This window comes from Molossus molossus, unplaced genomic scaffold (assembly GCF_014108415.1).
Source record: "Molossus molossus isolate mMolMol1 unplaced genomic scaffold, mMolMol1.p scaffold_m16_p_4, whole genome shotgun sequence".
Lineage (NCBI taxonomy): Eukaryota > Metazoa > Chordata > Mammalia > Chiroptera > Molossidae > Molossus > Molossus molossus.
The window spans coordinates 61,591,499-61,735,101 of NW_023425377.1; the positions used below are offsets into that span (position 1 = coordinate 61,591,499).

General features: G+C 46.6%; 3 protein-coding genes across 3 annotated transcripts; 1 reads left to right on the forward strand and 2 right to left on the reverse strand.

Annotated features, from left to right (window-relative positions):
- The first annotated feature begins 40,288 nt into the window (after window positions 1-40,288).
- On the forward strand, window positions 40,289-106,587 carry LOXL2 (lysyl oxidase like 2). The gene is made up of 13 exons (XM_036241810.1): window positions 40,289-40,653; window positions 46,941-47,116; window positions 62,547-62,758; window positions 71,053-71,275; window positions 74,890-75,073; window positions 83,965-84,116; window positions 89,131-89,298; window positions 90,928-91,090; window positions 95,300-95,543; window positions 101,259-101,374; window positions 102,499-102,635; window positions 105,700-105,811; window positions 106,508-106,587. The coding sequence occupies exons 1-13, from the start codon at window positions 40,299-40,301 to the stop codon at window positions 106,585-106,587; spliced, it is 2,322 nt and encodes a 773-aa protein (XP_036097703.1). The 5' UTR covers window positions 40,289-40,298.
- Window positions 106,588-108,728: 2,141 nt separating this feature from the next.
- On the reverse strand, window positions 108,729-116,966 carry R3HCC1 (R3H domain and coiled-coil containing 1). Its single transcript, XM_036282181.1, has 9 exons — window positions 116,906-116,966; window positions 116,555-116,634; window positions 116,036-116,163; window positions 115,482-115,619; window positions 114,155-114,752; window positions 112,737-112,909; window positions 111,437-111,507; window positions 110,078-110,173; window positions 108,729-109,154 (listed from the first exon to the last, which is right to left on the reverse strand). Exons 1-9 carry the CDS (start codon window positions 116,964-116,966, stop codon window positions 108,985-108,987), a joined length of 1,515 nt encoding a protein of 504 aa, XP_036138074.1. The 3' UTR covers window positions 108,729-108,984.
- On the reverse strand, window positions 116,786-117,224 carry LOC118615770 (thymosin beta-10). Its single transcript, XM_036240978.1, has one exon. The coding sequence runs from the start codon at window positions 117,176-117,178 to the stop codon at window positions 117,044-117,046; it is 135 nt and encodes a 44-aa protein (XP_036096871.1). The 5' UTR covers window positions 117,179-117,224; the 3' UTR covers window positions 116,786-117,043.
- Between the last annotated feature and the right edge of the window lie 26,379 nt (window positions 117,225-143,603).

The window sequence follows — 143,603 nt, forward strand, 5'->3', positions numbered from 1 at the left end:
ATAGGCATTGCTGGGCAGACAAGGTAAAGGAATGGCATGTTCAAAGGCCCTGAGGTGTGAAACAATAGGTTTGGAGAACAGCAAGTAGGGCTTATGGAGGAGAGGAAAGAATGTGGCTGGATGAGCAAACTGAAAAGGGACTGTCATCTGTATCAAAGGGTTCAGGTTACATTCTGAGGTCACTGGAGCTACTGTGGGTTTTTTTCCCCCAGTTTAAATTTTTCTTGACATAATTGTAGATTCACACGCAGTTGTAAAAAATAATACAGAGAGATCCCTCATATACTTTGCCCATTCTCTCCCAATGGTGACATGATGAAAAATTATAGGATAATGTCATAACCAGAATATTGACATGGATGAAATCCACTGATCTTCCTCAGATTTCCCCAGTTTTGCCTGTACACATTCATGTGTGTGTATTAAGTTCTCTATCACTTTATCACCTGTGTAGGTTGTTCTTGTATCCACCACTGCAGTCAAGATATGGAACAGTTCCAACACCACAGGGACTTCTATAATCACACCCACCTCCCTCCTGCCCCTCCTTCCACTACCCATTCGACTAGGGCATCGTCTCAGTGTGGAGGGTAAGCAGGAGGGGCTTGAGAAGACTCCTGCCTGGCAAAGTTCACAGGGGCTGGGATAGGCTGTGAGTTAGGGTGCCAAATTTGGGGCTTGCTTGGTTAGCTGTGGCCATGGGAATGTCCAGAAGGCACAAGGAATTCCAGTGGATTTACAAATCTAAAACAAGGGGAAAGTCTAAGCTGAGGCTGTGATTGGAAGTCACAACCTATCACCTCCAGTGCTGTGGGTTTTCTAGGGAGGGAGTAGAGTGAGGGGGAGGGTGTGCAGTGAGGGGGAAGGGCTGAGGAAGGAGCCAGAGTTGGATACAGACCAGTCTGTTGACAGTCCACTTTGGGTTCTGTCTGCACTGAGGCTCACAGACTGGTGCCTTGCTTTAAAGCTATCTGCTTCCCCAAACAACCTTCACCTCAAGTGGCTGTGACTGGTCCCAGTGAGTGCACCTTAATGGTTGCTGTGGGTCTGGGCGAGTCTGGAGCCAGAAGGGGACTACTGTTCCTCCCCTAAGCCACCGTGTATGGGGACAGAGGGAGTTCTCAGACTCCAGTTTCTCTTCCTTGCTCTCATTCTTATTTCCCTTGGATCCAGCAAAAGTGGTAGCCAGCTTCCTAAGCTCTGTCTGAAGATGGCCACCCAGCACTGGTAGGGGACAAGAGCCAAACCAGTGGCCACCAGTCACCTCTAGGAGATGGAGTCAGAAAGCCAGGCAACCTCTGGCCTCAGGGGTGGCTTCAAGCCCTGGCAGCTGAGAGGGGCCACTGTTTGGCCTTGTCTGTCGGTGCAGTGCCTGTGTGAGAGGTGGAGAGGTGAGTCCCATCAGAGTCCTGCCGGGGCCCTCCCACCTGCTCTGGCTCCTGGGCTCCAATGCTTGCTGCACCTTTTCTTATTCTGGTGGATCCTCCCTCCCCCGATTAAAGTCTCTTCTTGCCCATTGGGGCTGCATGAGGTCTAAATAAATAAATAAATAAATAGCTATCTGCTTTGCGCCTGGTGAGGCCTTGCCCTTGTTTAAGGAGCCCTAGAAGTCTGTACAAAGAGGACTCCCCCCCAAATCTGCATGACCACCTCTGAACCAAGCATGGAATGTCCATTGCACAAAATGCACCCCCTTAGCTGTGTCCTGTTCAGTCCCTTAAATGCAGGGGCGGGGGACTTCAGAGGTCACTGAATCCAAAGCCTTTAATTCACAAAGGAGAGAACTGATTGATCCTCAGGGGAGAGAGAGATTTGGCTAAGGCCAGAGATGTGATCTGCTGGAAGAACGGTGGCTGCTTGTTTCACGTTTATAATCTGCTTTCCCCGTCGAGCAGAAACCCAGGAGAAACGGACGAAGTTTCTGAACTCCTTCATTTATCTGTTTTTATTGAGCGGCTACTACGCGCCAGGCAGTTCTGGGCCCTCTGGACAGGGAGCTGGACTAGTCTCCGGCTCTAATACTGGTAGAGGAGGACATCAAGGGGTTAAATTCCAGGAGCGTCGAAGTGGCGAGTAGAGGAATCTTCCAGAGGAAAAGCCCGGTCCTAGCTTCTCAGGCTTCGGAAACCCGGGCTTGAGGAGCCTGGAAGGGCTGCGCCGCTAGCGCGCAGCTCCCGGTACAGCCCCCTTTGGCCCGGGAGTGACCGCTCTCCAATTACAACAAAAGGAGCTGGGGGCCGGGCCAGTGCGGTGGCCGCCCTCGGGGAAGGGGATGGGCCTGGGGAGGGGTTTGAAGTTCGTCTCCCGTTAAAAGTGCCGGGAAGAGAGGGAGGGAGCTACTCCAGCTCGCAGCTCCCTAAACTCGGAGCTCACTCCCTTCCACCGCCCCTCTGCTCGGGAAAGGGGCTCGGCAGCGACCGGTGCAGACGGGGCCACGGTGAAAAAACTGTTCCCAGCCAAGCCAGGACGGACCCCTTCTACCAAGTAAGAGCACTCCCTGCGACTCCCGGGGAGCGCAGTGGTTGGAGGGGAAGCGGGAGCGTCCACTCGAGGTCTCCAGACTCCACTCCCCACGAGGCCGCTCTTCGCCGTGCGTGGGGTTCCCGGGACCTGGGCGGCACACACATTGAAGGCTTCTTGCACAGAGAGATGCGGACGTGCAGGCCAATGGGTTCCCCCTCCCAGCTCGGGCGGACCCACCCAGCTGGAGCCGGGCCAGGCGATGCCGCTGGCGCGCCTCAGGGAGTGGGACGCTCGGTTCCTTGCTCGCCGGGGGTGCCTGCAACCAGGCAGGACAGAGACAGTCGAGGTTCACTGTACGAGGGGTGCCGGGGGTGGGGTGGGGGGATTGCAGCGTGGAGCCAGGGACACTGGGACTGTGTTCGTGCCGGCAGTTCTGGCTTTGAGGGTTGTGGAGCGCTCAGGGAAAGGAAGTCAGCACTGACCTGAGGCTTTGGAAATGTGGAGCGCACAGAGATGGAGCGGGATGAGGGTGGGGGCTACCGGGGCCGAGCCCGGGAGCTTCAGCGCCCACTGCCTGGAATTGGTTTCTTCTCAGCCTTCCAGTAAGGCTCGGCTGAGCGCCCGAACACCCTGAGTCCTGCGGGAGGAGATACGCGGTTCGCACGCCAGGTATTTACTCCCAGTCGCCCAGGCTCGTCCCGGGACCAGGGAGCCTCTCCCGCCGTTATGACAGAGAGACCCAGAAGTAGGAGAGAACTAACACACACCAACCCACGGGTCGTGTGTGCAGGATCGCTCTGGGGTAGAACTAATCCTACTCTTGCGAGATACTCCTGCGGTCCCCGGTGACTGCAACTTTAACGCAGGCTCTTTGGCCACTGCGCTCCACGCCTACCCCCTCAAAAATCTGGGAGCTCTTGGGTGTAGTTGCCTGACTGAGGTGTCTGTAAATCGGCGCTGGAACAGAAATGATTGGAAGAAACAAGCGTGATTGAGATTCTTTTCTCTCTACCATCCCCTTCCGCGCCCCCCATAACCAAAAGTCTGCTGGGGTGCAGTGAGGGGACAGAGGCCAGAGGTGGGGGGGGGAGTAGGGAGCTGAACTACTCGTGTGTAGGAAACTTCAGGGAGATATGCATGAAAAGTCTGAAACGCGTCCCAAATTAATTTCATCGTCTAAAATTTTGGAACTTCGGAGATCAGACCAATCGTTTCTTTTTGCAGAAAAATGCTGAACATCAAGGCCACTGGGTTAGTTGTGGGACTAATATCCCTTACATCACAGCCAGCCTGTCTGTCCTGAAACCTCTAAAGCCCATCTGTCACTATTTGGTTTAATTATTTTGTTTTGCTTATGGTGTATTGTGTACTTCACCTCAGGAATGGGGTTTAGGAGGCAGATGAAGTATGTATTTGCCTGGTCAGTTCCCAGATGAATGACTCACTAGCCAATGCCTTAGCTAAATTCTTAATCTTCCCCACCTCCTTTGTCCTATTCCCCTTCGTGGTCCCTAGTACTTGTCCCTGGAATGACCATCAAACCCATGGCAAAATATACGCATGCACCCCGAGACCTGGGGACTGAGACTCAGTGGTGTGTGTGTGGGCTCATCTGTTTGTATTTCTGTAACTTTGTGTCAAAAAGTGAGTCTAAGGTCACATAGCCATTAAGTGGCAAAGCTGCATATGAAACTTAGGTCTGAAGATAAAGTATGCACTTGACATTTTGATGCAAGGCAGACAGGAAATTCCATGATGTCACTTCTTACTACCTCCTTTACATCTGGGCTCCATGCCTGGCCCCTTCCTGCTTTTGCCCAAGTCCTTGTCCTCTGACCACTGGATGGCCAAATTGGAAGGGCCTTGTGAAGTAAACGGATTTTCTGTGCTCTCGAGGATGACCATTGGTGAAGCTTTCTAATGTTCCAGAAAATTTTGCTTTGTTTATTTAAAAATTATTTTTCCGAAAATTTTTAAATATGCACCGTAGTAGAGAGAAGGCCCCCAGCTTCCACACTTATCAACATTTTGCCACCCTTGCTTTATTTATCTCTCCTCTCTTTCTTTTTTCACTGAAGTATTCTAAAGCAAATCCCAGACATCAAATCATTGCATCCTATGTATTTCAGTGTGATCTCTAAAAATACTAAATAATCATTATGTCATTATTGTACCTAGGAAAATTAACAGTTATTCTTTGGCATCATCTAGTACCCAGTCCATATTCAAAATGTTCCTAATTTCCCCCAAAATGCCTTTTACAGTTGATCTGAGTTCTGTTGAATTTTATAATTTATTTATATTATATATTATTCCTTATTTGAGTCTTACAACATCCCAGAATGTCCCACTAAAGAGTGAGATGGATATTTTGAGTTCATTTTATGGTTGAGAAAACTGACAAACAGATAAACTGTCCAGATGGCACAGCTGTTGACTGGTGGAGCCAGGACCTGCTCCAGCCTCCCCACCCCTGGGCAGCAGTGAGGGAACATCAGCTGCTCTCTGGAGCATTCATTTTGGCTCTGGCTTCATCCTGGGCTTATCACTTCTTATGCACCTGCCATCACAAATCTCTGTGTAAATATTTAGTAATTGTCCATTTGGTGCTGGAGATAAATTGGCTGCAAAGTCAGGAAGCCTGGGTTTATTTCTCAGCTTATTGTAAACTGTACGAAAGCAACTTACATCTCGGGGGCTCAGAGTTGGCCCGCCAAATTAGGAGGTGTGGTTTATCCCCATGCTCTGACTCCTGGGTCTGAAAATAGGTAGGATGAGTGAAATGGCTGCAGCTGGAATTCCTGGAGGAGAAAAAGGCAAAGGCCCCAGAGAGAAATCTCACTGAGAACAAACACCCCTCACTGATCATCACCCAAAGATTTTGGCAGGAGGCATCTAGAATTGGAGGCCCCTACATTCTGTGACACAGAAGAGGCTCCCCTCTGCAGTCCTTCATTTGTGGACAACTTCACATATTCTGCCTTTGTCTGATGAGGATAGAGAACACCAGAATTTTTTTTTAGCATTTTCATTCACTTTGAAATAGGGAGATAAAGAAATCATTTTTACATCTTATAAAGGAGGCTCATGACTCAGAATTTTCTTTTCTTGCTGGCTGTGTAGGAAGATGGAATCTCTCATTTCTTGACTTGTAGATTGTCAGCTCTTCTGCTCATTGCCCTGAAGGAGACATGGAAAGGTCAGACCCCATGAAACAGCCAGCCAGAGATGGAGGAACTGGGGGCTCGAGCCCCTTATTCAACAGCACAACTCAGAAGGGGCAAAACATTAACCTGAAACTGCACTGTCTTTCTGGCAACCATACATTCTCTTTCCCTGGAGCGAACAGGCTGTCTCTGTGGGGTAGATTTTCTAGGTGTTTCCACATCAGCAGCTTCAGTAGCTTCCCTCCTTTGACAGTTTTGGGAGCTTTAGGAGGTATAGTTCCCCTGTCCAGGGGCCTGCTTGGGTTCAGAAGAACAGCTTGTAATTACTGTTGTTCATTTCCTTCTGGAGAAAGCCCTTCACGGTCGGTCTGCATGGCAGTGTCACACAGACCCGCCTGCACTCTGGGTGGCCCGTGAGGGCTCCAGGCCGCAGAACCAGCAGGACTGGCAGTTGTGGGCAGACAAGGCAGAGCCAGGCAGCTGTCCACAGGCACTCTACAGCAGTGTCCTGCTTATCTTCGAAGTCTCCAGCCATGTCTAGGTTGAAGCGAGTCTTCAGACCTTTCCCTAGTACTTCCAGCTGTACGGCTGGCGAGCATGGTGCATGGGTGGCAGGGAGCACACCTGGCCAAGTGTGCTGGCCAGCCGCCCCTGCCACCTGTGTCAGAGAAGTCTTTAGGCACTAGGACAACCCTTTTAGAATAGCCACTTGTCCAAGGGTGATAAAGCATGATAGTGACAGTTTGGATAAGATTTCTGCCCAGAGTTTTAACAAATCTTTGCATTTCCCTTGGCAGGCTGTGAGTGGCAAGTGTAGGTGCAGAGTGAGAACTAACTCCGTGGGTAATGAGAACACAATTAGGACCACAGCTAATAAGTTCCTCTTGCCCAAGGATTTTATATTCCTTCCCTTGGAATACCTTTAAAATTATATTATGATTTTATATATGAATGGTGATTTTTCCTTTTTGTATTTTTATTGTCAAAATCTCTGTCAGACAAGCAGACACAGCGGACACATGGATGTGATGTGGCGGCAGCCCCCACACGTCCCCCTTGCTGTGTCGCCAACATAATACTAAGCAAGAGTATCTTCTGAGAAAATCATGTTGCTAGCTTGTAAAACATGTGCTTTATATGAAGATAATTTATGTCAATGATTTGCGAACAGCTTAATTTGCTCCAACAGCTTCTAATTTTTTTTTAATTTTTTTTTTTTTATCCAAACCCGAGGACATTTTTCCTTTTTTTGTACAGATAGAGTGGGAGGGAGAGAGAGGAAGGGAGAGAGAGAGAAGGAAACATCGATGTGAAAGGGACACATCGAGTGGCTGCCACCCGCACGACCAACCAGGGCCGGGGACAAACTGCAACCGAGGTACATGCCCTTAGCGGGCACCGAACCCGGGTCTCTCCGGACCGCAGGTGGACACTCCAACCGCTGAGCCAAACCAGCCAGGGCTCCAACAGCTTCTTTATACTGTCCTTCTTGAACCTGAATCCATGAACTGTCCCCACCCCCAGCCTTGTCCCGGTACCACTAATGTCCTGGCATAAACAGCACAGCTTTCCAGAGTGCCTCCAGGACGCAAAGATCTAGAAAGAAAGATATTTCCCTAAATATCTTCCTAAAGTGATTTATAAAACCAATACAAGTATAAATTTGAGTAAAGTACGTTTTTAAAGTCAACTTCCCCTCCAAGAATAATGGTGGACGTGGATAAACACCACCAATCTCAAGCATTTATCTTGACACACATTTATTTATTTATTTATTTATTTATATTTTTTATTTTTTTTATTCTCACCCGAGGACATTTTTGCATTTATCTTCAGATAGAGCAGGAGGGAGAGAAGGGGAAAGAGAGAGAGAGAAACATTGACGTGAGAGAGACACATCGACTGGTTGCCACCCAACCTGGGACAAACTGCAACCAAGGTATGTGCCGTTGGTGGGAACCAAACCCTGGACTCTGGTCCGCAGGCCAATGCTCTAAATGCTGAGCCAAACCGTCCTGCGCTGTATATATTTATTTTTTAATCCTCACCCAAGGATATTTTCCCACTGATTTTCAGATACGAGGTGGGGGGGGGGGGAGAAAGAGAAACATCAATGTGAGAGAGACACATTGGTTGCTTCCTGCACGACCCCAACCAGAGCCAGGGATCCAACTGCAACCAGAGACCTTTGGTCCACAGGCTGATGCTCTAACCCCTGAGTCAAACTGGTCAGGGCTGACAGATACCGTTTTTATACATGAAGAGAGAAAGACTGTTCATCGGGTTATCTGGAATTGCTCTGGCATGCCCATAGCCAAGTGGTAAGAATAATCGTCTAAAATACTTTCAAGCTGCCCTGAGTTCAGGTGGTCTGTCTGAGAGCACTCTGCTAAATATGATGTTTAGGTACAATTTTAATGATTAAATAGAAGAAACTAAAATTTAGACATCAGTGAAACCCTGTGGGATGGCTCATCCTTTTCAGTGGCACTCTTGATTTTCTTAAATTGATATTCCTAACATGTTGTTTTTTCTTCCTGGCAGCTCCCACAGACATGCCCACCTCCCCACCCAACCTCCAACCCTCTACTCGTCTGTTAGGACACGTCGAGATGTACCCCAGTCCATCCACTGCCTGGAGAGCTGCTGCTATCCCAGCTGGCCTCCTTCCCTCCGCCTCACCCACGGGAAACCAACCTTTAGGCACTGCCACAGTGATGTTTCTAGAGCCAGGGTTAATCAACTTTTTCTCTAAGGGCCAGGCAGCAAATATTTTAGATTTCACAGTCCATCCAACCCTTGTTGCAGCTGGTCAACTCTGCTGTGTTCGTGAGAAAGCAGCCATTGATCACAAGGAAAGACATGAGCGTGGCTGTGTTCCAACAAAAACTTATTTCCAGGTTTAGCCCATGGGCTGTGGTTTGCTGACTCCTGCTCTAGATCACAGTCTGCCCCCATCACCCTCCTGCTTACTTTGCATGGGCTCCATCATCATCCCCAAAAGGAAAACTCAACATTTCTCAGCACGACATTCATATTTCCTCGCGGTCCTCTGATTGTTTTACAACCTCACGTCTTCCACGTGTCCTCACCATACCCACTCGCCCAGCACTGTCACTTTTCATCTTGCAATTCTGAGCCACCCAGGGCTCCCAGAATACCCTGCGTTGTTTTAGACTGGCCTGGAATGATCTCCCCACCCCGTCCCCCACCTACCTATCTGTCACACTCAGACTAACCTGCTCAGGTTATCAACTGTGTAAAACTTTTCCTTTTTCTCATCCCCAATTATAATCACTGCCTCCTAGTTCTATTTCAGAGTTATTGCTTCTCTGAGCATGCTGTGAACTCCTGTCAGATTCATCTTTGAATTCCTGGTGCCTAGCACAGTGCTTAACAGATAGATGTTGCTAAACTAGGGTGTCATTAAGTATTTTTTTTTACAGCTTAATTGAGATATAATTCACATATTATACAGTTCACCCATTTATAGGGTTCAAGTCAGTGGATTTTAGTATATTCACAGGTATTTGCTACCATCACCATGACCAATTTTAGAATATTTACAGGAGAAATTTGTACCCTTTAGCTATTGTCCCTTTTTCCCCAACTCCCCACCCCCACTGCTGTCCATATGTTGCCAATCCTGGATATTTCATATAAATGGAATCATATAACATATGGTCTTTTCTCTGGCTTCTTTTACTTCATATAATGTTTTCAGGCTTCATCCATACTGTGGCATGTATATATACTTCATTCCTTTCTGTGGCCAAATAATATTCCATTGTACACATATACAACATTGTTTATCCATTCATTGTTGATGGACATTTCAGTTGTTTCTGCCTTTTGGCTATTATGAATAATGCTGCAATAAACATGTGTGTACAAGTTTTCGTTTGAACATCTGTTTTCAGCTCTCTTGGGTATATAAGTAGGAGTGGAATTATTGGGTCATATGGTAATTCTATGTTTAACTTCTTGAGGATCTGCCAAATTGTTCTCCAAAGTAGATGCGCCATTTCACATTCCCACCAGCAGTGTATGAGGCTTACAATTTCTCTGTATCTCAGCCAACATCTGCTTTTTCCCACTTAAAAAAAAATTATAGCCATCCTAGTGGGTGTGAAGTTCTATTCCATTGCAGTTTTGATTTGTATTTTTCCCTACTGACTAATGATGTTGACTTTCATGTGCATGTTGGCCATTTCTATATTTTTGAGGAAATGTCTATTCAAGTCCTGTGTCCACTTTTAAGTTGAGTTGCTTTTAATTTCCTTATTGACTTGTAAGAGTTTTTATATATTCTGAATATTATTTCCTTATCAGGTATATGATTTACAAATATTTTTGCCCATTCTGTGGTTGTCTTTTCTCTGTCTTATTAGTGTCTATTTTCCTCAGCTCATATCACATTTACTGAACATTTTTTCTGTGCTGGCACAGGGGATCTGAGAGGTGTGTGCCCTCTAGGGAGTTCACAGTCTTAGGAGGAAGACATACAAACAGTACAATAAATACTTGGTTGATATACCCTTTTTGCTCATGAACCATCTTACAGTGCCTGTGACACACAAACATTTTTAACTTCGATGGAATCTGATGTCTGTGGTTTTCCTTCTGTTGCCTGTGCTGTTGGTATCTTATATAAGAAAACGTTTCCAATTCCAAAGTTGTGAAAATTTGCCCCTGTGTTTTTTTCTAAGATTTACTTCTAAAATTTCAGCTTTTATTTTTTTCATTTTTTATTTATTTATTTTTTATCCTCACCCGAGGACATTTTTCCATTTTTTGTTCAAGTAGAGTGGGAGGGAGAGAGAGGAACAGAGAGAGAGAGAGAAACATCGACGTGAAGGAACACATAGAGTGGCTGCCACCCGCACGACCGACCAGGGCCGGGGACAAACTGCAACCGAGGTACGCGCCCTTAGCGGGAACCGAACCCGGGTCTCTCAGGACCGCAGGCCGACTCTCCAACCGCTGAACCAAACCGGCCAGGGCTAAAATTTCAGCTTTTATATTTAGGTCTTTCAGCCATATTGAATTAAATTTTATAAATAGTGTGAGGTGAGGGTCCAACTTCTTTTACATGTGGCTGTCCACTTATTCCAGCACCATTTTTTGCAATGACTGTTCTGTCCCCCATTGAATGGTCTTTGTAGCCTCGTCCAAATCAAGTGATTATAGATATCTGAGTTTTATTACTGGAATCTCAGTTCTGTTCATTGATCTCTATATGGTCTTGATAACAGTTGCTTTGTAGTACCTTTTGAAATTGGGAAGTATGAGTTCTTCTACTTTGTTATTCTTTCTCAGAATTGTCTTGGCTATTCTAGGTCCCTTACAATTCCATATGGATTTATTGATTTTTTTTTTATTTAAGAGAGAGAGGCAGAGGGAGAGAGAGATAGAAACATCAATGAGAGAGAATACCTATTGGCTACCTTCTGCATGTCCCCCACCGGGGATTTGGCCCACAACTTCGGCATGTGCCCTGACCAGGAATCGAACTGGCAACCTGTTGGTGCATGGGTCGACGCTCAACCACCACAGCTTGTCAATTTCCACAAAAAGTCCATTGGATTTCTGATATTGTATGGAATTTGTAGATCAATTTCTGTTCTCATCTTAACAATATTAAGTCTTTCAAAAACAAAAACAAAATAATATTGTCTTCCAGTCTAGGAATGTGGTATGTTTTTCTATTTATTTAGATCTTCTTTAATTTCTTTCAACAATGTTTTGTAGTTTTTTGAGTATAAATTTCGCACCTCATTTGTTAAATTTATTTCTAAGTATTTATTCTTTTTGATGCTATTGTAAATGAAATTATTTTCTTAATTTAATTTTTGAATTGTTTTTTGAAAATGTATAGAAATAGTTCATTTTTATATAGTGATCTTGTATCATATAACATTGCTGAATTCTTTGATCAGTTCTCATAGGCTTTTAGTAGATTCCTTAGAATGTTTTATTGACTCGGGTAGATTCTTTTTTTAAATTTAATTTTTTAATTAAATTTAATTTTTTAACTAAATTTATTGGGGTAACTTTGGTTATTTTATTTATTTATGTTTATCCTCACCCGAGGACATTTTTGCATTTATCTTCAGATAAAGTGGGAGGGAGAGAGGGAGAAAGAAAGAGAGAGAAACGTCAATGTGAGAGAGACACATCAAGTGGCTGCCACCCACACCACCCCAACCGGGTCCAGGGACAAACTGCAACTGAGGTACGTGTCCTTAGCGGGAACCGAACCTGGGACTCTCCGGTCCATGGGCCGACACCCTAACCACTGAGCCACACCGGCCAGGACTGGTTATTTAGATTATATAGGTTTTGCCCTGGCCGGTGTGGCTCAGTTGGTTGAGTGTCACCCTGTGCAACAAGACATCACCAGTTCATTCTCCAAGTTATATGCCTGGGTTTCAGGTTCAATTCCTGGTCAGGGTGCATATAAGAGGCAACCCATCAACGTTCTCACTTTGGTGTTTCTCTCTCTCTCTCCATCTCCCTTCCTCCCTAAAATCAATGAAAACATATTTTTTAAAAAAGGTTACTTAGGTTTCAAGTCTAGATTTCTATGATACATGATGTGTGTATTGCATTGTGTACCCACCACCCAAAGTCAAATCATCTTCTATCACCATATATTTGGCTTCCTTTACTCCCACCACCCCACCACCCCCTTTTCTCTGGCAACCACCATTGTCTGTGTCTATGACACAGTTTTATATCCCACATATGAGTGAAATCATATGGTTCTTAGCTTTTCTGACTGACTTATTTCACTTAGCATAATATTCTTTATGCTGTGAAATAAGTTGTCATTTGTTGTCACAAATGGCAGTATTTTATCTTTTCTGAGAAGTATTCCATAGTATATATCTTAGTACATAGTACCATGTCGTCTTTATCCAATCCTCTATCGAAGGACACTTTGGTTGTCTCCATAGCTTGACCACTGTGGACAGTGCTGCAATGAACATAGAGGTGCATATATCTTTGCAAATAAATGTTTTCAGTTTTTTGACTAGATACCCAGAAGAGGGTTTGCTGGGTCATATGGTAACTCTATTCTTAATTTTTTGAGGAAATGCCAAGCTCATGTGAGTAGATTCTTAAACAAAAAGTAGGTGTTCAGAAGGTGGATGTGTGGTTCCTAGAACAGGGAACAGCAAGTCCAAAGACAGGGTAGTGTGGAAGCAGATGTATCTGGGAACCATACACACGCAGATCACTGTGGCTAGAGCTACAGGTTTGGGGTTGAAGCTGGTGTGTGTCATGCTAAAGAGAGTGGAGGCCAGTGGGAGCCATGCCATGCCATTCTAATAAGAATATTAGAATCATTCTTAGAAGGAGACTCAGGGAAACTTGTGATCAGCATGCATAACATCGATGAGACCCAAAGGGAACTGAGAAAAGCTGCTTTCCCAGTCAGGGCAAGAACTTCCAGGTCTCCGTGTATGTGCCACTACTCTCTGGATGTCATTATCTCCAGGACTGGTCGCCGGTGACACAGTACCAGCTGGCATTGTGCAGCTGAGCCTGGCCAGCTTCGGTGATGTGGCAGTTGGTGCCTGCTGTTACTCACTGGGCTTGTGAAAGGGAGACAGTGTTTCTATGGACAGCAGAATCCCAGATCACAGGCTCTTAAACTTTAGAAGAGCACTCTTCCCCTCTCCCCTGTGTAGCCAGACATTTCCAGACAAGCCAAAGATGTGGCCGAGGTCTCTGTGCCAACAGCTCCTTTCTTCTCTGGGTCCCCGGGTCTAGTTCTCATCTGAGGGGCTCAGGCCTGAAGAATGACTGTTGGCCCAGGTTGCATTGTTGGATGAGAGCCTGGCCTGGAAGCTCCTGGAGCACAGGTGTACAAAGCCAAGGTGAGCCCTGCTATATGATTAATGCTCCCTGAGGCACAAGGAAGCTAAACTGGTAGGGCTTAGGGAAACCATCACTTGGGAGCCAAGCTCGGGTGATGTCTCCTTGGCCACTTTTGAGGGGCCACCTCTTGGGAAAACTGGTTTGTTCACTCCCTCCAGCCCAGGACTCCCTCCACCTCCTATCCAGTGTGCTCTTCTTATCCACATAGTCCCACACAGTCCAAGGGAGCCCCTCCCTATCTAAGTGTCTGTGCTTGGACCCACCACCCCCTGCAGGAATTTGCATGCAGGGGATCCTATCACTACTTTTGCTTCCTCCCCTGGAGACAATACTTGTTTGCAATGATTGAATTGCTTGCCAAGTTTGCACACCATTCTGACCCTGGGTTCTGTTCTTTTCTCTCTGCCTGCCTTTTATGGATTTTAGTATCTTCTTCCAGGTGGCACAGAAATTCAGACCAATTTGGCCGCTGATTGTTAGCTCTGAGAAACAGTATGTCTGGAGTGTGTATGGGGGAAGTGGGAAGGTGGTTAAAACCTGTTACCCAAGAGATGTGTTAAGAGTGGTCAATGGGCCCGGCTGGTGTGGCTCAGTGGTTGAGTGTCGACCCATGCACCAAGAGGTCACTGGTTCGATTCCCAGTCAGGACACTTGCCCAGGTTGTGGGCTCAATCCCCAGTGAGGGGCATGCAGGAGGCAGCCAATCAATGTTCTTTCTCATCGATGTTTCTATCTCTCTCTCTCCCTCTCCCTTCCTCTCTCTAAAATCAATAATGAAAGAAAAAAAAAAAGAGTGGTTGATGGGTGAAATGGCATTCCTCCTGGAATTTTTCCAGGTTCTTGTGATTTTAAAATTATAATATCTACCTAATTCATCGAGCATTGCTATGAGCCAGTCACTGTACTGGGCACTTGGTTCTTCTTATATAACTTGTATCATTAAGACCCCAAGTCTTAGGGCCTAAGACCTTTTTCCATTTGCTACATTTGAATCTGAGAACACCCTTAGATGCTAGCACCATGTTATTTCAATTACTATATAATATCCTGTAGTCATACTATGTTCCCATTTTTTTAGAGGTTGGGGGTTGGCTAACTTGAACCCAATGGGCATCGTTGCCCTACTTCTTTTCCTCTGCTGCTACGGTAGTATCACCTTTAAAAATAATTATTGTTGACACTATTGCAGATGTCCCCCCATTTTCTCCTCATTTGCCCATCTCCACCCAGCCCCTGTCCCCCCTCCCTTGGCCCTCACTACATTATCTGTGTTCATGGGCTATGCATATATGCTCTTTCCCTAATTTCTTCACCTTCCTTTAGCCAGAAATCCCCACTTCCCTCCCCTCTGACATTCGTTAGTCTGTTCCATGTATTCGTGCCTCTGGTTATATTTTGTTCATCACTTTATTTTGCTCATTAGATTCCGCATATTAGTGAGATCACATAGTATTTGTCTTTCTCTGACTAGCTTATTTTACTTAACATAATATTCTCCAGGTCCATCTATGCTGTAGCAAAGGGTAAGAGTTCCTTCTTTTTAACAGCCACATAGTATTCCACTGTGTAAATGTACCACAGCTTTATTATCCACTCATCTACTGAGGGGCACTTGGGCTGTTTCCAGATCTTGGCTATTGTAAATAATGCCACTATGAACATAGTGGGGCATATATTCTTTTTTTTTTTTTTATTCTCACCTGAGGACATTTTTGCATTTATCTACAGATAGAGCGGGAGGGAGAGAGGGAGGAAAAGAGAGAGAATAAGATCAATGTGAAAGAGACACATCAACTGGTTGCCACCCACATGACCCCAACCAGGGCGGGGACAAAGTGCAACCAAGGTACACGCCCTTTGTGGAACCGAATCTGGGACTCTCTGGTCCTCAGGCTGACTCTCTAACTGCTGAGCAAAACCAGCCAGGGCAGGGCATATATTCTTACTGATTGATGAAGTGGGATCATTGGGTCAAAAGGCAGTTCCAATTTTAATTTTTTGAGGAAACTTCATACTGTTTCCCAGGGTGACTGTACCAGTCTGCATTCCCACCAACAGTGCACAAGGGTTTCCTTTCCTCCACATCCTCACAAGCACTTGTTTTTTGTCGATTTATTGATGGTAGCCATTCTGACAGGTGTGAGGTGATACCTCATCGTAGTTTTAATTTGAATGTTTCTGATCATTAGTGACCTTGAACATTTTTCCAAACATCTATTGGCCATCTGTATGTCCTGTTTGGAGAAGTGCCTATTCAGGTCCTTTGGCCATTTTTTAATTGGATTGTTTGTCTTCCTGGTGTTGAGTTTATATAAGTTATTTATATATTTTGGAGATTAACCCCTTATCAAATGAATCATTGATGAAAGTTCCCCATACGGTGGGTTCCCTTTTCATTTGATGGTTTCTTTTGCTGTGCAGAAGCTTTTTATTCTAAGAGTGAGAGGGCTGTACCTGGGTTGCATGTTTGATCTCCAGCCCCAGTTGAGGTCATGTGAGAAGCAACCAATTGATGTGTCTCTCTCACATTGATATCTCTCTCTCTCTCTCTCTCTCTCTCTTTGTCCCTCTCTCCCTCCCTCCCTCCCTCTCTTCCTGCAACTCTATCTAAAAATCAATGGGAAAATATCCTTGGGTGAGGATTAACAAAAGAAGAGAAAAAAAGAATTGCATTGAATCTGTAGATTGCTTTGTGTAGTATGGACATTTTAGTGATGTTAATTCTTCCAATCCATGAACATAGTATATGCTTCCACTTGCCTGCATCTTCTTCTGTTTCTTTCTTTAATGTCCTATAGTTTTCCGAATACAGGTCTTTTACTTCCTTGATTAACTTCCTAAGTATCTTATTTTGTTGTTGTTGTTGTTGTTGCAATAGTAAATGGGATTGTTTTCCTAGTTTCTCTTCCTGAGAGTTTATTATTGGTGTATAAAAATGCCACTGGTATCTGGATATTAATTTAGTATTCTTCTACTTTGCTGAATTCATTTATTAAATCTAGTAGTTTTTGGTAGAGTTTTAGGGTATTCTTTTTTTTAATCTTTATTGTTGAATGTAGAATGTATTACAGATGTTTCTCTTTTTTCCCCCACTGACCCCCTCCTCCACACTCCTGCCCCCCTCCTACCTTTTCCCACACTATTGTCTGTGTCCATTGGTTATGCATATAAGTTCTTTGGTTTATTTATTCCCACCCCCGAACCCTTTTACCTTTGAGGTTTGTCAGTCTAGCAATGAATTTGTACTTCTTAGTCCCTTCACCTTTTCACCCATTCCCCCAACCTCCCTCCCATCTGGCAACCAACAAAATGTTCTCTGTATCTATGAGAATGTTTCTGTTCTACCTGTTCATTTTGTTTGTAGATTCCATTGTTGATAGAGATGTATTCATTGCCATTTTGTTTGTTCATATATTTTGTCTTTTTCTTCAAAAAGACCCTTCATCATTTCACATAATAACGGTTTGGTGGTGATGAACTCCTTTAACTTTTTCTTGTCTGGGAAAGTTTTTATATGGCCATCGATTGTAAATGACAGCTTTGCAGGATAGACTAATCTTGGTTGTAGGTTCTTGCTTTTCATCACTCTGAATATTTCTTGCCACTCCCTTCTGGCCTGCAAAGTTTCTTTTGAGAAATCAGCTGACAGCCTTATGGGAACTCCTTGTAGGTAACTAGCTGCCTTTCTCTTGCTGCTTTTAAGATTCTCTCTTTGTCTTGAAACTTTTGCATTTTGATGATGATGTGTCTCGGTGTGGGCCTCTTGGGGTTCATCTTATTTGGGACTCTCTGTGCTTCCTGGACTTGTATGTCTGTTTTCTTCACCAAGTTAGGAAAGTTATCTGCCATGATTGTTTCAAACAGGTTTTCAAATTCTTGTTCTCACTCTTCTCCTTCTGGCACCCCCAAGATGCAAATGTTGGCACGCTTGAAGCTGTCCCAGAGGCTCCTTACACTATCCTCATTTGTTTGGATTCTTTTTTCTTTTTGCTGTTCTGATTGGGCGTTTTTTGCTTCCTTGTATTCCAAATCGATGGTTTGCTTCTTGGATTTACGTACTCTACTATTGAATCTGTGTAAATTATTCTTTATTTCAGTTAATGCCTCCTTCATTTCTGACTGTGCATCCATCATTTCTGACTGGTCCGTTTTTATGTTCTTGAGGCCCTCAATAAGTTCACTGAAGTTCTCACTAAGTTCATTGAGCATCCTTATAAGCAGTATTTTGAACTCAGCATGTTAGGTTGCTTATCTCCATTTCGCTTAGTTCTTTTCTTGGGGCTTTGTTCTGTTCTTTCATTTGGGACCTGTTTCTTTGTCTCCTCATTTTGGCTGCCTCCCTGTTTTTGTTTCTGTGTATTACTTAACGAGTGGTATGGGGCTAGCTGACACCAGATGCTGCTTGTTTGAAAGAATTTAGGAAAAACCTGAAGCAGGATCCAAGACAGGCCAATCCTATGGTTAAGCAAGTGGCAACAGCTTGGGTGGGCCTGAAAGTTGGGTGGGGTGGGGCGGGGCCTCAGGGAGTCACCAGGGCGGGGCTACCAGTGTGAGCCCAGTTGCTGGAGTCCCAGATATGTCCGCTGTCTGCCGCCCAGGGAAGGGTTCACCAAGGGAACAAAGGCCTTTGACAGCACGTTTGTCCCAGAGAAAGCCCCCTCTCCAGCCCTCGCTCCAGTGCCAAACAGCTCAGTTCTTCCCTGTATGTCTCTGGTTCCCCTCGAGCTGCCTCCCCTCCAAGCTTAGAGGGAGAGAGTCCGATAAGTCCCTGCGCGGGCCCTTTAAGGAGCTGCCTGGGGCTCCAGCTGCTTCAGCCTCCCTGAGCTCAGTTCCTGCTGGTTTTTCCAACCAGAAGTTATGGGGACTTCTCTTCCTGGCATTGGAACCCTGAGCAGGGCACCTGGTATGGGACAGGGACCCCTCAGTCCTCAGGAAGGACCTTCCCAGATAAGGTATCCTCCTGATTTTTATTCACCACACGTGGGTGTGGGACCAGCCCGTTGTGCCGCTGCCCCTCGCGCCTCCGCCCCTCCTACCAGTCTGGATGTGGCTGCTGCTTTAATTCCGTAGTTGTAGGACTTCCATTCAGCTTGATTTCAGGTGGTTTTGAATGATAGTTGTTCTGTAGTTTAGTTGTAATTTTGATGTGGTTGTGGGGGGACGCAATACCGCGTTTACCTACCCGCCATCTTGACGGGAAGTCCCCTAGGGTATTCTTAGTACAATATAATTTTTTTCTGTGAATAATGACTGTTTTACTTCCTCCTTTGAAACTTGAATGCTTATTATTTCTTTTGTCTGATTGCTATGGCTAGGACTTCAAGCACTGTGTTGAATAAGAGTGGTGAGAACAGACATTCCTGTCTTGTTCTGATTTTAAGGGAAATGCTTTTATTTTTTGTTCATTGAGTATGACATTGGGTATAGGTTTTTCATATATGGCCTATACTGTGTTAAGGTATGATACCTCTATTTCCACCTTGCTGAGAGTTTTTATCATTAATTGATGCTGGATTTTATCAACTGCTTTTTTTGCATTTATTGATACGATCATATAACTATTTTTTTCTTTTTTTATTAATTTATTTATTTATGTAATTTTTTAAATCTTTCATTTTGTTTATGTAATGTATCACATTTATTGATTTACATATATTGTACCAACCTTGCATCCCAGGAATACATTCTACCTGGTCGTGGCGTACAATCTTTTTAATGTATTGCTGGATCTGGTATTCTAATTTTTTTTTTTTATCCTCACCCGAGGACACTTTTTCATTCTTTGTTCAGATAGAGCAGGAGGGAGAGAGAGAGAGAGAGAGAGAGAGAGAGAGAAACATCGATGTGAAAGGGACACACCGAGTGGCTGCCACCCGCACGACCAACCAGGGCCGGGGACAAACTGCAACCGAAGTACATGCCCTTAGCGGGAACCGAACCCGGATCTCTCCGGACCGCAGGCCGACGCTTTAACCGCTGAGCCAAACCGGCCAGGGCGGTATTCTAATTTTTTGATGAGAATTTTAGCATCTATGTTCATCAGGGATATTGGCCTGTAATTTTCGTTCTTTGTGGTGTCTTTATCTGGTTTTGGAATTAGGATAATGTTGATTTCTTAAAAAACAGTTTGAAGTCTTCCTTCCTCTTGAGTTTTTTGGAATAGTTTAAGGATGATAGGTGTTAGTTCTTCTTTGAATGTTTGGTAAAATTTGCCTGTGAAGCCATCGATCCAGGACTTTTTTTGGCTGGGAGTTTTGTTTTTGTTTTTTTAATACTGTTTCAATTTCATTAGTTGTTATTGCTCTGTTAAGATTTTGAGATTCTTCCTGATTCAGTTTTGGAAGATTGATGTTTCTAGAAATTTGTGCATTTCACCCAGGTTGTCCAATTTGTTGGCAGATTGTTATTCATAATATTTTCTTATAATTCCTTATATTTCTGTGATGTTAGTTGTTACTTTGATTCTTTCATTTCTGATTTTATTTATTTGGGTCCTCTCCCTTTTTTTCTTGGTGAATCTGAGTAAAAGTTCATGAATCTTATTTATCTTTTCAAAAAACAACTCTTGCCCTGGCCGGTTTGGCTCAGCGGTTAGAGCATCGGCCTGCGGTCCAGAGAGACCCGGGTTCGGTTCCCGCTAAGGGCATGTACCTCGGTTGCAGTTTGTCCCCGGCCCTGGTTGGTCGTGCGGGTGGCAGCCACTCGATGTGTCTCTTTCACGTCGATGTTTCTCTCTCTCTCTCTCTCCCTCTCTCTCCCTCCCACTCTATCTGTGCAAAAAATGGAAAAATGTCCTCGGGTGAGGATAAAAAAAACCAAAAAAACAAAAAAAAAACAACTCTTGGTTTCATTGATCTTTTGTATTTTTTTTTTAAGACTCTATGTCATTTATTTCCACTCTGATCATTATTATTTCCCTCTTTCTGCATACTCTGGGCTTTTATTATTCTTTTTCTAGTTTTTTAAGGGGTGGAGTTAGATTGTTTATTTGTGATTTTTCTTGCTTCTTGAGGTAGGCCTGTAATGCTATGACCTTCCTTTTCAGGACTGCTTTTACTGTGTCCCATAGATTTTGGGATATTTTGTGTTCATTTTTATTTATTTCCAGGTAATATTTTATGTCTTCCTTGATCTTCATGGTAACTGATTCATTGTTTAATAACATGCTATTTAACCTCCAGGTGTTTGAGTGTTTTTGAGTTTTTTCATGGTAGTTGATTTCTAGTTTTATGTCATTGTGACCCAAGAAGATGCTTGATATGATTTCAATCTTCTTGAATTTGTTAAGACTTATTTTATGTTCTAACATGTGGTCTGTGTTTGAGAATGTTCCATGTGCACTTGAGAAGAATGTATATTGTTCTTCTTTGGGATGAAATATTCTGTAAATATCAATTAAATCCATCTGATCTAGTGTGCCATTTAAGGTCGCTCTTTTCTTTTTTAAATTTTTTTCCTTTATTGATAGTTTAGAGAGAAAGGATGTGAGAGGGAGGGAGAAATAGAAACATCGATGAGAGAGAACATAGACTAGCCACCTCCTGCATGTCCCCCACTAGGGATCAGGCCCACAACCTGGACATGTGTCCTGACCGGGAATTGAACTGGCGACCTCAACCACTGAGCCACACCAGCTGGACAAGGTCACTGTTTTCTTGTTGATTTGTTGTTGTTGTTACTCCTCACTTAAGGAGTAAAATCCATTGATTTTTCTATAGAGTGGAAGGCAGAATGGGGGGCGGGGAGAAACATTAATGTAAGAGAGACACATCTATTGGTTGCCTCCTGCAAGAACCCCACCGGGGTGGGGGATAGAACCTGCAAACCAGGTACATTCCCTTGGCTGGGAATCAAACCCGTGACCCTTCGGTTTGTGGGCCAATGCTCTAACCACTGAGAAAGACCATCCAGGGCTTCTTGTTAATTTTTTGTCTAGATCTATCCAGTGATGTCAGTGGGGTGGTAAAGTTTCCTATTATGATTGCATTGCTGTCAATCTCTCCTTTAAAGTCCACCAAGAGTTTTTTTTAAATCTTCACCTGAGGATATTTTTTCATTGATTTTCAGATAGAGTGGGTGGTAATGAACTCCTTTAGTCTTTTTTTTTTCTAAGAAGTTCCTTATTTTTTTTTTTTCACCTTCAATCTTAAATGATAATCTCGCTGGATAGAGTAGTCTTTGTTCCTGGTTTTTGCTTTTTATTATTTTGAATATTTCATGCCTATCCCTTCTGGTCTGAAGTGTTTCTGTTGAAAAATCAGCTGACAACCTTATGGGAATGCCCTTGTAGGTAACTAACTGTTTCTCTCTTGCTGCCTTTAAGATTCTCTCTTTGTCTTTAACCTTTGCCATTTTAATTATGATGTGTCTTGGTGTGGGTCTCTTTGGGTTCTTCTTTATTGGGACTCTTTGTGCTTCCTGAACTTGTATGACTTTTTTCTTCACTAGTTTAGGGAAGTTTTCTGTCATTATCTCTTCAAACAGGTTCTCTATCCTTGCTCACTTTCTTCTCCTTCTGGTATCCTTATGATGCCAATATTGTTATATTTCATGTTGTCCCAAAGTCTCCTTATACTATCTTCGTTTCTTAAAACTTTTTTTCTTTTTGTTGCTTTGATTGGGTATTTTTTTCTACCTTGTCATCCAAATCACTGATTTAATCCTTGCTTTATCTAGCCCACTTTTAATTCCTTCTAAAGTATTCTTGATGTCAGATATGGTATCCTTCATTTTCAACTGGTTCTTATTCCTGTTTTTTATGTTTTTTTCTCATGATGATTTAGTTCCCATTAAGTTTCTTATAGTTCTAAGTTCCTTGAGCATTCTTTTTTTAAAAAGTTTAAATGTTTTTATTGATATTTTAGAGAGAGAGGAAGGAAGAGAGAAATAGAAACATCGATGTGAAAGAGAAACATCTACTGGCTGCTTCCTGCATGTCCCCTAATGGCTGTTGAGCCTGCAACCCAGGCATGTGCCCTGACCAGGAATCAAACCAGTACTTCTCAGTCCATGGGATGATGCTCAATCCACTGAGCCACACTGACTGAGCTCTTTAAGCATTCTTACAATAATTACTTTGAAGTTTATATCTGTTAAATTGCTTATTTCCATTTCAATTAGCTCCTTTTCTGGAGATTCCACCTCTTCTTTCATTTTGGAGTTGTTTCTTTGTCTCCCATTTTAGCTGTTTCTTTGTGTTTGTTTCTATGTATTAGATAGAACTGCTATGACTTCCAGTCTTCGTGAATTGGCCTTACATAGTAAGCATCCTGTGATACCCAGTGGTGCAGTTTCCTTGATCTCCTGAGTTGGATGCTCTAGGAATGTGCCTTGTGTGGGTGTTTGAGCTCTCTTGGTGTAATTTGGTCTTGATTGTTGTTGTCCTGTTTGTGGGTAGGATCTCCTGTCAGGCTGGTTGCCTATGAGACTCAACCCTGACCACGTCATGTGAGCTGTTATTTTTGTTTTTGTTAATCCTCACCTGAGGATACTTTTCCATTGATTTTAGATAGAGTGGAAGGGAGGAAGGAAGAGAGAGAAAAATCGATGTGAGAGAGACACATTGATTGGCTGCCTCCTGCATGACCCCAACCAAGGCTGGGGATCAAACCTGCAACCTAGGTACATGCCCTTGACTAGGACTCAAACCCAAAACTGAATCCTCTTTCTTTCCTCTTCCTCCTTTTCTGGCCTTCTGGAAACAAAAGTCTGTAGCATTAAATCACTGTAGTAGTCACAGGTGTGGGGATTTCAATGCTGGTAATGATACTAAGGCTTCCTGGGTGTAGGAGAGAGAGAGAGAGAAAGAGAGAGAGAGAGAGAGATTTGCTATTCTACTCACTTATGTATTCATTGGTTGATTCTTGTAAGTGCCCTGACCAGGGATCAAATCCACAATGGGGCCGATACTCTAACCAACTGAGTTAGTAGGCCAGGGCCTATAGTAGTATTGCCTTTCAGCAGCAGCACCGATTTGGGATTTTCCCTTCCCCCTCTTTATAGGCTATGTGCTGTAGAGATAAGGCGTGAGTGTCTTACAGCCCTGGCTGGTTTGACTCAGTGGTTAGAGTTTTGGCCCACAGACCAAAGAGTCATGAATTTCATTCTGGTCATGCATACCTACCTTGTTTGGGGTTCAATCCCCACCCCTGGTTGGGGTTGTATGGGAGGCAACCGATCAATGTGTCCCTCTCACGTCAGTGTTTCTCCCCGCCCCCCCTTCACACTCTATCTGAAGATAAATGGAAAAATATCCTCCAGTGAGGATTTTTTTAAAAAGGAGAGGGGTCTCTTACAGACAGTATATATTTTCCTCTCTGTATCTGATCCAATCTGAGAGCTGCCAGCAGGCACATTTTAAAGTGTTTAAAATTGTACCTTCCTCCTCCCCAGGAAACAACCTGGTCAAAATGAGATTCCACTCAGATCCAGAGGTGGATTGTAGGGAACCCCCATCAGTTACAATGAATTATTCCTCACAAAGGTCTCTTTCTGGAGGCTGAAAAAAATTCAGCTTTGTATGCCTGCCTTCTCACCATTAAAGTACCCTGAACATTCCTGCTCTGTGGGTAGAAAGACATGGGACTGAGGTAGAATCTTTGGCCAGGGGCCAAATGGACCAGTCCTGACCAAGCATGGTATCAAAGTCGGTGCTCTTGCTTATGTGGTTCAGAAGGACCCCCTCATCTGCCACTTGCTTCCCTCATTCTCTGAGTACACCCCATTCATCCAAGACAGCCTTCCTCCACAAAAGAATGTGTCCCATGTGGGGTCAGAGCAGCACCCAGACCGCAGCTGGGATAGCCCTTCTGTGGTGCACTCTGGGCCCTGAATGAGAACCATTCATCACTGCTGTTGGTTGAGCAGGAGTCCCTGGTGGCCTGTAGGGGAGGGTCTGATGGAGGAGACAGCTCCCATCCCACCCCCAACCCCAGATCTGAATGCCTACATCTGACAGAGACATTGATTGGACTATTCTGTCTGGGTGAAAGAATTCAGTTGAGCCCCACACTGCACTGTTGAATACACTAAGCAAGTGCCCTTTGCATCATGGGCCACTGCTTCTGGCTGGGGAGTGGCATGGTTGTTTATGTGATGTGTCCCATTTGAGTTAAGCAAGCCAGTTACTGGGAGCTCCAGAGTACACAGTATGGAGCAAGTGATGGGAGGAATGAATCATTTTCCCCACCAGGGACCTCAGGAGCAGCAAGCTGTTACGTAAAGCTGGAGCCTGCTTTAAGAGGGTCCTATGACCTAGATAATTGTGTTGGTGGGTGTGGGGAGGGGAGACAGTTAAGAGAATCACCTTGTGTAAGAACAGTCTTCTTTTAAATGCACAAAATGTACTATGCACAAATAGTGTACAATTTTTACAGTGTGTTTTCCCCTCTTATCTGTGTGTGCCTTGTTATTAATTAGAACTCAGTTGGTCACATTGGGCATTTTTTGACTGGGCCACAAAGTGAGATGCCATTAGTAAGAGGCCACAATTTGTGATATTGTTTAAGAATGTGCTGGGGAAGTCAATACACAGCTACTTGATTTTCAGAAAATATTGTTAAGCAGGCAAGTTCTGCAACACAGAATGCCTCCAAATGCTATCAACTGGCTGACTGCTTTTCATTTTTCCAAATCAACACACTTTTTCTACCTCTTCAGTTGCCTGTGATCATTTTTCTTTCATAACCTTAGCAACATTAGCACTCTTGATGGTCTACTTATGTTTTAAAATTGTGCTAATTGTCCATTTGCCAGTAACAAGAGCAAAAAAAACCTAACCCACAAAAATATTCACAGCACAGTTTCCTGAGATATTAGGCAAGGTTTAAGTATAAACTGATTCACACGGGCACATTCTCTCCTTTGTGGCCTGAGAGACACTTTTGTCACGCTGATGTAGCAGCATGAAAGGGTTGTCAGGTCAAGAACCTAAGTTAACAGAGACATTTTTTCCATGAACAACTTGAACTAATTGTTTGAGATGGGAGGGAGACATTTGAGAACCGAGGTTTGACTGGACTAGAAGGTTTCTTGGGTGACATATGCTTTAAAATTGAAGATATCCTCCAACCAATGATGTTTATCAGACAATCGAAGTAGCATTGTTCACGATCAACTGAGAAACTTGGGCAAAATCCAGGTTTCTCTCCCTGGGACCACATCCTCAGCATCCACTCTTCACAAGACCAGGAAGCACAGGTTGACTTTATGTCCTGTTTAAAAGTTTTATTTGCAGCCCTGACCAGATTGGCTCCATGGTTACAGTGTTGATTCACCAACCAAAGGGTCACAGGTTTGATTCCCGGCCCTATGTGGGAGGCAACCAACTGATGTGTCTCTCTCACATTGATGTTTTGCTCTGTCTCTCTCCCTCCCTTCTTTCTACTCTATCCAAAAATCAATGGAAAAATATCCTCAGGCAGGGATGAAGAAGGAGGAGGAGGAGGAGGAGGAGGAGGAGGAGGAGGAGGAGAAGAAGAAGAAGAAGAAGAAGAAGAAGAAGAAGAAGAAGAAGAAGAAGAAGAAGGAAGGAAGGAAGGAAGGAAGGAAGGAAGGAAGGAAGGAAGGAAGGAAGGAAGGAAGGAAGGAAGGAAGGAAGGAAGGAAGGAAGGAAGGAAGGAAGGAAGGAAGGAGAGAGAGAGAAAGAAAGGAAGGAAGGAAGGAAGGAAGGAAGGAAGGAAGGAAGGAAGGAAGGAAGGAAGGAAGGAAGGAAGGTAGGTCTTATTTGCAACCCTGACCGGTTTGGCTCAGTGATTAGAGCATCAGCCCATGGACCAAAGGGTCACGGGTTTGATTCATGGTGAAGGACACTTACCTGTGTTGCAGATTTTATCACTGGCTTTGGTCGGTGTCTTGCAGGAAGCAACCAATCAATCAATGTGTCTCTCTCGCATCATATTTCTCTCCCTCTCTCTCTTCCTCCCTTCTTTTCACTCTATCTAAAAATCAATGGAAAAATATCCTTGGGTGAAGATTAACAACAACAACAACAACAACAACAACAACAACAAAGTCTTATTTGCAAACACTGCAGACTTCCTGGAGCCCACCCTCCCATTGAACTCAGCACAGTTTAGTACCTGCCTAGTTTACATAGAACAAGTGAAGACACCTTTTTATTTATTAATTGATTTTTTGATCCTCACCCAAGGATATTTTTCAATCTATTTTCAGACAGAGTGGGAGGGAGGGAGAGAGAAGGAGAGAGGGGGAGAGAGAAACATTGATGTGAGAGAGACACATTGACTGGTTGCCTCCCGCACCACCCAACCAGGGCCAGGACGAACCATAACCAAGATACGTGACCTTGACTGAAATCTAACCCATGACTCATTGGTCCTCGGACCCAACTTCTAACCACTGAGCCAAACCAGCCAGGGCAAGACATCTTTTTATTTAATTAATTAAGTGTTTCTCCAATATTGTGGAGAAACAATAGTTTTCAATACATTGTTGCAAGAGAAGGATCCAGGAGGAACTACCTAAGCTCATTCTTGGGAGTTCCCAGTTCCCCGAGTAACACTTGGGGGAATATGAATATCAAAATTAAATGCGACCAATTGCATAATGCAGTTTAGCATCTTGTAGTTGGCACTTGGATAGCCTGACCCAATTCTAGTAAGCAGTACCTGTTTGAACCAAAATGTTTTACCCGGTATTTTTTGACTACCTATGATGGGTCAGAAATGTGAGAAACATAATGTTTGATTTTTTAAAAGCAGTCCTGTAAAGCAGGTGTTTCTTGTTTTCCCTTAAAACTTGTTTGTTTGTTTTTTTATTGTTGAAAGTATTACAGATGTCCCCCTTTACCCTTATTAATGTCCTCCTTCCAGCCCCAATTCCTCTCTGCCTTCCCCAGCCTGTCCGTGTCGATTGGTTGTGCATATATGCATATAAGTTCTTTGGTTTATCTCTTCCCTCCCACCCCTCAAACCCCTTTCCCTCTAAGGTTTGTCAGTTTGTTCCCTACTTCCATGACTCTGGATCGCTTTTGGTCAACAGATTATTTTGTTCATTATGTTCCATAAATGAGATCATATGTTACTTGTTTTTCTCTGACTGCCTTATTTCGCTTAGCATAATACTCTCCAGGTACCTCCATGTCATGGTAAAGGGTAAAAGATCTCTCTTTCTTACAGCTGCATAGTACTCCATTGTGTAAATGTGCCACAGCTTTTTTATCCACTCATCTACTGAGGGGCACTTGGGCTGTTCCCAGATCTTAGCTATTGTAAACAGTGCTGCTATGAACATAGATAGGGGTGCATATATTCTTCCTGATTGGTGTTTCAGGTTTCTTAGAATATATTCCAAGAAGTGGAATCACTGGATAAAATGGCAGTTCCATTTTTAATTTTTTGAGGAAACACCACATTGTTTCCCATAATGGCTGCACCAGTCTGCATTCCCCACCAGCAGTGTACTAGAGTCCCCTTTTCTCTACATCCTCGCCAGCACTTGTTTGAGGATTTGTTGATGGCTGCCATTCTGGCAAGTGTGAGGTGATATCTCATCGTTGTTTTAATTTGCACCTCTCTGATGATTAGAGGAGTTGAGCATTTTTTCATATGTCTCCTGGCTATTTGTATGTCCTCTTTGGAGAAGTGTCTATTCAGGTCCTCTGCCCTTTTTCTTTTCTTCTATTGATTTTAGAGAGAGAGAGAGAAACATTGATGAGAGAGAACATCAATCCTGCATGCCCCTCACTGGGGATTGGGCTCACAACCTGGGCATATGCCCTGACCGGGAATTGAACTGGTGACCTCTTGGTGGATGGGTTGACACTCCCTCTGCCCTTTTTAAAATTGGATTGTTTGTTTTCCTTTTGTTGAGTTGTATGAGTATTCTATATATTTTGGATATTAACCCTTTATCTGACATAACATTGGCAAATATGTTCTTCCAGAGAGTGAGTTCCCTTTTCATTTTGATGCTGGTTTCATTTGCCATGCAGAAGCTTTAAGTTTAATGTAGCCCCATTTATTAATTCTCTTCTTCTTCTTCTTCTTCTTCTTCTTCTTCTTCTCCTTCTTCTTCTCCTTCTTCTTCTTCTTCTTCTTCTCCTTCTCCTTCTCCTTCTTCCTCTCCTTCTTCCTCTCCTTCTCCTTCTCCTTCTCCTTCTCCTTCTCCTTCTCCTTCTCCTTCTCCTTCTCCTTCTTCTTCTTCTTCTTCTTCTTCTTCTTCTTCTTCTTCTCCCCCCCCCCCCAAGGTGATGTATCGGTGAAAATCCGAGATTTTTCTGCCTACATTTTCTTCTAGGATTTTTATGATTTCATGGGTTACAGTTGAGTCTTTTATCCATTTTGAGTTTATTCTCATGTATGATGTAAGGTGGTCTAGTTTCATTTTTTTTGCATGTAGCAGTACAATTTTCCCAACACCATTTATTGAAGAGACTGTCTTTTCTCTATTCTATGCTCGTGCCTCCTTTGTCAAATATTAATTGTGCATACTGTTTTGGGTTGATATCTGGGTTCTCTGTTCTGTTCCATTGAGCTATATGCATGTTCTTGTAGCAGTACCACGCTATTTTGATTACTATGGCTTTGTAGTATATCTTGATATCTGGTATTGTGATCCCTCCCACTTTGTTCCTCTTTTTCAAGATTGCTGTGGCTATTTGGGGTCTTTTATGGTTCCAAATAAACTTTTGGAGTATTTGTTCTAGATCTATGAAATATGCCATTTGTACTTTAATAGGGATTGCATTGAATCTGTAGATTGCTTTGAATAGTATAGACTATTAATGATGTTAATTATTCCAGTCTCTGTACATGGTATATGCTTCTACTTGTTAATATCTTCTTCTACTTTTTTCAATGTCCTGTAGTTTTCTGAGAACAGGTCTTTTACCTCCTTGGTAAGTTTATTCCTAGGTATTATATATTTTTGTTGCAGTGGTAAATAGGATTGTTTTTCAGCTTCTGTTTCTGATTGTTCATTACTGGTGTATACAAATGCCATCGATTTCTGGATATTAATTTTGTATTCTGCTACTTTGCCAAATTCATTTATTAAATCTAGTATAGTTTTGATAGAGTCTTTAGGGCTTTCTATGTACAATATTTTGTCATCTGAGAATAATGACAGTTTTACTTCCTCCTTTGCAATTTGGATTCTTTTTATTTTTCCTTCTTGTCTAATTGCTGTAGCAGAGACTTCTTGTACTATGTTAAATAAGAGTGGCAAGAGTGAGCACTGTCTTTTTTCTGTTCATAAGCAGAAAATGCTTTTAGTTTTTGCCCAGTGAGTATGATGTTGGCTGTAGGTTTTTCATATATGGCCTTTATTGTGTTGAGATAAGATGCCTCTATTCCAACTTTGCTGAGCTTTTTTTTATCAGAAATGGGTGCTGGATTTTGTCAAATGTGTTTTCAGCATCTATTGATATGATCATATGGTTTTTATCTTTCATTTTGTTTATGTGGTGTATCACATTTATTGATTTGCAAATATTGTACCAGACTTGCATCCCTGGGATGAATCCCACTTAGTCATGGTGAATACTTTTTTTAATGTATTGCTGGGTCTGATTTGCTAATATTTTGTTAAGGATTTTGGCATCTATGTTCATCAGGGATATTGGCTTGTAGTTTTCTTTCTTCATAGTGTCTTTATCTGGTTTTGGAATTAGGATTATGCTGGCCTCATAAATAGAATTTGGAAGTCTTCCTTCTTGAATTTTTTTGAATAGTTTGAGAATGAGTGTTCTTTGAATGTTCGGTAAAACTCCCCTGAGAAGCTGTCTGGGCCTGGGGTTTTGTTTGATGTGAGTTCATTGATTATATCTTCAATTCCCTTAGATGTTACTGGTTTGTTCAAGTTTTCTGTTTCTTCTCGGTTCAGGTTTGGGAGACTGTGTGATTCTAGAAATTTTTCCATTTCACCTAGGTTGTCCAATTTGTTGGTGTATAATTGTTAATAGTATTTTTTAACGATCCTTTGTATTTCTGTCGTGTCAGTTGTTATTTCTCTTTCGTTTCTGATTTTGTTTATATGGGTCTTCTCTCTTTGTTTCTTGGTGATACTGGCTAAAGGTTCATCAATCTTGTTCATCTTTTCAAAGAACCAGATCTTTGTTTTATTGATCTTTTGAATTTTTTTTTTTTTTTTTTAGTCTCTATGTCTTTTATTTTCGCTCTGACCTTTACTATTTCTTTCCTTCTACTTGTTCTGGGATTATTTGTTTGTTTGGTTACTTCTAGTTCTTTAAGTTGTAGGGTTAGATAGGATATTAAAAATGTTTCTTTTCTTGATAAAACTTTGCTTTTAAGTACATATTACCATTTTATAGATGAAATACGGAGAGTTAGAAAATCTGAATGTGCCTGAGGTCACATACCTAATAACTAGTAGAAATGGGATTTGAATCCACTTCTGTGTGAATCTGAGCTGGTGGTCCATGTTGCTTACTGGCCATAGAGAGGTGGCTACCTGTCCAGCCCCTTCTTTGTGGAGGGAGAATGTGCAGGCTGGCTGAGTAAGGCACTGCATACAGGGAGTGTCCAGGGCCGTTGGAAAAGGTGGGGTGATTCTGGCTGATGTTTCTCAGTAATGCCTGGGACCTTGAGTTTCAGTAATATGAAGGAATCCTTTTCCTAGCTATCCCAGACACCCCCTGCAGTCCAAGTGCCTCTTGTCGACAAAACCTATACTGGTATCAACTGTGTGGATGTTATATCCTCCAATGGATTGAATTGAATGAAGAATGTCTTAACTGCTTAGCCAGAAGCCCCATGAAAAAATACTGGGAGAGATAATTTACCACTTTCCAATAAGCCATAGTCACACTCCTCTGGCATGTGCTGCCTCTTATTTGTGTCAGTCATATAAATACTGCAGTCTTTGGGTATCTTGCCTTGAACCCTCTGATGATGGCCAACTTTCAAGCTAACCTGTGTGAATAATTAAGACCATTTGCTGTCATAGTTCCTAAACTTCACTTGGATGAGGTTGCCACAGAATATTCTCCAAGATGGACCTTCCTCCTGTTGATGGTTCCTCTGCAGAGAGTTGGTGAGACCTGAGCTTGGTTTGATATGAGTAAACAAGCTGCAGAAATGTTGGCTGTGGTCAGGATAGAGGATGACCCTGGAATGTCCATGATGGGTAGTAGTGCAATCTCACTGGTGTAGACTCTTGGGTTACCAATAACCTTGGAAGTTTTCATAAGTGACTGTTGAGAATAAATCTACCTGTTGTCTTAAAACACTCCCAACTGTGGTATCAGCTAGATATTTTCACCAGGCTTTTTTTCCTCTTGTTGTAAATCCTCACCCGAGGATATTTTTCCATTTATCTTCAGATAGCGTGGGAGGGAGGAGGAGGAGGAGAGAGAGAGAGAGACAGGGAGAGAAAGAGAGACATTGATATGAGAGGGACACATTGACTGATTGCCTCCCGCATGACCCAACCGGGGCCAGGGATGAACCGTAACCAAAGTACCTGCCCTTGACTGGAATCAAATCCGAGACTCTTTGGTCTGCGGGCCAATGCTCTAACCACTGAGCAACCAGCCAGGGCAGGCTTTTGTTTTTACTCCTCACCGAGGATATGTTTATTGATTTTTAGAGAAAGAGAAACATCAATGTGAGAGAGAAACATTAACTGGTTCTCCTAAATGTGTCCCGACTGAGGATCGAACCCACAACTTTTTGGTGTGTGGGACAATGCTCCAACAAACTGAGCCACCTAGCTAGGATCCACCAGGCTTTTGACGTCTTTAGAGAAATACAACTCTCTGAGCGATGATTAAGAGCAAGAATGAAGAGGAGAAATGTGTCTTCCATCAATCCAAATGTCATCAAATGTTCAGAAGGGTCGAAGGACAATGAATTTACCATGTTTGTTTATGATTAGAGACATAGTGCAATTCTGTTTGGTTTCCTTTTTCTTTTTTAATTTATTTAAAGTTGAAAACTTTATGACAGCTTTGCATTCTGCTTTTTTATTATTTCATTTTTTAATTACAGTTCAAATTCAATATTATTTTTTATTACTTTCAGGTGTCCAGTGGTTAGACAGTCATATAGTTTACAAAGTGGTCCCCCTGATATTTCAAGTACCCAACTGGCCTCATACATAGTTATTACAATATTGTTAACTAAATTCCCTATGCTGTAATTTACATCCCTATGACTATTCTATAACTACCAGTTTGTACTTTTTTTTTTTTTAATCCTCTCCTGAGGATTTCTTTCTATATCTTCAGATAGCGTGTGAGCGAGGGAGAGAGATCGATTGTTTGCCTCCCGCAGGATCCCAACCAGGGCCGGGGACTGAACTGTAGCTGAGGTAGTGCTCTTGACTGAAATCGAACCTGCTACTTTTTGGTCCACTGGCTGATGCTCCAACCGCTGAGCCATCAGGCCAGGGCCTTATTTGTACATTTTAATCCCTTCACCTTTTTCACCCAGCCCCCCTCCCCTTTCCTGTCTGTCCAACCCGTTTTTAACAAGCGCCTGATATGTGCTATGCCAAGGACCCACAGCTCCCCCTGCAACTTGAGCAGAGAGAGGACATCTTCAGCCACGAGGAAACAGCCTGACCTAGCAAGGTTGGCAGGTGCCCGCCCTGGGTGCGGCTCCAGCGCAGCTGCTGGTTGGTGGGAAAAGCAAGGTGCAGAGCCTGTGGTGGGTTCCTGCTCAGAGACCCTGGTCAGCGCCCTGCTGGCTCTCGTGTGGGGCTGCAGCCCCAGCCACAGGACCACCCGGGGCCAGGCCGGGAACTCCTATGGACTGCAGGGTGCATTCCGGTGCCGCCTTGAGTAGTTGGACGTGACCTTGCAGCGCCTGTCTCCTCTGCACCTCAAGCCCTCAAGCCAGGGCTCAGGTCTAAATGTGATCATCTGGGTCACAGGTGGTTTATGCTGCCAATGCCCTGGTGAACCCGATGAGCTGCAGTGGTGGGATTACCCTGAATGAATTCCCCACAGGCCACCTCACCCCCAGCAGCTGCAGTCTTGGGCGGAGGAGGGGCTGAACCCCAGCTCCAGTTCAGAACCGAAACTGGTGCTTGAGGGGAGCAGGCAAGGCCTCGGGTCTGCAGTGGTGGTAGAATGAAGGAAGGCCCCTCACTGAAGCGAGCAGCCAGGCATTTTGTTCTCCATCCACCCAAGCTCTGCTTTGGCTTCTTACCTGACAGTTTTCCCTCCTGGGCACTGCATGGATGCCCATGAAAACATGAATTTGACAAAGCATTAAGGAAAAAATGAACATTTAATTTTGAAAGAAAAGGATAAAAAATATGAAGAAATAATTTCCCCCAAAAGCAATACAAGTGACCAATACGCATGGTGGAATAAAAGCTCAACCTCTAACAGAAGAAATGCCAGTTAAAACAAACTACCTTTTTCTGCTTATCAGGTGGGGAAAGGTTTAAAAACATGGTCATAGCTAGAATGTTTGAGAGTTTGGGGAACCTACATCCTGCCATTTATATCAATATTGACACTGTCTTTCTGAAGGGCAATTTATATACATAAGTGTTGCATATTGTTTGCAATATACTGTGAAATGTGAGGGAGCAGTTTACAAAGCGCTACGCAGAAGATGATTCCAATTTGTAAAAGCAAATGTGTATGTACAGGAAAAGGCCAGAGGGGATACACCACAGTGTTGTTAACAGTTACCTCTGAAAGGGGTGCTGCTATTTGTTTTCTTCCTTTTACTTATGGCATTCTCCACATTTTTATCACCAGCTCATATAACTTTGGCAATAAGAAACAACAACAAAACTCCATAAAAGTTATTTTTAAAAGTGGAGAGAAGCATCTGGGTCTAATCATTTACAATTCCCCAGAGTAAGGAGTAGGAGAAGGCCCTTCAAAAGAAGCAAACAATTCAGGAGCGCTTTTCTAAAAAGATTTAGGAATTGAACACTGGCCATTCCCACAGATGAGAGACTAAGAAGACGTGGGGAGCAGTTTATAGATATGTCAAGCCAGAGATCAAGATTTCTTTCTGAGATAAGAATAGATGACCTGGGGGCCTCTGTAGCTCTCTGTGAGGGAGACCATGGGAGGTAGTAGGCGTGGGCTGGGCTGTCCCCGGGCACCAGAGCACAGGGTGAAGGACAAGCCCAGGCCAACCTGCTGCCCTTGTTCAGATCCTCGCTTGCCACTTATCATTAGCACAACCTTAGGCAACTTGCTAAACCTCTCTATGCCTCCTTATCCCCCTGAGGATAATAATGGTGTTCATTACGTGAATGAATACAGTAACAGTTTAGTTTTCCTTTTATCTCATTTCCAAATATTTGTGGATCTTCTAGCTATTCTTTTATTATTGTATTATTGGTTTATAGCTTAATTCTACTATCAAGCAACACATTTTGTGTGATTTTATTAAATGTGGTGAGACTAGCTTTATGACCCAACTTAGGATCCGTTTGGGTCAGTCTTGCATTTGGACTTGAAGTGGATCTGTCTTCGGTAGTGCTGAGTACAGTTGCTAAAGCCTTGTCAGTTAGGTCACGTTGGTTCATCGTGCCTTCCACGTCTTCAGTGCAGGCGTCTTCTTGCTCGCTTCTGTCAGTTACGGACGGAGGTGTACAGAATCTCCCACTAGGACGACAGATTTCTCCATTTTTTCCTTTTAAATCTATATTGAATTTATGTATACAAATTGAGAAGAATTATATCTTCTTAGTAAATTGTCTCTTGCATCATCATAAACTGTCCCTCTTGTCTAGAGTGATGTTTCTTGTCTTAAAGTTGACTTTATCTGACTTTGTACCAACTTGCTTTGGTTAATGTGTGCATTGTGTGTGTATCTTTTTCCAAATTTTTCCTAAGCCTCTGCTTTGTTAAATCCATTCTGACAATCTTTGTCTTTTCATAGGAGTATTTGTTTCATCTAATGTCATACTTGATATATTTGGTTTAAATCCACCATTTCACTATTTTTCCTAATTGTGACAACTGTTCTACATTACTTTTTCTCTGCTTGATTGCTTTCATTTGGATTAATCAGTAGGTTTTATAACTCCAATATACCCCTCCTTGTTATTAACCTGTTCATTCTACTTTATTTTACTCTTCTTATGGTGATTACAGAAAGAGTACAATATGCACCTATTAGACTTTCTGAAGTCTAATAGAAAATAGTACTTTTGCTCTGGCCCATTTGGCTCAGCGATTAGAGCATCAGCCCTCGGACCGAAGGGTCACAGTTTTGATTCCCAGTTAAGGGCACATACCTGGGTTGCAGGTTCGATTCCCAGCCCCTGACAGAGTTGTGCGAGAGACAACCAATTGATGTATCTCTCTCACATTGATGTTTCTCTCTCTCTCTCTCCCCCCTTTTCCTCTCTCTCTTTCACTCTATCTGAAAAGTCAATGGAAAAATATCCTCAAGTGAAGATTAACAAATAGTACTTTTACCACTTCCAGACAATGCAAGAACCTTCGAATACTTTTCATTTAATCCCTTCCTGCCTTTTGTGCTACTGTTCCTATTTTTATTTACTTTAAAAATATTTTTCTTTATTGATTTAGAGAGAGAGGAAGGGGGAGAGAGAGCTAAAAACAGAAATGTTAATGAGAGAGAACATCGATTGGCTGCCTCCTGCACACCCCCCATTGGAGATCAGGCCCACGACCTGGACATGTGCCCTGACCAGGAATTGGACCGGCAACCTCCTGATGCATGGGTTGATGCTTAACCACTGAACCACCCCAGCCAGTTGCTGTTTTTAATGATATGCATACAGGGGTGAGCAAAACTGGCTTTACAGCTGTGAGTATGTGAAAGACAGTTTATTCTTGTATTATTGTTTATTAATTATTGTATGATTTATTTGTATTATAACTGAAACCTACTTTTGCCCACCATATTTTATTTTATTTATTTATTTATTTTTATCCTCACCCAAGGACATTTTTACATTCATCATCAGATACAGCAGAGGGAGAGAGGGAGGGAGAAAGAGAGAGAAACATCAATGTGAGAGAGACACGTTGACTGGCTGCCATCCACACAACCCCAACCAAGGCCGGGGACAAACTGCAACCGAGGTACGTGCCCTTAGTGGGAACCGAACCCGGGTCTCTCTGGTCTGCAGGCTGACGCTCTAACTGCTGAGTGAAATCGGCCAGGGCACCCACCCCATATTTTGAACCCCAAAAATAATTGTTATTGTTTTGCAAGGTTGATCTTTATTTAGATTTACCTGCATAGCTGCCCCTTCTAGCTCTACATTTCTCCTGCTCCTCCATACTAACATCTTGAGTCAGTTTTCCTTTGGCCTGAATAACTTTTTTTACTATTAACATCTTGTGGGTCCTCTCAGAACAGATTCTCTCCATTTTTGTTTGTCTGAAATGTCCTTATTTTACCTTCATTCTCTCCAACAGTTACATAATTCTAGGTTGACTGTTATTGTTTTCATCGCTTTGAAAATGTCATGCCTTTACCTTCCTCATTTCCTGTTGAGAGTTCATTGGTTGGTCTTATTGTTGCTCCTTTGATGGTAATGCTGCTTTTACACTCTGGCTGCTTTTACGATGTCTCGGATTTTCCATAGCTGGATTTTGATGTGCTCAGGTATGGTTTCTATGTAAACTATACTGCTTGGGTTGATAATCTGTCATCAATTTTGTGTAATTCTTGGCTATTATCTCTTCAAACAGTTCTTTCCTACATTCTTTTTCGCCTCTCTTGGGGAATTCCAAGTATGTGGGTGTTAGAGCTTCCTAACAATAGAACGTGACTCTGTGCTCTAACTTCTAGCCCTTTCCCTACAGCTGTCTGAAAGCCTGCGGAATGAGCAGGGCCCCGCCTCCTGCTAGCAGGCTCTGAATTCCTAGTTTTGTTTTGGAAGGCTGCCAAAAGCTAGCTTCTCAGCCCGCTGGCCAATGCCTTGCAGTGGACGAATGCCTCGAGGGGGAAAGCAGACGCAGACCTTGGGCTCACCTCAGTGTACTTCCTATCTCTGGATTCTTGGCTCTTAAATCCTTATTTGCTTTTAGAATTGCATCTACCTCTTCCAGTTGTTCTTATCCAGTCTATCTAATACAAGCTAGTCTGCCAAAACCAGAAACAGGAGGTGCTGTGTGTAAATGACCGACGGCTTCTGCCCCTTGGGGCTGCGGGCTTGGTAGAGCCTGACATGACAGCAGTGTGAAGCACAAGCAAAATGCTATTCTTACAGGAATCAGAAGACATTCATTAGGATCTGGGAAGCTCTCCTTGCAGAACAGGAAGGATCATGACATAGGGTCCTTGGAGGGCAGGGGAGGGCTAGGAAAGGAGGCACATTGATCTAGGTGGAAAAACAAGCTGGATATAGGCTGATATGATGGGACGGGTACCAAGTGAAGGGCTGGAGTGCGGGCAGGGAAAGAAGTGTAGTTGGAACTGAAAGGTGTCTGTATGATGGTGAATTGTTGACGTTTTGGTAGCTCGGGAGCGACTAGTTCTGGCTTTGCCTGCATTCGTGGTGCAACTCTGGTGAAGTACTTAGCCTTCTCTGGTTCCTAATTTTTTCTTTGTAAAATAAAAATAGTGATCTCTGCCTCCTCCACCCACGCCGCAGGGTTCTAGTGAGGTGTAGACGAGCTTGTGGATGCAGATGTGCTCTGATGGGAACCAGGTGTGGCCAGGACAGAGGAGGCGAGGACGCTGCCCTTCAGAGCCAAGCTACAGCCTGAATCAGCTACCACAGGAACCCCTACAACTTTCTGGCCTTGTCTGTGAATCGAAGGAGGACGGCTGGATGTTTAGTGAAATTCTTCACCTGAGGATATTTTTCCATTTATCTTCAAATAGAGTGGGGGGGGAGGGGGAGAGATACACTGACATGAGAGGGACACATTGACTGATTGCCTCCCACACAATTCTGACCAGGGCGGGGGATCGAACTGCAACCGAGGTATGTGCCCCTAACCAGAATCAAACCCACGAGTCAGTGGTCCTCTGGCGGACACTCTAACCACCAAGCCAAACTAGCCAAGGCAAGAATTTGACATTTTTATTTATCAGATGCTCCTATAGTGTTTATTAGGTGCCATTCATTCACTCTTCAAAACAATTCTATGAGCTAGATACAACTATTATCCTGATTTTACAGACAGGAAACGGAAGCACAGAGAAGTTAAGTATTTTGCCCAAGGTCGGACAGCTAGTAAGTGTCAGAATAAGGATTCAGACTCAGATGATTTGGCTCTAGGATCTGTACTCTTTCCCACTCTGCTGTCTAGCCCTCCATTCCCTGGTGACAGGCCACTCAGCCTCTTTTCCACTTGCCACAAAAAGCTTTATGCCTCTCCTCTGTGCAAAGAGCAGGCTGCTCTCAGCCCTGGCACCCCTCAGGGGCAGAATCTGTGAAAAGGGATGGAATGGTCGCCAGGGCATCCTTGGCTTCCCCAAGGGTGCGAGATGTGCGTGAAGCTGCACTCTGGGGCTGCTGCTTGCAGAAGCCACAGTTCATCCAAGAACAAGCCCTGTGTACAAGCTGTTCAAGGGGCTTTGCCACTGACCTTCTCATTCAACCACTCAACAGCCTCAGCCGTCTTGTGGTCCAGGGTATAAGACATACTGCAATCAGAGGAGTGGTAGGCCTTGTGCTGGTGTATCCGAAGGCCTGGAGCATGAAAGCAGAGCCCCTAGGGAGTTCACATGTGTATGCAGAGAGATCAGCTGCCCAAGAACAAGTAGAGACAGAGACTCCAAGTCCCCTGGTGTTATTCTCATCACCCAGCAGAGGCCACTTCCATCCAGCTCAGCTAACATTCAGAGGGAGGGAGGACACCTCACATGGGAGTGCCTGAGACTTCACACTGGACCCCTCCGGGTAGCATTTCACCAGCAGTTCAGACCCTAGAGCAAATCACCTTCTTACTAAAGAAATAGGTCCATGAACCTGTAATATTCACTCTGGAGGAGCCAGAGCAGATATCCTGCCCTTAAGAAATGTGTGACCTACTTGGGGACATGAAAATGTCTGGGAAGGGTGAGAAGAAGGTCTAGATAATAAACCTGTCTTGGAAACAGAGAATCCTGAAGGGATGTTGCTCTAGGAGGTGGGATTTGAACTGGGCTCTAGAGAATAAGAAGATGTAAGAGGTGGGGAGAAAGAGAAAGAGTGTGCTGGAGACCCTCTGCTCGGCCTTTCAAGGTGCTGCCCCCTTCCCCACCATCCTCTGTGCCCAGGAGGCCGGCCCATAAAGACTCTACCAATGGGCTTTGGTTTGCCCAATAGGATTCACCAGAAAGAGATAGAGGACTGGCGGAGAGTGAAGGATTTATTGCCTGAGCCTCTGTTGCTATGGGTTGGCTCTGAGACCCTTCACTAAGGCCACAGCTCCAGACAGATGGCCCTCCGAGTGTGGCCACTCTCAGGTTCTGGTAACCACTCCCTCCCCAGCACTTCCAGACTGGGGGTGGTAACAGCTCTTCTCTGTGGCCAGCCAGGGGTATTACTGTTATCTGTGCTCTGTCTCTATAGATAGTCTTAAAACACTCTCCTCAAATTAAGTCTCAGTGCGCTTTGTTTCCTGCCAGATACCTTGGGGGGAAAGGCATTTTAGAGATAGGGGAAGGTGAGTGGGCAAAGAGGTGAGAGGCACTGACCTTTCTGGCTGAAATGAAAGGTGGTAGAAGAGAGGAGGCAGGAGTCTAGAATGAGAAGGGCTTTAAATACTAAGCAAAGGAGTACGACGTCCCTCGACGTTTCCACGTTTGGGTAACCTGCATCTCTCCTCTCTTCCAGGAGACCCTGCCTGCAGTCCGAAGCGCCCACCGCCCCTCCCCCTCCACGACGCCCTCCAGCCAGAGGACAGGCATGGCAAGGTGGGGAGGCTCCCGCCTTCGCAGCTGGCTGGCTGTGCTCTCCCTGCTCCCCTCGCTGAGCCTGGCGCAGTACGAGAGCTGGCCCTACTACCCTGAGTACTTCCAGCAGCCGGCTCCTGAGTACCACAGGCCTCAGGTGCCCTCCGACGTCGCCAAGATCCAGCTGCGCCTGGCGGGGCAGAAGAGGAAGCACAGCGAGGGGCGGGTGGAGGTGTACTACCAAGGCCAGTGGGGCACCGTGTGCGATGATGACTTCTCCATCCACGCAGCCCACGTCGTCTGCCGGGAGCTGGGATACGTGGAGGCCAAGTCCTGGGCGCCTAGCTCCTCTTACGGCAAGGGGGAAGGTAAACACCCTGTGCTTTGGAACTAGTGCTAGTGTCCCCTACAAATCCTGGAATGGGCTTGCACGGGGTCAAGCTGGTCAAGAAACCTGCAGTTGCTGTCGAATATGAATTCCTGATAATAATACTCAGTCTGGGCAGCGTTTCTGTGTTTGTGCAAGGAGGTGGGAGCCTAGCGGTGCTGGGGAAGGGTACAGTGACCAACTGTCCTGCTTTGCCCAGACTTTCCTGGTTTTAGCACACAGTCTGGTATCCTGGGCAAGCCAGACTGGTTGGTGACTTTAGGCAGGGACTGAAGTCAGTCTGTGCTCATCGCCCCAAGCATGTGGCCTGTTGCAGCCAGGGCAGTTGGTGCCTTTCTCCCCGTTGCCCTTCCAAGGAGTTCCTTTTGCTCCTTCTTACGAAGGCTGCCAACAGGCTAGCATTCTGAGGCTCCACACCTTCCTGCCCTGTACTTCAACACTCACATGCTACTTTGAGTTTGGCCACTACAGGAACAGAGTTGCTTTGTGTTTTTCACTTTGGTTGGCCTAGTCTTTCTTCCCTGGAGATAGATGTGTGTGTATGTGTGTGTCTGGGTGTGTATTTATTTATTTTGGTAAGAGCTTTGAGGGACCCTGGCCGGTTTGGCTCAGCGGTTAGAGCGTCAGCCCACAGACCACTGAGTTGCTGGTTAGATTCTGGTCAAGAACACGTACCTTGGTTGGGATTTGTCCCTAGCCCTGGTTGGGGTCGTGGGGGAGGCAGCCACTCGATATGTCCCTTTCACATCAATGTCTCTCTCTCTCTCTCTCTTCCTCTCTTTCCCTCCCACTCTATCTGAACAAAAATGGAAAAATGTCCTTGGGTGAGGATAAAAAAGAAAGAGCTTTGAAGTAGGGCAGGTGTTGGAGCCTAGAGCCTTGAGCTCAGTTCTGTTGCTGACCTAACTAATTTTGTCCTTTATGAAAGATGCTTATCCTCTTTGACCTCAGTTTCCCAATCTGAACGTTGGGCTCTCAAGAACTTTAGAAACTTTCACAGTTTATGATACTAAGTGGGAAAGTAGTAAGGGTGAAGAGCATTATTAAAAAACAAAAAAACAAACAGGAGCTGAGAATGACCCTCCCTGAGTTGGTAAAGCAACTTGGCGGACTGCACGGAAGAGAGGTAACCAAAGTCTCATCCCAGACCAGTGGAGTAATGCCTTGCTGATGGCATGAGTATCCCCTGGGGACTAACCCATGATATTCTGGGTTAGGGTGTAGGCTGGAGCCTAGGACTCCATGACTTTTGGAAGCCTCTCAAGTGATTGTGTAAGTAGCCAGGTTTGGGATTCATTGAATTAGATCACTGTTATTGTCCCTTGCAACCCTGGCTTTCTGTTATTCTAGAAATTATAGGAGAAAGGAAATCCCATATCATACATGTCTCACCTCTGTGCAATTGAAGTCCTGTTGGAGTCATCTGATGTCCCCGACTCTGGGTTCCTTAGCAGGGACAAGAGTAAAAGCAGTAAAAACTAGTTAGCAAATGCTGGGCTTTTAAACCCACTTCCTGTCTTCTTTACAAAAACCCCTGACATTTCTCCATATTCACACATCTCCGTTTATTATGCTAGTTGAGTGACCCAGGAGTAGCTTTGTTTTCTATTCCAGGCTGTCGAAGCCTAAATAATGACTATGGGTTTTTTACACTGGCAACTTTATTTTATTTCTGCCTAAACTTAAAATTTACCTGTCATCAGACAAGATGGGTGTGGTTTCCCCCTCCCACGATCACCTGCCCAAGAGTGGGCATAGGTGGCTGGAGAGATGGTGACCTTGCTCAGTGCCATTTAGGTTTGACAAAGGGAGAAAAGCTCAAGGGAGTGGAGGAATTTAAATCATGGTCCATGGAAGGTACTGTGTGGAGGAGTTGGTGGACAGGAGCAAGCTGGGGTCAATGGATTGTGGGTCCCTGCTGAGACTGCAATACTAGAAGTGTGCTGGAAGGATGGGGCGGGGGACATGCATGCAGGGCAGGAGGACCAAACGGAGATTGGGGAGGGGGTGTGATTATTGGTGATGACAACGTCTAAGCTATGGCCTTGGGGTAGTAGCTGACATAGGGTGGAGGAGAGTCACTGGAGAGAGGAGGATGCTTGACAAAGAGTCCAAGAGTTCTGGAAAGGTCATCTGTGTGGATATTGAAACCATCGAGACTAGGAAAGAAGTATCAAAGAGGAAGGGAGAAACAGATGCTAAAGTAATATTAACTGTCGTGTCTCCAGGACTTTAAGGATCATGCTGTTCACATAAAGGGGGGCTTGGTTTACATTATGAGAGACCTTTTAAATATAAATGTATTTGAATTTTGTCAGTTTAGGATTTTTAACACGGGGTTCAAAATGGAAACTGTAAATATCAGCTGATCGATTCATGTTGATTTGAGAGAGTATTAAGAAAAATTGGCAAACAGTACTTGGACCAGAGGAGGTGACTAGGGCCCTGGGGTGTGCTTCCATAGGGCTTAACCTGAGAGTTGGCTCTGTGGATGAGCTGGGATGCCATAGCTGCGGCCCTCAGAGGCACCCCTCCAGGAGTGTGCACTGTCACCCACTCCTCTCGAGTTCAGGGTGTAGTCATGAAGCCAGGAGAGCTCCCACATCTGCCTGTCCTGTCAGCCTGGCCTGTCAGTGGGTCTTTCCTCCCAACGTGACTCTGAGCTCAGGGAAACCATCAGCCCTGTTAGAGCATTCTGGAGGGCACAGCTGCCCCACTGCTCACCCTCTGGGTGGGTCTCAGTCACCTGGGCCTAAAACAGTTGCTTTCCCCTGCCTGTCATTAGATCTGAGCTCAGATCTGTTTCCCAGCGCACCCTCCACCAAGCAGATCCGAGTGACAGAGCCAGCAGGTGACCAAGTGAGACCCGAAGACTCTTGAACAATTTCCATTTTCCTGACAGAGCGCAGGGAAATGCTCAAGGCATTCAAGTAGAAATTGATTTATGATTGTTCTCTTCCAAATGGTCTGTTAATTTGTTTATACATCTCTTCTCCTTTTTTAAAAAAAATCCTTACCAGAGGATATTTTTCCATTTATCTTCAGATAGAGTTGGAGGAAGGGAGGGAGGGAGGGAGGGAGGGAGGGAGGGAGAGAGAGAGAGAGAGAGAGAGAAACATTGATGTGAGAGAGAGACACATTGACTGGTTGCCTCCCGCAGGACCCCGACCAGCACCAGGGACGAACCACAACGAAAGTATGTGCCCTTGACTGGAATCGAACCTGAGACTCTTTGGTCTGCTGTCCAATGCTCTAACCACTGAGCAAAACTGGCCAGGGCTCTTCTCTTTTCATCAGAAGCATTTCTTAGAGTAAATGAGTGGAAAGGGTAAAATGAAGTTTTGCTTCTGATCGACTGGCTTTTGTGTCCAAGGTTTGAACCTCATATGTGTCCCAAGTGCCACTTTCCTAGCAGCTCTGAGATGGCATCGACGGCACTGTGCCTAGAATCACCCCGCCTTCCAGTGGGCAGCTCCAGAGCTGGCTGCTTTGGAATCAGGACAGTCTAGGTGGTAGGCATGAGTCATACAGGAAAGCAGACTGTCATGAAATCAGGCCATATGAGAATACCATGCATGGTGATGCTGTTTCCACCATCTAAGAAAAAAAATGACTGGTGAGAATACACAGAGGGTAGATTGATTGGGGGTGAATTGAAGCTCCTTAAAAAAGTTTTTTGAGGTAAGTTCATTTAGGGGCTAATTGCAAATGTTTCTTATGAGAAGTTAAGGAGACCTTGGTGTATCTTTTTAAGCTTTTCACGCTGCCTTTAGCCATGAGCTGTGTGGCTCCCCATCCCCTTAGGGAGGATGAGCCCTCTCACTGCAGATGGAATAAGGGTGCTGCTTCTTTTCACTGTCTCTGTCCCTTCAGCAACTTTGCTACAGAATGTTCCAGGGAAGAGGCCTGCATCAACCGTGGCGGGTCTTTTCCGTTTCTGGTACTTAGCAAGACAAACACTGGTTTGTTGTTGAAACAGCAATCGTTAGGGAGCATATGTTTCAGTGGAGCTTGATGACTTGGAAACCAGGCAAAATTGAGAAACCAGTTGGAAAAACCTCAGCCCAGATGTTTTCAATGGCCCTTTGTTCCCCTCAATGCATCTGAAGTGCTCTCGTGGGAGCCCTGACCAGCATCTGTCTCAGCAGACACCTGTCATCAGGGCCTCCCTGCCAGGAGACTGGCCCTGCCTCCTCCCTGACCTTTCAGAGCCTCGGGGTCTCCTTGGTTTTCTCATCTCTACAATGGGAATGTTTTTATCTGCTTCTTTCTTGCATTATGGAAATAACAGTTTTCATTGTTTTTCTGACTTACTGGGAGGAGGAAGGGGAAAGGGAGGTTGAACATGTACTAGGAACACAGATTATTTATTGAATATTCATGGCAACCTGTTTGCTGGGTATTACTGATTTCAATTTAGAAATGGGAAACAGGCTTTTGTGAGCAGTTCACCGAGGCATTAACACCCAAGCCTGAGAGAGAATTTGAATCCCGGTTTTCTGACCTCATTATACTATAGAGTTCTATACGGAGTCATTAAGAAAAGTGTTTACCTGATTTTGTTTCCTTTCATTTTGTAGTGGCACTTATAAATAAAAATGACTATTTGGAAAACCCTGTAGCACTTTGAATTTTTTTTATTTTTAATTATTACAAAATACACATAACATTAAAAATGTGCCATCATAACTATTTTTCAGTGTACGGTTTGGTAGTGTTAAATGCTTCCACATCGTGGTGCAACCAATATCCAGAATGCTCTTCATCTTGCAAAATTGGAACTCTGTCCCCATTCAACAACCACTCCTTGCTCCCTCTCCCTCAGCCCTGGCACCCACCATTCTACTTTCTGTCTGTGAATTTGACTCCTCTAGGCACCTGTGTAAGTGGAATCACACAGTATTTGCCTTTTTGTGACTAGTTTACTTCACTTAGCATCATGAACTCAAGATTCACCCATGTTGTACATGTGTTAGAATTTCCTTCCTTTTTAAGGTTGAATAATATTCTACTGTATGGATACACCACATTTTCTCAATGCACACTTGGGTTGCTCCCACTTCTTGGCTGTTGTGAATAATCTGTAAGGCACATGGATGTGCTAATATGTCTTTGAGGCCCTGCTTTCAATTCTTTTAGGAATAGCTGAATCATAATTCTATTTTTAATTTCTTGAAGAACTACCATGCTGTTTTTCCATAGTGGCTGTACCGTTTTACATTCCCACCAGTAGTGCTCAAGGGTTCCGGTTTCCCCACATCCTCGCCAACACTTGTTATTTTCTGTTTTGTTTTTTGGTTTTTTAGTAGTAGCCATCCTAATAGGTGTGAGGTGGTGTCTCGTTGTGATGAACTCTCTAGCACCTTGTGCACACTCAGGTAAACGCACCGGAGATGAGCACACCCGCACAGGGCCTCCCAGCTGATGGCCCTGCTGCCACCCAGCCCTGCCTTCACCTGACTTCTGAAACGTAAGGAGGCAGCTCTGTGGATTAGTCTTTGAGTCGGTGGATGGAAGCATCAGGAATTGAGAACACTGAATGGGCCAGGGCACCGGGCGCAGGGCCGGCAGAGGGAATTGCCCTCTCTGAGCCAGAGCTCTGCATCTGTGAAGTGTGCATAACAGCTTCACCTCATCCTCTTCCCTGAAGCATGCGGAAATCAGGGGAGTAACACATGAAAATGCCTTAAAAGCCTCAATTGCAGGATAGCTTAGACTTTCCCTGAGGGGTCACGGTTCAGACTGTGCTACAGATAGAAGGTGAGTCTGGCTTGTGCTGTAGTCAGTATAACTAAAATCGTCATCGCTGCCATTTTTGAATAACTATGGGCCAATAATAAACCAGGCATGTGCTATTTATTATCTCTAGTCTACATATACTCCTGTGATTCAAATGTCATTATTATTCCCACTTTACTGATGAGATAAAAGGGCTTTGACCAAGGTTATATAGCTAAGTGGCTGAGCCAGAATTTAAATCTAGCTTAGTGTCGAAAGTCCCTGCTCTTTCCCCTAGACTACATGACATTCAGGTTCAACTTTGATTTCTACCCCGATCATGTTCAACCTGTCACATCCCTCTGGCAAGGGAATCCAGATGGTCTAGAAATATATGCAATATTTTAACACACTAAAAGTCAATTGATGACCACACACAGCTGCCAAGATTAGAGAAAAATTCTCTTTCTGTGTACAACTGTGGTGCCCCCAAAGGTTCAAACCTAGTTTGATGTAGTGCTTGATTTTTCTCTTCTCTACCTCCTTCAGGGCCCATCTGGTTGGACAATATCCACTGCACTGGCAAAGAGGCGACCCTTGCAGCCTGCTCCTCCAACGGCTGGGGTGTCACCGACTGCAAGCACACAGAAGACGTGGGTGTGGTGTGCAGCGAGAAAAGGATTCCTGGGTTCAAGTTCGACAATTCACTGATCAACCACATAGAGGCAAGTCGTGTGCTCTTGATGACTCCTTCGTGTGGATGCTTTTTTTTCCTTCACGTAACTCACCTTTACTCACTGATTTCAAGAAGTGTGTGTGAGCACTAAGGAGGGGCACCCAAGCCAACCCGATTTGGTGCAAGGGCAGTTGAGGGAGAATTTCTGGAAAAGCGATGCCAACAGTGGGGAATAGCTTAGGCAAAGGCACAGAGGCAGGGAGGTGTGAACTGGGGATAAGCAGGTCAGGACTGCTCAAGAAAAAATGGGGGTCATGTGAAATGCAGCTAGAAAGGTGGGCATGAAAGGCTTTCTGTGCCATGTTCAGGAGCTTGCCCTTTGTACTTGGAAAATGTATTAGCTATCAATTGCTGCATAACAACTTATCCGCCCAGATTTTGCAGCTTCACACAACAAACTTTTATTATGGCACATAGTTTGTAAGGTCAGGAATCCGGGAGTGGCTTTGCTGGTTGTTCTGCTCAGTCTCATAAGGGTATAGTCAGGCTGTCTGCTGGAGCTGGGAGATCCTCTCCCAGGTTGACTCACGTGGTAATTGGCAAGCTTTAGTTTCTTTTTTTTTATCCTCACACGAGAACATTTTTGCATTTATCTTCAGTTAGAGCGGGAGGAACAGAGAGAGAGAAACATAAATGTGAGAGAGAGACATCGATCAAGTGGCTGCCACCCACACGACCCCAACTGGGGCGGGGACAAACTGCAACCAAGGTACATGCCCTCAGTGGGAACTGAACCTGGGACTCTCCGAGATGCTCTAACCACTGAGCAAAACAAGCCAGGGCAAACTCAGCTTCTTTCTGGCGGCCAGCTGGAGCCTTCTGGTCCTCTCTACACAATCTCTCCATAGGCTGCCTGAGTTTACTCAAGACAAGGCGAGAGTGAGAGATCCAGAGAAAGAAAGAGAGAGAGAAGAGAGAGCAAAATTTGGAAGCCACAGTCTTTCCTAAGCCAATCTCAGAAGTGCTACCCATCATTTCTGCTGTATTCTATTGGTCATAAAACACAACCATGTACAGTGTGAGAGATTACTCAAGAGTGTAAATGCAGGAGGTGGAGATCGCTGGGGGCCGTTGCGGGGGCTTGCTACCACAGGAAAGTCGTTCCCAAATCTAGCTGGCGTTCAGAATCACTTTAAAAATGCACATACTGGGTAATATTTATGTTGAAATCTTATGACTCAAAGTTTTATATCTAAAATTTTAATGTAATGTTTCATATCATAAAAATTTTATCATGTTATCAAATATTCTCCAAACCATTATTTTTATTAGTTGCCAAATATTCTATCTTATGAACTTGCTATAATGTAGTTAACCTTTCTTGCTTATTGGGCTTGTAGTGATCAGTATATATCTAGAATTGCAGTATATATCATTGCTCATAATCTTTGACTGCATCTTTGATGATTTCAGTAGAATTTATGACAAGAAGTGGAGCTGTGGAATCATGGGTTTAAATAGTGTGTGTATTAAAGTTTCTTGACATTGATAAAAAAATTAGAGAAAACATTTTCTATTATGTTGGTTCCAGTTGTGTATAAAAGTACAATTCAGCCCTGGCTGGATTGACTCAGTGGTTAGAGCATGGGCCCGCGGACCAAAGAGTCCCGGGTTCAATTTCGTTCAAGGGCACATACCTCAGTTTCAGTTCATCCCCGGCCCTGGTCGGGGTCGTGTGGGAGGCAGCCAGTCAATGTGTTTCTCTCACATTCATGTTTCTCTCTCTTTCTCTCCCTCCCTCCCACTCTATCTGAAGATAAATGGGAAAATATCCTTGAATGAGGATTAAAAAAAAAGTGCGCCCTGGCCCGTTTGGCTCAGCGGTTAGAGCGTCGGCCTGCGGTCCAGAGAGACCGGGTTTGGTTCCCGCTAAGAGCATGTGCCTCGGTTGCAGTTTGTCCCCGGCCCTGGTTGGGTCATGTGGGTGGCAGCCACTCAATGTGTCCCTTTCACGTCGATGTTTTTCTCTCTCTCTCTCTCTCTCTTCCTCTCTCTCCCTCCTACTCTGTCTGAACAAGAAATGAAATAAATGTCCTCGGGTGAGGATTATTTATTTATTTATTTATTTTAATCCTCACCTGAGGACATTTTTCCATTCTTTGCTCAGATAGAGTGGGAGGGAGGGAGGAGAGAGAAACATCGACATGAAAGGGACACATGGAGTGGCTGCCACCCGCACGATCCAACCAGGGCCGGGGACAAACTGCAACTGAGGTACGTGCCCTTAGTGGGAGCCCAACCTGGATCTCTCTGTATCGCAGGCCGATGCTCTAACCGCTGAGCCAAACCGGCCAGGGCTTGGGTGAGGATTAAAAAAAAAAAGTGCAATTCACTCTTTATAAAAATGCAGACACTGAGGTCTCACTCAGACCTACTGAATCAGAACCTACCACTGTGGGACCAGGTTAATTTTTTCAGCTCTCTCAGATGATTCTGATGTTGCCAGCCTGACCCAAGGCAGCATCTGGGAATGGCAAAAGGCCCGTGAACTTTCTGCTACATTTATGATTTAATTTCAGATTTATCTTTTCAGCAAGTTCTCCACTTAAACAATGAAATTAATAGGTATTTATGGCGCTGCTCTTCTGCGCAGGGAATGTGGGGCTTAGAGCCAGCAGAGTAGGCAGCCAAGACTTTTTTTCTCAAGAAACATGTTCGATGTCACCCTCAGGGGGCAGTGGGAGCTGCCATGGGTCCAGGCCAAGGAGCCTTCACTGTGCTTTGACCTCCAGCTGACCCCAAGACTAATGCTGAAGAAAAGTGACTCTTGAAATTGCACAATTTGGGCTCCAGCGGAAGTGCTACCCAGACTGTGGTCTTTATGCTTTCCTCTCATGACTCACACTGTCCAGCTCTCTTCTCATAGATTCCTAGAGCATGCTGGGAACTTGTCCAAGCCTGCATTATAGCACGGAAAAGCGTCTCTAGCCTTCTCTCAGCTGGCGGGATGAGATCACTTTAGCCAACATTCTTCAAATGCTGCTCTTTTGAATAACTAGATGAGATTGTTATAGAGTTGATGTACTTTATTAATGCTCCAGGTACTGATGACAACTTTGCTTTACACGAAGTCTATGATTTGGGTTTTTCCAACCCAGTTTCACACTTTTCATCTCCACTCTTTATAACCTCATACAGAATAATTAGCACCCACTTATATGTACCCCATCTTTCCAACAAGATTGGAAGCTCCTGGAGGCAGGGGATCTATCTAAGTCACCATTTTATCCAATAGAAATAATGGTAGGTACCTAATGGGAACAGTATCGCCAATTCCCAAATTTTCTTCCCAGGAATGCAAATCAAAGATCATTATCCCCTTAGGCGAAGAGTCTCCCAGGATAAAATACCAAACTAAATAGCAATGAGAAGTACATAGAAGCAAACCATTCCTTTATAGCATTGCTCTGCCTGCTAGGACAGTGAGCTTATTCATAACATCTTTAATGGGCCTCTGTTCATCTAGAACCTCAGAATAGTCCACTTTGATTGTCAAGTGAAGATCCAGGCTTCTGGGCATAAGAAAGTCCTTGATGGTTTGAAGCAAAAGAAGGTGGGCCAAAATGTCAGTGGGTTTTGCCACTAGGAAAAAATGATTCCAGAAAAGGACCCTGTGGGTATCACTTCAACAGAGTGGTTTTATTGACTACCTCTATGGGCAGTTCTAGTGCTGGGCATTTGAAGGGGAAATAATATGGGTCATATGAAAAGCAGAATCTTAATTGGGTAGAATAGGTAGAGAAGTGATTGAAAAAGTATGTTGGAAAGTACTTTCTTATTCTGGAAGGGCTGAGAATCCAAGATAAGAAAGTTTGGTATCTACCTTTATCCTGGACATTTGTTGATTGCTGCACGCACATCACAGTTTAGGACACCATTAGGGAAAGAAAACTTGGTCCTTGTCTTCCAGTCCTTATAATCTGAGAAGGCAAGATGCATGCCTTAGGGAAAACTGGAAAGTCATTCCAAGGCATGAGCCTAGATCCTAAATGAATTGACAGTAACTCAGAGAGGACTGCCTGGGGGGACATCTGAGTTGAAGGGCCATTGACTTCCACAAACTTCCATACTCTGCATTTTCCTAGAAGGCCTCCCTCTTACTGTCATACAAGTCAGACTGGTTACCACGAGCCAGACTGGGAGCTTTCACATCCAGCCAGAGGCACTAAGGAAGTTTTCAAGTGATGGGCAGTGCCCTATAACCCCTTCCCTGTGGTATCGGATGAAAGTAGGTCATGAAAGGGCCCAGATCTCAGGATGTCTGAGGAGAGCCTTTGAGAGTTGCCAGAGGATTCTTCCATCCAGGACTTTGTGGCTAAAGCCTGTGCTCCTGGCAGAGCTGGCCTGATGGGCAGGGAGCTGCCCAGACCACCAAAGGGAATTTTTGTGGGCTGCTGAGAAGTTTCTCTGAAAAACCTCATGTAATAGCCTGTGCCAGGAGCTGAAGTCATGAAGTCACTCCTCTTGGCTACAGAAATGTCTCCTATAATGTTGTGGATGAGAGGACGAGATGTAGGTTTGGTGGGCGTGCTGCTGGGTGGAGTCACAGTGTGCTGACTAATGGTGCCCAGGACAACTGCTGAGTGGTCAGTGTGCTCACAGTGGATGGGCTCCATGGTATCTCCCAGGGTTCCACTCCTGCTTCTCCATCATGTATCAGAAATTTGCATGGAGATTAAAATGAGTACTGGTCAAATTCATGAGACACAGAACTAGGAGGGATTACTGGAATAGAACATTATGGAATGAGATTCAGAAAAACCTCAGTAGGTTGAAATCAAACTGTAACATATTAGGGATGAATAAAAGGTCCTATATTAAGGTTCTTGGGGGTGGGGGGTATCAGCCACAGAGCAAAAACTAGGGAGAATGACTGAAAAGTATTGATTATATTTAAAATATCTCTGAAGTGGATTAGTTGACCAACAGCTCAATATAAGCCATAGGCATGATAGGGCTGCTAAAAATGTGAATATAAACCCAGGCATTGATAGAGGAGCTATTTTCCTGAAGTCTTTGATTTTTGGACCAAGAAATGAGTGCAAGTTTCAGTCTGGGGCCATCTCTCAATTAGGTCACCCAGAGGAGGGACCAGCAGGATAGGGACAGGTGTGGAAACCATATCATAAGAAAATGAAGATAATGTGTCAAGAAAAGCGATCTGGTGGCAAAGGAGACATGGTGATTCTCTTAAAATATTGGAAGTGCTATTATAGAGACAGTGCTTATGACTTATTTGTATTAACTCCCAGAATTAAGATGGATGGGAAGGTAATGGGATGTAGATTTCAGCTCAGTGTAAAAATTCTGCCACACTGAGGGCTGCCCTTTTGCAGTGGATGATGTCCTGTTAGTGGTGAGCTCTTTGTCACTGGAGTAGTTCAAACAGGAGTTAGATGGCCTCTGACCAGAAAAATTGCAGCCAAAGTTCTGCACTGGGAAGGAAGCAGAATAAGATGATTGCCAAGTTCTAAGATCCGTGTTACTCTGCATTTATGAAAATGCACCCAGCCCACACAGCGGGCGCCCACAGCTGTTTATTGACTGTGTCTACCATTGTGTGAATTGGTGTGTCACACCCACCCACACCCAAACACACACACACACACACACACAGAAGGGAAGCCGATAATGTGTGTGCTGTGTACTCCCCGTTTTCCCTGCCTCTTCTCTGGCTCCTCACAACCTTGGCCTTGAAAGAGGCAGCAGACTTCTTGATTTCACTCTTCTACATCAGAGTATAAGAGCTCAGCCCTCTCTTGACTTCCCCCAGTTTGGGGCCCATACATTCCCAAGTGGCCAACAGTGGAGTGCAGTCAAAGTGAAGGGTCAGTTAATGCTTTCTCTGTGTCTTGGGACCCCAGGTGTAAATGACTGAACTAATCCAATGAATGTGATGTGGACACCTTATCCCTTCACAGCCATAGTCATCAGGGGTGTGGCTGGCTTAATAATTTCCATCCTCCTTAACCTCTGGAGATTGGGGACAGATCTCAGACCCTTAGAGATGACCCTCATAGGCGTGGTCTTCCCAGGAACACACTGGAATTTCTGAAGCCGAGAGTGGAAGAAAACTGTGCAGCAGTCTAGACCAAGTTCATCCCACTCTGGATGCCAGAGGCTTGAGTCACTAGGCCCTGGGGCCGAGCTGATGGAATTTTACTCAGTGAGCTAACTGCTTCCAGTGCACTTCTGCATCTGCCTGGGGCATCCTTGTGGCCCCTTGACACTTCATAAATTCCCTTAGAAAGAAGGGAAAGAACACACCTTCTTTGTGGGAATGACCCCACTGAGGGAGAGTTCACAGGTGTGGACCCTGAGCTCCCTGTTGGTCAGCAGCTAGGACACTAGGCAAGTCCATTGTCTCCTTTCAGATGAGCAGGTTGGATCCAGTGCCTTCTAGCTGTGACAGTCTGTCATCCAGAGTGGCCATTGTTTCTCCATCAGAATGACACAGCATGCACTCAGCATTTACAAGGTAGTTTTAAATATTCTGTTGGGAAAAATAATTAGGTGGTTTCTGCAGACTGTAGAGTTTTTCCTATCACTGATTTACCAGCCTGGGTTCATTTCATCCAGAAAATTAGCCAAGTGGAGTCTCAGTTCTCCCTTTTCTGTCACCTCCTGCTGTGCATTCTAAGTTTTAGTCACAGAGCTGAAGGCAGGACACCTGAGTTTCGGTCCAAGTGGAGCATGAGACTTGCAGCTGTGTCTGGAGAGACTGACCTTCCCGAGGTCTCTGGATACCTCTCTGTAAAATAGCATTTTCCTACAGACAAGGAGTCTCAAACCTTAAAACCACAAAATCTCACAAAGAGGTAAGCAGGAGCAAAAACTAAAATGGGAAATACTGTTTGTTCCCAGGGAATAGACCTGTTTTAAACCTAGAAAACAGAGCCCCAATCAAACCTCCTAGAATTTCAGAGGTTCTTAAATCAAGCGGCTTTGTTTCCTGTCTGTGGCAGGTAGACAAATTGGAAAAAGCATTAGATAAGGAGAGATTACAAATCCAGATGCCCCCTGAGCAAATCTCTCTACACTGGCTGTTTTGCACATTGCTAAGTCATGTTGTCATTGGAAGGCTTGTGTCTGGGGTCATGTGTGGTTAGATCAGGGAATAGTCAGGTCTTTTCCTTTTCTCTACCTCCCCACGCCACCGTCTTCCCATCCCGCTTTTGAAAGGCTCTTTTGCAAAAAGCAGTTAGGTTAGCAGAACTGATTAGAAATCCCTGAGCTGTGAGATTTAGGTGTGGCCAACCCCAGTGGCCCAGAGCTTCCGTTTCTCCCTTGTGACAGCAGGCAGCCCGGTGGTCTGGCAGGTCCAGCAGAGAGATGAGAAGGACAGAGCTGGGAGATTCGGGTGTCCCTGCCCTCCATTCTCACATCCTTCTGGAAGGGTGCTGAGACCTGAAAAAAGCTTTTTCTTCTCTTAGCCACAGGGACTAAAGTTGTTGCAAACATTTTAATTCCAGGAGTCTAGATTTTATTAGTCACAGACAGCTGCCAAATGCTTCAAGTTTTTGTTTTGTTATTTTTCCTCAGCATCAGCCTTATCTCACCAGGATCCAAGGCATCTGGGGGTGGAGGCCTGAAGCCCAAAAGGGAGTAATCAACTCTAAAAATTTCCCAGCACCCCCCGCCAGGAGTTTTGTTCTACCACCAGAGAGGAGGTACACTAGGGAGCACTGGGTGGCTTAAGAGAGAAAGGGAGGTTGTGTTCATCTCTGTGCAGTTTAGAAGGTGGTGGTCCCTCCAGGCCTAAATGTAGACCGGCTTCCCCCAGTGGCCGCAGGATAGCTAGACGGCCTCCCTCTGTGGCAAGAAGGGAAATAGTAACAAGTGGGCAGTGTGTGCCTGACTCTTCAGCCAGGGAGTGGAGGGTTACACCAGAAGCCCACAGCCTCTGAAATCCCCAGTCCTGCCGGACTGTCAGACTGTCTTGAGTTCCGTCTCTGCAGCTCACAGGGAGAGGATGTGTGAGAGCCTGTCTGGTGCTAACATTCCATGATCCTGTTTATCAAGGGCCTCCATGTGGCCAGACTTGCCAGTCACCACAAGGGACACAAGAGAAGTAGTTCTAAGGTGACCTATTTTTCCAACTAAATATAGGTCACAGCATCTAAAAAGCAAAGGGGCATTTGTGCAGCTAACACAACAAGATGTTTGAAATTACGCACATCCCGGCAAATCTGGGAACTTGGTTTGTGGCCAGAGCGTTGCACATGCAATGCTTCCAAAAGCAGAAATACTATTTTCATTGTTGGTGAAGTGAAATAAATGAGTAAGTAGAAGTATATATTGTTTTGGATGAAATAAGTGAATGAACAGTATGTAGTCACACTTTGAACAATGTGGGCTAGATGGGAAATTGTGTGGCAGTTTGAAATGGGTATGAAGGTGTAAGGAGTGCTCTATGGGAGGAGTGGGGTCTGAGCTGGGTGTGAGGAAACCTCTCTGTCAGGCAGTCTGCTTATATGACTAGGGCAGGCTGGTAGAGTCCAGTTCGACTCCACAATGGGCCCCAGTGGTTCATTTGTCACCTCAGCCGTGCTGGAGGCATCAGTGCCAAGGAATCCACCCACCCCATCCCCATGAGGCAGTTGCTAAGGCAGCTGGATGCTGTATCTGTTCATTCATTCATTCATTCATTCACTCAATACATTTTAATTGAGCACAGACTCAATGCTAGGCCCTGGGAGCAAAGGGACTAATGAAATGAAGGGACAGTCTTGCCCTGCCAGAGCTTGCTGTCTAGTAGTAGAGAAAGATGATTTCAAAGGCCATTACTTTGTTACCATGGTGATGATTGCTATGAGAAGCATCAGATACCCGACCTGGGAGTGTGGTGGACTGTTGAGCCTGGCCCAAGACTTGTCTGGTCTGTGGCCTCAGCCCTCCTGCTGGGTCAGAGGGACTGGTTGCTGGAGCAGGTGTCCTGCCAGCTTCCTGCAGACAGCAGGGCTTGCCTGTTCTCCAAAGAAACAGCCTCTGTTACCTACCCCAGTGCTTCGGGTTGGAAAATGAAACAGAGCATTTGATTTTCCAGGAGCATTACAAAGCTTTTGATTTATAGGAGGAAGGCCCAGACAGACTGCGTTTTTTTCCTCTGGTAGCTCAGCATGACCTCAACTCTCCACACCACCCCAACCCTGTTCCCACTGGCCCAACTGGTCTCAGTCACAGAGCTGAGGAGCAGACATCGTGGCAATGCCTTCCCTCTCCCCTTTCATCTGTCTGACACAAGTCATGGTCTGGAGAATGTCAGAGGCAATTCTTACTATGAATTGCCCATTTGATCATCAAAGGGGATAATTACAGTGTAGCCAGACTCTTCTAATACAACGTAGTTCATATGCTTTACAAATAATACCCACTTAGCTAAACCATCTAAATGTGGGCTGACAGATCGGCTTTCAATTCAGTTCAATAACTATTTATTTGAGGGTGTTAAATAGCTCAGATAACAAGAGAACGTGTGGATGAAGGGCAGACATTCTCCTTGTCCATCCATAAGTCACACAAGTAGTGCTTATGCTGTGAAGGAAGGTGCGTGCTGCCTCGCTGTTTACGTTGCATTAAACAAAGAATAAAGGGAGTCTTTATTAAATGTTTGGCTTGGGAGTCCAACATTCCTAGCTCAGCTGAATTCTTGTAATTGGATTTTTAGAAATTATTATTAGTTCATTCCAAAAATATTTGAGGACCCACTATGTGTCTATCTAGCAGTAGGAGCCATGGTAATAGGAAAATGAAGGAGACAGAGTTCTGTCCTTTAGAGACTCCGTCTGATGAGCAAAACACGTGGATGTATGAAGTAATATAAGATAGTAAACCAAGGACTAAATGAACAATTCAGGAAGCAAATGCTAGAGGGATAAAGAAAACATCAAGTTGACGTGGATGAGATATTTGGCTGAGGAGAAGGTGGTACTGTCTGCCCCTCTGTCATAAGCAAGACTTGCTTAATTGGTTGACCTCTGTCCCAGGGCCTCAAACAGGTCCGGATGTTATAGACCTCAGCAAATATTCTTTTTTTAAAAATTTTCTTATTGATTTTTAGAGAGGAAGGGGAAGAGAGAGAGAGAGAGAAACGTTGACATGAAAGTGAAAGATCTATGTAAGAGCGAAACATTGATCAACTGCCTCCTGCACGCCCCCTACTGGGGATTGAGCCTGAAACCAGGGCGTGTTTCCTGACTGGGAATCGAACTGGCAATCTCTTGGTACATGGGACATCATCCAAACAACTGAGCCACACTGGCCAGGGCACAACGAATATTTTTTGAGTAAATGAATGAAATTTTTCCTGAGGGTCAGTAGAATTCTAATAAAGAAGAGAGAATTGCAAGAGTTCAAAAAGTGACCTTGGAAAGTCAGTAGGAGATCCTTGGCTGGAAAAAGGGATTGGAGGGAATAAGATGGAAAGATCTGGGAGGCTCTTAACTGGAGTCACAGGAATGTGCTTTTTTTCCCCTCACCTGAGGACATTTTTGCATTTTTTGTTCAGATGGAGTGGGAGGGAGAGAGAGGAAGACAGAGAGAGAGAGAGAAAAAACATTGATGTGAAAGGGACAAACTGCAACCGAGGTACGTGCCCTTAGCGGGAACCAAACCTGGTTCTCTCTGGACCGCAGGCCAGCACTCTAACCGCTGAGCCAAACCAGCCAGGGCTCACAGGAATGTTCTAAGCAAGGCACATGAAGACACAATAGTCAGGGTGGATGAATGTGCCGGCGAATCATCCAGACTGAGGAGACACAGAGGGCCCTCGTGAAATGACCGAATTATAATGCTCTTCTTCTGCCTGCACGATTCACATTGCACACCTGACTGGGGAACAGAAGTAGGGGTGGAAAAGTGGTGGGAGGATTAAAAGGGCCTTGCTGGGCACAATGGGCTGTAAGAGTGAGGAAGAGAAAGCATGTAAAATGCACGTGAGGCTTCTGGCCTGCCAGCTGGGTGGCTCAGAGCCTCACTCAATGAAAGCAGAAAAGACTGAGGACATCCTGGATGTGTTTGGTTCTGGGTGCTGAAGAAGGTGCCATGCTGGCAGTTGGGAAAATGGATCTCTATCTGGAGGCTGTTTTTTAAAAGAGCTGAATAAAGAAGGCTGCAGGCTTTGAGAGCAAGCTGCAGGAACCTATTGGCTGCAGGGGGAAGGGGCTTGCTAAGCAAGTGCAGGTTTTGTAGAACTAACCAGTCAGCCATTCTAGTCGGGGTGATGGAGGACTGTATGTCTCCATCCTAGTCCTCCCACCCCAACACCACCCCAAAGAGGACATCTCAGGTGGGAAGGCTGGGCTGATGTTAAATTATGACTTCTAGAACAGAGGGAAGGAAGACCCTTGGTGAAGGCCTCATCCTTGCAAACGTGCCTCCTTGGGTGTTCAAAGAGTGGCGTTGGCGTGGCAGTGAGAGAAGCTTGTTGGCTGGAAAAAGAGAAGAGAGGGAATGAGACAGGAAGATCAGGGAGGCTCTTGACCTGCGTCCTGGGGAGTCCCAGGAAGGCTGTGTTGGTGCCCAGTTTTCAGCCAGATTGAAGTGGATTGTAGGTTTGCGTGTGTTTTTGCCTTGCCTCCCCCTATATTTCTCTGATGCAATCTCCAACTAGACTTTCAAAACTAGTGGCTTTTCCTCATTGGCAACAGCCTTACACAGTCACACTGTGGAATTTGCAAATCATTCACAGAAGCTGTAAATGTGAAATACCAGGCACAGGACTGGGAGTCAAGCCCTTTCCTAGCCCACTGGCTGGACAGCAGAGCACGGTCTTGCTGCACCTTGCTTTTTCATTTCAGAGCAGGGGATGGTCACTTCCAAGGCTCCGGCCCCCTGGGCCTGTGATGAGCTCTGAGTAGGACAAATACTGAAGGTCCTGTGGATTCCCTGGAGGAGAGCCTTGGGAGAGCTCGGTGAACGACACTCTCTGGCAAGAGGGACAGAATTCAGATCTTAATTTGAATTTTAAATGTGCCAAATATGTTACCAGTTTCTGGGCTAATGAACTTAATGTAAAACTAGCAAGTCTACAGAGCCTTTTGTTAGAAAAGAAAAATGTGTTTATGTTTTAGTGTTTCAAATCTTTTCTTCTCTTTTGGAGTTGAACTTCTGGGGGAAAAAATTCCTAACACTTGTGGTTATGGAAGGGATTCCACAGCAGTGAAATAAGCAGGGATGTGATGTGTGTCTGCTTGTTTTTCTCCACAGGGGTCTCTGGGCGGCCTGTTGAGCTTCACTAGCAGTGAGCGCTGAATTTGAGCCACCAGGGTTTCCCTGCCACTGGGGCCTGAGTCAGGATCAGCTGGGAGGCAGCTCTGCCCTCAAGTGCATGCATTTGGGTCTGACTCAGGCTCCTCCGCGCAGGCGCAGGGTGGACCGTGGACATGCACAGCGCTGGGCAGGCCCCTAAGAGACCACCCAGAAGCTTGAGCCCCAGCCCCTGCCCCTGCCCCATGTGGCTCAACTCCACACCAGGCAGCAGATAGGGCATGGGTAGGGGGCAAGGACCACTCAGAGACCAGTAGTTAGGAGCCTAGAGCATGGGCTTGGAGTCAGAACTTGGTTTTTACCCTTTTGTACTTACTGATTGGTTGTGTGAACTTGGAGAAGTTGCAGAGCCTTGCCAGATTTTCTTGTTTTCCCCTATAATGTGGTTTACCATTAGCCTTCTCATAGGCTGGGAATTGAGCAAGGAATGGATGGAAAAATCTGAGCAGAGAGCCTGAGAGTAATGACTTGGTTGGTATTTGATAAATGAGGGCCCTTGCAGTCATTATTATTCATAGAAGAGGCAGGGTCCACGAAGGGGAGAGACCGCACTTTGTTGAATGAATGAATGAATGAATGAATGAATGTGGGTGGATTTAAGCACAAAAAAGTGGGAAGGAGTTGGTTCGTTCCATTTTAAAGGAATAAGGAATGTAAACCTGCCCAGATCACTCTCCTAAGGCTCTGGAGGAAACGAGTCCCTCTGGACCTGTCTTCCATCACACAGGGGCACAAATAGATGCGCACCCCACACATACAGATGCACACAGTGCACGGACACACAACCCTGCATATACACACACAAAAAGGCCCATCCCACAGAGACATGGACACATACAGACACACACAGACACACACCATGACACACACGTGCACACCCATGCACACGCTCGCACGCAGTGAGTGGGTGAAAGAACGAGGACAGTGAAACCTGTTCTAGCAGCCTTGTGTTGCACAGCCTAGAGTCCACCTGGCTTTCCCTACCAGTTATGCCTCTGCTGAGGGATACCGTCTCCCATTAGGACTCGGGTACAGGGGTCTGCTGAGCTCCCTTCCGCGCCCTGGGCCTCCCTTCTGTCGTAGCTGGGGTGCTGACATCCACGTTTCACACCTCGCTTAGCCAGCCTGCCTGCTGCCCATGGTGGGGGATGGAGGTGGAGGGAGAGAGGAGGGTCTGTGAATGTAATAAAGTCCTTCCGGTTTGCCTGCTCTGTGAAGCCACAGGGCTAATGTTACAGCGGTAATTTTCCTTCTGGGCATTGCCTATTACACTCTGGAATTCCAGCGTGGCTTCGAGGTAGGAAGAAGCAGGAGGGGCTGGCCCAAGGGCTGGTTTGGACCTCAGGCCCTTTCTTGGCTCATCCCTGTCCACGTGTCTTTGTGGCACGGGTCCAGTGGCCTGAATGGAAGCTGTAAAGAATCTAGGATCTAAGCTGGCCAACATCATCTTGCCACTGGCAGCTTTCCTTCTACTCTGCGTGGAAAGGAACCAGGGCCAAATGCCATCACTATTGACCCACATACTTTCCGCCGCCCTGCAGGACTGGTGGAACAGGACCTGGCTTCACACCCTGAAGCCAGTGGTGAGGAGACATGAATCCCTGGGCACCCAAAAATGGTCCTGTCCAAACCTGTGGTTAATTTGCATCCTCGATAGCATGTGGGTTGGGTCTCCAGGTTCCCCCTTGGCGGCACCCATGCTTACCCCACCTCTCCACCCCTCCCCAGCCCAGCTCTTATTGCTTCTCACATACACCTCGGTGCTCCTGCCTCTAAGTGATCCTGGGGAGACAGTTGGAGTCTATCAGCTTTCTCACCTGGATAATGGGAGAACAATAGCTAGGAAGCACCTCGTTCTATTGTTTGAGGACTGAGAGAAAGCACATAAAGTCTTACTGTGGGCTCACACACAATAGCTGTTGTTATTACTTTTCAGTTAATTGGATCTGAGCATAGATTTGGGGTGGGGACAGTGAGGTGGCCAGAGGGGAGGTAGAATTAGTCACATCGGGCTGTGGGCACCTCACTAAGTGATTTGGAGAGGACTACAGAGGCAAGAGTGGGCCCTGTGGCAGGTGAATGCAGGTGGGAGATGGAGGCAGGGGCTCGGGGGGGCCTTGCAAGAGCTGGTGGTGGCTCCATAGGCAGGGGCAGGGGCAGGGGCTGGAAGTGAGAGATGCAGGAGTGAGCTTCCATATGTTTGAGAGCAGACTGGGTGAGCCTTGGAAAAGCATAAACTCCGGGGCAGCCCCCATTCCTCTCACTGAGCTTGGCCTCTCGAGGCCCTCTGTCCTTCTACCAAATCCTATGACTCGGGAGGAGGCACGGGGCAGTAACTTTGCTGCCCAGTGTGGGGTGTAGGGAGGAGAGCCCACGCTGCAGTGAGGCAGGAGTCTGCCCGCCCCTGAGCCTCTTCTGCCTCCTGCATCAGGTTCTGCCTCTCTCACTCACTGCCTCAGAAAGATGGAAGGGGCTCGGGGTGAGGAGGGGCCTTTCCAGAGGCCTCAAGGCATTCAGAATCTTTCTTTTTCTTGCCACAGATTGTGCCCACCCTTACCTCCTGGTCCCCAGGACATGTCCCCCCACTAAACAGGCCTGGGTCCCCGCATACACTCCTCCCCTCCACTTTTCTCTCTAAGCCCTACCCATACTCTCCTGGAGTGTTCTCACTTAGGCATGTGTGCCCTGGATACTAGGTAGTGTGCAAGATGGCACCACCAGCCTCGGTCTTAGGAAAGATGCGTGCACACACGCGCACAGTCATTCATACACACTCACACACATGTTGGAATAAAATACAAAATTCAAATTAGATTTAATATAGAACATGAAAATTCAGAGAACACGTTCCCTCTTCTGCTGTAATTTTGAGACCCCTGCAGGAGGAGGCTGCTCTGCTCTCCAGGCACAGGAGAGGCTGCTGGGGCTTCTGCGTCTGCTGGCAGCCCAGGCCGCCCAACTCCCTCTCCTTGTGTCCCTGCAGCCATACTCTCTCCTGCACAGTGCTTTGCCACCGTGGCCTTGTGCTGTGTGCTCGTGGGTAGTACCTGTAGCCCCTGCAGGGCCTGAGGGTGGAGGCACACTGGCCCGGTTCCCTCTCCATGGTTGGGCCAGAAAAGTGACCATGTCCTTCGGTGCCTCCTCCTTCCCAGAACCTGAACATCCAGGTGGAGGACATCCGGATCCGAGCCATCCTGTCCACCTACCGCAAGCGCACCCCCGTGACGGAGGGCTACGTGGAGGTGAAGGACGGCAAGGCCTGGAAGCAGATCTGTGACAAGCACTGGACGGCCAAGAACTCCCGTGTGGTCTGTGGCATGTTTGGCTTCCCTGGGGAGAAGACGTACAACACCAAGGTGTACAAGTAAGAGGCCCGCACAAAGCTCGGTTTCCTGGGCTGTCTCCTACTTATAAAAAGTGACCTCTTGCCCTGGCCCGTTTGGCTCAGCGGTCAGAGCGTTGGCCCGCGGTCCAGAGAGACCCGGGTTCAGTTCCCGCTAAGGGCACGTACCTCGGTTGCAGTTTGTCCCCAGCCCTGGTTGGGTCGTGATAGTGGCAGCCACTCCATGTGTCCCTTTCATGTCGATGTTTCTCTCTCTCTATCTGAACAACAACAAGAAAAAAATGGAAAAATGTCCTCAAGTGAGGATTAAAAAAGGAAAAGTAAGCTCTTGCCGTGGGCGGTGGGCTGGGCAGAGGGCCTCCAGCAGCCAGCTGTCATGGGCAGGCCTTGCCTCCTGGGAACTCACACTCCCGTGGGAGACAGACCCAAGTGGATGACAAAGGCAGAATGAGGTGCAAGAAAAACCCCACCTCTAAGTGCCGACAGCTGGCTCCATGGCCACAGGGGCTCAACCAGGACAACACCAACTTAGGAAGAAATGTTTAGCCCTGGCTGGTGTGGCTCAGTTAATTGGGCATCAAAAGGTTATGGTTCGATTCCAGTCAGGGCACATGCCCAGGTTGTGGGCTTGACCCCTGGTAGGGGGCATGCAGGAGGCAGCTGATCAATGTTTCTCTCTTTCTCCCTAAATTTAAAAATTCTTAAAAATAAAATTTTTAAAAATACAATTTATAAAAAGAAGAAGAAATGTTTACTTACCCTCAGTAAATAATTAGTCTGAAAAATCTAGAACTCACGGAAACTGTTAGGAAATTTGATCACTTACTCCAACCCCAATGAACACCTTACAGTTTTTTATGGTTTCCAAGGTTAATATCTCCCAGGGGGGAGGGGGGAAGGAGTATATAATAACGGGACTTAGAGTAATTTGCCGAATGAAGGGGCTTCATCCATGACAAGCTGGTGGCTAGGCGTACTGGTTGCTAGTGGGCCTTCCTGTCTCTTCTTAATAATGATGACCTGTTTACTTCGTGCCTACTGTGAACCAGGCTCTGTCCTTAGTTACTGAATCCTCACAGTATTAAGAAGGAGGGGTTAATTTTGCAGGTAAGGAAACGAAGTCAGAGAGGAAAGTGTTAGTTCTAAGATCCAAGCACAGGTCCCAGCTATAGGGTCCTCACTCCTACAGAGTGTAGACTCCCAACTCTCCTTTCAAGCCAGAGGAAGTCAGGAGACATGGGATCCAGATCCAGCTCTCCCCCCAGATCCCTGGGGTCAGGGCAGACTACAGGTGCCTGGGCTCGGCCTGGCTGTCTTGGGTCAGAGTCCCCAGCCCACAATGAGGCTGAGTGCTGCTAGCTGAGCTGCTCAGCGGGATGGGCTCACTACCCCTCTAGGGGTGATCCTAGTAGTGATCCCCCTCCAGACACCCTCAGATGTGGCTCAGACCTTCCTGTTTGTACCGGGGTTCCCGTCCTCTTAATACTTTGGGGAATTCCTGCCAGCTGGCCAGCTCCTTTTCTGGAGACACCTTCTCAGCTTTTCCTACCATTGGAGCCAAGAAAAGCAAACCCCACTCACCCACCCAAACACCCTTGCCCCTGACAGGCTCACATCTGGCTGCCCCACAGTGCCCCAGCCTGACAACTGGTATGAGTCCAGTCCTGGGCCTGGGCAGACTGCCAGCAGCCCTGACTAGGGCAAATAGGGTGCTGGAGGCCGGCAGCATGTGCCTGTTCAAAGGCATCTGAAAATTATTTCCCCAACTTTGGCCGGTCCAGAGTCCTTTTCCTGATTTTGAGGAGGGATCTCAGATCTATTTAGGCAGCAGATTCTCTCACATGCTGGTTTTGAACACCCCCAACCCCCGCAGTGATCCTCCCACCCTGAGTCTGTGCCTTTGCTCTTTTAAACGGGGGCCAAAAAGGGCATCACAGGCTGGGAGCATCTGAGGTGGTGGTGGGTGTTGTTTTCAGCTAAGGCTGCTGGAAACCAGCTCCTCCTTCGGACCCCTAGCTGGAGATGGTGTGGAGGGGCAGAAGCACGGGGCAAAACCTTCTCGGCTTGTCTCTGACGAGCCGAGTGGGGACTCCCAGGGCCTGGGCAGCCTCAGAGGTCACCGGGTCCAAGCCCTCAGTCTGCATGATGAGAGACCCAGGCCTGAAGGGCAGTGGATTCAGGGTCACAGAGCCCACTGTTGCCTCCTCCATCAGACCCTGCTTCAGCTCTGGCTGCTCAGCCCAGGCTTCCACCATGGGGCTTGCTGTGACGTCTGAGGGCTGGAGCATAGCTGGCTTGAGGATGGGTGTCTGTTAGCCCTGCTCAGAAGTTGAGGAGAACAAAAGCCTCTGGAGCCACAGAGAACGTCACGCCCAGCATGGTCCCTGAATCCGTGGCTTCCAGTAACATCTTTCCCCACCTCCCTTTTGCTGGCCAGGGACGTGGCTTCCCAGAGAGGCCTTTCACTCACAGCAGTTCTCAACCTGTGGGTCGCGACCCCTTTGGGGGTCGAACAACCCTTTCACAGGGTCGTCTAAGGCCATCGGAAAACACATATTTCCAATGGTCTTAGGAACCGAGACACCGCTCCTCTATCGTCTCCAGGCGGGTCCGCCCACATGCAGATACGCCCACAGACAACAAGAGGAACTGTATTAAAGGGTTGCTGCATTAGGAAGGTTGAGAACCACTGAGAGGAAAATTGTTTTCAAAATAATTCTGTTTGGGAGGGTGTTAGTAATCTCTCTGCATTCACCAGGCCCCTGAAGGGCTTTGCAGCCTTGGAAATTCACCAGGGCCATGACCAAGGCCTCTCCACCCTGGCTCCCTCTGCTGCCCTGCAGGTCTGGTGGCCACTCAGAGTCTCCCCAAGGCTGGGACTGCAGCTCTTCCTCAGAGCTTCTGCCAGCCACCCCGGCCTCCAAGTCATGGGAAAGGGGCTACCCACATGTCCCCAGTGGCCTCTGCACCCAAGAACAGAGTCCAGGGCTCCCCAACACCAGCTGCTTTGCTGTGAGCTGACTCCTGTTCTGGGCTGGGGAGCCTAACATGCACCTTCTTGAAGCAGTGAAGCTGAAGCCTCAAGGTCCATCCCCGGGGCAGGAGCATTTGGTTGTAGTCTTTTCTTTTACTACCTGAAGGCAGGATCCCACTATTGGTTTCCTGACACCAGCTCACTAAGCAGGAATTCTGCATTTGTCTGGGGAGTTTGGAAGGGCTCTAAGTTTGGTTGGTTGGTGACTGGAACTTGGAACCGAGGGGTCCATGAGTGAAATGGAAATGCCAGCCTTCCTCGGTTTCATGTTGTAGAGGAAGGAATTCGAAGTATCAATGTAAGAAATGTCCAAACCTGTAGAGAATTTTTATGAGTTTATTTGAGCCAATCTGATGAAAATTGCCAGAAAGCAAAATCTCAATGGACTGAGAAAACACTCTATAGAGTGGCACTTTTGCAGCTTATTTTGAACTTAGAATAAAAGGAGATGCAAGGAGGTTTACATGGTGGTAGATTAGGGGGGTGGGAGAAAGCAGAGCAGGGAAACCTCTGAGATTGGATAAAATGAAGAGACAAATATTTTTATATTGATGGGACATGGTTCTGTGGTTTCAGGCTCTGGTGCAGTGGGTGTGCTCTGAGGGGTCTGGAAAAGATTACTCTGACATTCCGAGGATAAGCTATCTTAGATGTGAAAGATAATAGACTGGCTCACTTGAAGTTAAGATTGACCTTTGTCAAGGAAGCTATAGGCCTAGGAAGTGACTCTCCATGATCCCCTTTTAGTTAGTAATTTTTAGGTTCAGACCAGCCTCTTTTAGTCTCCTGAGCTTGTCAGGTGTAGTAGGTGGCCTCTTTTGTCCACCAAACGCTTAGGGAGATTGGAAGCTTGGAATGGATTTGTCATTTGAGACCTACTCACTCACCCTGGGAGGGTCCAGAGGACACACCTTCTAGCACACCTGAGGACTAGCTCTGTGAGGGGAGTCTCAGACTCCTTGGAGAGCTCTGTGATGGCGCTTCTCTTTCGGCCAGACCCCGCAGTAGGGCTGCAGTCACTGAATGGGGAAACCTAAATGCAGTGGGGTGATTGATCCTGAGGCACAGTGCCAAGTGGCAGCACTTAGCCACCCAAGGCAAGGTGGGCATGGTTATGGAGTAGATCGCAGAGTCAAAGCAGCAACCAGAAGAGTCTGACATGCACACACCCAGGGCACTGGCTAGTTGATCGTGATGTTCCTAGAAGTGAAGTACATTTGTATGCTGCTTAACAATGAGGATACATTCTGAGAAATGCATCATTAGGTGTATACTTACAGAGTACACTTACAGAAACCTGGACAGTATAGCCTGCTACACCTGTAGGCTACATAGTATACCACCATTGTATATGCAGTCCGTCATTGACCAAAAAAGTCATATGTGGTGACTGCCTATAGATAGAAAGCCTGCTAATTCTTACTTGTTCTTTATAAGCAGAACAGTTCTAGATCCAGTGAACAAAAGTCTAATCTGAATCATAAAAACAGAGTCACAGCCCTCAAACAGTTCCCAGACTTGGGCCAATTTACAGACCCAGAGCCCATTGAATGAAGGGGAGGCCAGGTCCCCTTGAGGAAGAACCCTGGTACACTGCCCAAATTGTATACTGTTAATCTTTCTCCCAGCCTTCCCAAAGAGACCTAGAATCTTTTACCAGGATAAACTTCACTGGGAGAGAGGAAGTCATCAGAACTTTGGGGCACTACTGGATACTGGGTCTGAACTGAAAAGATAACCCCACTGTGGCCCATCAGTCAGAATAGGGGCTTAGAAGTCAGGCGATCAGTTGAGTTTTTGCTCAAGTCTGTCTCACGGTGGGTCCCAGACCCATCCTGTGTAAGAAATGTCCAAATCTATAAGAATTTTATGAGTTTGGTTGAGCCAAACCAACGACAATTGCCAGGAAGCAAAATCTCAATGGATTGAGAAAATGCTCTGGAGAATGGCAGTTGTGTACCTTATTTTAGACATTGCAGCCAAAGGAAGACATGAAAGGGCTTATTCATTGGTGATATGAAATTCACTGGTGACAGATTTAGGGAGGCAGGAGAAAGCAGAGGGAGGGATCTCTGGGGTTGAATAAAAAGTATAAGGAATAGCCCTGGCTGGTTTGGCTCAGCAGCTAGAGTGTCGGCCCTCGGACCAATGAGTCAGGTTCGATTCCGGTCAAGGGCAGGTACCTTGGTTGTGGTTCGTCACCTGCCCTAGTGGGGTCCCAGTAGGCAGCCAGTTGATGTGTCCCTCTCATGTTGATGTTTCTCTCTCTCTCTCTCTCCCTCTCTCCCTCCTTCCCTCCCACTTCGTCTGAAAAAAAAAAAAAAAGTATAAGGAATACACACATACTTCTTTTACAAGGTGGGTAAAGGATATTTAACAAAACAATGAGGGGATTTGTGGTCTCTGCTGTGGTGCAGTGGTTGTGCCCTGAGGGGTCTGGAGCAAAAAGGGAAATTACCCTGACCTTCCAGAGGCAGGTTAAGGTAGATGCAAAAGGACAATAGAAAGCTCAGTTAAGGTAAAGATTGATCTTTGTCAGAGAAGATACTGGCCTAGGACATAACTACCTGCCATGATCTGCTTTTATTTATGTATTTATTCTTATTTTTATATTATTTTTTTTGTTAATCCTCAGCTGAGGATATTTTTTCCATTGATTGAGAGAGAGAGAAACATTGATATGAGGGAGACATGCCAATCGGTTGCCTCCCCACCAGGGCTAGGTATCGAACCTGCAACCCAGGTACATGCTCTTGGCCAGGAACCCAACACACTTTGGTGCTCAAGCCAACACTCTAACTACTGAACGACACCGGACAGGACACCATGACCTGCTTTTAGCTAGAAAGTTTTAATTTCAGATCATTGTCTGTGGTTACTTTTGGTCTCTGAGTTTGTAAGACATGCCATGCGGGCCTCCCCTGAGCTTGTCAGGGTTAGTATGTGGCCCCTTTGTCCACATCCACTTCCAAAGTGCATAATTGGAACAGACATACAGCTGGCAGAAGTCCTACAAAAGCAGGGTTCCCCTTGGCTCAGAGAGAGCCAGCAGGACTGTTTATTTTTCATTGAATCAGGCCAGCCCAGTGTTCTTCTTGCTACCCATCTATAGACATGGACACCTCTTTCTCAGGCAGGCCTCCCATCCAGGCCAATGACTGTTTCCTAACTCCAGTGTCTCTCCAATCCCCAGGCCTGGAGTGTGCTGCCCACCCATCCTCCCCAGCAGGCATCTTCCCCTTGGGGCCTGTCTGGCGTGAATCGTGGGGCAGGGGTGGTGCTGTGTGATGGGAGCCTGCGGAGGGTCAGAGTGCATTACTGGGAGCTGATGTAAGAGGGAGGCCGGGCTGCCTGTGGGAGGCGGCAGCAGTCAGCACATCTGTTCCTGGCAGAGCTGGTGTTCTCTGGGAGCTGAGAGCCCAAGGCTTCTCCACGCCAGCGAGAGCTGACCAGTTCTTGTACACGCTGGAGGCTGCCACTCCAGGTGCAGGGTCCTACAGGCAGTGGGGAGGGGCAGTGGCTCTTGGAACTGTCAACCCTCCTCCTGGTAGTTCGTCACTCCGGGCTGCAGCTCTGGTGAGCACACATCCTGAATTTTCCAGGACAGTCTTTTTTCAAAGATTCTGTGTCATTGTGCCCACAAGTATACTAGAATTATTACAAGTCTCAGTTTGGGGTTAAGGAAAGATATTGGTGGTGTCTGTGGAGTTTTTCCTCCTTCTGTGTTCACATCCCATTCACATTGAGACAAAGCAGACTCCCAGGCCTGCTGAACCAGCAAGGACAGGACCTTGCTCCTGTTCCCTCCAGGGGCCAGGCTGCCCTGGAGCCCTCCACTGATCGCTGCTGGCTCCCTGTCGTCTCACTGGGTTCTGGCAAGCGGGGATGAGCACACAGACCCCAGAGAGCTAGGACAACAAGACAGGTGTCCCCTCTGCTCTCCACCTTCACAGACACTGTCGTTATTCAAGGCCCAGTTCAAACCCTACTCTTCTGTGACGTTGTCCCTGGTCACTGCAACCACGGGGTTCCCACCCTTCTCTCCTCTCTTGTCTTTTTCCTTTACCCAGTACAGTTTTATTTATTCATCTTACAAACGTGTATATAGCCCCTCCTCTGTGTTGGACACAGTGCTCAGTGCTCCCTAAGTATGAACTCATTTAACTTTCCTAACAGTCTTATGGAGTGGATCCTAATGCTACTTCTAACTTGGAGATGGGGAAACTGAGACACAGTACCCTTTCTATTAACAAATTCATTACTCATTGATTGGCTACTGTTCTAGAAAAAACTTTTACTCACCTTGATCCATATTCTGCCTTCCAGAAGAACAGGTGATCCAGGTAAGACCTTCCCTAGGACATGGTGTGGAGACAAACTCGGTCTCACTGCTCCTGGGCGAAGATTTGATAAGGTCTGTGGCTGAGTTTCATCACCATGACCATTTTTTTTTTTTACCAAATTATACTTTAATTCAGCAGACGGGGTCATTTAGACTGTTCTCACAGGACTGCATCATTGGGGACCCTGTATTTGTCAGGAGAGAGTTTAACTGTCACACTGTGCTGCTCACTGACAAAGGGAAATAACGGCAGGGACGACGACAAATGTTGAAATTATCTGAAGAGTCGGGGTGACCATTCACTGTGGTTCGCCCAGGACTAAAGGAGTTTCCTGGGACCAGGGGCCTCATCTCTTTTATTTTTTAAAATCACTTTGTAATCCTCACCCAAGGATATTTTTTATGATTTTGAGAGAGACAGAGAGAGAGAGAGAGGGAGAGGGAGATAGAATTGATTGGTTGCTTACCATATGCCCCTGACTGGGAATCGAACCCGCAACCTAGGTGTGTGCCCTGAGAAGGTCTCTTCTCTTTTAGATCCGTTGTTGCATTTTGTGTTTATAGGCTTTAGTATTATCTCACTATACTGAGGTAGCCCCTCATCTTCTAGAATGTACGCTACCTGGGGGGCAGGAGGCCACACCCCTTCCCAGCCCCTGCTCCGGGTGCCGGCGGGCCCGGCAGCACAGGCGGCCCGGCAGCACAGGTGGGGCCCGGCAGGACAGGCGTCAGGAGTGCTGGCAGACGCGCTGTGCAGATCCCCGTCTGTGGAGCCAGCTGAGCTTCAAGAGCAGAGGTCGAGTCATCTCGTTCCTCCAGCAGGTCCCCAGTAGCCAGCACAGTGGCTGGCTCAGGGCAGGTGCCCGATGCCTAGTTGGAGAAGGAATGAGGGGCGGGTACCATGCCACCCTGGTCACCGGCCCCTCCTGCCCTCCGTAGAATCTTTGCCACCCGGAAGAAGCAGCGCTACTGGCGGTTCTCCATGGACTGCACTGGCACGGAGGCCCACATCTCCAGCTGCAGTCTGGGCGCGCAGCTGACGCGGGACTCTGTGAAGAACGTCACCTGTGAGAATGGGCTGCCTGCTGTGGTGAGTTGTGTGCCTGGCCAGGTCTTCAGCCCCGATGGACCTTCAAGATTCCGGAAAGCCTACAAGCCAGAGGTAAGGATGGGGCAGGAGTCTGGCCACTGGGCACCTGGGGTGGGGTAGGGTGAGTGATGGTGGTTAAGGAAATAGACAGGAACCCCCAGGACAGAGTGAGGAGAGCCAGCCCTACCTCAGACCACTTTTCTGGAGGGCAGGAAAGTGGACAACACCTGTCAGGCCCAGCCTCACCAATAGATGCCACCTACAGTGTGTGACAAGCAGCTGGGACCCTGCCCCCAATCATTAGCACCCCCTTCCACCACTGCTGCTTCACTCCCGGACCAGAGTCCCCTCTGTGGAGGACAGATACCCAGGAGAGGAGAGTGCTTCATCATCGACCCCAGTGCTTCTGCATAGTTCCTGGAGACGCAATGCCCTAGAGCTTTTGGAATGCGATACAACTCTCAAAAGCACATGAGGTCAGCTACAAAGATTTTCAAGCATATTTTGGTTTATTCTGCAACAGAAAGGATAAAAATTTTAAAAAGCTCTCACAAAAGTGGAAAATGAAATCCTGCCATTACCATGTCATCTGTACAAATCAGTCACTACATATATATGTATATGAGTGTGCACCTGTGAGTGTGCACGTGTGTGCATGTGTTCAGGAGCTATCGGTGCTTATCTGCTCACATAAATGAACACTCCCATTTCAACAGACCGATTTCCTAGGACAAGTGAACTATCCCAACCAGGCAGACTTGATGCCTCTCTGAAAATGAGAACATGCACTGTTCTGTCTTCCCTCGAGAATCAGGAAGAACCTTTCCTTCTTCCCACTCTTCTGTTTTCATATGTCCAGCAAAGGGTCTCTGGGATGTGCATGTTCTGGAAACTGCTCACATGGGGTGGTGGGTGGGAATAGTGGGTGGGAAGAGGAGAGGGAGGGGCAGGAAAGAGCCCTGAGCATTTGTTAGGGGATGATTCCCTGTGCCAGAGAAACCTGGAACTTCAGAATTGGGCAGCTGGGCAGGGGTAAGAGGAGGGGGTAAAAGTCATGATGGGGGCAGATGGTGTCCGGGCGGTGGGGCTGGAGAAGCAGACCCTTCCCAAACCTGGCAGGTTCTATTGGCCAAGGCAGCACCAATCTGTCTCCTTTCCACTCTGCTTGCCTGCCCTCCTGTCTTTCCCCTCTGCCCTCCCAATGCCCCTTTCCACCAGCATCAACGACCTACTTCTGGAAAGTGGGTGACAACACTCACCCATAGGACAGGAAAACCAGAGTGCCTCCAGCTTGGGGTGGTGTGTTTGGACAAAGGGAGAGGACGTCAGGGAAAGGAGCGAAGTGTGCTGCAGCCAGAGGGTGCAAGGCCGTGGGGCGTGCCTTCCCGGCTCTTCCAGTAGGCAGCCAGCCTGCCCCTCTGTCCCACAAACCTGGCCACAGCGGTGTGCAGCCCAGTGACCCAGGCACACCTGGACAGTGCCAGGCCCCTGCTCTCCCACCACAGCCTCCCATGGCGCCTGCCATGTGATTTGACAGCCACATCCTTTGGCCTCAGCCTGAGCCTCTGAGCTTTCCTCATATGTCACCCAGACCCCAGGTCCTACTGCTTGGAAATTCCTCTTACTGTGCGGTTTAAAGCAAAGGAATCAAGTCCATACCAAACCAATTAAAAAAGAAAAAAGCAAGGGAGCCTTACATCACATTTTCCCTTGATTCCTTTCTTTCCTCCAGAGCCACATGACTCTGCCTGACCACTACAGGCCATGGCAAGGTCACTGGCACTCTGCCTTTGTTAGCTTGGGCCATGGATGGTCCGCTCCATGGGAAGGGCCCTGGCATCCAGCTAGACAGCTTGGGAAGGGAGGTGGAAGAAGGGAGGGGTCACAGTCCACAGGAAATGGGTTGGAGACAGCAGTTTTACTTGCTTTGTTTTCTAAAGCTAGAATCAGGGTTCCTGAAGCCAGTGGATATTCCCCACCAACCCCTGTCCCTTATTTCTTTCCCCCTAGTGCCAGGGTCAGAGCAGTCCTTGACAGCTGTAAAACTTGCTATGGCAGCCACAAAGCACAGTTGGTGGGGGAGGAGATGCGACTGGGTGGGAACCTCGGCTGGAGGATGGAGACACAGGGTTTCATTTAATCTCTTGGCCCTCAAGGTGTCTGGTATATGTGAATGTTTAAGAAACACCACCTCCAGCCCTGGCTAGTGTGGCTCAGTTGGTTGGGTGTCATCCCATGCACCAAAAGGTTGCTGGTTCAATGCCCAGTCAAGGCACACGCCTGGGTTGCAGGCTCAACCCTGGTAGGGGGCATGCAGGAAGCAGCTGATTGATGTTCTACTCTCACATCATCGTTTTTCTCCCTCTCCCTTCCTCTCTCTCTAAAAATGAGATTTTTAAAAAATCTTTAAAAATACCACCTCCAACTAGGCCTGGGCCATCGGTAGGGGTGGGGGATGGGGTAAAGGGAGTCCCAGGCTGAGGATTATGTAGGCCAGAGTAGAACAATGACTGGTCTGATTCAACACACATTGAATGGTTGCACAGTCACCCCTTACTCTCTCTGTGTTGAATCAAATGAGAGTCAGAAGTAACTCAGAGCCTCAAAACCTTCTTAGTCCCCCACCTCAACACACATGCACAGGTGCACACACGCATGCACGAATGCACATACACCCATGCAAACACACCCATGCATGCACAGAAACTGATGCAGACCAGGGAATGTGGGCAGATGGAGTCCACCTGACTCCCATCTTGTAAGATGTGATCCAGTAGGGTCATGATGCTGGTGGAGAGTGCATCTTACTCCTGTGCAGTGAAGTAGACCCCATCGGTGACAAGGCTTCTAGGCTGTCAGTGGGCAATAAGGGGTATTTATGATTTTGTTTTGTTTTTTATACTCACCCGAGGACATTTTTGCATTTATCTTCAGATAGAGTGGGAGGGCGAGAGGGGGGAAGAGAGAGAGAAATGTTGATGTGAGAGAGACTTCATTAAGTGGTTGCCACCCACACAACCCCAACCAGGGCCAGGGACAAACTGCAACCGAGGTCCATGCCCTTAGTGGGAACCGAACCCGGGACTCTTTGGTCCGTGGGCTGATGCTCTAACCACTGGCCAGGCCAATTAGGGGTATTTAAACTGTAACTGCCCACTCTGTCTGCATCTTCTGAAGAGTGAGGCCGATTGGTTCTGTAGTAGAGTCAGGGGTGAGAGTGGTGGCCGGGCAGGAGCCCTGGTTTTACAGTGTTCTGTTACAAGTCAGGTAGAATGACTATCTATCTGGAATCTGCAAACTTTTGGGGGTATGAGTTTCTTTTTGTGGCTCTAAAGTTTGAGGTTCTGGATGTAGAGGTGGAAGGAAGTGCTGGTGGAAGGTCCTTGAGTCAGGCATGGGTTGGGGAGATGGGCTGATGAGGGCCAGATAGGCTCCCCAGTGGACCGAAACTAAAGCCCCACAAGAGCCACCAAGGCAGCTTGTAGCAGGGCCGACCTTGCAGAGTGAGTGTCCCCACCACACACACACACTCACCAACACACACACACAGATCTAATACAGTTTTAGCTCCTGGCCTGGGTGTCTGGGCTTGGAGTGGGGGTGGTTGGGAAGGGAAGGGGTGGGGAATGACTGCCCACCGAACATGCATCAGCTTCTGCACTCAACAGAATCATATGTCTCTTCAGCAGCCCCTGGTGCGGTTGAGAGGTGGTGCCAACATTGGGGAGGGCCGCGTGGAGGTGCTCAAGAACGGTGAATGGGGTACCATCTGCGATGACAAGTGGGACCTGGTGTCTGCCAGCGTGGTCTGCAGAGAGCTGGGTTTTGGGAGTGCCAAAGAGGCCCTCACCGGCTCCCGGCTGGGGCAAGGTAAGGAAAGGGGAGGATGTCCTGTGGCCTCTCCAGGCACGGGAGCCCAGCTCGGCTGGCTGGCCACGCTTCCCTTGCTCTTCTCCTCCTCCTGCCCCCCAGCAACTGCTTAGAGACTCTTAGAGACTCTCAGGCCTCTTCCTGGGCAGTCAGAGCTGGAAGGGCCTTAGGGAACACTGAGTCCCCATTTTCTGGATTTGGAAGCTGAGGCCCAAAGAAGGGAGTAAATTGCCTAGATGAGACAACATATTAGCAGTCAATGAACAGTTTAACGGGGCTCTCCCAACCCCTAACCCAGCGCTCCCAGTGCCCCACTGAGAAACTGGAAGAGAACCTCAAGATTCATTAGACTGTGGACGCCCTGGGCACAAAAGAATCCCAAATTCCACTCTGGCACAGCCCCACAGAATTCTCTCCCTGCCACCAGAGACTAGGAGCATGATGCCCCTCTCTGGATGTCATGAGATGTTAAAGAGAAGGAGCCTGGTTTTTATTAAGTGTTCCTGAACCAATGTTCCATTTAAGCAACGACCAAAATACAGGAACTTTCAAACAAGTCACTCCACTGAGAGCACTGTTGTGAACATGACATGACAACACAACAGATAGTGTCCCTTCCCAGCAGCCAGTGAAGGCCACTGACCCTTGCAAGTGCTGAGTCCTCAGAAGGAGGATCCACAGCCCAGTGAGTGCCCAGCCCTCTCCCGGGGGACTGTGGGCTGAGCAACAAAATCAGTCCTCTCGCCCTGGCCAGTTTGGCTCAGCGATTGAGCGTCGGCCTGCAGGCCAGAGAGTCCCAGGTTCAGTTCCTGCTAGGGGCACGTACCACCCAAAAAAAAAAAAATCAGTCCTCTCAGTGTTAACCAGCAAGGAGGCTGCAGTGGACCAGGGGCTGCTATGGCTGGGGTGGCTGGGGAGGAGGGGGAATGGGCTGTGGCTGTGGTGTGTGGTGTGCAGTGTCCTATCCTGTGGGGAGAGGATGTTTCCGTGCTGTCAGACATAGGGCCATTGCCCCACAGAAAGGAAAGTGGTGAGGTCATAGATCACAGCCCAGAGGAAATAATAGCCCAGGGGACTGGGGAGAGTCCTGGAATCAGACAGTGTTGCTGGAGGGGAGTGTAGGCCATCTAATCCAAAAGATGAGGAATTGGCGGCTCAGGAGAACCAGCCAAGGTCATCCCAGTAGTTAATGCTAGAGAAAGACTGAAACCCAATCTTCTGACTCAGACTTGGGCCTCTCCCTCTGCACTCAGTTCTGCTCTCATTCGGAACACCTCTCTACCTCTACTCTCCAATCCCTGCAAACTTCCCGGGCATGCACTGAAGTTTGGGGTCTAGGGTGGACTTTAATGTCACGGTGAGCCTCTTGGTGGCCAGTTAGGCCTCATGACAGTTCTCCTCCTCCCTGGTCATGGTGAGCAATCTTGAATATTCCTATAATTAATTTTCCTGATTGGCTGATGTGATGGTTTGTGCTCTCCCAAGGCCAGCAGGAGACACTCCTTCTGAGGAATAATTGAGCACTGGGTGAGGTGAACAATCCATGTCTCCTGGGTATGTGCTATTCAACTTAATTACTTCACTGCCCAGAGCGGCCAAAGGTCTCCAAGAGCCTGACACTCCAGGAGAAGGAGACGTTTGGCATTTAAGATGCTGTCCTTGAAAGAAGCACTGGTGATTTACTATCTGTTGCCACTCTGGGTGGGGCCAACTCTGGTGGGCAGAAAGGGAAAAATCCATATTCAGTGTCAGGCACAGGGCAGATGGGGTCAGTCCTCAGTGCTGGCTCTGGCTGGTGGACCAGGTGACCATACCCAAGTGAAGGCAGTGAAAGGGCAACAATGGAAGAGCCAGGCATCTGAGGCCCAGTCTGGCCCTGCCCCTACCAGTAGGTGACTTGGAGTGTCCTCTGAGCCTCAGCGTCTTTACTGGATCTATTATGTCAGAGGTTCTGTCTGGCTCCAGCCTCCTGTGATTCTCTGAAATGTGTCCTTTTCACCAGATGGATGGCAGGACAGGGCCAGGCTCTGCACGACACCTGGACAGCTGTCTGTGTATGCATCCATCAACCCCCATGACCGAGTGCTATGTGTGGGAGGGCCTGCGCCTTTCATCTCCGGATCCTTGATGCTGAGTCTGTGCCCAGCTTGTAGTGCTCCAGAAATATTCATTTCATCACTAGTAAATGAATGACCGAATGAATGAGTGAATGAATGGCTTCAAGTGCATAAGTAGGATCAGTTGAACTAACACTTGGTAAAGAAGTTTCAACATTCAAGACTTGCACCATCCAATAGAAATACTATGCAAGCCATATACATAATTAAAATTCTTCTAGCCCTGGCCGGTTTGGCTCAGCGGTTAGAGCATCAGCCTGCAGTCCCGAGAGACCCGGGTTCGGTTCCCGCTATGGGCATGTACCTTGGTTGCAGTTTGTCCCTGGCCCTGGTTGGTCGTGCGGGTGGCAGCCACTTGATGTGTCCCTTTCACATCGATGTTTCTCTCTCTCTCTCTCCCTCCTATTCTATCTGAACAAAAAAAAATGTCCTCGGGTGAGGATAAAAAAAAAAAAAAAAAAATTTTTCTAGAAGTAATTTTACATTTTCTAGTAGACACATTAAATAAATAAATAAATAAAAAAGAAGCAGGTGAGCCCTGGCCAGCGTGGCTCAGTTGGTTAGGCATGGTCCCATGAACCAAAAGGTTGCCAGTTCGATTCCCAGTCAAGACACATACCCGGGTTTTCGGCTCAATCCCCTGTAGGGGGCGCACAGGAGACAGCTGATGTTTTGCTCTTACATTGATGTTTCTCTCTCCCTCTTCCTTCCTCTCTTTCTAAAAAAAAATGATGAAAGCCCTGGCCAGTTTGGCTCAGTGGTTAGAGTATTGGCCCGCAGACCAGAGAGTCCCAGGTTTGGGTCCCACTAAGGGCACCTACCTCGGCTGCAGTTTGACCCCGGCCCCAGTTGGAGTTGTTGAGTGGCAACCAGTCGATGTGTCTCTCTCACATTGATGTTTCTCTCTCTTTCTTTCCCCCTCTCTCCCTCCTGCTCTATCTGAAGATAAATGCAAAAAAAAATGTCCTCGGATGAGGATATAAAAAAAGATGAAATAATTTTTACAAAAACAAGCAGGTGAGCACGGCTGGTGTGGCTCAGTGGACTGAGCTTCATCCCATGGAGTGAGAGGTCCCAGTTCAATTCCTGGTCAGGGCTTGTGCCCGAGAATCAGGCTTGGTCCCCAGTAGGGGGCATGCAGGAGGCAGCTGATTGATGTTTCTCTCTCACATCAATGTTGTTTTGTTTTTTTAATTTTTTTTCAAAGTAATAGGTGTGAGTTTAATTATGATCCATTGTCTTTCCCTTATACCAGTATTTCTTCTTTTTTCTTAACCCATTCACAAATGAGAGTGAAAACTCTCATCCTCCAGGATCAGTATCATCTGCCAGGCTGAGACTCATCAAGAAACACAAAACACGAGTCTTTCTGGCTCCATTAACACCAATCGCATCGATGTTTTTATCTCTCCCTTTCTCTCTCTAAAAAATCAATCAATTTTTTTAAAAAGCAGGTGAAATTAATTTTTACAATATATTTCTTTATCCAATACATATGAAATATTTTTATTTCAACATGAAATTTTAAAAAGCTATTAACAAGATAGTTGACATTTGTGTACTAACTCCTTGAAATCCAGGGTGTTTTTTACACGTACAGTACCTCTCAGTCTGGATTGGCCCCATTCCAAGTGTTCGGTGTGGCCGGGGCTACTGTATTGGACAGGGAAATTGGAGAGCAGTGATTTTCAATGGGTGAGCCACAAGAATTGTTAAACATGCAACACCTGACTATTTAGTCAGGGACACCTACCTCTTTTCCCTTAAATTGTCATACAAAAATGTAATAACAGCCAACACAACAATAGCCATCTAGTGTGAATGAATCAAAATTATACCTGTTTTTTGTCAGAATAGGAAAAATATATATTTTTTGGTGCGCTGTAGAATTTCAGTAATTAGTTTATGTGTGCCATGAGATGAAAAAGGTTGAAAATCACTTTTCTAAAGCATTGGCTTTAAAACCCTTCTCCTTGCAGTCCCCAGTCAGAAATACACATGATAGTACACGCCAGACACGTCAAGCTGAAATAAAACTTTGTGAAACAGTGCTAACCTTTACAAAATGCAAAACACTGTGCTATGTCCTATTCTCTTCAACTGGACTCTTTAAACACTGACTGTAGCCTACAGAGTTGATTGTGGGTCCAGAGTCCATACCTTGCTCCCTGTGGTCACCTGGGCCAAGGCTTGTACAAGGAGGAAGAACAGGGCCAAGGTGGAGGTGGGGAGCACTTCAGGGTACAGTCAAGAACTCAGGAGTAATGGAAAGCTGGGGATCAGGATGCAGGTCACACCCAGGTCAACAAGAGAGGCCAGGAGCCTGCAGACCCCACTGGTCATGCTGCAGCTGAACACCCAGGCCAGTGCTCTCCATTGACACCTCCTGCCCTGCCCAACCCACCACCAAGCTGGGTGGTGCAGAAAAGAGGGTGATAAACACTGGTTTTCTCATCTGTGTGCTCTGCCCTTGGTGTCCCATGAATATGCATGCTTTAAGAAAGTGGGCTGTGCTCTCTGGGCCTCATCCCCCACGTCTGAGAGAGCCACATAAGTTTACATCAGTTAGGCCCAGAAGGAGACCAACCAGGTGTTAGCTGGATTCTAAAGCATACTAAGCTCTTATGTTGATGTTTCCCCTGTAGTCTAGCAATTCACCAACACTCATTGAGTACTATTTTGGCTGGATGGTGGAATGGAGAATTTATTTATTCCACAATCATTTATAGTCATTGTTTCTGTTCTCTAGGAGCTTACCTCAAGTAGAAAAAAATTATATAACCCCAAGAATAACTTACACTAACAAATAAGTGATGATTATGTAAGAAATAATACTGAAAATAATACCTACCATTCACTGAGTCTCTAGTAACTTGATATACTTTGTCTCATTTATTTCTCAAAATCTCAACCCTGCAAGATAGCTATTATTGCCTTTTTTTTTTTTTTTCACAGATAGGGAAAGTGGAGATCAGGAAGGTTCAGTCACTTCCCAAGGAGACGCAGATTGAATTCAGTATCAGTTTATTTGCCCAACTCATTGCTTTGTGAGTGAGAGTTGTAAAAAGTGAATACTCCAAACTTTTGGACAAGGGTGAGGTCATTTCAAGCTGAGCCATTGAGGAGGACGGGTTTGAGGCGTTCCTTGAAGGCAGGCTTCTACTGAGATAGGCAGAAAGGAGGTGGTGTTCCAGGAAGCAGGAGGACGTAGCGCTTCTGAATGCTCAGCTCTTTCCTGGAGCAACCTCTGTCCTTTTCCAACATAGGCTTTCCTCCCCTGACTGTTCTGAGTAAGCTTCAGAAACTTAGCAAGATATTCTATAGAGTCAGACTGTCTAGTCTGAATCCTGGTTCCTCCATTGGACTGATTACTTAATCTTTGGACTCCAATTTCCTCATGTTATTGGTTTGTTGTGATGATTAAATGGGTTAATAGAAGCAATGTGTTTATAACAGTATCCAGCACAGAATAAGTTCTCAATAAATATTAGATATCCTCATCACTGCCACCATCCGTATCATCACCATCTGCATCATCACCATTCGCATCATCACCATCACCATTATTATCACTATCACCATCACCATCATCACTATCATCATCCTCATCACTACCATTCTTACCACCACCACCCTCATCCTCATCATCGCCATTATCATCCTCACCACCATCATCATCATGCTCACAATCATCAAACAGATTCTGTCTGATCTAACTGGAGTCTAAGGTTGCTGCACATTTCAATGCCCATCTTAGTTCATGAGCTGTAGACTCCACTTGCTTCAAGAGCCCTGTTTAGGATCTGTATTTTGTCACAGCCATTCTACTCTTGAGTCCATGGATACTTTTTATAAATTTTATAAAATTCCAAGGAATTGGATGCTTCATCACTTATGAATTTCCAAGGAAATAGAACTTGACTCTTATAACATGGGTTGCTCTTAGAAGTTAATGTTTGGCCTCAGTGAGCCTAGATGCTCGTTTCTCCAGAACCCCCTGACAGAGCCAAGGGCCCTTCCTTTGGGTTCAAAACATAGGTGGGCCCTGACTGGATGGCTCAGTTGGTTGGAGTGTCATCCCATACACCAAAAGGTTGTGGGTTTGATTCCCAGTCAGGGCACTATGGGAGGCAACTCACTGATATTTCTCTCACATCAGTGTTTTCTCTCTTTCTCTGAAATCAATAAAATATATCCTCAGGTGAGGATTAAAAATAACAAAGAACATCCACCTTTTACCACATTATATTACAAATCTTTGCATAAGTGTCTGCCTCCCCCATGAACTAACTGTGAGCTCTCCATAACAGGACGCCGCCTTCTTCATCTTGAGTCCCCAACACCTAGCACAGAGGCCAACACACAGCGGGTTCTCAGTGGAGTCAACATCCATTCAGACACTATTCACAGCTCTTCCTGTTGGCCGGGGCCTGGCTGGGAATTGCAAGGGAACATAGGCAGGCCCCTGCCCTCGTGGGGCCTCTCGCCTAGTGGGGAGGCAGACAGACCCTGAACAGAGAGCCACCCGAATGAACGTGGAGCAGAGGGCTCAGTGGGAGGCTCCCCGAGAAGACCTAGCTGAGATGAGGTCAGAAGGGCTTCTCTAAAGAAATGGCATTGAGGCCCTGAAAGATGAGCAGGAGTTAGCTGGTGAGGGCTGGGAGGGCAATCCAGGCAGGGCGTCCATGCGGAGGGAAACACCTGGCTCAGCTGAGCAACCGAAGGAGATGATGTGGCCGAGGGCGAGGAGCCGGCAGAGCCAGAGGCTAAGTGGAGGTCAGATTTCACAGGGCCACTGAGGGGAAGCAGACTCACACAGACTTGTATTATATATAATGTGGTAAGAGATGGAGGTGCCTACCTATGACTGTGGATTTTACCATTAAGGGCAGTGAGAAGCCATTTGCAAGGATTTAGGACAAGAAGTGACATGATTTGATTAGCGTAAAAAAATCTCTTGGGCTGGCATGTGGAAAATATTTTGGAATAAGAAAACAGGAGAGAGACTAGAGGCTGTTGAATTCTCCAAGTGGGAGGTGGCAGGGTGGAACTCGTGCCGTGAGAGCAGGAGTGCACGGCAGCTGCGGGGAGTGAAACACTCAGCTGCGGGGAGTGAAACACTCAGCTGCGGGGAGTGAACCCAGCGCGGCTGGTGAACAGGACATGGTACCAGAGATGACCTCTGGGTTCTGGTGAGAATAACGAGGTGGGTGGAGGTCCGTTTCCTGGGATGGGGAAGGGCTGGCGGAGAAACAGACTGGGAACAATCCTACTGTTAGCTATGGAAGTAGAGAACAACATAGATTTCACTTTCAAGAAGTTCCCCCTGAAAGGGATAAAAGTGACAAGCCAGAGGGAGGTGTAGGGGTCAGGGGAGGGTCGTCCTAAAGATAGGAGATTTTAGCAGGTGTTTGAATGAGTGATAAGAGTCAGGAGAATGGCGAGAATCAGGAGAGGGAGAAGGTCACAGGCAGGACAGAGACCAAGATGGGAGTCGATACAGCCCAAAACTTTGGAAAGAACTGGACTTTGATTTATTGTGATGGGCTAGACAGAAGAGAGGTAGCTTTGTGAGCTGAGTTGAGCTGAGTGCTCGTCAGCCTGGGAATTCTTTTTCCCCAGCAGGGGGAGGCTTCCCCTCGTTATCTCTGCCTGTAAGAGAAGCTTTCCACATGCTCACCATAGATCATTTGCTGGATTCTCCCATCAGCCTCTCCAGCTCCCCTCACCACCCTTGCCCATAAGATCAGTTGGGAGACAGGCGTGGGTGTGTCCAGCAGGGAGCATTGGCAGAAGACTGCAGGTGTGGAAAAGAAAGAGGCCGGGTACTTCTCCCTGCAAGGTCCCTGCGGGCCACTATGTCTGTCAACCAAGGGCAACAGCTCTTATCAGGTGCCTTTCCATTCAGCTCTTTGCTCTCCTGGGTTAGATATTGGCACCCTGCCCTCCCTGCGGCAGGCCTGGGGCTGGTGTCTGTGCCCCAGTGTTGTTAGCCTCTGAACACTGGACTGTTCTTGGTCATTTTGTGATTTCCCTACACTCTGTTCATACCTTTATTTTTTATTTAAAATAATTTTTTTTTCCTTATTGATTTTAGAGACAGAATAAGGGAGAGGGAGAGAGAGACAGAAACATCAATGAGACAGAACATCAATTGGCCGCCTCCAGCATGCCCCCCACTGGGGATCCGGCCCACAACCTGGGCATGTGCCCTGACTGGGAATCAAACTGGTGACCTCTTGGTGCATGGGTCGACCTTCAACCAGTGAGCCACACTGGCCAGGTCATATCTTTATTTTTAAAATCAATTTTTCTAACTTTCTTCAGATCATCCCATTTGAGCATGCTGTTTTCTAAAGGGACCCTGACTAGACAGCAGTCGTCACCCTTTTCAGGTTCATCAGTGCATGGACGATGGAAGCTGGGAAGGAAACCTGGATGTCTTCTGGTCCATCTCCTTTATTTAAGGGTGAAACCCAGTATTCAGGAGTCTGAGTTAGTTGGCCAAAGTCACACAAATTAGTACAACCTTCACTAGCTTTATAGCAGAAGTAGATCCTAAGACCCATTCTCTCCAGGGAAGAAAGGCTGGATCATTGAACTGATTGTGGGAGGCAGTTGGGAGAGTCTTGAGGATGGGAGAGGCGTGTTCTTATTTTGGGGGGGAGGGGACAGGGCCGGGAGAGGCGTGTTCTTATTATTTGGGGTTTTCTTGCCGATTGTAGAAACTTTCCTTCAGAAGCTTTGATAGCCCGTGTTTATTCTCTTCTCCAGGGATAGGACCCATCCATCTCAATGAAATCGAGTGCACTGGGAATGAGAAGTCCCTCATAGACTGCAAATTCAACGCCGAGTCCCAGGGCTGCAACCACGAGGAGGATGCAGCTGTGAGATGCAACATCCCTGCCATGGGCTTCCAGAAGAAGGTGAAGAGACTGGATACATAAATGGGGCTGTGTAATGTTTCGGTCACTGAGGCCCAGAAAGTATAGACTCGGTGGCCTCAGTCTGAAGGTTTCTAGCAGATGGTCTCAGGATGCTCTGACAATGATCTCAGGAAGGGCTCAGGCTCTGTTGTTATCTCTGTTAATGTCACTGTCACCCAGCATTAGTAAATGTGTCAAAATGAGAAAACATACATATAAGCCCCACTGTCCTTAATGGCAGATGTTGAGTATCTGCTGAGTGCCACATGGCGCCCTGGGAGCAGACGGATGGTGTGGTCGCAGCTCCGTCCTTTCTGTGAGGGACGGCACTTCTATAGCACCTGGGCTACCCTTGGCACGGGCCCTATCCAGGGACCCAGAGGAACCACATTGACAGCACCTCTGTAAATCACACAGGTGTAAGCACAATACAGACAGTATTTTGGTAACCAGAGGGAAAGAAAAAGGAACCTTAACAGCATTAAACCAGAAACACACCTTCCTGTCCTGAGATGGGGTCTCAAAAAACCTACATCGTGTCTCCTAGCTTGGATGACCTTGCCCATAGGAGTAGCCAACAGATGACTTCCTCTTTACTGGGAAGTCTATCCAATCTCACCAAACAGCCCAGTAAATCCTATTTAACGTTCTTCATCATGCCATGAATGTGGTCAGGTCTGTGCATCATCTGGTGTGTGGCATGTTGGAAGAACTTCTTGAGTGCTTATTTTTAAATGAGCAAAGGAGGGTGCATCAGGGTACAGGATGGTTCCCCAGCTGGATTCCTGCTTGGACAGTGATTCTTGATGTTGGCACCAATGTGCCAAAGGCACTACTGACTGGTCAAGCACAACACATCTTGTGCAACTTTTTGCCCAGCAGGCCAACATGTGAACCCAACAGCACTTGGGCAGGCCACGCATCTGCTTCTGGTGAGCAGGACTGCGGGCCACAGCGCCACAGCTGAGGGAAGGCCGGCCCTCTGTGATGCTGCCCACAGCATTCTAACAGCCATAACAGAGCTATAAAAGCCAGCGTGGCCCTGGCCAGTTTGGCTCAGCAGTCGGAGCGACAGCCTGCAGACTAGGGAGTCCCGGGTTCGGTTCCCACTAGGGGCATGTACCAAAAAAACAAAAAAAAAAAGCCAATGTGCCCTGAGGCAGGCTTGCTGTGGCACCACTCACTTCAGACAGATTGGAGTTGGGTGGAGTGAGGTTTTCAACCCAAATGAAAAATCTGGGCCAAAGAAGGTGAAACTTTCCAGAATGATTTTGTGGTGGGAATTGCTGAGCAAGGCCTAGTGATACCAGCAGAGGCGCCCAACTCCCAGCACAAACAGCCCGTACCCTTTCCGGGGCCCTGCCGGCTCCAGGAGGTGGTCCCTGCTCCCAACTCTGGAGCAGGGGAGAGTTTTACGCCCACATCTGCGGTTTCTGACCCCTGGGGAGGAAGTGGGGATAGTCACCTGTGAAGGAAATGCCTGTGGGCGGCACCAGTTCTAGCCACGGCAGCCCATCAGGCTTCCACATGACCAGCTTGGGGCCCCCAGACGTACTGGCAAGAGCTCTGGGCAGAATAGTGGAGACTCCTGAGTTTTATCACTGTGTTAGTTTGCTGGGGCTGGAAGAGCAGGTTTTATTGTTTAAGCCAAAGACTTGGGTGGTTTAAATAATAAAAATGTATTGTCTCACACATACTTCTGGAGGCTGGAAGTCCACAGTCAAGGTGCTGGCAGGGCTGGTTTCTCCTGAGGCCTCTCCCCTTGACTTGCAGAGTCCTCACTGTGTTCTCACAGGGCCTTCCTTCCGCACCCGCACATCCCTGGTGTCTGTCTCTTCTTCTCAGAACACCAGTGATTTTGGATTATGGTCCCACTCATATGACCTCATTTTACCTAACTGCCTCTTGAAAGGCTCTTTCTTCAAATACAGTCAATTGGGGATTAGCATATGAATTTTGGGGGAACACAAGTTAGTTTATAACAATCACTCACTCACTGATTCCTTAATCCGTTTGAGGCCTCAGTTTGCCCCTCTAAAATAAGGAGGTAAGAGAGATAATTCCTAGAAAAATCAGTTGACTTTTAGTTGAATGGCTAATGAAGGGCACAGACTTGGAACGGGTTTTGTCTATCCGGCCACAGCACTCAGGGAGACCAGCGTTGGCCTCCTGCAGGCCAGGCCTCTTGCCTGTTCTGAGCCCTTCTCTCTGCTCTGAAGAGCGTTTTGTTTTCTGATGGGACTCCCAGCTAGTAATCATTGCTGTGATGATGTCTTACATTTCTTGAGCACTTTCTGAGTGCCAGACCCTGTCTCAACACTTTCCGTGAACTATCTCGTTTCATTCATGTACTCAGCAATCTGGGAAGTTGATGGAACACCATGGCTGACCTCGCTGACTCTTGCAGCCCCTAAATCCATGGGCAGAATTAAGACCTATGCCCCAAGGGTCCTGCTGTTGCTAAGGATTGGTCAGCTATTTTGCTATTGCTGAGGACTGTTGACCAGACAATTTAACGTGCTAAGGATTCCTGGAGGTGTCGTGTCTTATCCCAAAGGCATGAATTGTTAGAAGCATAAAAGGCAGTAAGGTAAGGTATTTGGATTAAGACATTTTAGAACCCCTCCCCAAATTTCAGATCTCTCTGCTTGAGCTCATATAAGTAGGCCCATGCTTTCATTTCATAAGACTGATTATTTATTCATTCATTCATTCTAAAAATAGTTGTGGAGTACCTAACACTGCTGAGGTGATGTCTTTGATGTTGCTCACACAGGAAAGCAGATGTAAAGTAGCTTAATTATAATCGTCACAGATGCTAAGGATGTATAGGTGTTTTGTGCTGGTGTCAGCCTATCAATAACCTGTGTTGTGGTTGGTCTGGCTCTTGTGGTCCTTATTATGATTGCAAGATACCCTTCGGCAATAGCCATCAGAGAACTTGGAAAACATAAAGGTTTGTTACTTACAGAACAGAAATTAGCCCTGGCCGGTTTGGCTCAGCGGTTGGAGCATTGACCTGCGGTCCTGAGAGACCCGGGTTCGGTTCCCGCTAAGGGCATGTACCTCGGTTGCAGTTTGTCCCCGGCTCTGGTCAGTCGTGCGGGTGGCGGCCACTCGATGTGTCCCTTTCACATCGATGTTTCTCTCTGTCTCTCTGTTCCTCTCTCTCCCTCCCACTCTACCTGAACAAAAAATGGAAAAATGTCCTCGGATGAGGATTAAAAAAAAAAGAACAGAAATTACACGGCGCACCTGGGGCAACACGGTGACATAGGTAGAGAGAGAGTGTGTGCTCAGGGCTGGGATTCTGATTTTACTGGGGTCAAGGGTGGGAACCGAGGGTTCTGTGGGCTCACTTCATATTACTGAATGTAAAACATAAGAGAGGGATTTTAAAGCACAGGAAGAGAAAACACAAGTGGCCCAAATGGTCAGTTGTAAAAATCAACCAAGATCTCTGAAACAAAGGAAACTCAGTGGGCAGAATGCAGTCCAGTGGCTGGCAATGTGTTTATTTGAGACAGCCTTCTTGGAAGGAGATGATTCAGTAATCAAAGCTTAAGTCAGGCACTTGCCTTACACCAAAGAGAAAACCCAACTGTCAGGGCTTGCACCACAATAGGGAGCCGTAGAATGTAAGGGGACACTGACCTCAATCGGAGGGGAATGTCAGTGGGTATGAAATTGGAAAGAGGAATAAGATCAGCCAGGAAAGAGTCCATGTAAAATGTGTGACTTACTGTGGGACATAGTCAAGAAAGTTAGGGAGCCGTGGAAACTGAAGGTGGGGGAACAGGGATGAGGGAGACGTGGGACAGGCAGCAGAGGATGACAGGGGAGCGCTGGGGTGCTGTTGACCTGTTCCAAGCAGGGGAGCGACAGGATCAGGTGTTTTTAAAGATGACTCGCTTCTCTGAGTAGAGAATGGGCTTCTCTTGACCATTGGGCTTGCTTCTATCTCATGGATACTGTGAATTATATTAATGAACAGGTTTCTCTCTTTCCTTTGAAGGGGATGAAGGCAAGAGTAGAGGCAAGAGATGATGGTGCCTGGGAGAGGGGGGTGGGTTGGAGAGAGATTTGGGAGATGAAATCCACCAGGATTTGGGGAACGAGAGAAAGGGCAATGCTGAAGATGATTCCCAGATTTCTGGCTTGTATAACAGAATTGATTAGGGATCAGCAGACCACAGCTTGCAGGCCAAAGCCATGGCCCTGCCTGTGTTTGTAAATATAGCTTTATTGGAACACAGCCATGCCCAGTCATTCAAGTGTCACTCATGACTGTGTGCACACTGCATGGCAGAGCTGTGCTTACGACAGAGAGCACGTGGCCCACAAAACCGAACGGACTTCCCGGCTGGCCCTCTATACTAAGTTGCGCCAGGACAGGTAGTAGCTTTAGCTGAAATAGGGGACAAGGAGCAGATACAGCACGGGTTTAGGTGGAGAGAGAAAAGAGGACAGGTTCAGATTAGGGGCTCAGAGGTGCCAAGTGTAATTATTAAGTAGGCAATTAGCTCTGTTGTTTTCAAAAGATTGTTCTGGGTGGAGAGGACAGTAGGGGACGCTGTAGGAGGAGACGCGATCGGGAGCTGGAACCAACCAGGAAGAGGGTGTTTGAGAAGAGGGCTCAGGAAGCAATCTTGGGGAATTCTAATATTTTTAAGGGCCCTGAACACATCCTACCAAGTGTCTGACTGTAAGAGCAGCCCCCACTTGTGGACTCATGGGGAGCAGCGGGGAGCAGAGGCAGATGCTGCTGTGGTACTCAGTTGTGGCCCATGGGCCGCTGGGCTATGAAGGCTAGGACCCCAGGATGCCTACAGCGGGACCTAATATGTAAGGCCATGTGGGCATGATGCCAGCACACACTAGGCTCTCAGTGATGCTGTTGAATCTGACTGTGTCCCAGGCAGGACCGTGTGGGAAAATTGGCACTGATGGTCATACAGTGGTGCTGCTCCTCTCTATCCCCTCCTGATGACCACTCCTGTGTCTCTCTCTACAGCTGCGCCTGAACGGGGGCCGGAATCCCTACGAGGGCCGGGTGGAGGTGCTGGTGGCGAGGAATGGGTCCCTCGTGTGGGGGACGGTGTGTGGCGAGAACTGGGGCATTGTGGAGGCCATGGTGGTCTGCCGGCAGCTGGGCCTGGGGTTCGCCAGCAACGCCTTCCAGGTGAGAAGCCCCAGCTTCAGCCCCGTCCATCCAGTCTGATCCTGTTCACCTCCAGTCTGCCCCATCTTCCATGGGCCCAGGAGGAGAGCCAAGTGCTGTGGGCTGGAGGCAGGAACTTCATCCTGGCGTCAGTTCTGCCCCTCCTAACTCTGAGTCCCTGGGCAGGTCACCCCCACCCCGACCCCTGCCACTTTCCTTGCTGAAGAATAGGGCCTAGACTCTGGTTTCCCAGTCTACTCAGCTTTGTACACTGGGATTCACCCTAGGATGACGGCTAATCTGGGAATGTCCTTATGTGCCCTTTGCGGAGGGAAGCAACTCAGTCCTAGCGGCTAGTGGAGATGATCCAGGCCAAGGCCCAACATGCCATGTGCCTTAGCTTGCTCCTTGGAGGCGCCTCTGGCCAGAACACCTTCCTGGCTGTCGTCCATGCTCATGCATCCTCCAGTTGATGAGCTGCTAAATTTCCAAGCCCATCCATAACCCTTGTCACGATGCTGCACCCTCCTCGAAGGAGCCCCTTCCTCCAAGAGAGTGACTCAGCAGAGGGCAGCCAAGCTCCTGCCCCTATCGAAAGGCAGCAGAAGAAAGACAGTAGCGTTTGGCTTCAAAAAGTATTCCCTCTGGACCCTACTGTGAGGGAACAGGTGCCTGCAGAGTAGAACAGTGTCAGAAAGAGGCTGGGGGTGAGGGGCAGGAGACAGAAGGCTCAGAAACTATTCCCAGCTCTGCTCCCACAGCCCACAGCACAATGGTCTGGGGCAAAGCAGTCACCTTTCCAGACCTCATTTTTCATCCCTGTGACATGGAATGAATAGTCCCAGGTCCATAGTATCCTGGCTCTAAACGCTTTCCTTAAGCTTCTCACAGAGTGTGAAATGGCTGGAGCACCCCCACCCCCCACTTTGCTAACCCTGACTCCAGCTCCTGTGCCCAGGTGGCCCTGCTTGGGAAGAGGGTTTCTAATGGTGACATGGAGGAACTCTGGCAGCTTTCCTGAGCCTGACTGCTGGCCAGGTCCAGGGTCAGCGGCGAGTCGGGAGCCTCTGGCACTGCTGCCCACACCCTCTGGGAGCCCCGCTTCCCAGGGCAGCATAGTATCTCTGCTAATTCTGCTTTGACAAGCCAGGGTACTCTCTTTCTCAAAGGAGAGTAGAAAAACAGAGCTTGTTACAACGTAGTGGCTGCGCCATTATTGGTTCTGTCAGCTCATTCCTAAGACATCTGGGTCTGAGAGGATTCTGAGATCACAGTCAGGCTTAGAGGAGAGAGTGCTGTTATTGATTAGTGAAGTCTGTCCTGGGCTCAGGATAAGTCAGTGGCACCATGGGTTACAGTGACTGCCATTCCTGACACCTAACATTGAAAGGCTGTTTGACCAAAGCGATGCACTCCAGAATGGGGGAGTGACAGAATCCAAGTCTCATGACCAGAAGACCTGGATTCTCACTCATTCTGCCACCAACAAACTGCATGACCTGGGTGAGTGATTCTTTGTGCCTCCACTGTCTCCATCTGGAAAATGGGATCATAACGCTTTGAGACTTTTGTGAGGCTGAATGTTGATTGAATATGTGAAACTGATAGTTCAAGGTAAAATACTGGCCATTTCTTTTGTTAATTCTCCAGGAGACCTGGTATTGGCACGAAAACATCAATGCCAACCAAGTGGTCATGAGTGGAGTGAAGTGCTCGGGAACGGAGCTGTCCCTCGTGCACTGCCGCCACGACGAGGACGTGGCCTGCCCCCAGGGTGGAATGCAATATGGGGCCGGAGTCGCCTGCTCAGAAAGTGAGAGTTCCTGGGGTTGTGCCCACCCTCCCTGCCAGGCTCCTGGCCCGGCTCTGGGGCCTCTGCCATGAGCCGAGCAAAAAGGAAATCAGGGGTTAATTCTCCTTAGGTGAGAAGCTGGGGACAAAAGGCAAAGGGACTCCACCAACCCCAACCACAGAACCTTGCTGATGGCAGGGCGGGATGGAAGAAAGCAGGGGGAGCAGGAGGGGTGTCTGGGGGCCTCAGGTTCACATCTCAGGGCCTCTGTAGACTATTGGGCAATTCCGTGGCTGAGAACTCCTTGTTTTTAGCAGTTAATGATGAAGAGAGCACCTTCCTTGGGGTGGTTCTGAGGTTAGTGAAGCATAAAGCTCACGGTAGGCGCTGGGTGCACACCGGCCTTCTCTCCTCCGCCCTCCTCCTTAGGGCATTTTCTCTTTCACACCCTGGAAGCGATTTAGCTTCCTGGTGACTCCCTGGGCATTGTAGAAAGACTGAAAATACAGAAGGGAAAGTCCGCTAGGATTCAGAATGACCCAGCTTGTGAAGCTTCCCTTCCATGCTGAGAGAGGACCAGAGCACGGCCTGTAGTGCGTCCCTCTCCTCATCCCCAAGCCCGCTCCCCCAACCCTGGCCTTGTTAAACCACGCCCTGTGAATCAGGGAGGCAGGAGAGGCGGGGGTCTGGCCCAACAACCTGAGACCAGACCCTGCCTGCCACTTATTGCTGATCTTTTTTTTAATCCTCACCCAAGGGTAGATATTTAATTAATTTTTTTAATCCTCACCCAAGGATATTTTTCTATTTATCTTCTGATAGAGTGGGAGGGAGGGGGAGAGAGAGAGAACATTGATGTGAGAGAGGCACATCTATTGATTGCTTCCGCACAACCCAACCAAGGCCCAGAACAAACCACAACCCAGGTATGTGCCCTTGACCAGAATCAAACCTAAGACTCATTGGTCCATGGGCCAACATTCTAACCACTGAGCCAAACCAGCCAGTGATTAATTGATTTCTTAGAGAGGGAGAGAGAGAGAGAAATATCAATTGCTGCCTCCCATACACTCCCCAACCTGGGGATTGAACTGAAACAAACCTGCCACCTTTTGGTGTACTGGATGATGCTCCAACCAACCAGGACACACTGGCCTTATTGCTGGTCTTGGCAATGAGCTACAGCTGTTGTTTTTTCTAGAAACTGAAAATTAAATATGACAGTGAATATATGCAGATACTGTCTTTTACCTCAGGGAGGACTAGGGAGAATCAACCTTAGGCTCCGTCAGTTCGATTCTCCCATCAGCCCCTTTAAGACTCACTGAGCATTTCCTAACCCTTGTAAAGCAGGACCCTGGAGCCAGCTCTGGCTTCTTTGGGCAGACATCCCAAGCTATTGCCTCCTGTCTGAGAGGAGGTACTGCGATCGGCACCCCTACCATCCCCCCATGGGAAATACATCCAAGCAGAGAAAAGTGGCCTCACTGCTGTTAGGGGCCTTTTCTTGGCTTATTAATTTATTTATAATATTTGAATTTGTATTTGTATAATATTTATTTGTAATATACCATTTTTTCCCCAAAAGAAAATTTAGATAACATAAACCTAAATAAAATTCAAGGTATCATAAAATAAAAGCATACGAAAGAAAAGTAGATATTGGCAAAAAGGTATTGGCTCCAAATGGATCCAAGAGAGAGGTTAATAAAACAAAATATATACTATAGAATCCTGTACTCTTACTACAGAGAGGTTGTAAATTTCACAGTGAGCTTCCTAACAGCCAAAGGAAAGAGGAAAACCTGTTCATTAATATAATTCACAGTATCCATGAGATAGAAGCAAACTCATGAATCAAGAGGAGCTTGAAGAAAATTCTCATTATGAGGACTAAGAGTTATTAGATAAACAATGCCCTCAACATCCTCATGGCAGATCGAAAATGAGTTTCATGGGGCTGTTGCTCAGAGAACCCTCAACTCAGGCTGAAGGCATCACCCAGAGTCTGCAAGTGGGCAAGAGCCATTTGGGCCAGAAATGCTGATCTGACTTAATACTTGGTGCAGAGAGTAAAGTATATTCCTTAGGCAATCCTTTGTAGTCACTTTTTCCCATCGAGCCCATTTCACATGTTCCAAATCTGCAAGTCCTCCCCATCTCCCTCTCTTCCTCATCACGCCCATATTCAGTCCATGTCAGTTTTTACCTTTCTGAATTTTCTCAGCTCCCTCTACCTCCTGCCATCCCTCTGACTGCCTTCCACACTGTTACCGCGGGGCTCCTCACTAGGGTCCCCACAGTGACACGTGCTCTCAGTTCCCTGACCTCCGTGAAGCCAGAGCCAATACCTGTCTCCCACTCACACCCCCTTCCATTCAAACTCCAGCCAAGCTTTTCCACTGCTCTCTGGTGAATGCAGGGCCACCCCCATTCTTAGTGTCCAGACCACATGGGCTTTGCCCTCCTTCATGTCTCAGGGGCCTGCTATGTGCCACTTGTTTGGCCTGAAATGCTCTCCCTATCCTCATGCCTTAGAGTTGTTTCTTCTAATCTCTGCTCATCTTCCAGGGAACAACTAAAACGTAACTGCCTCCAAGGGAGTCTTCCCTGACTTCCCCCACACTGGGTCCCTTGTTATAATTCCCAGTTTATCCCATATCTCTTCAAGCTCTGGCAGCAATTGTAATTAATGAACACTGCTTCCATTTGTCCCTCCTGCTAGAATAGGAGTGTCCAGAGTGCCTAGCGCAGTGTTCATCATAATACTTGGAACGTGGGTGATACTGCATGTCTCCACTGAGCTTCTGGTGGCTGCTCTGGATGTCAGGGAGGTCAAGGCCCTGTCCCATGGCAGGTGCTGAGAGCACAGCCCCAGGTGCCAGCTAAGTGCTGGCCACATTATGTTAAGACGATGTGGCTGGAGGTAGAGCTGGCCTCCTCCCAGAAAGGGGAGGGTCCGATAGAGAACCCTCTGCTCAGCCCAGAGGGTCCATTGGGTACTGACCAGTGTACAGACAATGAATAAGAGACTCTCAGTGCCCTCTGATAAAAGTGCCCAGAACACTCAGCACACATCCTGGCGCTGGCCACCAAGAGGAAAGAGTTCTTGCCGATGGGAGCGTCCTGGCTGCTGTGTTCACTCCCAGCCCCACCCCCACCTGTGTGCTCCTTCACGTGCACTTCAGATTTACAAGCAACTTGTCAGAAAATAAAAGACAGATGGATCTTGTTGTAAATAATTCATATACAACATTTTTTGTGTGAAATGACAGGTACTAGAAATGTCCAATGGAATCTCACTTTTAAAGGGAAACTTACAGTTAATTATTTTGCAAAGAAGTAAAACCTAATACAGTTATACACTAAATATAGATTGTAGCCATCAGTAAACTTTAAACATCTGCTATGTACAATGTGCTACTTGAGTAAATCCATCCTGTTTTAAAAGATGTACTTTTAAAACTCAAGCCTAGATCCAGTGTGAGTGGAACCTGGAAGAACCTGTTAAGGTGATTGGCAATATGCATCAGCCTTGAAAATATGCAACTCTTCCTCCCAGCAATTTCACAGATAGAAATATATTCTAGAGAAATAATTTTAGTTATATAGACATTTACTACGGGGTGTTTATAGCAGCTTTAACTGGGAAAAATTCCAAGCAACCAGTGTATCTAAAAATATGGGCTAGGGTTATGAATTAAATTTTATGTAGCCATGTTTTGAATGTTGTAATGGATATTTATTAACAAGGGAGTGTGTCAAGATATATGTGAAGGGAAACAGTATTAACGGACTATAAATCTACATACAGTGTTACATGTGTTGGGAAATAGATCTGTATCACTCCCAGGGGAATCAGACTAGGTATTAGGAGAGAGAACATTGTTATCGTCCTTGTTATTGTTTGAGTAGCTCAAGCTACTCAAAAGTAGAGTGAATACAATAATGAATCTTCAGGTACCCATCACCCAGTTTGCTCAACTTCCAGCGTTTTGCCCATCTTCACTGGCAGCTGCAGAGGTGCCCAAGAGGACACTCAGAAGGGAACAGGAATTTGGGGTGGCGTTTCTCAAGGAAGGTGACCTTGAGAGGGAGACCATGAGTCGGTTCGAAAGGTGGTGCTGGGCAGGGACCCGGGTTTGTCCCAGTTCAGGAATCGGAAGTCAAGTACTTGGGAAGGGGTGAGGGGTCTTGTGTCTGCTCGAACACCGTGTCTGCCCTCCACAGCCGCCCCTGACCTGGTCCTCAACGCGGAGATTGTCCAGCAGAGCACCTACCTGGAGGACCGGCCCATGTTCATGCTCCAGTGCGCCATGGAGGAGAGCTGCCTCTCGGCCTCGGCTGCCCAGACCAACCCCACCACAGGCTACCGGCGGCTGCTGCGCTTCTCCTCCCAGATCCACAACAATGGCCAGTCCGACTTCCGGCCCAAGAACGGCCGCCATGCGTGGATCTGGCATGACTGCCACAGGTAAGGCCTGCCTTCCATTGTCCCTCAGCTTCCCAGCCCAACATCCTGCAGGGATCCGGGGTTGAGAGTCACAGGGTCACTTAGAGAGGCCACATGGTCCAAGGGACAGGGTTTTCCTAAGTTGGAGGGCATCGGTCCTCCCCTCCCAGTGGCCCTGGCACCCCTCCCCTCCCGAGCCCATTCTCTCTCTTGCCTTCCGTTCCTCTAACATTAGGAAACAAACTTTGTGAGTGGTACCCCATGCCCTCCATTGACCTCAGGCAGTGGTTTTCAAGTGTGTCCACAGGAAGTTCATGCTCTGCAGGGTACTTGGGGTCTGCAATGAATGGACTCTGAGTTCATTTATAAATATATTTTAAATATCAGTTTATATTTCTAGGAAGGAAGTGGGTTTGGAGATAAGCGTTCTAGCCCCAGGAGTCATGAGACCTGCTCTCTCCATCCAGCCTCTTACCAGCTGTGTGATTCCAGGACAGCTGGGCCACATCACTCAAGACAGCTAATGTCCCTTCCAGGCCTCTGATTCCAGGACTATAAATCCTGAACAAGAACAGAGTGAAACCCTAGAGCCAGCCCTAGCTGGAGCCAATGGAAGCCACCACCTTCATCTCCTGGACTTTTCCTCTTTCCTTTGCCCGATTCTTACTCTCATCTAGAATCTGCTGCCCCTGCTGTTCACATTCTCCTGCTCAGACCTGAGCTGTGCAGGGACAGGAATGAGAACACTTTTTAACACAAAGGGAGGGAGGCCCCTGCCATTCAGCATGGCGGCTGCAGTCCCCTGAGGGGTCAAAGACTTGGGTCCAGTGAGTGCCCATCTTGTGAGTGACCATCTCTATGCTCAGAATCCCATCTACACAACAGAGCTTGTTTTGTCCTTGTTTGTTAATCCTCACCCGAGGATATTTTTGCCATTGATTTTTAGATAGAATGGGAGGGCGGGAGGGAGGGAGGGCGGGAGGGAGGGAGGGAGGGGAAGAGAAACAGAAACATTGATGTGAGAGACATATTGATTGGTTGCCTCCTGCACAACCCTAACCAGGACCAAGGATCGAACCTGCAACCCAGATATGTGCCTTTGATCAGGAATTGAAACCACAACCCTTCAGTCCCTGGGCTACATGACAGAGCTTTTGCATTTGGTCCCTGCCTCTCCCGGCGGCCCGTGGGCTGGCATGTCTGCGTCAGTGCCGCACCCGGGCGGTGCTCTGTGCACATCCTGGTCTGAGAAGCCCATCTAGCTCACCTGCAGCTATCCTTCTTGCTCTAAAATTCAATGATCTCTGTTAGGGGCACAAGAGCTGATGTTTCTTGACCCCCTCTCAGTGCCAGGCACGGGGCACCCTCAATTTCACGGATGAGAAAATGGGGGCTTGGTGTTCATGTGACACAAGAAGTTACCAGGCAGGGATCCCAACTCGGACCCGTCTGACCCCAAAGTGTGCACTCTATCTGGTGAAGGATCCGCTGACCCTTCATCAGAAGTCTTTCCATCTGCTTTATGATGGCCTCATCACATTCGAATCAGTTTGGAGATAGAGATGTTCAACTCATTTCAAAGGAAGGACTGGGACAGGACTCAGAGTGCTGACTTTCCTTTACAATGACCATCTGTCTGTCCCAAAAGTCCTACTCAGCCAAAGAAATTTGCTCTTTATATAGAAGCATGTCAGTGTTGTGTGGGGTGCAGGTCAAAGGGTAAAATGAAAGGCATGACCATATCGGTGCCTGGTTTCCTTGGGGAACACATGGTGGAAGCCCGGGCCTGTGGCTGACGCTGCCCACACGTCTATAAGTAGAAGATAATTGCTTCTCTGCCGCACACATGACGATCCACCCAGACGACACAGGGTAGGCGACTGTGTGATGCAGGCTTGCTCTCCCGGGAATGGTCTCTCCTCCGCGCACACATGGTGACATTGAGGCTGCTTCTGAGCACCCCGCCCCTGCTTTGCCTGGGGTCTGTGTTAGTTCTTCGCTTACAGATGTTCCAGTAAATGATTTGGGAGGGGTAGGTGGGGAAGGATATGTGGCTAAGTATATGTCCCTTCGGACCTCCCTTGCTGGTCTAGAACTGAGAACCTGTGACCATAGGATCCCAGGGAGCTTGGGAGAACCCCAGCCCAGCCTCCAGCTCGGGGCTCCTCCAGGTGCTGTGGGAGGACCTTTTAACAGCACTCCCGGCCCTAAACCTTCATTGGGTCCCCTCGGGAGTCTAATGAAAGCTGGTCCTTCCTTCACTCAAAAAAATTACTTTCTCTAGAATATTTTACATCCTGAGTCAGCAGATTTACAGATCCTCTGAGCCCATCTGTGGATCCAGTGTTGGGAACCCTGGCTCAAATTAGTGCAAATAAGAATACAATAACTCCCAGTTTGGTGCTACAGTGAGAAACAGGGCTATGTTCTTTGAAAGCCCCAAGATGACACAAAGATTGACCCCCTTAGGAGTCTCCTTGCCTACCAGACATAGAGGACAATGCCCTGTGTCTCCTCTCTCATCTGCATTGTCCTTGGTTGGTGATCTTGAAGAGGTCCCCTCCTGCTGCTTGCGCCCCCAGGAAGGGGGCCAAACCAGCTTACCTGGCATATCATGCCACAGCTTTGACAGGGACAGATCAGGCTGGGCACAGACGCACACCAGGATGCAGAGCTGTGTCTCGGGGCTGCCCTCCCACCTTGGGGAAGCCTGGGGAGCTGCTGGGAGCTGGGGAAGTGGGAAGGTGGACACCCAGCACAGGTGCCAGCCCCCCGAGTCAGGGATGGCTTTGCTACAAAGGGGATACTTCTGTTCACTCCACCCTGCCTCCCCCACGTGTGGGGGAGTCCCCATCTGGGATCAAAGCCCCAGAAACGTGATGTGGCCTCTGTGAGCCAAATGGAGGCCCTCAGCACATCTGTGGGGCTTGCTCCAGCCGGGGGGCTGCCAAGCACTCGGGAAGGTAGGATGGAGTGAGCGGAAGTGTCCCTGCCCGTGTGGCAGCACCTCCTGAGATTAGAACACCCTCAAGTGGGTCAAGAGCACTGCCCCACCACAGCTGAGAGCCAGCCGGACTGTCCATCCCGGGGCACGGGGACAGGTGGCTGTGTGGGAACGGATGAAGAGTGAACGGCTCCTCAACCACACACACTGATTCTCTGATTGAAAGTTTCATTTTATTCAGTGACCTAGGATAACAGATTATACCCAAACCCCCCGCCTTTCTCTAGTCTGGTTTTGACTGTCATGGAGCATGTGTTCATCACCTCCTTCCTCTGCCAGTATCGTGTCCTCCGAGGCTGGGCTCTGGAGCCTTTCGGCAGAAGGCGTCCTTTCTTTATCCAGGTTACAGTGACCGCCTCAGGTGTACGATCATTCTGGCCCTAGCCGCTTTGGCTCAGCAGTGACAGCGTTGGCCCTCAGAGCGAAGAGTCTCGGGTTCGAGTCCCTGTTAAGGGCACGTACCTGGGTTACAGGTTAGATCCCCAGCCCCAGTTGGGGTTGTGTGGGAGGCAACCAATCGATATCTCTCTCTCTGAAACATCAATGTTTTCCTTTCTCTCTCTCTCCCTCCCTCCCTCCCTTCCACTCTATCTAAAAATCAATGGAAAGATATCCTCAGGTAAGGATTAACAACATCAACAACAACAAAGTGTCAGGTTATTCTGTCTCCTTAGTGTTCTGGTATTTCTTTCTAAGTGAAGTTTTCCTATCTCTACCCCATGGGTCAGTCCTCCTCTCAGACTTCCAAAGGTTGAAACACCTCAGTCTGGAGAGAGGAGGTGCACCCTCATCACCAGCATGTGCCTTCCCACCTTCCGGGTGTGTGTGCAGGGGTGAGGTGGGGTGGCCCTGGGCTCCGCAGCCCACCAGCTGGGAGGGCGATGTGGCCCTGGGAGGCGATGCCCACATACGTGGAGAGGCAGAGCAGAGAGGCTCCAGGGCTGCCGCCGGGAGGCTCCTAACCAGCTGTTCCATTCCCAGCGTTCACAGGGGAAAAACTGAAGGGCTGAGGAAGACTCTTAAATCAAGTTTGCAGGAAGCAGAGAGAGCGGGAGGAGGGCAGCTTCACAACCATTTGTCTGTGGTCTCCGTCTGGGTTTTGTTTAGACAACGGAACATGAACCTATTTTCCTTCCGTCTTTCCAGCTGGTAAACATGGTAACAGAAGCTGTTCTCTGAAAGATGCAGACATGTTTTAGGCAATGAGTCAGACTTTGTGCCTCATCCTGCTCCTTCGAGAAGCCAAGAGGGACTCTCAAAACCATTACTTCAGCTGCCACAAAATGAGTCCTTGTGAATGTTCTCAGTGGCCCCTGGCTCGGCATCGTTCTACCCAGAAACATGAGTGACCTGGGAAAAGCCCAGTGTAGGAACTTATGACACTATTTTTAGCAAAAGCAAACACAGGAGGAAGAGGAAAAGAACCTCTTATTTCCTCTCTGAAAACCTACCTTTTTAATTCCCTCTTCCCTCTTCCCTCTACGCCTGTTTCCAGAGGAGCCTGAGGCCAGCATGGGAGCAGGGGGCAGGCGCTTCCCCGGCCTGGGATCGATGTAGGAATGGCAGTGTGGTGGTGATGATACAAACCCTCCTCCTGTTACTCAGGGGAGGGTCAGTAAGGAGAGAGCTGACAGGTGCTGAGCCCTCCCGTCGGCCGTGTTGGCTATTCTGCGGTTTCTCCTGCTGGACCCTGACCGCACTCCTGAAGCTGGGTCTGTTGCTGTCGTCCTCAGGAGGCAGCTCAGGTCACACATAAACAACTCGAGTGCTTCTGCTCCCCGTGCCTTGGTACCTTGTCTTCTGTTTTCCAAATGTCCCTATAATGAGAGAGACAACGGGTTCCCTAGTTGCAGACTTGTGACCCACACGTTGCAGTTTAGGACGGCCCAGCCAGCACAGAGCCCCAGGACGGCCCGCTGTTTCTCCGTGTGTGTTCTGAACCAAATGCATCACTTTCCAAGAATCTGCATCTGTTCTCAATTCCCCCACCCCCACCCCCACCCCCACCCCCACCCCCTCCCAGCGAGGAGAAGGAGCACCGTGCTGTAAACGATCCACTGGCCTGCACAAGCACTCTCTCCTCGGCTTTGCTCCTTCCCACAGGCTTCCAGAACTCTTTCCCTCCTTTTTTATGTGCTCCATGCAAAAGCAGACTTCCTGCTGCTCACATCCAGTTGCAGCTGACCACCCCTCCACCCAGTTCCCGCCTCCCACCGGCCTGTCCCTGGGACACGTTAGTGCCTGCTGCCCCGCCTCTCCCCTTACTCCTCGCCGCCTCCACTCTGTCCTCGTTCCCTCTCTACCAGATTCCCACTTTTAAAAGTTTTCAAAGACATCGACAAGTAACTTACCAGTCTGCAGAGAGTGCACCAGTTAGGGAAGGGCTGTGAGAGCCACCGTGGTGCTCAGGGTGGGTATTAGAAGCACTTAGTACGAATGTCTCAGTCGATTGAGCTTATTGTATGCCAGGCCCTGTGCTCATCAGTTCATCTCACTGACTCCCACAGCACCTCATGCGCCCCGTTATTATCCCCATTTAGCTGATGAGAGAACTGAGGCCCGGGAAGGTGAGTTGCTGCCCCATAATCACCATGGTACCACTTTATGCGGTCACCCTCTCCTCTCCCACTGGCCACCCCTTTGGACCACGCCACTCAAGGTGTCCTCAGAAGCAAATCGCCAGCCAGGCAGAGCTCCCCGAACTGACTCCCAGGCCCTGTCTTCTGCTCCAGGCACTACCACAGCATGGAAGTGTTCACCCACTACGATCTCTTGAACCTCAATGGCACCAAGGTGGCAGAGGGCCACAAAGCCAGCTTCTGCTTGGAGGACACAGAATGTGAAGGAGGTATCTTTGTAGGGGTGCTGGGGGGCTGCAGAGGGATTCAAATGTGGTAACAGCTGTGCCCACACAGCCCAGAGCCCAAGTCTGATGCTGGACTCTGGCCCTGCTGACTCTCCATGTGACCTTTTCCTATGGGGGCCTCCACGGCTATGCTTAGGGCTGGGGTGTGGGCAAGGCCTGGCTATAAAGGTGCCTGGATCCCCCACAGTTATGCTGTTGAGCTCTGGTGTGGCCACACCAACTCCCAGGTAAGGCCCAAACCCTTGGATCAGACACAGTCTCCTCCCACTCTGGCTGCCACAGCCATTCTCCCTGTGGCCCAATGCCACATGCCCAGCTCCACAAGCTCTTACCAGTCAACTTCGAGCTCAACAAGCCCCAGACTCTCTCAGCTCCCCCAGGCAGCAGCCCCTACTCACACAGCTAGGGGGCCGCTCCACCTGCACTGTGGATGCACCCACCGTCCTGGCATGACTGGGGCTCTTCAAGGGGAGACACGTGATTCTTCATGGTACACCCAGTGCTTAGAATAGTGCCTGACGTGGCAGCCTCTCAATAAATGTGACTGCCACTGATATGCCATGAAACCACACAGCAAATGAGTTTTGAGCACCTACTATGTGCCGTACAAGTGGCTGATCCAGGAAGGGTCAGACAGACAAACCAGACCCAAGCCCAAATTCAAGTGCTGATTGTCCCGAGAGCGACGAGATGACCCCACATTAAGCTAAATGATCCATGCCGAAGCTTTTCCGGGTAAGGGCGTGCTTTGTTCCTAGGCTGATGATCCCTCAGAAAGGCCACAGTGGGCTGGAGTGGCCAGGGAAGGCTTCCTGGAGGAGGGGGACTCTGGCTGGATCTGAAAGGAGTGCTGGGATGTGGGTAGAAAATCGGGCAAGGGATTCCATCGAAAGGAGAGAGGATCAGACATAATGGGGGTGGGATGCTGAGCCCTGATGAAGCGGAGGTTGGGAGGCTTGGGAAAGGAAGCGAGATGCTGAGGGTGGCATCTGGGGATGTTACCTGCCCAGTAGGGTTGTTTGGGTTCCATTGTGGGGACGGTGGCACAGAGGGCAGAAGCACCATGTGTACACAGTGACTGGGGTTCCCTCGGCACCTGCCTGCAGACATCCAGAAGAGTTACGAGTGTGCCAACTTCGGCGAGCAGGGGATCACCATGGGCTGCTGGGATGTGTACCGCCATGACATCGACTGCCAGTGGGTGGACATCACCGACGTGCCTCCTGGAGACTACCTGTTTCAGGTGAGGGTGTGGAAAGGAGTTCCAGGCCCCTGCTGACGGAAGGAAGAGTCTTTTTCCCAGCAAAGGGGAGGCAGCCTCCTTTCTGTTGATGCCCAAACAGAACGTGTGTGGAGGCTAAGCTGCCCAAAGTGCGAGAGCCCCGCCCCGGGCAGTCAGTCCGGGAACCTGAGCGTGTGAGGCAGGCCGGCCAGGGTGGGCGAGGAGTGGGACTGCGGACCTCCTGAGATATTCACCCTCAATTTAACATCTGGTGCTTTCAAATCAAAATGGATCTGTAGCCAGATTTGGTCCTCAGGACAGGAATTCGTCCCACAGACTCTAAGGCCACCTGTGCTTTTGCTTCCTGTAGAGCTACACTCTCCCCTCCACTGGATTTCACCCTGCTCGTCACCCTGCCTTCTATGCTGTCAAGGCTGAAAGCAATCTCAGAAAAAGGCTATTACACACATATGTCTGTGTTTGCCTCTCCCAGAAATGTTTGCCTCCTAAAAGAGGATCTGCAGAGGGGTCCATTCTCAATGCAAAGAAATGAATGTATAACGGTAGAATGTTTTTCACTATAGATAGCCTGTCCAGTGACTGTGGACACTTGCTAAGGCCTCCACATACTCTTTCTGGGTGGAAGGCCAGCCGTGGGGAGAAACCAAGGGGCCTTGGCCTCCCCCCTTCCTACAGATGGCTTCGTGCTTCAGCCAGGGCCCTGACTGGTGGGGAAGACCGGGGGGCGCCTGTCTCCCCTCCCAGTGCACAGGTGTACGTGTGCCTGCAGAGTCTCCTTACAGCCTCTCATTTCCCCCCAGCCCCACCGTCTTGCTTTCCAACTTGCCCCATGGGTGGCAAAGTAGGTGACCAGAAATGTGTAAATGTGCCTGGAAAGCTTTCCCAAGGGGGCATTCAGCAGCCCAGGGCCTGGCCCACAGTCCCTGCCCTATAGACAGCCCTGGATGACCAACACCTGCAGAAAAGTGACCACAGAGGGGCTTTGAAAGTCTCCCTGGGCAATTTCAGAGGCTAGAAATCAGACAGCCAAGCACTTTTCCACCCAGAAGCCCAAAACCGCAGACTTGGAGAGGCCCAACCAAAGAGCAGAGTGCTCTGTGTTTTAAAAAATGAACCTCTGTGTCTCTGCACGTACACCGTGGAGGGTGGTTTGCATGTGAGGTTTGCTATCACTGTGCTGGGTGAATGTGCATCACCGTGTGTTCTGTTCTGACAAATGCCATCGATGTAGTAATGGTGGCTCGGTGAAGACTGACGGCAGCCAGTCCCTGCTGAAGCCCTGTGCACGCGCTGTTGTGTCATCACTGCTGACGGCCATCACTAGCACCCCTTCAGACAGCCAGGCAAACCCTGCTCACATCAACTCTCTAGTCTTTGTTCTTGATTCGTAAACTATACAATTCACAGATTAACTCATTATGGGCATGTCAATACCCCTGATTAATAAAAACGGATATTTCCCTTGGGGTAGACACAGAACTTTAGTTGTATGAGAGCCCTGGCCTGGGGTTCCCTGGCCCTCTCCATTGCCACGTGGACCCCACACAGGCATCAGTAACGCTGCACGCGGGGGGGGGGGGGGGGGGGGGGGGAGCCAGGCCAGGGCCAAGTGCTCCAGGCAGAGGGGCCTCCTTCTCACCATTTCCTGGACTCAGAGCAGATCTTCTAAGAAACTAAAGCCACGCCCCACAGTTCCTCATGAGATTTAGAATCGTAGGATGAGAGTCAGATGGGATCGTGGAGACCACACATTTCAGCCCCCACCCCTGACCCCAAGTGGCTCAGCTGACTTGGTGGCCCCTGAGGAGCCCATGCTGTGCCTGCTGCCCTTGTGGCTGCACTGTGGGAATCCCGGATGGGCTCCCTGGGGTGCAGCTGTCCGTGAGCAAGGAGCTGCACAGACCCCAGTGTGCGGGGTTTGTTCGCCCGGCGCTATGAGCCATGTGTGGGTTGGGGGTAGGGGACAGGGGACAGCTAAGGTTCTTGAATAAAAAAGATCAAAGTAGGGCCATCCCAGAGTGGGACGTTTACCAGCCTCAGCAGAAGAGACAGTGTCAAAGTGGGACACAGCCTAAGTAGTTCTGGCGAGCAGGGCCAGAGGCAGCCCCCAGCATGGCCAGCACTGGGCCAGGACTCAGGCAGGCTGTGCTGGCCTCTGACTCCCACAGCACCTCTGGGAGGCCCAGCCAGCCTCCTGAAGGGTCCTGCCCAAGCCCTCCTGGAGGGAAGGGTCCTTAACAGACCCAGGGTAGCACCATCCCCCTCGCCCACATGGCTGTCAGGGCCCTCAAGGGAAGATCTGTCATTTGTCCCCGTACCTCACCCACAGCCAGGTACAGCTTTTGTCTCTTTCCCACCCCCTCTCCTCTTTCTCCTTTCTTCTGGGTTCCCCACCTCCAACCTCCCTTTTCTGTCCACTCAGAACCCTCTCTAAACGATGATCCTCCGTTCCTGCTCCTCTGGGCTCTGCCCTGTTAGCTGGGGTGATCAGAGGAGGGAGTGCAAGGCGTCCAGTCTGCACCCGAGCTCAGGCCGAGCAGGGAGGCTCCGGGATGGCCTAGACAGCTGCACCAAGGCCCGGACAGTGGGAGGGACAGTTCAGTCACACCACCCGGAACCACGTCTGGTCTCCAGTGCTCAGGGCAGCCCTTCTCCCATTTCCCACAGCTCGTGTCCTTGTCCCCACCCTGTCTCAGCACATCCTGATCCCCAACTGCCTTCTGTTCCTCAGCAGCCTGTTCTGTGCCCTCCCCAAACCCCAACTCCTGCCTCTACCAGCCTCAGGCGTCCCAGGGCACCAGGCAAGGGAGACCTTCTGAGTGCTGCTTTGGGTAGCTAGGTTACCTTGAGGCGCACAGATATCTCACTCCTCCGGGACTTGCCCCCTGCCTCCCTGACCTCAGCTCTGGCCAGTTCTGCCCCAGCTTCTCTTGGAGCACAGTGTCTGCCAGGCTCCCTTTCGTAAGGTCCCCGCTCTGGAGGCAGGACTGGTCTCAGCAAAGCACTGGGGTGGCGGGTGGCTGAGGCAGGACTCGGCAGCCAGTCTGACCTGACTCTCCCCCAGGTTGTCATTAACCCCAACTATGAGGTGGCAGAGTCTGACTACACCAACAACATCATGAAGTGCAGGACCCGCTATGACGGCCACCGCATCTGGATGTACAACTGCCACATAGGTAAGGCCCCTGGACAAGAACCCAGGGGGGGACCCCAGACCTGCCAGGTTCCCCACTGCAGGAGACAGGCAAGAGCCTCCCTGCTTTCTCAAAGAGCCGGAGCAGCTTCCTCATTTGGGCAGAGAACCCGGGGAGAGCAACCAGCCCCACAGCTCCACGCGCAGGGAGGACACTGCAGACGCATCAGGCTGGTTGCAGATTGGGTTCTCACAGCCGCTCTGGCCAAGGGGCTGGCGCAGAACCGGTGGCCCAGCACAGACCCCAAAGCTATTCAAGGGCAGGAGTTGAGGCCACCACCTCATTATGCATGTGACCTCAGAAATGTAGGCGTCAGCAATCTGTGGCTCTGTGTATCATTTTCCTGTCGGGAACTAGAAGCTAGTGAACCAGTGTGGCTTCTGGTCACCAAAAAAGAAACCTCTGCCTGTGTTATACGACCTGGGGTACAACAAGGGAAGCAGAGCTTTCTCTTCTAGGAAGAGTGGTGGTCCTCGCTCTAGGTGAGGGCCAAGCCTAACCACACTCTACTCATTCACTCCTTCCCCTAACTCAAAGCACCTGGCAGGAGCCTGGTGGCCCCAGCAGGCCACCTGGTGGAGGGTGGTGGCTCCAGGGTGCCTGAGGCCAACCGCTCCACCCAGGGGAGGGCTGTGTCTGGTGTGACAAACTCTGATGTCTCTGACTCCCACCCCTCAGGTGGTTCCTTCAGTGAAGAGACAGAAAAGAAGTTTGAACACTTCAGTGGACTCATACATAACCAGCTCTCCACGTGGTAAGGCAGCCTTCGGACCACAGCTCCTCTTCCCCAACTGCGGTCTGATCCACCCGAGGACCACCACACGCCCCTCGCCCAGCCTAGCCCCGCCTGTCTGGACACTGCGGCCACATCCAAGCTCAGGAGGAAGGGGTGTTCCTGACACGTGCTGGGGCTGCTGCGTGGAGCCTGGGACAGCCTCGGAGTGAGGCTTGTCCGCAAGGCCATGGGAGCCGGGTCACCTGCCACCTTGTCCAGGACCCCAGGTTGTCATCAACTTGTCCCATCCAAACCACGGTCCCCCCAAGTCCAACACCACTCTCTTCAGCTCACCACTGATACCAAGGGGCCATTTCCCCAAGTGCCATGCTGGTGATGTCAGCGTGTCAGCCGGAGGCAGTCAGGCTGACTCCCACTTCTCTTCCTCTTGGGTCATTTCCAGCCAACTTGAATATCTAGAACTCTCTTCCAATTAAACAGACGGCCTCTCCTCTCCTCCATCCTACTCACACATAGAAATAATGTTGCCACGTTTTCTGAGAGGTGAGCTCAGAATTGGTGCTTCTCCCCCACCCCCGCGTCCTCTTATTTTTCAAGATACCATTATATTTTCATGGACTTCAAAACACAAAGTAGTGGTATTTAATACTGGCGATCTAGGCCTCTGAAAATATAGCTCAAAAGAAAAACCTGCCCAACTGTGTAAGTGACTCATGTTTCTGTTGTTCCGATGTTGCGGGTAACTGTTAACGGTGCTATAACCAGGGTCCTGGGTGACAAGGACACTCACCGAACACTATGTGTCATCACGGATACTTACACATACTTGAACTTGGAATAAAAGATTTATGATACGCATCTGTGTTTCATTTGGACCGCTGCACCCAGCCCTGAGCAGCAGGGCTCCTGTCTCATGGGCGGAGGGAGCCTCGTACACTTGGGTCCACTCCTGCAGAGCTGGGGCCCAGTGTGGCCACAGGGGGCCTCCTTCCAGACACCCTCAAAGGAGCAACCCCGCCCCTTGAGAGCACTCTAAGATGGTCACAAAAAAACAAGTCACAATCTTTCTTGAGCTCTTGTTTTTTACTGAAATTTGTCAGGGGGCACAGCAGTTGTGTTAGGACCAGAAGGGACATCTAGATTGACATCCTAGGAGGCTCCCCGCAGGGCAGGGCCTGGCCAGCTCTGAGGGACAGGGTGGCAAGGCAAGGTGTGCACATGTACAGAGGGGCTCAGAGCTCTCCCCAGCAGTGGGGGTAGGCGGCCCGGCCAGGGACTCTCACCCAGACAATGGCTCCTACTTGTGTCAAGACTGTACCAGGAAATCACAAGGCTCCACAATGACATGGAAGCCCCTCAGCACCGACTCCATCCAAACCAGAAAAATGAGTGCACTGGGACCTGTCCCCACAAAAAATGTCCTTGCATCCGTTGTAAGGGAGGCAAACTCAGTAACAATTTCAGATTTCACCTCTTGGCTTTGTTCATGTTTATTTCTGCAAGGAGCCCTTTTGTAGCCTGTACTGACAGAAAACGTTAGGACCAGTCCTGGGGGCTGGCCTGGCCCACACCACAGCCCCCAGCCACTCTGCAGTGCTGGGGGCAGGTAAGGGTACCCGACTGGTGAGGGGAGACTGCACAGGTGTCACACCGCAGGTGCAACCTACTCCCAAGCTGGGCAGGCTCTGTGCAAAAATGCTGGGCAGGCTCTGTGCAAAAATGCTGGGCAGGCCCAGGGGAGTCCTCCAGGCCAGTCTCCTGGAATAACCAATTTCTTCAGCGTCCCCAGGTCTAAAATGGGAGACAAACAGCACCCCCTAGTGTCCCGTGGTACATCACAGTTTGAAGCAATCACATAACTTTTTTTAATCCTCACCTCAGGATATGTTTTTATTGATTGTAGGGAGAAACATTCACATGAGAAACATTGATTGGTTGCCTCCCATACATACCCCAACAGGATCGAACCTACAACCTAGGTATGTGCCCTGACCAGGAATCAAAACCCCAACCTTTCTGGTGTATGGATGACACTCCAACCAGCTGGGCCACCAGGCCAGAGCTATAACAACTTTTTTTTTACTTGCTGGAATTTTTATTGAATGTGCATTGAATTTATAAACTAGTTTAAAAATTACATCTTTATAATTTTAAGTCTTCCAATTCAAGGACATGGTTTCTTTCTCCATTAATTCAGGTCTTTAAATTCTCAAATACATTTTACAGTTTTCTGTGTAGAGGTGTCGCGCATCTTAGATTTATTCCTAAGTATATATTATTTAAAATTTTAAGTTTTTATTTTGTTCTCAACTTCTGAAACTGGACCAAACTGAAGCTTCACGTCCCACAGGGAAGCTCCAGCAGGAGACAGGGCTGCTCTGGTCCCTGTAAAGGCTTGTGGTGTTGAGGCCCCAGCTTGTCATGGGGAGTTGATCCAGGCTGGCTGGGCCTCTTCAGGCCTCAGGGAGGTAGGAGACTCGACAGCAGGCCGCTCTCTCTTTTTGTGTTGAAGCCCCAGGGCCCGGGCCACCAGCCTCTGGGCCACTGCTGTACTTGTCTGTGGTCTCTCCTTCGCTAGACGCAGGAGCTCTACAAGGAAAGCCCCATGGGGTGAGGACTTGAATTCAAAGCCATGGCCTCCTCTCCTCCCAGCGACACAGCAGCCTCAGAGGCCGCCTAAGACAAGCTGTGCTCACAGTACGGCCCGATGCAGTGAGAGGGGGCCCACTGAGGGCTGCTGGGTCTGGACCTAATCCTGCCACCTCTCTGTGCTCTCCCTGTTTCTCTACCTGCACAGTACACCTTCCTGCTTTGTAGGGCCATTGGGAGGGAAATCGAGTCAGTATGGCACACCTAGTACTCTGGGATAGGAGGATATTTACTGTCCCCAGGAAGTATGGGGCAAAGGCCACACAATCCACAAAAGCGTGGGTGGCGTCAACAGGCCTAGCTGGCCACTGCCTTGCAGCCACAGGAAACTGGCCTTTAAAAGTCCCCGTCATGCTTTCTGATGAAGAGGCAAAGGGAAGAGCTGCCGTTTACTTGGCGCCTTTGGTGCCTCTCAGCTCTCCTGGCAGACCTGCCAGCTCTCATCCACACCTCTGGCACACTCTGCACGAGCTACTTATTTTAGAGAAAAAAACCAACTCACGGACATGAGGTGACTTGCTCAAGGTCAACTTAAATAAGTGACAAAGCCAGGATCACACTAAGGGTGGACTCTTTTTACCACACTGTGAAATATGGTTCCCAAGGACTTGCAGAAAAAACCAAGCTTCTCCGCGAGCAGCACCCAGCAAAGGTGTGAACAGGAGGGCAGGCCCTGAACACAGCAGCAGGCAGACAGGCGCTTCCTTCCCTAGGTGTCCCGGTGTGAGAGAGGAGCACCCCCTGGCCACTGAGCCCAGGGGTCCTAACTGCAGAGAGCTGAACAAGGGGGGCCGGATCACAGGAAAGGCCCACAGCCGCCCCACGCGCACAGCCTGCCCGTCGGGACACAGCCGCTCCCTTACTTGGTCTCTGCAATGCTTTCAGCTTGGACTGCTTGCTTCCCTGCGTGAGGGGTCGGATTTTGAGACCTGAGAAATCCTTGGTCAGGGCTTCAGCAGCTGTGGAAAGAAAAGAGCTCTAGGGCCATCCTCCCCCTACTGGTCAGGTCCCTCCAGGGCCCAGGAACACACAAACATCACACCTAAAACACAGGCAGCTGTTTCATGCACTCATCCTAAGTCCAGGGACAGGGCTGCCCACTGCCTCTGTGCCATGTGCCCTCCCGCCCCAGCCCCAAATGCCTCGGGCCCCTGCGCTCGCAGAAGGAAAGCCTGCAGAGCCCGGTTCCACCCTCCGCCCTGGCTGCAGGAGCACAGGAGAGGCGGCCTCCCACCTTCTAAAGCCAGGGAGCTTCAAACTGTACCCTTTCCCCAACTCAAGACCCTCCCAGGACGCATGCCCTCACTGCTCTGAGTTACATACAGACACAGCATGTCAGAGCTGGGAGGGGCTTCACGGCCAAGCCACGCCTTTAGAGATGAGACAACTGAGGCTAAACTTGACCTGCTCATGCCACACAGCTTGGCACCCAGAAGGCAGCCCCGGCCAGGCCCAGCCCAGTACTCATTCTTTCCATCGCACCAGGTGGCCTCTGGGCTCCCCTGCCACCTCCCGTTCACTCGGCTCCTTCTCTGGGGTTGGAGCCCCTACTGTGCCCTTGTGCCCTGCTCCCTAAACACCACCCCTTTTCCCTCAGGTCCTCTGGAGGACTGAGCCCACACCACCTATGGCCTCTCTCAGCTCCAGTGTTCAGAAGCCCAGCCAAGAGGGGCAGGGGATTACTCTTTATAAACACACCCAAAGTGAGCAGGGGTGTGACAGGCAGCTCAGGAAAGTGGGCAAGAGGCAGAAGGAACACTGGAGTTACAACAGTAGGCCGGCTGACTGAGGAGCTTCATAACTCTGACTAGATCCCTGACATTCTGGGAACCTTGGTCTCCCCATTTGCAAAATACAGGTGATCTCACCCACTTTTTGAGGCTGTAATAAAAAAGGAAAAGAAGGCACGTATTGGAATGCTTTTGACCTATAAAAAGATCACTTTCATATGATTTCATTTAATATGTGGAAGTACCTAGGGCTTGCCCTGTGACAAGTGCTCAGTGTCACTTGAATCTGAAGTCTCTAAACTGAAGGGACTAACACGAATGGGAAAGGCTGTGGGCTGCCAGGCCCAGAGCCCCCTCTGCTCCCTGGACTTCTGAGTTAGGTGGGCTGGGAGTGGGCCTGCAACCTGGACATGCTGGGCACACCAGGGACACCAAGGCCCTTCCCTTCTCAGGGACAGAGCAGGGGCTGAGCCCACCGCGAAGCTGCAGTACCTGAGGCCGGGCATGGAAAGACGCCAAGGGCATGTGTGTTGTCCACCCACTGGATCTTGAACTCCTTCTCTCTGAGATGGGGAAGAGCAGGCAGAGTGATTACAAAAGCAAATGAGCAAAACCCTTTCTGCTAGAGGAGTCCCCTGCCACCGCCACTCCTCAAACATTGTGAGCCCAAGACTAGTTCCATCTCTTCAAAAAGACAAAAACCACCCCTGTTCATCAGGTGGTCCCTGGTTCCTAGATCTGAAGAAGCCAGGACTAAAAGAGCTTATGGAGCATGACACCAAGGGTGACAACGGCTCCTACTGGTGCTGTCACAGCCAGACCAGGGGCTGGGGTCTGAGGCTGGAGACAAAAGGGTGTGGTAGGGACAAGAGACAGGGCCTAAAATCTGCATGTCCGTGTTACTGCTCCTGATCAACTTTCTGCCCCCTGCTCAGGAAAGTGGCATTGTCTGAGGGCCGCGAGAGGCCCAAAGTAGTTTCCCCACCCCCGCCCCTCTGCAGGCACTGACTACATGGCCGAAGAAGTCACGGGTGGCCCTGGGTTGGCCACACCTTCAGGTGTGAGAGCAGGTGCCTCACCCAGCTACCCCTTTAGCTCTCCTCCAGCTCAGGCTCTGGGAGGGCGTGGGAGGGCTTTTGCAAAGGAGTCAGAAAAGGGGGCCATGAAGAAAGGGATTTTTAAAAGCCTACATAGGAGAAGAGAAGGGGGATTAGAGAAAGAAAAATGAGCATTAAGAAAAAAGAAAAGAAAAAGGGAAAAGGAGAAGATTGGAGTGGATTTAAGCAATTTAGGGGAAAAGGAGAAGTCTTCTCTCTCAGTACATCCCTTTGGCTCCCGTCTCCACCCCGACTCTTCCCCAGAGATGGTTCCTGCAGAGATGGCCCTCAGTCTGCTGACTGATTGACTGGGAAGCTGGGATATGGAACAAGGGGCTGGGGGTGGGCTGCCTGCGCCCTGCATCAGATGTAGGGTCCCACTGGGGCCTGGTAGGCATGTGGGCATGCAGGGGCAGGACGGAGGTGCTGCGTGTGCCGGGTGGACCAGGTCGAGGGCCTCTGGAACACACTGACAACCAAAAATCACCCTCCTCTTCTCCCCAGTCACGGCCACTAGCCTGAACTGCCCAGAAGTATGGAGCCCAGAACAACGGAATCTACTTTCTGCCTTTCTAGATGGCTAGGCACCAGGGGAGGGGCAGGCAAGTATACCCAACGACAAAGGGATGTCTTAGCCCCTCTCCAGAGGGAGCACTCGGCTTCCTCTGCCACCCCGCCGCCTCGCCTACACTCACTGGAACTCGGGAAATGCTGCCAGCAGGTCCTCAGTCTTGAGTGTCGATGCAAAGTCGTAGATCTCCACCACGTGGGCAAAATCCTGCTCTCCAGGAAGCTCCTCCACGAAGGAGGATGTGTCCACACAGACCTTCTCTACCTGAATCTCCTTCTTGGTCAGGTTGTCCTTTATCTGGGGAGAGCACATTTGTTAGCAAGATGAGCTCTGACACAGGGCTCCACACAACTGCTTTCAAAACCAGAGTCTTGCAGGCTTCTGGGTGGCAGTGGGGAGAGTGTTAAGGGTAGGTTCCCATGGGAGCCACGCCTGGCAGGAGTGTAGGAAAGGCAGCATGATAGTATACTGGACTGGAAGATGGAGAAGGGTGGGTACTGGGGAAGGGAACTTACTTTTATGGAGTCCCCACTATGTGACTGGCACTCACACACATTATGTTTCATAGAATCCTGAAAGCTCTATTCTATATATCCACTTTACAGATGGGGACACTGTAAATCAAAGAATTAAGTAATTCTGCCTTGGCTGGTTTGGCTCAGCGGTTAGTGCGTCAGCCGGTGGTCCAGACAGACCCGGGTTCAGTTCCTGCTAAGGGCACGTACCTCAGTTGCAGTTTGTCCCCAACCCCGGTTGGGGTTGTGCAGGAGGCAGCCACTCGATGTGTCCCTTTCACGTCAATGTTTCTCTCTCTCTCTCTCGCTTCCTCTCTCTCTCTCCCATTCCAACCAAACAAAAATGGAAAAATGTCCTTGGGTGAGAATAAAAGAAAAAAGAATTAAGTAATTCTGCCCAAAGATGCACAGTCAGTAAGAGACAGCGCTGGGCAAGTCCAGGATCTTTCCTTCCCTCCTTAATGATGTGATATTAAGCAAGTCTTTCTGGCCTCCATTCTTCACCTATAAAATAGCAACAAAAGACACCTGCCCTCCCAACTAAACACCATAGCTAATCTCAGAGACAGACACAGTTCCAAGGAAATTAGATTTGTAAGACAAAGCTTCAGGCAGAATAATTTTCACAATCAATATCTGCAGTCCCTTACAAAGCAAGTCCACATACATCCCATCTACGTTAGGACGTATTATCATCTGATTTTCAGATGAGAAAACTGAGACTCAGAAAAGCAGAATGACTTGCCCGAAGTCAAACAGCTCCCATGTAGTTGAGCTGGGATCCAAATCCACATCCCTGACCCAATATGAGCTTCCTCTCCCTCCACTGTGTCAACCCTGGCTCCTTTGGGCAAAAGCCCCATGCTTTTCCCCCCTGTCTCCCAGGGGACCCTTATCATCCAAACACCCAGCCCTGCTCAGCCAGCACATGCCCACCCCTCCACACCATGACCCTTGGTCCCATCTACCCAGGACTACACCCACCTCACTTCCGCCCTCCCTTTTCTGGGCTTATGAGCCTCATCACCTCCTGCAGCAGCTCACTGTAATCTTCCTCGGGGAAGCTGACAGCTCCCTCAACTTCCACCTCTTCCTCTTCCTCCTCTGCTGTCAGGCTCTTCTCCAGCTCACTCCAATTCCCCTTTTCCAAGTCCAGCTGCAAACCTGACGAAAGCTGCGCGGCCTTCTCCAGGCTGTCTCCCGCCCCTGAGTGGCTCCCAGGCCCCACGGGCTCAGTGCCCACTGGATCCAGCAGCTGCTCATTCTCACAATGCTGGCTTGGGCCCTTTAGGTCCTCTTTTGCCTGAATCATCAACACAGGGCGGTCCTGAGCAGAGCTGGGGTCCCCATCACCAACATCTCCAGGCTCTTCCATAAGCCCACCAGCGGGAACGTCAACCTTGAACTCTGGGGTAGGGGTTAGTGCCCATTCTTCTTGCCTGCGCAGCGCCCGAGGCACATACAAAGCCTGGTCCGGCTTGCGTCCTCGATGCCACCGGCCTGCCCGTACCCCTCGGGGACCAGCAGCCAGTCTTTGGTTTGAGGTGGGCCAAGGACCTTGGTACTTGCTAGGGTGGGAGGCAGGAGAGTGGCAGGGGCCAGAGAGTTCATCTGAACTGGGTAACCTGAAGCAGGAACAGAAGTTGGTCAGAGCATATCTGGGTCCCAAGGAAAATGATTTACTGGAGCTACCTGCCTTTCAGCATTCGGCAAAAACCAATGCCAAAATAACCTTGAAAATACCTTAAGAAGGTATCATAGTGGAGGCTGAATGCTATCTCTGAACTAGCCCAAAGGAGCCAAGCTCTCCCTCGTGTTTCAACTGAGTTAGAGACGCTGAACTTTTGGTTATGTACCAGGCAAATACTTGCACTTAGGGACTGTGCTATTAGAAAAATATTAAACATAGTTCAATCCTGGGTTTCGGCAATCAAAAAAAAATCAAACATTAGGCTCATAGTCATTACAAGATCCTAAGAGATGCACATGGAAAAGAGACGAGCAAAGGCTCAGCTGTGTTTCTCACATTTATTCCAGGGACTCTGGGCACATGTTACCCAAGTCATGAGCAGACACCCTCATTGCTTAAACTGTGCGCGCGCGCTCTCTCTCTCTCTCTCTCTCTCTTTCTCTCTATTGGCTCAACATGTACAGTTGAATTTGCTAAATGAACTTGACAAACAATACACATCTACCCCACTATTGAAAGAAAAGGCAGCACTGACTCTGAACAGCTGAGGCTGGGGGTAGAGGCAGCAGCCTGGGGGCTCCCCTCCCAGGGGCTGACCAGATCACTCACCTGCCCACACCCACAAGGAACTACTGAGAGCCCTCTAAGGCAGTAGGATACACACCTGATGTCCAGGTGACAGATGACTGTCCTCCTCTTCCAGCCTTCCCCAACAGAGAAGCTGCTCAAAAGATCAAAATTCTCTGCTGTCCTATGGATCAGGTACCGAAGGCGACTGGAGAGTGGGGGGAAAAGAAGGACCCTGGGAAGGGGCAGAAGGAGTGCTGAGCATGGGCTCCAGGTGCAGCTTCTAAGGCCTGACCCCCACCAGCCGCACTCCCAATTTAAAGGTGGCTTAACATTAGGCTCCCTCTGCCCCGTTGAGTCCCAAGCTGACTGCAAAGGACCTGAGCATAGAGGTTACCACGGGGAGTTACTGGTCCTGTTCCCATTCCTGTGCTGGGCCTCTTCAGTCTCGAGGTAATGCCCAGAATTACACAGGCAAAATGTAACTGGGAGAGGCCAGAGGGCAGATCATTAAACCTAAAGGCCAAGGTCAAGGACAACTGCAGGCCAGTTACCCTGCTGGCACCACTGGGGAAGGGGGCAGAGGGAGCGGGTGCACCCTGCCCTTCCTAGCAGCAGCAGGGCCCCTCCAACACTCTCGCTCCATCTTACTTGGACAGCTGCTTCTGCAGCTGGAAGCGGTCCAGCTCCTCGTGGACGCGGTGCACAAAGTCATTCTCGGTTGGGGAGAGGAAGACGCCGTCCAAGCAGAGAAGGGCCAGGGTGATAGGTGGCAGAGCCTGCGGGGCAGACGGTCAGGGCCGGGGTCAGAGCGACCCAAGCCACCCCAACCCCACAGTGTCGGTGCTGCAAGGGACTCAGAGGCATCGTGGTACGGGTTTCTCAGACAAGAGAGAAGCAGGCTCCGAGGTGGGGAAGGGTCGTGCCCAGGTCTCCCGGCACACAACAGCACGGAAGGGGCTCCTGGCCCCCGCACGCGGGCCCGATGCTGCGGGGCCTTTGTGCCCGAGCTGTGCGCGCGCGCCCCGGGCTCACGGGCCCGGGCGGAGAGTCGGAGAGGCCGGGGCCGCCTCGGGCCTGGTCGCTCGGCGTGGTCGGCCCTCCCCAGCCTGGGAACGAGAGGCCCAGAGGGCGCGATCCGGAGCCAAGCCAGCGACCAGCCCCACTCACCGTAGTCGCCCTGCGAGTCGCCTTCGACCTGAGGATCCCCAGAAGACGGCGCGCCCCTTCGCGCCTGACAACAGCTCGGGCTTCGGCGTAGGCGCAGCGCCACCGTGCGACCCGGGGGAGGCATCGCAGAAATGGCAGAGGGCATGATTGCCCCCCCCCCCCCCCCCGTGGTGCAGTGATCTGTGACCTAGGTTCAATTAAATCCTGCCAACACTTTTTTTTTTTGCCATGCCACGAGGTGTGTTTTATTTTCATTAATCATACAAATAATTTTCTACAGTATCCCAGGGCAAAAGGGAGAATTTGGCAGTCCGATTGGGGGTGAATGGGGGGGTCCCCTCAGAGACCCACAGGCCGATGGCATGGGCGCGGAGTATCCGGGTTCACAGTGCAGTTTGTCGCTCGTGTCCATCTTGCAAGTGGGGTGGCTTTTTCTCCACTCACGACTGGGATCCCAAAGATGACGGGGGTGGGGAGTCCTCCAGGTTCTTAGGAAATTTCACTCTGCTTCTCCTGCTCAATGGTCTCTTTGGTCGGCAGGGTGTTCTTCTCCTGCGTCTCCGTCTTCTTCAGCTTGGCCTTATCGAAGCTGGCGACTTCCCCCATGTCCGGCTTGTCTGCCATTTTCTTAAACAGTCCTCGGCTTCGCTCCTCGATCGGGCTAACGGACCCCACTCGCGTCGCTGCAGCAAGAGACCCACTTTTTAAAAATTATGTTAAATTGAGTTTCAGAGAGAGAGAGAGAGAGAGAGAGAGAGAGAGGAGAGAGAGAGAGAGAGAGAGAGAGAGAAACATCAATGTTTCCCGGCTTCCTCTTGCACGCCCCCCACTGGGGACTGAGCCTGCAACCTGGGCATGTGCCCTGACCTGGAATAGAACCTGCGACCTTTTGGTTCATGAGTCCACGCATTGTTCTGTATGTCTGTTTTTATGCCAGTACCATGATGTTTGATGACTTTCTTCTCTTTTTTTCCTTCTTTTTTTTTAAACCTTTTTTTTTCCTTTATTGATTTTAGAGAGAGAAGAAGTGAGAGGGAGAGAGAGACAGAAATACCTATGAGAGAGAATATTGACTAGCCGCCTCTTACATGCTGGCCACTGGGGCTTGGGTCCAAAACCTGGGCATGTGTTCTGACCGCGAATGGAACCAGTAACCCCCGGTGCATGGGTCTGTGCTCAACTACTGAGCCACAACAGCCATATTTTTTTTTTCTTCTTATTTGCTTAATCCCTCCATCCGCCCAGCCCCCAACACCCCACCCCCACCCGCAACAACTCTCAGTCTACTCTCTTTGAGTCTGTCTCTATTTGCTTGTTAGTTCATTTTGTTTATTAGATTCCACACATGAGTAAAATCGTATGATACTTGTCTTTCTCTGGCCTTATAGTATAGCTTGATATCAGGTAGTATGATTCCTACAATTTTATTCTTTTTTCTCAAGATTGCTGGAGCTATTTAGGTACTTTGTGGTGCCATATTAATTTCTGGAATATTGGTTCTAGTTCTGTGAAATACACCATTGTTATCTTGATAGCAATTATGTTGAATCTATAGATTGCTTTGGGTAGTATGGACATTTTAATGATGTTAATTCTTCCTATCCATGAACATGGTATGTGCTCCCACTGATTAGTATGTTCTTTATTTCTTCAGTGTCTTATAATTTTCTGAGTACAGATCTTTCACATCCTTGGTTAAATTTATTCATAGGTATTTTATCCTTTTTGAAGTAAATATAAATGGGCTTGTTCTTTTAGTTTCCCTTTCTGATAGTTTATTATTGGTATATAAAAATGTAACTGATTTCTGAATATTTATTTTATATCCTGCTACTTTAATGAATTCATCGATCAGTTCTAGTAGTTTTTTGGTGGAATCTTTAGGGTTCTCTTATATCGTGTCATCTATAAATAATGACAGTTTTACTTCTTCCTTTCCTATTTGAATGCTCTTTATGTCTTCTTCTCTGATTGCTGTGGCTAGGACTTCCAGTACTGTTGAATAAGAGTGGTGAAAGTATACATCTCTGTCTTATTCCCAATCTTAAGGGAAACACTTGTAGTTTTTGCCCATTGAGTATGATGTTGACTGAGAATTTGTCGTTTATGGCCTTTATTACATTGAGGTGTGTTCCTTCTATTCCCACTTTGCTGAGGGTTTTTTATCATAAATGGGTGCTGGATTTTATCAAATGCTTTTTCTGCATCTATTGATATGATCATGTGTTTTTTATCCTTCATTTACCTTATGCAGTATATCACATTTATTGATTTGTGGATATTGTACCAACGTTGTATCTCAGGAATAAATTTCACTTGATTATGGTGTATAATCTTTTTAATGTATTGCTAGATCCAGTTTGCTAATATTTTGTTGAGGATTTTTGCATCTATGTTTATCAGGGATATTGGCCTATAATTTTCTTTCTTTGTAGTGTTTTGATCTGGTTTTGGATTTAAGATAATGCTGGTCTCATAAAAAGAATTTCGAAATCTTCCCTCTTCTTGAATTTTTTTGGAATAGTTGAGGAGGATAGGTATTAGTTCTTCTTTGAATGTTTGTTAAAATTCACCTATGAAGCTGTGTGGTCCAGGACTTTTGTTTATTGGGAGTTTTTTTTATTATTATTATTACTGCTTCTCTTTCACTAGTTTTAATCTGTCTGTTCAGATTCTCTTACTTTTTCTGATTCCATTTTCGAAGTTTGCATGTTGCTAAGAATGTATCCATTTCTTCCAGACTGTCCAATTTATTGGCATATAGTTATTTGTAATATTTTCTTACAGTCATTTGTATTTCTTTGGTGTCAGCTGTTACTTCTCTTTCATTTCTGATTTTATGTATTTGGGTTGTCCCTCTTTTTTTCTTGATGAGTCTAGTTAAAGGTTTGTCAACCTTGTTTATCTTTCAAAGAACCAGCTCTGGTTTCATTGGTCTTTTGTATCTTTTAGACTCTATTTCATTTCTGCTTTGATTTTTATTTATTTTAATTTTTTTCTTTATTGATTTTAGAGAGAGAGGGAAAGGGAGAGTGAGAGAGAGCTAGAACATTGATGAGAGAGAACATCGATTGGCTGCCTCCTGCATGCCCCCCACTGTGGATTAGGCCCACAACCTGGGCATGTGCCCTGACTGGGAATCAAACTGACAACATCTTGGTGCATGGGTCGATGCTCAACCACTGAGCCACACCGGCTGGGCTGCTCTGATCTTTATTTCCTTTCTTCTACTTACTTGGGCTTTATTTGTTGTTCTTTTTCTAGTTCTGTTAAGTGTAAAGTTAGATTGTTTGAGATTTTTCTTGCTTTTTGAGATACACTTGTAATGCTATGAGTTTCCCTCTTAGAACTACTGAAGTTATGTCCCATAGATTTTGGGTTGCTGTGTATTTGTTTTTATTTGTTTTTTCTTGTTGATGTTATTATTGTTTTTGTTTGCTTTTTTGGTTTATTTTTGTTACAGATGTTTCTCCTTTTCCCTCCATACACACCCTCCTCCTGATCCCACCACCCCTCAGAGCATTGTTGTCTATGTTCGTTGATTATGCATATAAGTTCTGTGGTTTATCTCTTCCCTCCCCGGTGCCCCGTCTCTGAGGTTTGCCAGTCTGAATCCTACTTCTTTCTATGGCTCTGGGTCTATTTTGTTTATCAGCTTATTTTGTTCATTATATTCCAAAATAAGTGAGATCATGTGATATTTGTCTTTCTCTGATTGGCTTATTTTACTTAGCAAAAAACCCTCCAAGTCCCTTCATGTCATCTCAAAGGATAAGAGATCTCTCCTTCTTACAGCTGCATAGTATTCCATTGTGTATATGTACCACAGCTTTTTTATCCACTCATCTATTGATGGACACTTGGGCTGTTTCCAGATCTTAGCAATTGTAAATAGTGTTGCTATGAACATAGGGGTACATATAGTCTTTCTAATTGGTGTTTCGGGCTTCTTAGAATATATTCCTAGAAGTGGGATCACTGGGTCAAATGGCAGTTCAATTTTTAATTTTTTGAGGGAACACCACATTTTTTTCCATAGTGGCTGCACCAGGCTGCATTCCCACCAGCAGTGTACTAGAGTCTCCTTTTCTCCACACCCTCACCAACACTTGTTGTTTGATGCTTTGTTGATGGCAGCCATTCTGGCAGGTGTGAGGTGATACCTTATAGTCATTTTAATTTGCATCTCTCTGATGATTAGTGATGTTGAGCATTTTTTCATATGACTCTTTGCCATTCGTATGTCCTGTTTAGAGAGGTGTCTGTTTAGTTCCTTGGCCCATTTTTCAATTGGGTTCTTTGTCTTCATTTTGTTGAGTTTATGAGTACTCTATATATTTTGAAAATTAGCCCCTTGTCGGATGTATCATTAGCCATTATGCTCTCCCATATAGTGGGTTCCCTTTTCATTTTGATGCTTGTTTCTTTTGCTGTGCAGAAGCTTTTTAGTTTGATGTCCTGTGTGTTCATTTTTTTCTTTGTTTCTTTTGCCTTAGGCATTGTATCAGTGAAAATTCTGCTGCGTGTGATGTCTGAAATTTTGTTGCCTGCATTTTCTTCTAGGATTTTTATGGATTCACGAGTCACATTTAACTCTTTTATCCATTTTGAGTTTATACTTGTGTATGGTGTAAGTTGGTAGTCTAGCTTCTTTTTTTTTTTTGCATGTAGCTGTCCTATTTTCCCAACACCATTTATTGAAGAGGCTGTCTTTACTCCACTGTATACTCTTGCCACCTTTGTCAAATATTAATTGAGCATAATGACTTGGGTCCATTTCTGGGTTCTCTGTTCTGTTCCACTGAGCTGTATGCCTGTTCTTGTGCCAGTACCAGCCTGTTTTGATTACTATGGCTTTGTAGTAAAACCTCATATCTGGTATTGTGATCCCTCCTACTTTGTTCTTCTGTTTCAAGATTGCTGTAGCCATTTGGGGTCTTTTTTGGTTCCATATAAACTTATGGAGTATTTGTTCTAGTTCTGTGAAATATGTTGTTGGTATTTTAATGGGGATTTCATTGAATCTATAGATTGCTTTGGGTAGTATGGACATTTTAATGATGTTAATTCATCTAATCCATGAACAAGGCATATGCTTCCACTTTTTTATATCTTTTTTTATTTATTTTTTCAATGACCTGTAGTTTTCTGCGAATAGGTCCTTTACTTTTTTGGTTAAGTTTATTCCTAGGTATCTTAATTTTTTGCCACAATGATAAGTGGGATTGCTTTTTTAGTTTCTCTTTCATCCTGTGTGAGTTTTTTGTTGTGAGTTGGGTCTCTTATAGACAGAATATATATGGGATGTGTTTTCTTATCCAATCAGCTACCCTATGTTTTTTGATTGGAGCATTTAAGCCATTTACATTTAAGGTGCTGTTGATAGATACTTATTAGTTGCCATTTTTATTTTAGTTGCCTGTGTTCTTCTCTCTCTCTCTCTCCCTCCCTCCCTCCCTCCCTCCCTCCCTCTCCTTCCCTCCTTCCCTCTCCCTGTCTCTCTCTATTTCTTCTTACAGCAGTTCCTTTAGCATTTCTTGCAGTGCCGGTTTGGTAGTGGTAAGTTCCTTTAGGTTTTTTGTGGGTTTTTTTTGGTCTGTTAAGCTCTTTATTTCACCTTCAATTTTGAATGATAGCCTTGCTGGATAGAGTAGTCTTGGATTCAGACCCTTGCCTTTCATCACTTTGTACACTTTATGCCACTCTCTTCTGGCCTACAGTATTTCTGTTGAGAAATCGCAGGCAGTCTGATGGGAGCTCCCTTGTAGGTAACTTTCTGTCTCTCTCTTGCTTCCTTTAAGTTTTTTTCTTTGTCTTTAAAGTTTGCCATTTTAATTATGATGTGTCTAGCTGTGGGTCTTTTTGGGTTCATCTTTCTTGGGGCTCTCTGTGTTTCCTTGACTTATATGACTTTTTTCTTCACCAAATTCGGGAAATTTTCTGTCATTATTTCTTCGAACAGGTTCTCTATTCCTTTCTCTGATTCTTCTCTTTCTGGAACCTCTATGATGCGAATGTTGTTATGTTTTGTATTGTCCCAAAGCTTCCTTAAACTCTTTTCCTGTTTTTTAATTTTTTCCCCATTTACTGTTCTATTTGGGCTTTTTTTTTTTTTTTCCTACCTTGTCTTCTAACTCACTGATTTGGTCTTCAGCTTTTACTAATCTACTATTGAATCCTTCTCAGGTATTTTTCAAATCAGCTATGTCATTCTTTATTTCCTCTTGATTTTTATTCATAGCTTCTACCTTTTTTTAAAACTGATGTAGTTCCCACTGAGCTTTTTATAATTCTCATTAAGTTCCTTGTAGTTCTCACTGCATTGTTTGAGCACCCTTAAAATCATTGTTTTGAATTCTTTATCTGACAAATTGCTTCCTTCCTTTTCATGTAGTTCCTTTTCTGGTGATTCCTCCTTTTCTTTCATTTGGGTGTTATTTCTTTGTCTCACCGTTTTAACCATCTGGTAGTTCCAGAGAGGGATGTTGGGATGTGTAGGCAGGCTGGTGTGTATCAAATAAGGCTGCTGTGCCTCCCAGACTGTTTTGGTGTGTGGGACCTCTTGCCTGCTGTGAGTCCTGGAGGATTGACTACTGACAGCTGGTATTGGTCTGTCATGGTAGGTGCTGCTGCTGGGCCATGTGGGTCCACCAGTGCCATGGGCTGCTGGGTCCCGTGGCTCCCACCAGTCATGGCTGGGGTGTGCTGCTGCCTGGTGGGTCTCAGCTCCTGATCAGCCTCTGCTGGTGTTTTTGGGGATGGGTCTCAGCTGCCAGTCTGTGCTGCTGTTGCCTGGGGATGGATGTCTGCTCCCAAGCCTCTGCTGCTGGGGGTGTGTCTCGGCTCTGATCAGGCTGCTTCTATGGGGGATAGTGCTTTGCTCCAATCGGGCTGCTGCTGTGGGGGATGGTGCTCAGCTCCTGGCCAGTTGCAGTTTCCACAGCAGGCACCTTGACAGCACTTCTACTATATGCTGGTCTGTGTTGACAGAGCAGGGACCACTAGTCCAATGGTGCAAATGCACTGGTGGGCTCAGGTCACTTGGCCCTAGCCACTCCTTCTGCCTCCTCCCAGAGAAGACCAGGGATCTTCCAAAATGGCAGGACTTTCAGCCATGCAGGGAGAAGCGCCCTGACAAGCTGCTTACCACAGTAGCTGGCTGCTCCCCATCCACAGCACAGGAACCCTCTGCCCTACCTTTCTGACTGCTCAAGGTTGCTCGTCAACACTCATGTCCACTCACACTCTCTCTCACACTTGCTCACACTCTCACACACACATCCTCACTCTGGTCCTGCCCTCTGACATCTTCCATTTTCATTTTTTAAGGTATTTTTTTTATTTCTTCCTTGATCTCATTGTTAACTCATTCATTGTTTAGTAACCTATGTAATGTTATTTAGCCTCCATGTAATGTGTTTTTCAGTTTCTTTCTTGTAATTGATTTCTAGTTTCATACCATTATAGTCAGAGAAGATGCTTGCTATGATTTCAATCTACTTAAATTTATTAAGACTTGTTTTATGTTCCAATAGGGTCTCTCCTAGAAAATGTTCCAGGTGCACTTGAAAATAATGTGTATTCTGCTGATGCGGTAAAATGCTCTGAACATATCAATTAAATCCATTTGAGTTGTTGTGTCATGTATGGCCATCGTTCCCTTGTTGACTTTCTGTCTGGAAGATCTATCCATTGATGTCAATGAGGTACTAAAATCCCCTACTATGACTCTATTACTGTCAGTCTCCCCCTTTTTGTCCATCAAGATTTGCTTTACATAATTAGGTGCTCCTATGTTGGGTGCATAAATGTTTACAAAACTTGTATCCTCTTTTTGGATTACTCCTTTTATCATTATGTAGTATCCTCCTTTGTCTCTTACCATAGACTTTGTTTTAAAGTTTATATAAGTATTGCTACCCCAGCTTTTTTCCCCTTTTATTTGCATGAAATGGCTTTTTCTATCCCTTTACTTTTAGTCTGTGTGTATCTTCCATTCTGAGGTGAGTCTCTTGTAGACAGCATATATGTGGGTCTTGTTTTCTTATCTTATTCAGCTACGCTATGTCTTTTGTTTAGGGCATTTAAGACTGGGCACCAAGTATTTCTTTACCTTTTGTGTATCACTTCTCTTCTTTGGCCCTCATTGATAGAACCTGCAAAGAGGTGCAACCCACATCTAAGAGTCAGTTACAAGGTGCACCAGCCTTGTGGGTAACAGGCCAGGGTAGCCACTCACGTGGTGATTTGCAAGCCATCAAATTATACTACCTTGCTCCATCCAGAAAAGAACTCCAGCACCCATCTTAAATAGGGCTTGTAATTCTTGCTATTAGACAAGGGGCTAATAACCTAGAAGACCAAGGTTGAAATCCATCCTACTATTCTCTGAAAGGTGCTGAACTGTAAGCCCTTGATCATCTTGAATTCAGAAGCTTAGAGCCAAGCAGAACCCTAAGCTACTAGCATTTAAGTTCCAGGTCCTAGGACAAGGGTGGGATAGTTGGAGTGGACTCTTACATAAGATATGTGGGTGAGGTCAGGGAAATAGTATACCTCGGAAGGACAGCTGGAAAAAGAAGCCTGGGAACAGAAAAATTGGAAAAAATTAAGATGCATTTTGCCCTCTTGCAATTTCCCAGAGTATTTCCAAAAATGATGGTAGTATTAGATCACATTGATGAAAACTATCTTTCCAATAATTTTTCAGGAATAAGAAGGACCACCCTGGCTGGTGTGGCTCAGTTGGCTGGGATTCATCCCATGCACTAAAAGGTTGCTGGTTCAATTCCTGGTTAGGGCACATGCCTGAGTTGTGGGCTCCATCCCCAGTAGAGAGCATGCAGGAGGCAGCCAACTGAAGCTTCTCGCTCTTGCATTGATGTTTCTCTTTCTCTCTCTCCCTCTCCCTTCTTCTCTCTCTAAAAAGATTAAAGAATAAAAAAGGACCTAGATAAAGACCAAGTGCAAAGAGAACTCAGGGAGCCAATTGAAAAGCCTTTGAGTCGGGAGGCATGACTGTGAGAGGAGATTCTGAAGGCTCAGCAGACCCCTGCTCCCATCCTCCATCCTGGAGAGGCATCCAGCCCCTGGGGATGGGGCAGAGGGTGAGAGGACAGCAGGAAGGACATAGGACACCCATTTGGGTTCTGATTCTGCCAGCCCTGCCCACACTCCATGCTAGCTTAACAAAGTGGGAGCAGACCTGAAAGAATGCTGAGTGTCCGTACAATGGCCTTGTTTTGTCCACCTGGCTTTCCTGACTGAGAGGTGTGCGCCTCAGAGGCAAGCCCAGTTAGCAGCTGTGGACCAGATACAACTTGGGAGAAATATGTATGCTGGCTTCTAGGCCCAACATTCTCAACAAAGTCACCATCTCTCCTCAAAATGGAGGAACAAACCCAGAACCCAAGAAACAAGCCACACCTTCACCTCTATAGAGCTGGTCCACGAGAAGAATTCAATGCATTCAGAAACAAGCTTCTCAGAGGAAAGCTTCCCATGAACCCTGTTTCTACCATGGCCTCTTCAAGTAACTCAGAGGTTGAACAGAAAAGAAGCGTCAGCATGCTGACCTCCTCCGAGGGATGCCTAAAACAGTGGGGAAGGGATTGGAGTGCATCTACCAAAACTATCTGGGGACAAATAGCAGATAAGGATGGAATAGTCCCCATTCAGAGGAAAGTAAACAGAACAAAAAGCAGCACAAAGGAAATGCAGAATATCTATCGAAAGAAAGAAAGAAAGAAAGAAAGAAAGAAAGAAAGAAAGAGCAGAAAATAGTTAGAGGATAAGAATGTATTGGAAGATTCTCGGGGCGGGGGTTGGGGGGAAGAAGAACATTTCAGTTAATAATTGCTTCACATTCCCAAGAAAATAAAAGAAAGTCTAATTTCCATGTCATAATGAATAAACCAACATAATGAAAGACTGAGATGAAAGAGAACTGTCAGAGCCAAAGAAAGATGTGAAAGAGGCAATTATGTTCATCATAGAAGCAGCAAAAACTAGACTCAATTACACTGAAAACCAATCAGTGGCATGGAATAAAGACTTGTGAAAATAAAGATAGTACTGATTAACCTGGCTGGTGTGGCTCAGTGGTTGAGCATCGACCCCTGCACCAAGACGTCGCTGGTTCCATTCCCAGTCAGGGCACATGCCCAGGTTGTGGGCTCAATCCCCAGTGGGGAGCATGCAGGAGGCAGCCCATTGATGCTCTCTCTCATCGTTGTTTCTATCTCTCTCTCCTCCCTTCCTCTCTCTCTCTAAAAAGAGAGAAAAAAGAGAGAGATAGGAGGGACGGAGGTGTGGACGAGCTGGTCCCACACTCACGAGTGGCAGATAAAAATTATTTTCTGGCTGGAAAGAACAGCGGGAACTGAGGCAAAAAAAAGGCTTGGCAGCAGGAGCCCCAGGCAGTTCCTCTTAAAGGGCCCATGCATGGACTTACTCAGACTTACTCCCTCAGAGCTCGGAGAGGCAGCTTGAGGGGTGCCAGAGAACAGGAAAGAACTGAGCTGTTTGGCCTTGAGACAAGGGCTGGAGGGGCAGCTTTCTCCTGGACAGAGGTGCTGGCAGAGGCTGATGTTCCTTTGGTGAGCCTTTCCCTGGGGCAGCAGACGGCAGCCATCTCTGGGACTGCAGCAATCTGACTCAGACTGTTTGCACTGCCCTGGTGATTTACTGAGGCCCCATCCCACCCAACTTTTGGGCCCACCCAAGCTTTTCCAAAGGCTTTACCATAGGATTGGCCTGTCTTGGATCCTGCTTCAGAGTTTCCTAAAATCTCTCAAACAAGCAGCATCTGGTTTCAGGGAGCCCCATACCTGTCATTAGGTGGCCCCAGGCCTGGCACTAGAAGCAGCCAGCCTTGGTTCACAACTTGGCTTTTCCTGGACACCTCCAAGCCCAGCACAAGAAGCAGCCACCTGCAGATCACTTTGTAGCTTACACCGGGTGGCCCTGGATAGAACACAGGCAGTGGCTGACCTTGCCCCAGAGCCAGCCCACCCAGTGGACAGCTTCAGACCACATCAAAACACTATCACCCAACCACATCCACAAGTGACACATTCAGTGAGTGGACTCAGTAGGTACCAGAGCCCTGCTGAAGTAAGTCCTGTTCTGTGTGATAGGCCCCTATACATCTGATTCTTCAATGTAGTCAGAGGCCAGTGGTTAGTGGGCACAGCCAGTCCTTACAGCTGATCAGCCTGAGTAAATCCCTCCCATTGATGTGCCAACAGCATTCAAGACTCAATTACAACAGAAGGCTATACAGTCCACACTAGGGGTGCACCTTGAGGGCCCAGCTAGGGTGATCAGGGAGACTGTGCCACTGGAACCTACAGGACACCTATAATAATAGGCCACCCTACAAAGCCTAGGAGACATAGAAACTCTGCCTAATACATAGACACAATCACAGGGAAGCAGCCAAAATGAGAAGAGGAAGAAACATGTACCAAATGAAAGAAAAGAACAAAACTCCAGGAAAATAACTAAACAAAATGGAGATAAGCAATCAATCAGATGCAGAGTTCAAAACACAGGTTATAAGATTGCTCAAGGAACTTGATGAGACATTCAAGGAACTTAGTGAGAACTTCAAGGAATTTAAGGAGACCTCCAAGGAACTGAGTAAGAACACCAACAACATAAAAAAAGACCAGTCAGAAATGAAGGCTGCGCTAACTGAAATAAAGAATGATTTACAGGGAATCAATAGTAGAGTCGGTAAAGCAAGAAGCAAACCATTGATTTGGAATATAAGGAAGCAGAAAACACCAAATCAGAACAGCAGAGAGAAAAAAGAATCCAAAAAAAATGAGGATAGTGTAAGGAGCCTCTGAGACAACTTCAAGCGTGCTAACATTCATATCATAAGGGTGCCAGAAGGAGAAGAGAGGGAGCAAGAAATCGAAAACCTATTTGAAACAATAATGGCAGAAAACTTCCCTAACTTGGTGAAGGAAACAGACATACAAGTCCAGGAAGCACAGAGAGTCCCAAACAAGTTAAACCCAAAGAGGTCCACATAAGACACATCATCATCAAAATGTCAGAGGTAAAGGACAAAGAGAGAATCTTAAAAGCAGCAAGAGAAAAGCAGTTAGTTACCTACACAGGAGCTCCCATAAGACTGTCAGCTGATTTATCAAAAAAACTTTGCAGGCCAGAAAGAAGTAGAAGGAGATATTCAAGGTAATGAATAACAACAACCTACAATCAAGATTACTCTATCCTGCAAAGCTATCATGTAGAATCGATGGACATATCAAGAGTTTCCCAAACAAGAAAAAGCTAAAGGAGTTCATCACCACCAAACCAGCATTATATGAAATGCTGAAGGGTCTTCTTAAAGGAGAAGAAGAACAAAAATATGAACAATAAAATGGCAATTAATACATACCTATCAACAATTGAATCTACAACCAAATTAGAAAGCAGAACAGAAACAGACCCATAGATACAGAGAACTTTTTGTTGCTTGCCAGATGGGGGGGGGGGGGGGCGGTGAAAAAGATGAAGGAATTAAGAAGTACAAATTGGTTGTTAGAATAATGAACCTCAAAAGGAAGTGGGGAGGAAGGGTGGGATGAGATAAACCAAAGAACTTCTATGCATATATGCATAACCAATGGACACTGACAATAATGTTGGGAAGGCAGGAGAGGGGTGGGATTGGGGAAGAGGGAGTCAATGGGGAAAAAAGGGAGAAATATCTGTAATACATTCAACAATAAAGATGAGTTAAAAAAAAAAAAAGATAGTACTGGTTATGCAAAGCTTGTCGTGTAAACTGTGTATTTAAGCTTCACAGAGGCTCCTTCGGGTGGAGATTGTTACCTTTATTGTAGGAGAATAAACTAAGGTGTTGCCAAGGGCACCTAGCTAGTAAGAGCAGAGCTGGAATGCACTCAAGTCCAGATCTAGCCTGGCTACCACTAAACACCACAAAATTAAGATTTTCCATCTTAACAATGGCATTAGAATTGCATTGACACTGTGGCTGGTAGTCAGACACAGAAGTCAGGAACTCAATAAATTAGATTAATCAATCAGTTGGAGAAGAATGCTAGGTGTGTGCTGCAGAATTTTATATGAAACAGTAAGTGTGATTGAAAAAGCTTGAAAAGATTGAATGCAGGGACATGGGTTGCAAATAGTCCTCTCTAAAGGGATAGACCTAGAGTCCCCTGTTGCCATATTAACTCTAAATCATAGCCCAGTGCACATTTTTTACCATGGGCAGGATCGCTGTGGGCACCCGCAGCTCTGGAGAATTTGTTCCACTGTCATGCCTTCTCTCAGTCACCTCAACCTACCTAAGATGGTCATACAGTCAGTGAACTGTCCAACTAGTAGCCTCAGGTGGCTTGAGATGACAAACTATTCTCTTTCTGTTTAAGGTTAAATTTAAGAATATCCAGTTGGTGTTGGTTATTAAAGGTCCTTGTAACGTTTACACAGTTTTGGCATATATAATCTCACATATTAGTTGGGCAGATGTAAGAGTATTTGACAAAGTTTGCAAACAATATTATAATATTAAAGAGAATTGGACTTACATTATGTTAAGATCAACAAGAGTTGTTTAAATACAGTGCATAGGGGAGGCACGAGACGGGGGCTGGGAGCCCACAGACAGCAGTGGCCTTAGCTGTGAGCAGTGCCCCTGGGTTAAACTCCCAAGTGGCTCCACAGCACAGAGCCGGGATAGACGCTAAAATAGCCATAGCCCCTCATCTTGGGCTCCAGCAGAGGGAGGGCGGACTGGACTGGAACACTGTGGGGACACTCGGGGTTTGAAGGGGGCTCAGAGTTTTTGCTGAGTTGCAGCCACGCAGGACAGTGGACATCTTGCTCCTTCCCAGGCCTCTGGGGAGAGGCGGCGGCCCCTCCCTCAAAGATTCAACCCCACCCAGGTGGGCCATTGAAATGCAAATTGAGGCTCATTAAAAACCAGCATCTGCCCCACCCTGGAAATCCCCTTACCGCTGAGCACCTGAGGGAGTATTCCATTCAACTGAGAACCCAAGGCTCTTCAAGTAACCCTTACTGATAGCCTCCAGGCAAAAAGCTAGAGGATAACTGTACCATTCCTGGGCTAGCAACTCTAATCAGGAAAGTAAGAGTTGACAGTGGTGTTTAATGTGGGTCCTCCCTTGCTATCCAAACCCAGGAGAGGGAGCCACAAACAGCAGAACAAGAACACCAACACCCACAGGGAAAATTTGGCAGGCTCCACAGCCAACTGTGATAGCCAAAATGGTGAAACACAGAAACAAAAGCCAAATGAAAGAACAAGAGACCTCTACCGAAGATGAGATAAATGTGGAGCAGTTAAGCAAGTTAACAGAGCTTGAATTCAGAGTCATGATCTTGAGGAAGCTCAACAGCATGAGTAAGGACATAGAGATGTTGAAAATCAACCAATTGGAAATTAAAAACAACCAAGAAGAAATCAAGAATGACATATCTTGATAAAGAACACATTGGAAGGTCTAAACAGCAGAGTAGAGGAAGCTGAGGAATGGTTCAGTGAATTAGAAGACAGGGTAGAAAAAAATCAACCAATCAGAAAACCAAAAGGAAAAAAACAATTAAAAAACAGGAAGACAGCTTAAGAGAACTGTGGGACAACTAGAAACATAATAATATTCGCATCATAGGAGTCCCCGAAGCAGAAAAAAAATGAGCAAGGGTTAAAGAATATATTCAAAAAAATAATGACAGGAAACTTCCCTAATTTGCTGAAGGAAGAAGGCATTCAAGTTCAAGAGGCACAGAGAGCCCCAAGTAAGAAGAACCCAAACAGGCCCACACCAAGACACATAGTAACTAAAATGCCAAAAATTAAAGACAAAGAGAAAATCCTAAAAGCAGCAAGAAATAAGCAACAGGTTACCTACATAGGAAACCCCATAAGGCTCTCAGCTGAATTCTCAAAAGAAACACTACAGCCCAGAAGGGAATGGCATGAAGTAATCAAGGTCATGAAAAACAAGGATTTGAATCCAAGACTACTCTGCCCAGCAAGGCTGTCATTCAAAATAGAAGGTCAAATAAAGAGCTTCCCAGACCAAAAAAAAAAAGGCTAAGGAAATATATTGACACCAAGCCAGCACTGAAAGAAATGTTAAAAGGACTGCTGTAATTAGTAGAAGAAATAGGAAGAAAAATATAACCAAACTAAATAAAAATGGCAATAAATAAGTACATATCAATAATCACCTTAAATGTAAATGGACTGAATGCTCCCATAAAAAGACACAGAGTAGCTGATGGAATAAGAAAGCATGACTCATCTATATGTTGTTTACAAGAGACTCACCTCACAACAAAAGACTCACATAGGTTGAAAGTGAAGGGATGGAAAAAACTCTTCCAAGCAAACAGAAAAGAAAAAAAAGCTGGAGTAACAATACTCATATCTGATAAAATAGATTTCAAAATGAAGGCCATAACTAGAGACAAAGAAGGCCACTACATAATATTGAAAGGATCTATCCAACAGGAAGATATAACCTTGATAAACATATATGCACCCAATATAGGAGCACCAACATACATTAAAAATCTTCTGGAGGACTTCAAAGGAGAAATCGACAGCAATACAATTATAGCAGGGGACTTCAACACCCCATTGACACCACTGGATAGATCCTCTAGACAAAAAATTAGCAAAGAAACAGAGACTCTAAATGAAGCACTAGACAAAATGGATATAATAGATATCTACAGAGGCCCTAGACGGTTTGGCTCAGCGGTTAGAGCATCGGCCTGCGGTCCAGAGAGACCCGGGTTTGGTTCCCACTGAAGGCACATACCTCGGTTGCAGTTTGTCCCCCGCCCAGGTTGGGTTGTGCGGGTGGCGGCCACTTGATGTGTCCCTTTCACGTCGATGTTTCTCTCTCTCTCCCTCCCACTCTATCTGAACAAAATATGGAAAAATGTCCTCAGGTGAGAATAAAAAAAAAAAATAGATATCTACAGAGAATTACACCCCGAAACTACAGAATTCACATTCTTCTCAGGTGCACATGGGACATTCTCAAAGATAGACCACATGATAGGACACAAACTAAATCTCTACAAGTTCAAGAAGATTGAAATCATATCAAGCATCTTCTCAGATCACAATGGCATGAAACTAGAAATCAATTGCAACAAGAACATGCAAAGACATTTCAACACATGGAGGCTAAATAGCATGCTATTAAACAATGAATGGGTCACCGACGAGATCAAGGAAGAAATTAAAAACTTCCTGGAAACCAATGAAAATGAACACACAACAACACAAAATCTATGGGATGCAGCGAAAGCAGTTCTGAGAGGGAAGTTCATAGCACTACAGGCCTACCTCAAAAAACAAGAAAAATTTCTAATTGACTGTCTAACCTCACAGCTTAAAGAATTAGAAAGCAAACAAAAAGAAAACCCCAGAGCAAGTAGAAGGAAGGAAATAGTAAAGATCAGAGCAGAAATAAATGACATAGAGACCAAAAAAACAATTCAAAGGATCAATGAAACAAAGAGCTGGTTTTTCGAAAAGATAAACAAGATTGATGGACCCTTAGCTAGACTCACCAAGAAACAAAGAGAGAGAACCCAAATACACAAAATCAGAAATGAAAGAGGAGAAGTAACAACCAACACCACGGAAATACAAAAGATCGTTAACAACTATATGGCAACAAATTCGACAATCTAAGCGAAATGGACAAATTTCTAGAAACACACAGTCTCCCAAAACTATTCCCGGAAGAGATAGAAAACTTGAACAGACCAATAACAACTAAGGAAATTGAAGAGGTAATCAAGACTCTCCAAGCAAACAAAAGCCCAGGCCCGGATGGCTTCACAGGGGAGTTTTACCGAACATTCAAAAAAGAACTAACACCCATTCTCCTCAAACTCTTTCAAAAAATTCAAGAAGAAGGAAGACTTCCAAACTCGTTCTATGAAGCCAGCATAATTCTAATTCCAAAACCAGAAAAAGACACTACAAAGAAAGAAAACTACAGGCCAATATCCCTGATGAACTTAGATGCCAAAATCCTGAACAAAATATTAGCAAATCGGATCCAGAAATACATCAAAAAAATTATTCACCATGACCAAGTGGGATTCATTCCAGGGATGCAAGGCTGGTACAATATTCACAAATCAATAAACGTGATACACCACATAAACAAAATGAAGAATAAAAACCACATGATCATATCAATAGATGCTGAAAAAGCATTCGACAAAATCCAGCATCCATTTCTGATAAAAACGCTCAGCAATGTAGGAATAGAGGGATCATTTCTCGACATAATAAAGGCCATATATGAAAGACCTACTGCCAACATCATACTCAATGGACAGAAACTAAAAACATTTCGATTAAGAACAGGAACAAGACAGGGATGTCCACTTTCGCCACTCTTATTTAACATTGTACTGGAAGTCTTAGCCACAGCAATCAGACATGAAGAAAAATAAAAGGGATCCAAATTGGAAAGGAGGAAGTGAAACTGTCATTATTTGCAGATGACATGATATTATACATAGAAAACCCTAAAGACTCCATCAAAAATCTACTAGACTTAATAAATGAATTTGGCAAAGTAGCAGGATACAAAATTAATGTCAAGAAATCGACGGCATTCTTGTACACCAATGATGAACTCACAGAAAGAGAAACTGAAAAAACAATCCCATTTACCATTGCTCCAAAAAAATTACGATACCTCGGAATAAACTTAACCAAAGAAGTAAAGGACCTATTTGCAAAAAACTACAGGTCATTGAAAAAAGAAATAGAGGAAGATATAAAAAATTGGAAGCACATACCCTGTTCATGGATTGGAAGAATTAACATCATTAAAATGTCCATACTACCCAAAGCAATCTATAGATTCAATGCAATCCCCATCAAAATACCAACGACATATTTCATAGAACTAGAACAAATACTTCAAAAGTTCATATGGAACCAAAAAAGACCCCGAATAGCCACAGCAATCTTGAAAAAAAAGAACAAAGTAGGTGGGATCACAATACCAGATATCAGGTTATACTACAAAGCGATTGTAACCAAAACAGCCTGGTACTGGCACAAGAACAGGCATATAGACCAGTGGAACAGAACTGAAAACCCAGAAATGGACCCAAGGCAATACGCTCAATTAATATTTGACAAAGGTGGCAAGAGCATACAGTGGAGTAAAGACAGCCTCTTTAATAAATGTTGTTGGGAAAATTGGACAGCTACATGCAAAAAAATAAAACTAGACCATCAACTTACACCATACACAAAAATAAACTCAAAATGGATAAAAGACTTAAATGTGACCCGTGAATCCATAAAAATCCTAGAAGAAAATGTAGGCAACAAAATTTCGGACATCATACGGAGCAGAATTTTCACTGATACATCACCTAAGGCAACAGAAATAAAGGAGAAAATGAACACATGGGACTACATCAAACTCAAAAGCTTCTGCACAGCAAAAGAAACAATCATCAAAATGGAAAGGCAACCCACTGTATGGGAGAGCATCATTGCCAATGATGTGTCAGATAAGGGGTTAATTTCCAATATATATACAGTGCTCATACAACTCAACAAAAGGAAGACAAAGAACCCAATTAAAAAATGGGCAGAGGAGCTGAATAGACACCTCTCCAAACAGGACATACAAATGGCCAAAAGACATATGAAGAAATGCTCAACATCACTAATCATCAGAGAGATGCAAAGTAAAACAACAATGAGGTATCACCTCACACCTGTCAGAATGGTCGCCATCAACAAATCATCAAACAACAAGTGTTGGCGAGGGTGTGGAGAAAAGGGGACTCTAGTACACTGCTGGTGGGAATGCAGACTGGTGCAGCCACTATGGAAAACAATATGGTGCTACCTCAAAAAATTAAAAATTGAACTTCCATTTGACCCAGTGATCCCACTGCTGGGAATATACCCTAAGAAGCCTGAAACACCAATCAGGAATAATATATGTACCCCTATGTTCATAGCAGCACTATTTACAATAGCCAAGATCTGGAAACAGCCAAAGTGTCCACCAGTTGACGAATGGATAAAAAAGCTGTGGTACATATACACAATGGAGTACTATGCAGCAGTAAGAAAGAAAGATCTCTTATCCTTTGAGACGACATTGAGGGTCCTGGAAAGTATTATCCTAAGTGAAAGAAGCCAAGCAGAAAAAGACAAATACCATATGATCTCACTTATATATGGAATATAATGAACATAACAGTCTGAGGAATACAGTAGACCCAGAAACATGGAAGTAGGGCACAGACTGACATCCCTCTGAAGAGGAGGTGGGGGGGTGGGAAGAGATAAACCACAGAACTTATATGCATGTATGCATGACCAATGGACATGGACAACTAAGTTGGGGATGGGGCGGAGGTGGGGTGGGGGGTGCCAATGGGGTAAAAAGGTAAAATATCTGTAACAAAAAAATAATAAAAATTTCATAAAAAAAAAAAAAAAAAAGAGAGAGAGCCCAAATACACAAAATCAGAAATAAAAGAGAAGAAGTAACAACTGACACCACAGAAATACAAAAGATCTTTAACAACTACTATGAACAATTATATGGCAACAAATTTGACAATCTAAGCGAAATGGACAAATTTCTAGAAACACTCAGTCTTCCAAAACTGGACCGGAAAGAGATAGAAAACTTGAACAGACCAATAACAACAGAAGAAATTGAAGATGTAATCAAGACTCTCCCAGCAAACAAAAACCCAGGCTCAGATGGCTTCACAGGAGAGTTTTACCAAACATTCAAAAAAAAGAACTAACACCTATTCTCCTGAAACTATTTCAAAAAATTTAAGAAGAAGGAAGACTTTCAAACTCGTTTTATGAGGCTAGCATAATTAGAATTCCAAAACCAGAAAAAGACATTACAAAGAAAGAAAACTACAGGCCACGCCCTGGCCGGTTTGGCTCAGTGGTTAGAGCGTCAACTTGTGGTCCAGAGAGACCCGGGTTTGGTTCCTGCTAAGGGCACGTACCTTGGTTGCAGTTTGTCCCCGGCCCTCGTTGTCATGTGGGTGGCAGCCATTCGATGTGTCCCTTTCACATTGATGTTTCTCTCTCTCTCTCTGTTCCTCCTCTCTCTCCCTCCCACTCTACCTGAACAAAAAATGAAAAAATGTCCTCATGTGAGGATAAAAAAAAAAAAAAGAAAAGAAAGAAAACTATCCCTGATGAACATAGACGCCAAGTACTAGCAAATAGGATCCAGCAATACATCAAAAAAATTATTCACCATGACCAAGTGGGATTCATCCCAGGGATGCAAGGCTGGTACAGTATTTGCAAATCAATAAATGTGATACACCACATAAACAAAATGAAGAATAAAAACCACATGATCATATCAACAGATGCTGAAAAAGCATTTGACAAAATCCAGCATCCATTTCTGATAAAAACGCTCAGCAATGTAGGAATAGAGGGATCATTTCTCGACATAATAAAGGCCATATATGAAAGACCTACTGCCAACATCATACTCAATGGACAGAAACTAAAAACATTTCGATTAAGAACAGGAACAAGACAGGGATGTCCACTTTCGCCACTCTTATTTAACATTGTACTGGAAGTCTTAGCCACAGCAATCAGACATGAAGAAAAAATAAAAGGGATCCAAATTGGAAAGGAGGAAGTGAAACTGTCATTATTTGCAGATGACATGATATTATACATAGAAAACCCTAAAGACTCCATCAAAAATCTACTAGACTTAATAAATGAATTTGGCAAAGTAGCAGGATACAAAATTAATGTCAAGAAATCGACGGCATTCTTGTACACCAATGATGAACTCACAGAAAGAGAAACTGAAAAAACAATCCCATTTACCATTGCAACAAAAAAATTAAGATACCTAGCAATAAACTTAACCAAAGAAGTAAAGGGCCTATTTGCAGAAAACTACAGGACATTGAAAAGAGAAATAGAGGAAGATATAAAAAAGTGGAAGCATATACCTTGTTCATGGATTGGAAGAATTAACATCACTAAAATGTCCATTCTACCCGAGGCAATCTATAGATTCAATGCAATCCTTATCAACATACCAATGACATGTTTCACAGAACTAGAACAAATACTTTAAAATTTCATATGGAACCAAAAAAGGACCCCGAATAACTACAGCAATCTTGAAAAAGAAAGGACAAAGTAAATGGGATCACAATACCAGATATCAGGTTATACTACAAAACCATTGTAATCAAAACAGCCTGGTACTGGCACAAGAACAGGCATATAGAGCAGTGGAACAGAATAGAGAACCCAGAAATGGACCCAAGACACTCTGCTCAATTAATATTTGACAAAGGGGGCAAGAGTAAACAGTGGAGTAAAGACAGCCTCTTTAATAAATGGTGTTGGAAAAATTGGACAGCTACATGCAAAAAAATGAAACTAGACCATCAACTTACACCATACACAAAAATAAACTCAAAATGGATAAAAGGCTAAAATGTGACCCGTGAATCCATAAAAATTCTAGAAGAAAATGTAGGCATCAAAATTTCGGACATCATACACAGCAGAATTTTCACTGATACATCACCTAGGGCAACAGAAACAAAGGAGAAAATGAACACATGGGACTACATCAAACTAAAAAGCTTCTGCCCAGCAAAAGACACAATCATCAAAATGGAAAGGCAACCCACTGTATGGGAGAACATCACTGCCAATGATACATCAGATAAGGGCTTAATTTCCAATACATATAGAGTCCTCATACAACTCAACAAAGGGAAGACAAGGAACCCAATTAAAAAATGGGCAGAGGAGCTAAATAGACACGTCTCCAAACAGGACATACAAATGGGCAAGAGACATATGAAGAAATGCTCAACATCACTAATCATCAGAGAAATGCAAAGTAAAACAACAATGAGGTATCACCTCACACCTGTCAGAATGGCCGCCATCGACAAATCATCAAACTAGTGTTGGCGAGGGTGTGGAGAAAGGGGACTCTAATACACTGCTGGTGGGAATGCAGACTGGTGCAGCCACTATGGAAAACAATATGGTGTTACCTCAAAAAATTAAAAATTGAACTTCCATTTGACCCAGTGATCCTGCTTCTAGGAATATACCCTAAGAAGCCTGAAACACCAATCAGAAAAAATATATGTACCAACCTACTCATAGCAGCACTATTTACAATAGCTAAGATCTGGAAACAGCCCAAATGTCCATCAGTAGATGAATGGATAAAAAAGCTGTGCTACGCCCTTGCCAGTTTGGCTCAGCAGTTAGATCGTCAGCCTGCGGTCGGGAGAGACCTGGGTTCAGTTCCCGCTAAGGGCATGTACCTCAGTTGCAGTTTGTCCTCGGCCCTGGTTGGGTCGTGTGGGTGGCAGCCACTTGATGTGTCCCTTTCACTTCGATGTTTCTCTCTCTCTCTCTTCCTCCCACTGTATCTCAACAAAATATTGAAAAATGTCCTCCGGTGAGGATTTAAAAAAAAGCTGAGGTACATATACACAATGGTGTACTATGCAGCTGTAAGAAAGATCTCTTATCCTTTGAGACGACATGGAGGGAGGGACCTGGAAAGTATTATCCTAAGTGAAACAAGCCAAGCAGAAAAAGACAAATACCACATGATCTCACTTATTTGTGAAATATAATGAACATAACAGTCTGAGGAATAGGGTAGACCCAGAAACATGGAAGTAGGATACAAACTGACAACCCTCAGAAGAGGGGGTGGTGGGGGGAGGGAAGAGATAACCCACAGAACTTATATGCATGTACGCATAACCAATGGACATGGACAACAAAGCCGGGGAAGGGGCGGGGTGGGGGAGATGGGGAGGAGGGTGTCAATGGGGTAAAAAAGAAGAAACATCTGTAACAAAAATAAGATTAAAAATACAATAAAAATAAATAAATAAATAAACAAACAAACAAATACAGCTCATAGGAAGGTGGGCTTCACAGCCAGTTGAGTCATCCATTTGTTATGTATAAGAAGAAAATCATGATTTCTGGGAAGATTGAGTAAATATACGTTTCCCTATTTCTTCCACTAAATACAACTAAACACCCTGGGCATTATATACAAAAAAAACATAAGGAACCTCTGAAAGGTGGAGAGAAGAAAGCAGACCAGCTAGGGACCTTGGGTTCCAAGGAACAACAAAGTGGTAAGTTTCCTGAGTGTTTCTTATGCCTCAAATTTCCAGACTTGGATTTTTAAAATATGTTTTTATTTATTTTTTAGAGAGAGAGGAAAGTAGAGAGAGACAGAAATATCGATCAACTGCCTCCTGCTCGCCCCCTACTGGCCCTTGAGCCTGCAACCCAGGCATGTGCCCTGACCAGGAATTGAACCAGGACCTCTCAGTCCATGGGATGATGCTCAGTCCACTGAGCCACACTGGCTGGGCAACAACACACTTCTAAATAATTCATGAGTTAAAGAGGAAATCTTTAATTAATAAAAATTAATAGAACATACAAAATTTGTGGGATATAGGTAAGCAGTGCTGGAAATTTATAGCACAAAATGTATACATTAGAAAAAATGGAAAAGTCTCAAACCAAAAGAAAAGTTAGAGCAAAATAAACCCAAAAGAAAGTAGAAAGGAAAAAAATATAAAACAAGAATAGAAATCAATGAAATTGAAAACAGAAAAATAATAGAGAAAATCAATAATACAAAGAGTACTTTGAAAATATCAATACAATTGATAATCCTCTGATAAAAATGATATGAAAAAAAGGGAGAAGATGCAAATTACCAATATCAGGAATGAAACAGGAAATATCACTATAGACTCTACAGACATCTACAGTGTCATAGAAAATACAATGAACAACTTCGCACATACATGTGACAACTTAGTGAAAAAAATCCAGTCCCAAAAAATTACTTCATCTATTTCATTTATATAAACTTTTTGTAAGGACAAACTATTAGAAATGGAGAACAGATGAGTGGTTGGAGTGGTTGTAATGGTTAGGAACGGGAGGGGAGGAGGGGAGAGGAGGTGGGAGGAATATAGGTGTAACTAAAAGAACCATAGGAGGAATTTTTGTGTTTCATATCTTGACTGTGGTATTGGATACAGGAATTACACATGTAATAAAGTTACATGTAACTAAATACACACACAGGAGTATAAGTAAAACAGAAAATCTGAGTAAGATGGTCGATTGTATTAATGACGGTATTTTGGTTGCGATATTATACTATAGCTTGTAAGATATTCCCACTGGGTGAACCTGAGTAGAGAGTACGTACATGAGATCTCTGTGTATTATTTGTTATAATTGTATGTGACTACAATATGCTCAATAGAAATTTGCAATTAATAAAAAAATCAAAAATATCAAATTTGTAAGTGCAGATTAAATGTTTAATAACAATAAATATGAGTAAAACTAGAACTGAATGTTTAAGGGAAATAAATTTGTTCTGTCATTTTCAGTGTATTAAAGTTGTTTTCATTTTTTTTTTTTTTTCATCCTCACCCAAGGACATTTTTCCATTTTTTGTTCAGATAGAGTGGGAGGGAGAGAGAGGAAGAGAGAGAGAGAAAGAGAAATATCGAAGTGAAAGGGACGCATCGAGTGGCTGTCACCCGCACAACCCAACCAGGGCAGGGGACAAACTGCAACTGAGGTACGTACCCTTAGGGGGAACCAAACCCGGGTCTCTCTGGACCGCAGGCCAATGCTCTAACCACTGAGAAACCTGGCCAGGGCTGTTTTCATGTTTTAAATAATATAGTCAATATATAAATAAAATTAAAATATCATAAATTGAAATTTAAAACAATAATAACTGGATATTGAAATGTATGATTTCATAAACTAATATAACTTAAATCTAAAGAATTATAAGAAATCTCTTGTAAATGAAAAGCCACTCTCAGATAGGTAAACTCTACACAAAATTACATGAAATTCAAAGAAAAGCCAGAGGTTAAAGCAGTTAAAAAATATATAAATATGGACACCTGCATTGGAGATCTCACATATAAATAATTAGTGTACCTGAGGAAGGAAACAAAACTGCTGAACAGAAAAAAAATTAAAATGCAACAATATTTTGTGGAAACAGAAAAATGTGAATATACAGATTAAAGTGGTTTACTGTGTTTCAGAAATAAAACAATAGATACAGAAATAGATAAAAAGAAAACTGGCTGACACAGACCATGGTAAAATTATTTTCTCTGGGCATTGAAAAACCAACTCTATAATGCCTCAGGCAGAATACAAAGAAAAACATCAAATATTTTGTAGATTTCCCTAGTCACTCCTATGCCAGAAAAAAAGGGAACACTATCTGGAGAATTTTAAAGGGAACATCTTAACACTAGAAAATTCTATAAACTGAGATGGCAACAGGAAGCTGTTTTCTTTTCTTTTTCTTTTTTTTTTTAAATCTTTATTGTTGAATGTAAAATGTATTACAGATGTTCCACATTTTTCCCCCATTGACCCCCTCCTCCCCTCTCCGGCCCCCCTCCCAGGAAGCTGTTTTCAAACCCCCAATGACTGTGACTGTCTATCTCACAGAAATTCTGCTGAGAGAAATGGGATGACCCTGGCCCGCCTGAGCTCAAGATGCCAGAGGGACACTGGCAGACACTGTTTATAGATGGCCTGTCAATTTCTGGCACAGTTTCAGTCTCAAAACTTTTTGGGAAATCCACAATTAACTGAAATTGTTTTCTCTAATGAATAGATTGCCCAGACTGGTCTCTTGGACAGCTTCCAGTTAATCACAAACCAAAATGCACTCTTCCTAGACTGGTGGCTTCCCCCCGCTCCCCTTATTCCCCAGTTTCTTATATAAGTCCTTCCCTCCACCACCATCCCCTTTTCCCCACTTTGTTTATTAATAAGAATCTAATGACTCTCTCCTTGGTGTACTTGAGAGTCAGTTATATAGCTCACTAAATGTTTCTAAGTTGTGTTTTGATATTCATTGTCCTTCCTGGGAAGCTACGAGAAAACATTAATCCAGACAACCAAGAGAGGAATCAAACTAAATGACTCACAAACTGGAATGTCATAAGTAAAAAAGCTTGATGATGAACATTTAATGTGCTTAAACATTTAATTAACTGAAATAATCACAGCAACAAAACGTATACAAATACATTTCTTGAAAGGAGGGCTACAGAATGTAAAAACAGAAGCATTTCTCTCCTTATCATCATAGACTGGGACAGGAACCGAAGTGCTTTCTGAAGTGTGGGGGACAGGGGGAGGGCACAAACCTGAGGCAAACTCAACCCGTGCGATTTTCTCCAAGTAACTGACGGAGCCGTGGACATCGGTTAATAAAGAAACACCCACCATATAGCACAATATTACACACACACAAAAAAAGAGCTTTAAAAAAACAAAAAAGAGGTGATAGAAGTAACACTAAAAAAACAAAAAAACAAAAAAAAACATGTTTGTGGGCGCCGGACTCCGCCACCCGCCGACGCCGCCCGCCTCCAGATGAGAAAACGGAAGCCAACCTGGGTCTTCCTACTCTAGATCATGGTTCTTTCCATGGTTGTTCCATATAGAATAATAAATCTTTGCCTGCTAACTCCTTCACCCCGGGAATCTAAGTATTCATTAATATCTTTTGGAACATCAGATACTACATGCACTAGGCCCCGAGGCAAATAAGAAGGTGAGCCAAAACTGAAATAAATTCCCAAAAAACAAAGAGTTCTTTCCCTGGTACCACAAGACCTCTGACAAGTGATCAGTTAGAATATACTTGGCTTGAACATTAGTGTCCAGCTCCCAGAGAAATAAGGCATTCTCCATATTGTGATTGGTCAGCTGTGCCATCTCTGCAGATTGGCTTGACGGTACCTACGTGGCACCCCGAGATGCTACACAGTGTAGAAGAAAGGGCACAGGAAGAACTGGCATCTGCCCTGAGCCGACTGAGCGGGAGTCAACATCATACACTTGGAGCTTCTACATCCTGGGATACGAAATGAG

Bases quoted from the DNA above. Each gene is read 5' to 3' on its own strand.
- LOXL2 (XM_036241810.1), top strand. From the start codon at position 40,299: ATGGCAAGGTGGGGAGGCTCCCGCCTTCGCAGCTGGCTGGCTGTGCTC. The intron at 62,759-71,052 runs GTAAGAGGCCCG...TGCCCTCCGTAG, and splicing joins TACAACACCAAGGTGTACAA to AATCTTTGCCACCCGGAAGA. The intron at 101,375-102,498 runs GTATCTTTGTAG...ACCTGCCTGCAG, and splicing joins GGACACAGAATGTGAAGGAG to ACATCCAGAAGAGTTACGAG.
- R3HCC1 (XM_036282181.1), bottom strand. From the start codon at position 116,966: ATGGACACGAGCGACAAACTGCACTGTGAACCCGGATACTCCGCGCCC. The intron at 116,635-116,905 runs GTGGGTCTCTGA...CCTACGCCGAAG, and splicing joins CGCGCCCATGCCATCGGCCT to CCCGAGCTGTTGTCAGGCGC. The intron at 114,753-115,481 runs GTGTGTATCCTA...TTCCTGCTTCAG, and splicing joins ATCTGTCACCTGGACATCAG to GTTACCCAGTTCAGATGAAC.
- LOC118615770 (XM_036240978.1), bottom strand. From the start codon at position 117,178: ATGGCAGACAAGCCGGACATGGGGGAAGTCGCCAGCTTCGATAAGGCC.